Source organism: Gopherus flavomarginatus, chromosome 3, assembly GCF_025201925.1.
Source record: "Gopherus flavomarginatus isolate rGopFla2 chromosome 3, rGopFla2.mat.asm, whole genome shotgun sequence".
In the NCBI taxonomy this organism is placed as follows: domain Eukaryota; kingdom Metazoa; phylum Chordata; order Testudines; family Testudinidae; genus Gopherus; species Gopherus flavomarginatus.
The window spans coordinates 286,924,022-287,061,795 of NC_066619.1; the positions used below are offsets into that span (position 1 = coordinate 286,924,022).

At 58.0% G+C, this 137,774-nt stretch overlaps 4 protein-coding genes across 18 annotated transcripts; 3 read left to right on the forward strand and 1 right to left on the reverse strand.

Annotated features, from left to right (window-relative positions):
- Nucleotides 1–40,264: 40,264 nt before the first annotated feature.
- On the forward strand, nt 40,265–67,370 carry CPXM1 (carboxypeptidase X, M14 family member 1). The gene is made up of 14 exons (XM_050944898.1): nt 40,265–40,478; nt 42,366–42,473; nt 47,570–47,679; nt 48,807–48,946; nt 49,158–49,242; nt 50,966–51,116; nt 52,311–52,399; nt 52,553–52,676; nt 53,347–53,543; nt 54,468–54,647; nt 55,204–55,501; nt 60,376–60,515; nt 63,457–63,559; nt 64,850–67,370. Exons 1-14 carry the CDS (start codon nt 40,265–40,267, stop codon nt 65,110–65,112), a joined length of 2,202 nt encoding a protein of 733 aa, XP_050800855.1. The 3' UTR covers nt 65,113–67,370.
- A 1,098-nt stretch (nt 67,371–68,468) lies between these two features.
- On the forward strand, nt 68,469–77,344 carry LOC127047065 (probable N-acetyltransferase camello). Of its 4 annotated transcripts, none has more exons than XM_050944940.1 (3): nt 68,491–68,541; nt 73,508–73,584; nt 75,680–77,344. In XM_050944940.1, exon 3 carries the CDS (start codon nt 75,686–75,688, stop codon nt 76,349–76,351), a length of 666 nt encoding a protein of 221 aa, XP_050800897.1. In that variant the 5' UTR covers nt 68,491–68,541; nt 73,508–73,584; nt 75,680–75,685; the 3' UTR covers nt 76,352–77,344. The 4 variants fall into 4 exon arrangements, with proteins under 4 accessions (XP_050800898.1, XP_050800897.1, XP_050800896.1 ...); XM_050944939.1 differs by lacking the exon at nt 68,491–68,541 and adding an exon at nt 71,337–71,741; XM_050944941.1 differs by lacking the exon at nt 73,508–73,584 and having other exon boundaries at nt 68,469–68,541.
- A 90-nt stretch (nt 77,345–77,434) lies between these two features.
- On the forward strand, nt 77,435–99,285 carry LOC127047066 (N-acetyltransferase family 8 member 3-like). Of its 11 annotated transcripts, XM_050944947.1 has the most exons (4): nt 77,435–78,395; nt 81,787–81,912; nt 95,032–95,103; nt 95,617–99,285. In XM_050944947.1, the coding sequence occupies exon 4, from the start codon at nt 95,639–95,641 to the stop codon at nt 96,308–96,310; it is 672 nt and encodes a 223-aa protein (XP_050800904.1). In that variant the 5' UTR covers nt 77,435–78,395; nt 81,787–81,912; nt 95,032–95,103; nt 95,617–95,638; the 3' UTR covers nt 96,311–99,285. The 11 variants fall into 11 exon arrangements, with proteins under 11 accessions (XP_050800904.1, XP_050800903.1, XP_050800901.1 ...); XM_050944946.1 differs by lacking the exon at nt 95,032–95,103 and having other exon boundaries at nt 81,787–81,984; XM_050944944.1 differs by lacking the exons at nt 81,787–81,912; nt 95,032–95,103 and adding an exon at nt 82,489–82,849 and having other exon boundaries at nt 77,435–77,849; nt 95,978–99,285.
- A 5,166-nt stretch (nt 99,286–104,451) lies between these two features.
- On the reverse strand, nt 104,452–121,004 carry PCED1A (PC-esterase domain containing 1A). 2 transcript variants are annotated; one of them, XM_050944925.1, is made up of 9 exons: nt 120,922–121,004; nt 115,654–115,763; nt 114,849–114,928; nt 113,161–113,393; nt 111,995–112,145; nt 109,116–109,362; nt 108,788–108,871; nt 107,849–108,061; nt 104,452–105,632 (listed from the first exon to the last, which is right to left on the reverse strand). In XM_050944925.1, the coding sequence occupies exons 2-9, from the start codon at nt 115,724–115,726 to the stop codon at nt 105,406–105,408; spliced, it is 1,308 nt and encodes a 435-aa protein (XP_050800882.1). In that variant the 5' UTR covers nt 115,727–115,763; nt 120,922–121,004; the 3' UTR covers nt 104,452–105,405. The 2 variants fall into 2 exon arrangements, with proteins under 2 accessions (XP_050800882.1, XP_050800881.1); XM_050944924.1 differs by lacking the exon at nt 120,922–121,004 and adding an exon at nt 118,758–120,548.
- Between the last annotated feature and the right edge of the window lie 16,770 nt (nt 121,005–137,774).

Consider the following 137,774-nt stretch of genomic DNA (forward strand, 5'->3'; position numbering starts at 1 on the left):
CCCAGTGATGACTGTGGATTGTGCGCCAGGAGTGAGGCTGGCCGAGGTCACGTGCAAGGCGTCACTGGCTGTGTTTGAAGCTGGTTCTTGCCACTTGTACCCCCCAGAGGGGCTATTGAGGTGCCCTGAGCTGAGGCGGTGGCTCAGTGGATTGAACACATCTTCAAATGGGGAGATGTGGCGCATCTTGCACCTTCAGGAGCAGATTCTGCCAGGCGACCTGTGGCCTGGTATCCGGAGGGGCTGGCAGTCAGGCCTGCTGGTTAGTCTCACGTGCCTCGTATTAAATGCCTCATTTCATGCAGCTGAGTGTCTGTTTGGCCTCTCTGACCACGCCGCGTTCAACAGCACACGGCAAGCCCAGAGTTCCTGAGCCCTGGCACGTTGCTTCCCCAGGCAGAACCAGCGAATTTGCTGATCAGGTTGTTTTACTTTTCAGCCAGGCCTCGGTAAGACTTCCATGTTCCTTGGAAGTCAAGGTACGGTCCAGCGTGATACTGTCCTAGGACAGGTGCTTTGGGTCCCGGGTCCGTTCAGGAAGCTGTTGGCTTTTGGGCATTATAGATGGAAAGTAGCTTTTTAGCACTAGGTTTAAGTATCCCCCTTTCACAACAACGGAGCCCCGGAGAAGGGGAATATTGGTTAAAGACTCCAGAGGTGAGTGATTTATTTCTGACACCCCCACCCCCACCCCCACCCCCTAGAGGGAGCTGAGGGACATGTGCCTGCAGGGCCCTGCTCGGCCAGCAGGGGGTGCTACCGGCCAGCCATGCCCTACAACAGGGAGGTTTGCAGCCATCAGAGGTAGGCTCTGCCCCTTAGGTACTAACTGCACAGGTGCTATTCATTAGTCTGGATCCCTCCCTTGTCCTCGTTCGGGGTGGAATCGGCTCCCCTCTGGGACCTGGGCTGTCTCTGCCCTTTGCTTTGCTTCCTTCCCCCGCCTCTGCAGAAACCCCTGCCTCGTGCTGGCTGTGCCTATGGACTGGGAGCAGACCAGCCTGGCCAGGCGGGCAGAGATCTAGGGCCAGAGGGGATTGCTCAGGTACCTAGGCACTGGAGGGCCTTACCGCACCCAGCTTGCGTCTGTGCTGCCAGAGGCAGATTGCAGAGAGTGACCGACTCTGTGGGCACCCTCTGCCCAGGTGACACACGCATGGATGCTGCTGGGGAGGCCTGCGGCTAAGAGGCAGAGCAGGCTTTGTGGATAAGCCAGAGACAGGTACAGCAACTCCTGAGTCCCGCATCAGGCAGGTTCTATGCCAGGGTAGCAGTCAAGGGCGACCCCAGGTGTCAGGCCAGCCTCACCAGTGGCTTCTGTACTCCCTGTATCATGGGCACACATGAGCTGCCAGCCAGCACCTTAGTCTGCTTCCCTCAGCCCCTGGGCATCCCCTCAGACCACTCGGGGCTGTGGGTGGGAGGGCAAATCCCCCCAAAGGTTTGGCACTGGCTCAAGGTTTCCTGGGCTGTAATTAAAGTCCAGTTCCGTTTCCCAGAAGATAAAACAAGACAAGCACACACAAATGGGGAGGGGAAAGAACAGCAAAGGGAGAAAATGCAGCATCTGTCTCTGGTGCTGATCTCACTTGCAGCCTCACTGCTGGTAAAACCCAGGCCCAGCCCATGGCCTGCTCAGCCACCCCAAGACCTGGCAAACTCGTACCAGCATAGGGCTGTTTAGGCCATTGCTTTTAGCTGCCTTTCTGATCAGGGGCACACAGCCGTGTTGAAAAGCGTGCAGTCCTGGCCGGTTAAACCAGGCCCGCATTAAACAGGAGGGAAACGGAGGAAGAAAAAAAGATAGGAGGGGAAAAGACATGTTGGAGAGGTAGGGGCAGGAAAAGTCTCACTCCTGGCTGGTGGCTGGGAGGTGAGAGTCCCTCTCTCTGGTCAGGACAGCTCTCAAGATTAGGAGGAAGAAAGTCCAGGGTCCCAGGAGACAGTGGGGATGGCAGAGCTCGTTCCCCCCTTCCCACCCCATCACTTGCCTCATGGCTGCCCTTCCTTCCCCTCAAAGAATCTGGAGGACCCCAGAAGGGGCGTGGTGAATACCTCGTTCTCTCACTGGTTTGCCCACTAATTTGGCCTAATTTCCAACACACCAATTTTGGTTCGTTGACTTCCAGGGTCCCACTGATCTCCTTGACCGGCATGGTCACGGGTGGTGGGTGAAGCTTCCCCTTGGGGAGGCGAGCCCCCTGCCCCACCTCTTCCAGCCGAGGCCATGCCCTGCTCGCTGCTCTCAGCCTTCCCGTGTTTGCAGCTCACAGAGAGCTACTCAAGCTAGCTTAAATCCAGGGGGCTCAGGTACCTGATGCCACAGTAGCACAGGTGGTTGCGTGGGCTAGCCCCAGGCTTCGGGTGGGCTCGTACAGCCCTGCTCCAGCTTCACTGCCAAGCTAGCACTGCCCTTTGGGACTCAAGCAGTGAGTCGAAGTCTGGGGCCCTGTGGGTGTCCCAGCTGGGAGTGGACATTGGCGGTAGCCAGGTATTTCTTTGAAAATAAGCCAAACATCATCAAAGCCCCCTGTCTCTGAGCCCAGGAGGAATCAACTAGCAGGAAACAGCTCCCTTAGCTCCTAGCACCAAGAGTGTTCATCAGCCTGCGTCCCTGACCCAGAAACCTCTCCCCAGAGTCAGCCGCTGAGCCTGCAAACTGCCTCTCCCTCTGCGCGCACCCCCCTCACTCTGGGGCCAGCCAGAAGGGGCTGGGGCGAGGGATTCTCCGCGCACAGCTCCCAGCCCCCGTAGAAATGAAGAAACCAGGGCGCGTCTGTGCCTCAGTGCTGTATTGAGCTGGAGCAGGGCTGTGTGGGCTCGTGAGCCAGGATCTCGCTCAGCCACTGCAGACAGAAGAGGAGGAGCAGGGCTGAGAGCAGGAACTGGACGACGAGCAGAGCGGACGGGAGCAGGCTGCTGAAGAAGACGTGCACAGCCGCGATCAGGAGGGCGGTGAAGAGGACGCCCACGTAGCTGGTGAAGACGCATAACGCCAGGAAGAGAACGACGCTCAGCAGCATCTTGAACCCGTTGAGCAAGTCTCTCAGGACCCCCCCGGCGTAGTGGGGCTGCCTGATCACCCTGCGGCAGGGCCTGGCCATTGGCTGCTGCTTCTGAGGAGACGTGGCACTGTCCCTGTGAGGGACACACAGCGTTAAGGCAGGATCAGACCCCCACAGTGTCAGTGGGGAGCAACCTCTCTCTGGCAGAGGGCGGGATGCTGAGGTCATCACCCCTGATAACACAGAGCTTGCGCCAAGCTAAACATGGCCCAGGCTCAGTCTTCAGGGCCCAAGACAGTGGAGGGTCAGGAAGGTTACCACCCAGCATCCGCATCCTTGCACACTTGGCCAGGTGCATTGGTGGAGTGGGTCCCTGTCTTGGCCACTGACAGAGGCAAGATACTGGACTGCCTGGTACTTTGCCTTGCTATTGAAGGAGCTAGAGGGCACATTAATGACATGAGCCTCACAAGCCCCCTCGAAAATGCAGTGGGTAAGTGTTATCATCCCCTTCTGATAGATGCAGAAACTGAGGCACGGGGCAGGGCAGTGACTTTGGCCCAAGGTCACGGAGTAACAGAAATGTAGGACTGAGGGAGATGTCACGCAGGGGGCTGGAGACCTGCTAGTCCAGCCCCCAGCGTGGAGGGAGGCCTGAGTGAACCTAGACCGTCCCTGACAGGTGTTCATCCAACCTGTTCTAAACACCCCCAGTGACGGGGATCCCTCAGCCCCCCATTGGATGGCTGCTCCAGAGCTTCCCTCCCCCGAGCGGCTGGCAGCTTTTCCCAGGATCTGACCTGAATCTCCCTGGCTGCAGGTTAATCCTGTTACTTCCTGTCCTGCCTGCAGTGGACACGGAGAACATTGATCCCCGTCCCCTTTAGAACAGCCCTGCACAGATTTTCTCAAGACTAACCAGCCCCGGTTTTTGAACCTTTCCTCACAGGTCAAGTTTTCTAAAGCTTTTCTCTTTTTTGGATTCTCTGCATCTTTCTTAAAGTGTGACCCCCAGACCTGGACACAGGACTCCTGCTGAGGCCTCCCCAGTGCCGAGCAGAGCGGGATGATTACTCACAGGGTGAGTAAGTCACTGTGGCATGGAAAGAGTCACCTGCGAAGAACGATTGAAAAGAATGGGATTGGCACCTTAGAAAGGAGGGGACGTGACGAATGTGTATAAAATTCACTGAGAAGTCTGAAGGAATGTCTAACATAGTGAATGCTTATGGGAAGGGGGTAGGTTTAAAAGATAAAATAAAAAAAGAGCAAGTTAAAAATCACTTAGAAAAGTTAGATGCCTGCAAGTCACCAGGGCCTGATGAAATGCATCCTAGAATACTCAAGGAGCTAACAGAGGAGGTATCTGAGCCTCTAGCTATCTTTGGAAAGTCATGGGAGATGGGAGAGATTCCAGAAGACTGGAAAAGGGCAAATATAGTGCCCATCTATAAAAAGGGAAATAAAAACAACCCAGGAAACTACAGACCAGTTAGTTTAACTTCTGTGCCAGGGAAGATAATGGAGCAGGTAATTAAAGAAATCATCTGCAAACACTTGGAAGGTGGTAAGGTGATAGGGAATAGCCAGCATGGATTTGTAAAGAACAAATCGTGTCAAACCAATCTGATAGCGTTCTTTGATAGGATAACGAGCCTTGTGGATAAGGGAGAAGCAGTGGATGTGGTACACCTAGACTTTAGTAAGGTATTTGATATGGTCTTGCATGATATCCTTATCGCTAAACTAGGCAAATACAATTTAGATGGGGCTACTATAAGGTGGGTGCATAACTGGCTGGATAACCGTACTCAGAGAGTAGTTGTTAATGGCTCCCAATCCTGCTGGAAGGGCAGAACAAGTGGGGTTCCGCAGGGGTCTGTTTTGGGACCGGCTCTGTTCAATATCTTCATCAACGACTTAGATGTTGGCATAGAAAGTACGCTTATTAAGTTTGCAGACGATACCAAACTGGGAGGGATTGCAACTGCTTTGGAGGACAGGGTCATAATTCAAAATGATCTGGACAAATTGGAGAAATGGTCCGAGGTAAACCGGATGAAGTTCAATAAAGATAAATGCAAAGTGCTCCACTTAGGAAGGAACAATCAGTTTCACACATACAGAATGGGAAGAGACTGTCTAGGAAGGAGTATGGCAGAAAGAGATCTAGGGGTCATAGTGGACCACAAGCTAAATATGAGTCAACAGTGTGATACTGTTGCAAAAAAAGCAAACGTGATTCTGGGATGCATTAACAGGTGTGTTGTAAACAAGACACGAGAAGTCATTCTTCCGCTCTACTCTGCGCTGGTTAGGCCTCAGCTGGAGTATTGTGTCCAGTTCTGGGCACCGCATTTCAAGAAAGATGTGGAGAAATTGGAGAGGGTCCAGAGAAGAGCAACAAGAATGATTAAAGGTCTTGAGAACATGACCTATGAAAGAAGGGTGAAAGAATTGGGTTTCTTTAGTTTGGAAAAGAGAAGACTGAGAGGGGACATGATAGCAGTTTTCAGGTATCTAAGAGGGTGTCATCAGGAGGAGGGAGAAAACATGTTCACCTTAGCCTCTAATGATAGAACAAGAAGCAATGGGCTTAAACTGCAGCAAGGGAGATTTAGGTTGGACATTAGGAAAAAGTTCCTAACTGTCAGGGTAGATAAACACTGGAATAAATTGCCTAGGAAGGTTGTGGAATCTCCATCTCTGGAGATATTTAAGAGTAGGTTAGATAAATGTCTATTAGGGATGGTCTAGACAGTATTTGGTCCTGCCATGAGGGCAGGGGACTGGACTCGATGACCTCTCGAGGTCCCTTCCAGTCCTAGAGTCTATGAATCTATGAATCTATGAAAATAAGGAATGGGCTAGAGACAATAGATAAGGAACATCTCTTCTCCCTCGTAACACACAAACAAGGGGACAGGCAATCAAATGAAAAGATGGCAAATTCAAAACCAACAAAAGGATTTTTTCCCCATACAACATGTAGTTAGCCTGTGGAGCTCACTGCCACAGTAAGTCCTTGAGACCAAGAATTTAGCCAGTTTCAAAAAGGGGCTGGACGTTTAGATGGCGAAGAGGCATACTCCGAGCAACCCAGGCTGATGCTCGCTCAGCTTCTGGAAGCGACTTTAGACCTTGTGCTTCAAGGCTTGAACGAATCTCTAACTTTTAGAGATCAGGAGGTGACCTTGATGGAGAGCCCATCACCCCACATCTGCTACAGGGAGGTTCTTACATCTTCCTCTGCAGCATCTGGGACTGGCCCCTGTCAGAGCTGCCTGGCAAGATGGACCTCGGATCTGAACCCTCTGGCCATTCCCGTGCTCCTAGAACTCAACAATCCTGACTCTGCGTCCCCTCCGTGAGCGCCAGACCAGCCGTTCCCAGCCAGTGAGTGGGGACCCCTGGGGGGGCAGGAGGTGCCGAGATTGTCACTCTAATCTAACGCAAGGAAGACCTCCCCTGGCTCCTCCCTGCACACCCTGACCCTTCAAGGTCAAGTGGTCCCTCCCGAAATGCCCACAGCCCAACTCCACGGCTTGGCATTGTTAGCGTCGCTACTGTTTTCACTCACCTGTTTGCAGTGAGTGTAAGGGGCTCACGGACACGCCTATCGCCAATGTGAACCAGCTGCAAACCATTCACCTGCCCCTGCTCTCCAGTTTCCGCCCAGGGACGTGGGGTCAGGCCCTTCTGGCATTTCACTAGCACTTGTTTTAGAAAAGGATCTTTGCTGCTAAGCCCGTGGCTCTGAGCCAGGTTTCTTTGGTGCCACCTGGCCCCAGCTTGGACTCCTCAAAGGGGCCCGAGAGCTTTACTGTCTTGCCCAGGGAGGCCGGGTATTTCCCACAGTTCTCCGGGAGGAAACCCCTCGTATCCATTGCCTGTTGCAGCAGCAGACAAAATATTTTCCAATCCCCCTCCCCCCATTCACCTGCTTCATGAACCCATCTCACCCTGGACTCCCCCTCAGAATGGCTGCCCAGCCTTTTGCCTGGTCTGTGCTGACTCCACGCCCTTCGAGGCTGCTGGTTGGTGGCCTTGGCACTGGGGGGGTGGGGAGGGTGGACCCTGCCCTCTAGGACATAGATGGAGACCCACCACTGCCTTCCACAGGGGCCACTGAGCAGTGCCCCGCTGGGAATGGGTTTCCGTCCTGGCTGCCCCCAGCTGTGTGTGAACGCCGAAAAGAGAGAGAACCAGCACTCGCCTCCTCGTCGGAGTGAACATTAGCAGCACAGCATCAGGTGTGATCCTGGCACATCCCCGTGTCCTGGAGGTACCTGCCACACAGCTTCACATCTGCCCCTCCGCCGTCCCTGGCAGCCCCAGGGCACTGAGCTGGGGGCATGCAGCGGGCCCATTTGGACAGGCGTCTGCTGATGTCATAAACAGGGCTGGCTGGAGCATGTCCACCCAGGTAAAGCAGCACCTCCCCCTCCCCCATAACTCAGGGGGCTGGGTCAGGTTGGCTTTGTGCTCAGTTTTCCCATGTGGAGTTTGTCTTTCCTGGGTGAAGCTGCCTAGTGAGTTTCTCTTGCTGGGGAAGAAGTGGCCCTCCCCACACAGGAACAGACTGGAGCTATACCAGTCTCCTAGAACTGGAAGGGACCCTGAACGGTCATCGAGTCCAGCCCCCTGCCCTCACTAGCAGGACCAAGTACTGATTTTCGCCCCAAATCCCTAAGTGGCCTCCTCAAGGATTGAACTCACAACCCTGCATTTAGCAGGCCAGTGCTCAAACCAGCAGCTGAGAGGGGGATCTGCAGTCACCCCCTGGGAGGAGGGAGAGGAGGGGGGGCTGCAGGGAGCAGCCTGCGGTCACCCCCTGGGAGGAGGGAGAGGAGGGGGGGCTGCAGGGAGCAGCCTGCGGTCACCCCCTGGGAGGAGGGAGAGGAGTGGGGGGCTGCAGGGAGCAGCCTGCGGTCACCCCCTGGGAGGAGGGAGAGGAGTGGGGGGCTGCAGCAAACACACTCTCCACTCCATTATCCAAGTCATTAATGAACATATCAGACAGCACCGGACCCGGGGCTGCCCCACTAAACGCCCTCCCGGTCTGAGCGTGAGCCATTGTTAACCCTTCTGTGAGCCAGGCCTTTCAGCCAGTTGTGCACCCACCTGACAGCAATTTCAGCCAGGCCATGTTGCCCCGGCTTGCTGCGGAGGCCGTCCCGTGGGACTGTGAAATGCAGTGGAATGGGGTATTGATGCAGTCGCTGCATCGCATGGTGGCCTCCTGTCTAACCAGTGACGCTAGGAGTCAGCCATACTGACCCTTACTGGGGACTATGGCGGGCGTGGCCGAAGCGCTGGGGCCTGTCTGGGCTGGGCTCAGAGACACCGCTGGTGGCCACATTCTGCGATGATTAGGTGAGACCAGGCTCCAAGGTGGGTGCACGTTGTTATAGTGCGTAGCCAGGGGCTCTCTAACTACCCCTAACACGCCCATACAAGCGGGGGGAGGAGCCCCCTCCTAGCCAAAGAACCTGGCCCACGTCTGGCTCAGTGGGCCAGTCTCCTGTGTCAGACCCGGGATGCCCACCGGTGGCTTTAGGGCACTGCTGAATGGTAGCCAGGGGGCAAGCGCCCTCCCTGAAGGAACGAGATCCCCCTAAGAGGGTCCCTTTGTTCCCCCAGATGTGACCACCACCTCCTCAGGGTGGCCTTCTGGCTGGCCCCTTACAAACAGGGCTGGGTTTGCCCAGAACCAGCCTCTGAACTGGACTGAGGGGCAGGCAGAGCCCTGGAGGCAGCAATGGGGCTGGTGGCCACCCAGAGTGGCCAGGTGTCCAGCAGTGGGGAGGCAGGGAAAGCCAGTCCCTCCACCCGGCCAGCATAGGTTGGGTGGGTGGGTTCCTTCTGGCCCTCCAGATGGACAGCCCAGGGAGAGACCCTCTCCCCGGTGCCATGCGCGTGGTACCCTGCCCCCAGGCCTAGCTGAGACCCAGCAGCCTGGGCGTGAAGGCGAGTGGTACTCGAGAGATGGGCAGCAGAGGATGCTGGGGTGGGGGGATGTGGTAGGATGGGGAGGGGCAGCAGTCGGGTTGCCAGGTGTCCGGTTTTCGACCAGAACATCTGGTCAGAAAGGGAAGCTGGCAGCACTGGCTCAGCACAGCTGCCCGGAGGCTGAAGTCCAGTTGCCTGCAGTAACCGGCCTGGCTGCGGGGCAGCGGGCAGAGCAGCACAGCGTTGAGGGGCTGGGGCCGTAGGGGCTCGGCTGGTGCTGCGAGCCAGGGAAGGCAGGGAATGACCCGGCCCGTGTAGGATGGAACAGGAATCCCAGAGGAGCAGGAGCAGGGCCAGCCCACGGCTGGCAAAGAGCGTGGGGGGCAGTGTAGGTCCGTGCCCCTGTCCCGGAGTGTGGGGAGTCCGGCCCTGCACCCCTCTTCCTGGGACTCAGTGACTCTCAGCCAGCCAGTAAAACAGAAGGTTTATTGGACAACAGGAACACAGGTTACAGCAGAGCTTGCAGGCACAGTCAGGACCCCTCCACCGAGTCCTTCTCGGGGTTCAGGGCGCTTGGGTCCAGCACAGGATCCCCTGTATTCCCCTCACCCAGCCCACAACCGAAACTGAACTGCCCCTCCTCCAGCCGGCCGATTCCACTGTCCAGCTTCCCAGGCCAAGGTGCTGATCCCTTCCCCCCTGCCTGGCTCAGGTTACAGGCTTAAAAATCCTGCCCCTCACCTAAAGCCCTCCCCGGCTCTCCCATCCCCCACATAGACAGCCCCTACTCCATCACAGCCCCTCACTGGCTCCTCATCTCCGCGGAGACACCAAGTCCCATGTGCTCATGGACCAGCCGGGCCAGGGAAGTGCCTGGGTTCTGTGCCCGCCGCTGGGCCCAGGAAGTGCCAGTGTTCTGTGCCCACCACCGGGCCGGGGAAGTGCCAGGGTCTGGTACCCACAGCCGGGCCCAGGAAGTGCCAGGGTTCCATGCCCACTGCTGGGCCCAGGAAGTGCCAGGGTTCCGTGCCCACAGCTGGGCCAGGGAAGTGCCAGTGTTCTGTGCCCGCTGCTGGGCCAGGGAAGTGCCAGGGTTCCATGCCCACAGCCGGGGCCAGGAAGTGCCAGTGTTCTGTGCCCACTGCCATGCAGGGGAAGTGCCAGGGTTCTGTGCCACAGCTGAGCCCAGGAAGTACCAGGGCTCCGTGCCCACAGCAGGGCCGGGAAAGTGCCAGGGTTCCGTGCCCGCCGCCGGGCCCGGGAAGTGCCAGGGTTCCAGGCCTGCAGCCAGGCCAGGGAAGTGTCAGGGTTCCAGGCCTGCAGCCAGGCCGGGGAAGTGCCAGGGTTCCATGCCCGCAGCTGGGCCCTGGATGTGCCAGTGTTCTGTGCCCGCCACCGGGCCTGGGAAGTGCCAGGGTTCCAAGCCTGCTGCCGGGCTGGGGAAGTGCCAGGGTTCCATGCCCACAGCTGGGCCCAGGAAATGCCAGGGTTCTGTGCCCACTGCCAGGCCCAGGAAGTGCCAGGGTTCCAGGCCCACAGCCGAGCCCGGGAAGTGCCAAGGTTTGGTGCATGCTGCTGGGCCAGGGAAGTGCCAGGGTTTCATGCCCGCAGCCAGGCTGGGGAAGTGCCAGGGTTCCATGCCCGCAGCCAGGCCAGGAAGTGCCAGGGATCCGTGCCTGCAGCAGGGCCGGGGAAGTGCCAGGGTTTCATACCCGCAGCCAGGCCGGGGAAGTGCCAGGGTTCCATGCCCGCAGCCAGGCCGGGAAGTGCCAGGGTTCCGTGCCTGCAGCCGGGCCCGGGAAGTGCCAGGGTTCCGTGCCCACAGCCAGGCCGGGAAGTGCCAGGGTTCCGTGCCCGCAGCCGGGCCGGGGAAGTGCCATGGTTCCGTGCCCGCAGCCAGGCACCAGGGGGGTAGCCGTACCAGAGGGGCAGCGTTGGAGGCATAGTAGTCAGTCTGGAGTAAGGACCCTTTTCCAGCAGTCTGTAGCCCTCTCACAGAGGCCCAATGGCTGATCTTCTAACATGCTGCTCGTGCCCACGCTGCCTCTTGTACCTGGCCAAGCCACTGACCAGACCATCCCTCCTGCCCCTGCCCAGAACACCCGGCTTTGGAGTCTGGCTGGCGGGGGGTCCTGGATGACTGGTTGTCCCTCCTCAGCTTGTGGTAGCTTTGGTCCCCCTATCTGGGCACAGCGGGTTGGCTGGCAGGTGGGGGGCAGAGTTAGGGTTGCTGGCACTTAGGAAAGGAGGTCGGACAAACCCCCTGCCCTCAGCTGCGCCTCCGTCCAGCTCTCGGACTCTGTCCCAGGGGCTTTTCGCTCCACAAGAGGTGCCGCCCGGCCTGGCCCGTAATCAGTCCCAAGTGGGACCCGCAGGCGAGAGCCGGTCTGGGAATGGCGACGGCTGAGCCGAAGCGGCAGGCCGGGAGGGGCTGCCAGGCCGGGGCTGAGATGCTGCTCTCAGCACAGAAGAGACACGTTCATTAGGCAGCAGGGAGCGACCCGAGCACCTGGCTCCCTTTGAAACGGTGCCGCATTCCATCTGCGCTGCCTCTTTCTGAGCTGTTCCCCTGCTCCAGAGCCCTGGCCAGGTTTGTGGTCATTCCTGAGCAAGGGATCTGCCTCTCCCTGGCAGCGCTGGGGCTGGCACGGACTCTCGCCTGTCCCGGGGCAGGAACAATGCCCACTTGTGAGGAAGTGGGAATGTTCCGGCCGTGTTCTGTGAATGCTAAGTGGGGAGTATTGACCTGGGGACGTTGCAGGGGAGTTGTGCTGGGACGGCTGCACTGGGGAAGGGAGGATACCTGAGCATGTAACCTGAGACCCCAGGAGGGGGGTTGAAGGCCAAGGGACACCTCTGCCTGGGACACTGGACAAAAGACACAAAGGCTGGGGGATGAGCTGCAGGGAGGCTGAGTGAGAGGCTGGGGGGAGTTTCAGTTTGGAGCTGGCTGGGAAATGGAGAGGGGCCCCGACGGGGCTTGTGCTTCCCAACGGGACTGTGGCCTCCCTGGGGCCCCAGATGGACCTAACTAAAGGGGGTCCTGTTGTCTGTACCAGCAAGACCTGTCTTGGACTGTGCTCCTGTCGTCCAAATAAACCTTCTGTGTTACTGGCTGGCTGCGAGTCCTGGTGAGTCACAGGAAGCCGGGGGTGCTGGGCCCTGACTCCCCCACACTCCGTGACCCCCCTCCTGTGCCCGCTGCAGTGGAATGGAAAGGGGTAGCAGCAGGGTCACTGCACCCTCTGGGCCTGGCTGTGCTAAGGCACAACGCCCAGTGCCCGGCTACACGGGGAACTACGGCCTAGCTTCACAAAGGAGCCTCGGCACTGTGTGGGGTTTAGTGCTCAGGTGAGCCTGGGCCCATGTGCCAGCCCCATCATGGCAGCGGGGCCCCAGCCCCGGACGCCAGGCCCCGCCAGCTGTCCCCCAAACCTGGCAGCACAGTGACCAAGCAGTGCCGAATCCGTGGGTGTCCCCACGCCCGCTGTCCAGCCCAGGCACAAGAGCAAACACAAAGCCCCTAAGCCACATCTCTGTCTGCGGCTGTATTGAGCCAGGGCTTTGCCAGGCGCTCACCAGGCAGGCGGGAGGGCGCGGGGGAGCAGGGCCCGCATCCCCGGGATGCCGGCGTAGAGGAGCGAGGCTGCTAACACGGACATGGAAAAGACAAGCAAGGCTGGGACCACACGGCTGAAGGTGCCGAGCGCATCCGATAGCACCGGGACCATGGGGCCGAAGAAGAGGAGCGCAGCTGGGGACTGGATGGTGGCTTCAAGGATCCTGGCACATGACAGGCACTGGCCGAGCGCCAGGAAGAGCGTGATCTGCACGAGCCAGTGGAGAGCAGAGCTGGCGTCCACCCCAGCGCCCCACCACCTACACGTGGCACGGGCTGCAGCATCTCCTGCGACGTCCGGGCCCTCGCCCTGCCAGGGGACAGGAGACACCATGGGAGGGGGGAGAAGGGGATATGCTGCTCCCCTCTTCACTGGGCCAGGAGACGTGCCCCTTCCTCTAGCCAGAGGGACCCTTGCTGCCCTGCCTTCCACTGCAGCTCCCTCGGCACGAGCAGGTGGTGAGGCAGCCTGCGGCAATGCACCCACGAGCAGCAATGCACCAGCACAAGGCTGTCCCTGCAGCTGGCAAGATGCAGCCTGGACTGAGCCCCTCAGCAGCATCCTTAACGGCACCTCCCTGCCCCCACGGTGCCTCTGGTTCCACAGAGCATGGTCTGGCACAGCCCGAGGTGAGAGGACAGAGGTCTGGGGGAAAGGGGAGAGGGGAGGGGGGATGGGTGCAGCATTCCTGGGGACTGGGGGGGGGGGGGGCAGTGCAGAGGGACACATGCATAGGGATGGGGGTGATGCAGGGGTGATAGGTGCAAGATCTGGGGTGAGGGGCAGTCCAGGGGTGTTTGGCACATGCTTCAGGGTCGATGGGTGCAGGATCCTGGGGGGGGAGCAGTGCAGGGGTGGTGCAGAATCCAGGGGTGGTGGTGCAGGGGGGCATGGGTGCAGGATCCCGGGGGGAGGCAGAAGGCATGGTGCAGGATCCGGGTAGAGGCAATGCATGGGGGGATGGGTGCAGGATCCCGGGGGGGGCAGAGGGGATGGGTGCAGGATCCCATGGGGGACAGAGGGGATGGGTGCAGGATCCCATGGGGGGCAGAGGGGATGGTGCAGGATCCGTGGGGGGCGGTGCACGGGGGGATGGGTGCAGGATCCCCTGGAGGGCAGAGGGGATGGTGCAGGATCCAGGCAGGGGCGCTGCATGGGGGAATGGGTGCAGGATCCAGGGGGGGCGGTGCAGGGGGGGACGGGTGCAGGATCCCACAGGGGGCAGAGGGGTAGTGCATGTGCAGGATGGGTGCAGGATCCGGGCAGGGGTAGTGTATGTGGGGATGGGTGCAGGATCCCACCGGGGGGGGGGAGGGGATGGTGCAGGATCCAGGCACGGGTGGTGCATGGGGGGATGGGTGCAGGATCCGGGGGTGGGGGGCTAGGAGAAGGTGCAGGATTCTCGCCAGGAAAAGAGAGGAGGTATGAGGGCAGGTTTCTCAGGAAACAGTTCCCAACTCACCACTGAAGAGTAATGTCTGAGCTCCCCACTCCCCCTGGGCACCGGGCCCCCCAGGCATGTGATGGGAGCAGCCTCCACCAACTCCAGGCCTGCCTCCCTTCTCCGGCCTCACCGAGCCTGCCTGGGCCACCAAACGGCCCTTGGACGGGACCCAGCCTCGCTCTGTGACTGGCCTGCCCAGGCCCCACACAGGAGCTTCCCCTGGGAGACCACCCAGTCCACCCTGGGGCTCTGACCCGGCAGTCCCCCCATTGTGACACAGCAAGCAGAGCTGCTTCCTGCCCCAAGGTCATAAAGCCAGCTGGCCGAGTAACCTCTGTGACGTTACTGATGGGAACTGGGACTGTGCAGATCATTGTTGCAACCAAGGTCCTGTAGTGGCACCAAATCTTGTATAAAGGGGGTCAAATGAGGTGTCTAAGACAAGGTTATGGTTTGCTGGTTATGGTTATGCTATCTGGGTGCATGGATCATTTTTGTATTTAAAGTTGAGCCGTTACACACACTGAATCTATTTCCCCATGTCACTTCAAAAGGGTGTTTTTTTCCTGCTGATTATAGCTCATCTTAATTAATTAGCCTCTTTGAGTGGGTAGGACAAGCCCCACCTTTTCATGTTCTCTGTAGTGTATGTATCTCCTCACTATATGTTCCATTCTATGCATCCCATGAAGTGAGCTGTGTGACGAAGTGGGGGGTTTTCTTGGGGTCTTCTGTGTTTTCCAGTGATTTTCATGCACAGGGGGTGGGACTCAGTGTCCCCAGATGTTATTGGCTTAACGAGGGGAGGGGAGAGGGAGTTTGTTGTTACAGAGGACCAGAGAGGGACTCGGGACCCCGGCTGATGGCCTGGAGGATGGAGACCCCAGCAACTGGTGACCTGGTGACCCGGAGACCCAGCTCAGGAGACACAGCCGGTTCTGGCCAGTGGGAGGACAATGGGCTGCGGGGAGAAGACCCCGGTGACCAGACCAGCCGGTTCCAGCCAGAGGGGCCAGAGGAGGGCTGAGAAGAGAGGAGACCCAGGCCTTCCTGTTTACAACCCTGTTTACCTGGAGAGAAGACAATGGACAGAGGGGGCTTGGGGCCTGCAATATCGGAGGCCCAGCTGGGAAGCAGGGGGGCTCGGGGCTGGAGAGGGGGAGCAGGCAGAGCCCACCTGGCTGCAGGGGGACTGGTATGTGCTGGGCTGAGGGAGGCCAGGCCTGAGGCCCTGAGAGTTTCCTGTGCTGGGTTCAACTCAATAAACCCTCCTGTGTTACGCTGGCTGGGAGTCGCTCCGGGCTAGAGAACAGGGTTGCATCAGCCCCTTTGGGGGTGAAGAGGCCCAGGGGGCCCAGAGTGAGGGGATTCCCTGAGGGGGCCCATGGCAGAGACAGACGTGCTAAGGCTCAGAGAGGTGCGGCTCTAGGAGGTGGAGGGGCCTGACCCCGAGAGAGAGTGGACCCCCGAGAAGGGCTTTTGCACTGAAAGGGGCACCCCCCACAGACTGCATGGGGCCAAGAGTTTGCATGATCTGTGAGTCCGTGACAGCCTGTAGCCCACAAAAGCGTTCAGATACATTTGTTAGTCTCTAAGTTGCCACAAATACTCCTGTTCTTTTTATAAAATGTAAGTGTAGATAAGCCCTGAAGCTCTGAACAAAGGACTGATGACCCATCCCGGGGGGGATGCACTCCAGAGACTTGATTTGAACCTGCAGTTTACTCCATCACTGCTACAAGCCTGAACCAAGAACTTTGCCATTACTGTATGGAATTGATTCCATTTAACCAATTCTAGCTCTCATCTCTATCTTTTTCCTTTTATGAATAAACCTTTAGATTTTAGATTCTAAAGGATTGGCAACAGCGTGATTTGTGGGTAAGATCTGATGTGTATATTGACCTGGGTCTGGGGCTTGGTCCTTTGGGATCGAGAGAACCTTTTTCTTTTATTGGGGTGTTGGTTTTCATAACCATTCATCCCCAGGACGAGTGGGACTGGTGGTGATACTGGGAGACTGGAGTGTCTAAGTAAATTGCTTGTGTGACTTGTGGTTAGCCAGTGGGGTGAAACCGAAGTCCTTCTTGTCTGGCTGGTTTGGTTTGCCTTAGAGGTGGAAAAAAACCCAGCCTTGGGCTGTGATTGCCCTGTTTGAGCAATTGGTCCTGAATTGGCACTTTCAGTTGGGTCCCACCAGAACCGCATCGTTACAACCTCCCTGCAGAGAAACCAGCACCCACGGGGCAGGCTTGGTGCTGCCCGGGTCAGCTTGTGAGACGGGCAGCTGGGGAAGAGGGTCTCTCTGGGGGAGCTCCTGTCTCCCTAGCACAGCCCCGAGGCGAGCGCCAGGGCAGGGTGCGCAAGGAGAGCCTGTGCACCTGGCCCATGCCCTGCCTGTTGCCCGGCGCTGGGTTATGGCCGCTCAGAGCTGGCACAATCCCCTCATTCTCCTGCACTGAGGTTTGGCCAAACTGGTTCTCTCCCAGCCTGGGGGAGGGCAGGCCCCTGCCATCTAGCACAGGGCACAAGCAATGGCTCCAGTGCATCTCCATGGGTGCAACCCCCTGACGCTGAACTGGGCCTCGGGGCCTGGCCCCCGCCCTGCCCTTGGGATGGGGATAGATTTCCAGGTGCTCTGTGCTCCCCCAGCCCCTCGCTCTGTGTCCCCTTCCCAGGGGAGCAGTTGGCCGCGGGGGTCTCCTCTCCAGCACCCCTGGCATCGCACATGTGCTGGTGGCAAACTCATGAATTCTGCCCTATTCGGAACGGCCACCTTGGCCCATTGCTTTGAACGGGGCTGCAGCCACGGTGCCCCAGGCCGTGTCCCTCCAGTCACCGCCCCAGCAAAGATGGCCACCAGCTCCCATAGCTCTCAGCCAGACCAAAGCCCAGCGGCGGCTCCCAGGGAAGATGGCGGCCGCCTCTCAGCGAGGGGGCTGGACGGGACAGTCTGAGCCTCGGGGGCAATGCGGGAGGGCCAGAGGTGCAGAGCTGAGCTGCAGCAGGACTGTGGTGCATGGGAATTAGACAACATGCTTGTGGCGCATTTGGAAATGGTCTGCATAGGTCCCTAAACTTCAGCTTGTGGGCAAAGCGCCCTGCCCCGAGCAGAGGGGGCAGGACATAGTGCCACACAACACTGGCAGGTGGGGCTGGGGGGGCTGGCAGGGCACGTGGGTCACAGACCAGAGCCAGGGGTTGGTGAGAGGGGGATGGGGCTGGCATCTCCGGGTTTCTAGCACGGCGCTGTGTGCCTGGGGACAGGTGGGAAGCTGACAGCTGGCCGGGGCAGGGGATGGCTGGCTGGTGGGTAAGTGGAGGTAGGGGGAAGCTGGGGCCCAGGGCATGGATGACGGGAGTATAAAAAGGGGAGCTCATCTGAGGCTAAGCTGAGGGTTTGGGGGTTTTCGGGGGTGAGTGTCTGAGGGTAAGCTTGAGGCTGGGTATCGGGGGGACAGTGGAGAACTGGTTGCGGGGCTGGGTCACAGCTGGGGCTGTTTGGGGTAAAGTTGGAGGTTGAGGGGGCTTTCTTGGGCTGGTGTCTTGAGGGGCAGTTAGGGTGAAGCCACGTTCACTTACAGCCTAGTCCCCACAGAATCCAGTCTCCTGGCCACCTGAAGGCGCTACGCAGTGACCCCAAACTTGGGCCAGATGTGGTTTGCAAATACCCCTTGCCAGCCAAGCCGCTCCAGGTCCTCCACATGTCTGCAAGCAGCTCCCTCCGCTCTGCTTCCCATCTCCGCTGGGGGCAGCTTCAGGGGGCCTGCTCCAAAGCCAAGAGCAGGGATGGGGTGCCAGGCTAGGGCCGGTGATCCCTGTGCCCAAGGGAACAGCCAGAGGAGGCTGGGCCACAGCTCAGAGGAGATGTTTTCATTGGGTGACGTGGAGTTAATCGGGCACTTGGAGCCTACTGAGCCGCTCAGCACTTCGCTGCCTCTTCAAGGAGTATTTATGAAGCTCCTCGAGCCCACGTGAGCCCAGGCCTGCCTTCGCCGCTGGGCGGGTAGGGGTGGTAATTACTTTCCTGAGCAGGGGATCTGCCTTTCCCTGCCAGCTCGGGAGCTGGCACAGATTCTCCCCTGCCCCTGGGGCAATGGACCTCAGAGCCAGCAGCAGTGCATGGCCTGGGCCTGCACGCGCTGGCCCGCAAAGGTGCATTAGCCGACTCGCTGCACCAGCTGGGGCCTGCTGTGCCAAGGCCTGGTGTGCTGAGCCTCGGGGGGCTGAACCAAGCACCCTGCTGGCAGCGACGGGCACGGGGCATGGGGCTGGGCTGGAAGAACCCGCACGGGTGCAGGCCAGCGAGCATGTGCAGAGACTCCCTCGAGTGCTAGGAGCTGGGGGCACAAAAGGGGCTGGATGGGGGGCTTGTTTTTGCTGGTGGGTGCTTTGGAAGAGGGGTGTGTGTTGGGGGGGAGCTCTGCCAGTTTAGGGGGGTGGGGCTATTTTCAGCATATTTGTACACTTCTTTCATATTCTAGTTATTGAGTATGTGTCCCCCATTGGTACCTTCGCGGGCAGGGGGGCCTCAGAGGAGGGGGTGGAGAGGAGCGAGCAGGGGGCACCTCGGGGGAAGAGGCAGAGTGGGAGTGGGAGGAGGTGGAGCCTCGGGGGAAGGAGGCCGAGCGGGAGTAGGGCCACAGGGCAGAGTGGGGGCAGAGCCATGGTCCGGGTGTCTGTGCCCCCCCGCCCCCGCCACTTCCAGGGAACTTCCAGTGCCCCCACCTCCCCAAACACAAGTGTCATGCGCCCCTAGGGCAGTGGCTTGTGGGTGCTGAGGGAGCCGGCGTCTAGGCCTGGATGGGGGGGACAGCAAGCGGGGGGCTGCCTGCACTGAACTGTATTCCCTAGTGACAGGGGTTCCCCTGCCCACGGCTCTTCGGGGATGGGGCGAGAAGGGCCCAGGTGCCCCTCCCTCTCCCACAGCCACCCGGCCCGGGCACCCAGGAGCAGAATAAAGAGGCCAAGCCGCACAACCGTGGAGACTCCATATTCAGCCCATCACCTCCGCGGCTGCGGGCGGGGTCAGCCAGGGCCCAGTGCGAATCAGGAAGTAAACGGCCACCAGCGAACCCAGCATGTCCAGGATGCCCTGCAGACACTGGAGGACGTTCCCCCCGGAGAATCCCCTTGTCTCGGGGCCGCTCACCTGCTCTGCACCCCAGGCTTGTGTCCGGCTGCCGCGTCTCCTCCGACGCTGGGCTCCCTCTGCCAGGAACAGAGCGGAGAAGCCAGGGTGAGGTGCCCAGCATGGGAGGGGGCGAGGAGCCCTGTTGGGGGCAGTACAGCCATGCCAGGCCTAGCCCCACTGAGAGAACAGGCACAGAGGGTCAGGGACTTGCCCCAGGCCCTCCAGGGGTCAGTGACAGAGCAGGGACTAGAACCCAGGTCTCCAGAGCCCCACACTGTGCTCTCACCATTGCACCAAACCTCCTCCTTCCTCTCTCTAAATGTCTGGGCTCATCGGCTTCTCCCTCACAAATCTGTCAGTAACCACGTATGAGCCAATAAAAAAGAGGAAAAGAACCCCCGGTGCACATATCCCCCGAGGTCAGGGCTGGGACAGATCCTCTGCTGGCATAGATCGAGGTAGCTCCACTAACGTTAACAGAGCAACCCCAGATGACACCATCTGGGGATCTGGCCCCATTGACTCCTGTGGAGTGGGGCTGATTCACACCAGCGGCAGATCTGGCTGACAGTATTCCATTTGTTGAAAATCCTGCAGCAGTGAGTTCCACCAGTTGCTGCCATCTCTGTGTAGGTGTGTCTTTCCCTCCCTTTGTGTTAAATGTACCTGCAATGAATTTCCAAGAAGAAGAAGGCAGTACCAGAGCAGAACCAGGAAGAGGCAGGAGAACGTGGCTGCAGCCTGAGAGAGGACGTGAAGAGCTGCCAGGAGCAGCAGGGTGTCCGAGATCCACTCAGTGCTGGCAAGGATGTCTGCTGGGAGGAGACTCCCCTTGTCAGAGGGACCCTTCCCTGCTTCTTGGGCCAGGCTGGGTTGGGGAGCCTTCTCCTGAAGCATCTCTCCGTCGCTGCGAGAAAGAGAGATGGAGCTGGGTGAGAGCTCAGCAGATGAGACGTGTGACCATTCCAAGCCAAGAGCATCAGCCAGTGCCGGCAGGACCAGTGAAAGCTCAGCGGTGTCCGGCTCTGGCCCAGACAGAGCCGTGATGGGAAGGTGCCAGCCCTGGAGACTGGAGTCCCCTGCTTATCCCAGCTACAGCTCTACAGGCTCCCCCTGCCAGCCTGCCTCGAGCCTGGGCCCAGAGGGGTGTTCTGTGAGGCTGTGGGGTGGGGGGGGGCGTGTTTCTGTGTCCACCACCCTCCTCGCCACACAGCGTCAGGCAGGAATAAACCAGCCTCCAGCCGGCTCCCAAGCACTGCCCAACTCACCAGAGCCGGGACTCACCTCATCTCGGCCAGGCACATGCGGCTCTGCCTTGGCTTGCTGTGCCCAGCACCCCGAGCCCCGCCCGCCGGCCAGGCACACGCAGCTCTGCCTTGGCTTGCTGTGCCCCGGCAGCTGGGGCTGGCACCCCCTGAGCCCCGCCGGTCGGCCAGGCACACACGGCTCTGCCTTGGCTTGCTGTGCCCCTGCAGCTGGGCCTGGCACCCCCTGAGTCTCGCCCGCCGGCCGGCCAGGCACACGCGGCTCTGCCTTGGCTTGCTGTGCCCTGGCAGCTGGGCCTGGCACCCCCTGAGCCCCGCCGGCCAGCCAGGCACACGCGGCTCTGCCTTGGCTTGCTGTGCCCCGGCAGCTGGGCCTGGCACCCCCTGAGCCCCACCGGCCAGCCAGGGAGCACTCAGCCTGTCAGCGCTCTCCCTAGGTGCCCACTGCCTGCTCCTGATGTCACGAACATGCTGGGTTATTTGCATACAAGACGAGCCAGTGTGACCTGGCCATGCCACGGCCCTGCTGGGTGAGCCTGGGCCGGTCACGTGGCTGCTCCGTGCCTCAGTTTCTCCCTCCCTAGAGTAGGGATGATGATCCTACCATTTGGGAAGCGCTTTGTGAGCTCTATGCCTGATAAGAGCTAGGAATTGGGACAAGCATTAACCCACACCCACCCCCCCGTGCCCCAGGAGGCTCAGTCGAGCACACCGCTTCCCAGGGGGAGCTGGGTTTCCTCCGGAGAATTCCTGCGATGGTGTCTGGGCTCCCGCCCTCACACTCTGGCCGCAATGACCCCATGGGTGCAGAATCGCCCTAGCTCCTCCTAGTCCTGCAGCTGTCCTGCACTGTCCCCCGGCCACCCCCGGCACAGCCCCACCGTGCAGAGGGGCACCAGTAGCTGTGAACCAGGCCCTGTGCTGGATGGCAATGGCAGAGCAAGGAACGAACCTGCCAGGGGAGCTGGGCCTGTCACATACTTCCCATCGCCTTCCGCCCAAACCTGGTTCTCCCCCCTCCAAATGTCAGTGTCCAGGTGCTCCCCAAGATGGGGGCACACTAAGACAGAGCACTCATGGGGCACCGGGATCACCTGGGTATGACTGAGCCACTCCTGAGCACCTGCCGCCAGACCCCTCTCCCAGCACCCCCTGGAGAGGTCTGGATGGTGGGAGCTCCAGACCCCAGCATGCACGGCTGCATTCTTGTGGCAGGGAACCTAGGGGAGGGAATCAGGGCAAACTCAGGTAGGTTTGGTCCTGGCTTGGTTGGACATGTAGCCAGGACCCCTCCCCACGCCCCCATCCCCTTTCCCTCATTGCCTTAGCCTGACCCAGTGTTCAGTGTGGTAGCTGCCCCCAGCTCCTGGTGGAAGGGGGACAAGGATGCCCCAAGCATCACAGAACCGGGCAAACGCAGGTCAGGGAGGAGGGGGACATGTGGAGCTCTGTGGTGATGGGGAAATGTTCTGCAAACAGGAGACCTGTGGTGTGCCTAGACTCCCAGGCCAGAAGGGCCCATTGTGATCACCTAGTCTGACCCCCTGTATAGCCCAGGCCAGAGACCAGCCCCACAAGAATCCCTAGAGCAGAGCTTGGAGGGAAACAGCCCGTCCTGGTGATGGGGAATCGACCACACCCCTGGATAAATTGTTCTAATGGTTAATTGTCCTCCCTGTTACCAATGGACACCGGATTTCTAGCCTGAATTTGTCTAGCTTCAGCTTTCGCCATTGTACCGTGTTCGACCCTCCTCTGCCAGGCAGAAGAGCCTGGTACCAAATACTTGTTCCCCATGGAGGTGATAGACAGGGATCGAGTCTCTGTAGACGGAGCTCCGGGAGTCACCACAACCCTATCCAGACTAGTAACATCCTGCTTGAATTGTGGGCACTGGAACTGGACACAGGAACTATGACACCGGTGCCCACAGAGAGGGGAAATCGCCTCGCTGCTCCGACTCCACATTCTCTCTTCACCCGCTCCCCCAGGATCGCCTTAGCTCCTTGGGCCGCAGCGTCTCACAGGGAGCGCATGTTCTGCTGATTATTCACCCCACCCCTCGATTCTTTCTCAGAGGCAGCTTGCCAGGATGGAGCCCCCAGCCTGGAAGTATGGCCTGTGGTCTCTGTTCCTAGGGGTGCACATTTAACGTGAGCCGTATTAACACGCTTCTCGCTTGCGTGCGCCCAGTTTACCACCCTGTGCTCATGGCACCTGGGTGAGGGTCAGGGGAGATGTCCCTGTGCAATTGGGGACCATCAATCATCGTGCCCTATGTAGCTCTTCTCTGTTTTTCAGAGCCCTTTGTCCCAGAGTGTGAGGGGAACAAATATCATCAGCCCCATGATAAGGGTGGGGAAACTGAGGCACAGAAGGAGAGGGAGAGAGTGTGAGAGTGATACAGAGCTTAATTTGTAATGAAAGAGGTGCCAAGACTCAAGCAAATTTTTTACTTTCATAACTGATGCGGCAAGTGTGGAGGCACCGGGGCTCTGAACCGCCAGGCCCGGAGGGGTCGGGGCTCTGAACCGCCAGGCCCGGAGGTGCTGGGGCTCTGACCTGCCGGGCCTGGAGGGGCCGGGGCTCTGAACTGCCAGGCCCGGAGGGGTCGGGGCTCTGAACCGCCAGGCCCGGAGGTGCTGGGGCTCTGACCTGCCGGGCCTGGAGGGGCCGGGGCTCTGAACCGCCAGGCCCAGAGGTGCCGGGGCTCTGAGCCACCAAGCCCGGAGGTGCCGGGGCTCTGACCTGCCAAGCCCGGAGGGGTTGGGGCTCTGAACCGCCAGGCCCAGAGGTGCCGGGGCTCTGAGCCACCAAGCCCGGAGGTGCCGGGGCTCTGACCTGCCAAGCCCGGAGGGGTTGGGGCTCTGACCTGCCAGGCCCAGAGGCACCGGGGCGCTGACCTGCCGGGCCTGGAGGAGCCGGGGCTCTGACCTGCCGGTTCTGGAGGGGCCAGGGTTCTGAACCGCCAGGCCCAGAGGTGCCAGGGCTCTGAACCACCAAGCCCGGAGGTGCCGGGGCTCTGAACCACCAAGCCCGGAGGGGTTGGGGCTCTGACCTGCCAGGCCCGGAGGCACCGGGGCTCTGACCTGCCAGGCCCAGAGGGATTGGGGCATTGACCTGCCAGGCCTAGAGGCACCAGGGCTCTGAACCGCCAGGCCCGGAGGGGTCAGGGCTCTGACCTGCCAGGCCTGGAGGTGCCAGGGCTCTGAACCACCAGGCCCAGAGGCGCCAGGGCTCTGACCTGCCAGGCCCAGAGGGATTGGGGCATTGACCTGCCAGGCCTAGAGGCACCAGGGCTCTGAACTGCCAGGCCCAGGGGTGCCGGGGCTCTGACCTGCCAGGCCCGGAGGCACCGGGGCTCTGACCTGCCAGGCCCAGAGGGATTGGGGCATTGACCTGCCAGGCCTAGAGGCACCAGGGCTCTGAACCGCCAGGCCCGGAGGGGTCAGGGCTCTGACCTGCCAGGCCTGGAGGTGCCAGGGCTCTGAACCACCAGGCCCAGAGGCGCCAGGGCTCTGACCTGCCAGGCCCGGAGGCACCGGGGCTCTGACCTGCCAGGCCCAGAGGGATTGGGGCATTGACCTGCCAGGCCTAGAGGCACCAGGGCTCTGAACCGCCAGGCCCGGAGGGGTCAGGGCTCTGACCTGCCAGGCCTGGAGGTGCCAGGGCTCTGAACCACCAGGCCCAGAGGCGCCAGGGCTCTGACCTGCCAGGCCCAGAGGGATTGGGGCATTGACCTGCCAGGCCTAGAGGCACCAGGGCTCTGAACTGCCAGGCCCAGGGGTGCCGGGGCTCTGACCTGCCAGGCCCGGAGGCACCGGGTCTCTGAACCACCAGGCCCAGAGATGCCGGGGCTCTGAACCGCCAGGCCCAGAGGTGCCGGCGCTCTGAACCGCCAGGCCCAGAGGTGCCGGGGCTCTGAACCGCCAGGCCCAGGGGTGCCGGGGCTCTGAACCGCCAGGCCCAGAGGTGCCGGGGCTCTGAACCGCCAGGCCCAGGGGTGCCGGGGCTCTGAACCGCCAGGACCAGAGGTGCCGGGGCTCTGAACCGCCAGGCCCAGGGGTGCCGGGGCTCTGAACCGCCAGGCCCAGAGGTGCCGGGGCTCTGAACCGCCAGGCCCAGGGGTGCCGGGGCTCTGAACCGCCAGGACCAGAGGTGCCGGGGCTCTGAACCGCCAGGCCCAGAGGGGCCGGGGCTCTGAACCGCCAGGCCCAGAGGTGCTGGGGCTCTGAACTGCCAGGCCCAGAGGGGCCAGGGCTCTGAACCGCCAGGCCCAGAGGTGCCGGGGCTCTGAACCGCCAGGCCCAGAGGGGCCAGGGCTCTGACCTGGCACAAATTAAGCACTGGAGCGAGAGGTTTGCTCCAGGTCACACCGCGCTGGGATAGAGCCCAGCAGTCTCAGCCCCTCAGACAGTCGGTGCTAGAGCACATGGTGTGTCTGATGGCCTGTGGGGTGCTGCGGCTCTGGGGAATCAGCAGGGCCTACGCGGGAGCAATCAAGGGGCCACCCTTGGAACCAGAGATGCTGCACCGAGACCACATGGAATGAAATGAGGGTCTCCCCTGTGGGGAGTGGGAGCTCTCTGGAGCCATGGGGGCTAGGCAGGGGAGGGGAGAGAATAGTGCAGGGGGAGCAGTGGGGGGTCTGGGGGACAGCCAGGCCTGGGGGAGGGTGCAGCAAGAGCTGCACAGCCTGGGGAAGCTCTGAGCACCACCCAGCGTCTGGGGATGCCACAGCCCTGCTGTTCAGGGGGGTTCTGGGGAATTCCTCCCACACACCCCCCGCCCCGCCTTTCCGTACTCCCAGCCCACCCAGCCCACCAGCGGCAGGGCTCTGTACGGAGCTGCAGCTGCTGACGCCTCCCCAGTCTCAGGCAGGCTCCTCAAAGAGGAGGATGAGGGGCAGGATGAGCAGGAGGTAGAAGAAGAAGAGGGCTCCGTGGTACAGGAAGTAGAGCACTGCCAGGCACACCACGGCGTCCAGTACTGTCTCAAATTCCCGGAAGAGATCCATCAGCTGCCTGCCCTCGGCACAGGGACCCACTGCTGGACTCAGCTTCTCTGGAGCCAGCTCTGTGCAGGGAGAGAGGAGAGGTGGGGAGGGGCCCGCACTGAGGAATGGCAGGTGAAGGCAGGCCGAGAAACACCAATTCCTGCCCCTCCACATGCATCATTCTGTGCAGGGACAGGACAGCAGCTCTCATGCTCCTGAGGGCTGGTCACTGCAGTGGTCAGGAAGGGATTTCCCCTCCTCCACACCTTGGGTCTTTCATCCACCTCTGAAGCATCCAGAAGCAGGATGCTCTCGGCCAGGCCGAGGTACAGCAGGAGGAGGGATCCCAGACTGAGGTGGAATCCAGTCGGGCAGGAGATGGGAGACAAAGCCAGGTGCCCGCTGGTCTGCTGGGGTTGGGCAGGAGACGGGATACCCAGCTAGACGCAGCAAGGCTCTGACTGGCTATTGCAAATGGCACATTGCTAACAGCACCTTTCGGGCTCGTAGGTGTTGGGGATTGTAGTGGGGTGGTTGCCCTACTCCTGTCCTGAAGTGCTTAAAACAGCCCTGGGAGATGGCTGAGGTGGGGGAAAAGCTGGGCTGATTGGAGAAGCAGCCACAGCTGTAGCCAGTGCAATCAGGGCCCAGCTGTCCCTTATGAGAGGGTGCAGGCCAAAAGGAGAAACACACCCTCTCTAGCTCCTAGAGAGGGAAGGGCCTGGCTGCCTGGGAAGCCAAGGAGGGTGCCTAGGGTGGAGCAGGGCTGGAGAAGGGCAGAGGGAATGGGGGAGCTCCAGCCTAGCAAAGCCCCAGGCTGCAGGCCAAGTTAAGGGCCCACAAAGGGTACTGGGGCTGCAGAGAGGCAGGCCAGAGACAGGCAGAGGCAGCTGGTCCAGCCCCCCCGCTGATGAGGATTCGGCCCCAGGGAGTGGGGGCTAGGTGGTGACCGGCAGTAGCCACTGAGGCGAGGTGGAGATAGAGGGTTGGGGGTTCCCCTAGGTGGGGAGACCCAGATTGTGGGTTGCTGCAGAGGGCAGAACCCCTGGTCAAATGACACCGGGGTCCGGGAGGGACATTGGGGCCAGCGGCAGGTGAGGCATCAGAGGGTGCTTTGGGCTAGAAGAGCTAATTCCCTAGGCAACCAGCAGGAGGCGCCGTCGGTGAGTCGTCACCCCGCCACAGGGATCCAGGCCCAGTTCGTGGGCCCCAGGGGCAGCAGGTGCTGGCTTGTGTCTGTCTGGGGCTCAGAGCAGCTGGAGGAAAGTTAGCATCGAGCTCGACAGACCCCGCTTCCATGCCTGGTTCGGAAAGCTGGGGCCCAGGCTGCGGGCTGGGCGGCGGCTCAAGAGGGGAGCGGGCTGGGTACCAGGGAGGCTGCGCTAGCCACAGGGTGCTGTGCCCACGGGCAGCGGTGGAAACACACTGGCAACCAGGCTGGAGGCACCGGGGGAGGGAGCAGCCCCGCGCTGACCCGGATGGAGTGATGAGCTGTGAGTCTTTCCCCTCTCTGATGCCTGGATCCCAGCTTCCCCTCCACTCCCCGCTGCCCCAGAAGGACCCCGCTCCCACCCCACAGGCTCCAAACCAGCTTCTGTTGCCCACAGCCGGTGAACCGTGCTGCAGACAACCTCCCCGCCGGCCTCCTCCCAGACTTGCCTCCACTCCCCAGGAGTCAAACCCTTTGTCTGTCTGTCTGCCTCCTCCCTCTCAGCCACCTTATCTCTGCCTGCGCCTCCCAGGCTGATATGGATAGTACAGACCGGGCTGAGCCTTCCCAGACTCCTGTCCCTGCCTGGCGTGCCGGCCCACTCCTTCCCCTTGGCAGGGTCTCTCCCAGCGCTGTCCATTATCCCATCCCATGGGGCCGTGTCTAGGACATGCCGAGCCCAGGACACCCACAGCGCTAGCCACAAGACTGGATCTGCAGAGGAGGATCCAGGCTCTGGCCTGTTCGGCCCGGGGCTGCTCTGCTGAGGCTGCCCACACGGTGCTGGTCTGTGCCAGCCGTGCGGCAGAGCTGGTGCTGAAGCCCGTCCATAGGGAGCCAGGCTGAGACCCACCAACCTCATTTCATGCAGCCGCCACCAAACAGGAGCAGCTTCCAGTGGCCACGAATGCGGCAGCTGGCCCAGGCCGTCTGGGCAACGTTCCCTGCCCCGCACTTACGTTCCCCTCTCGTTGGGGTTCCCCTGGGTGCCAGGTTCGGTGGGGTGGAAACGCCCCATTCAGCTCCCCTGCTGGCCCCTGCCGTCACCTGCCCCAGAGCTTGTCTGCCCCACGAGGCAGCTGCTACCCCTGGCCACACTGGCTGCCTCTGATGTCATAAACTGAGCTGAGGGGTCGGGTCAGTTCAGCTTCACAGGTCCCAAGGCAAGAGGCGGCCTCCCGGGGGTGCGTGGATGGGTGGGAGCTAGATCATGTCCATGAGGGAGGCGGATTTGCTGTGGGCAAGCGGGAGGGGACGGGGGCTGCGGGTCAGGATTGAGGGGCACCAGCCGAGCTGGGAGGGCAGGGCTGTGTGACGTTATTGACATAAAATGTGACCGTGTAGCTCACTGTTGCCACCACTGTTCTATATTTGCAGCAAATATTGTACAAAGGTTGTTGTGTGAGGTGTCCACAGCTGGCTCCAGGCAGCAGCGAAGGAAGCAGGTGCTTGGAGCATTCAATGGAGAGGGGCGGCACGTCCGGCTCTTCGGCGGCAATTCAGCAGCGGGTCCCTCAGTCCCTCTGTTCCTCTTCAGCGGCACATCGGCGGCAGCTCAATCAGGTTTGTCTCTTTTTTTTTCTTTTTTTCTTTGTCACTTGGGGCAGCAAAAAAGCCAGAGCCAGCCCTGGAGGTGTCTATCACAAGGTTATGATTTGCTGGGTATAATTATGCTCTGTATGAACAAGAAATTTGCCATTACTGTATGTAATTGATTCCATTTAACCAATTCTAGCTCTCATCTATATTTCTTTCTTTTTATGAATAAACCTTTTAGATTCTAAAGGATTGGCACCAGCATGATTTGTGGGTAGGCTCTGACTTGTGTATTGACCTGGGTCTGGAGCTTGGTCCTTTGGGATTGGGGGAACCTTTCTTCTTTTATTGGGGTGTTGGTTTTCATACCATTCATCCCCATAACGAGTGGCACTGGTGGTGATACTGGGAAACTGGAGTGTTTAAGGCAGAGGTAGGCAACCTGTGGCACGCGTGCCGAAGGCAGCACACGAGCTGATTTTCAGTGGCACTCACACTGCCCACGTCCTGGCCACTGGTCCAGGGGGCTCTGCATTTTAATTTAATTTTAAATGAAGCTTCTTAAACATTTTTAAAACCTTTTTTAGTTTAATAACAATAGTTTAGTTATATATTATAGACTTATAGAAAGAGACCTTCTAAAAACATTAAAATGTATTACCGGCACGCGAAGCCTTAAATTAGAGTGAATAAATGAAGACTCAGCACAGCACTGCTGAAAGGTTGCCGACCTCTGGTCTAAGGAAATTGCTTGTGTGACTTGTGGTTAGTCAGTGGGGTGAGATCAAAGTCCTCTTTTTCTGGCTGGTTTGGTTTGCCTTAGAGGTGGAAAAACCCCAGCCTGGGGCTGTAACTGCCCTGTTTTTAAGCACTTTGTCCTGAATTGGCATTCTCAGTTGGGTCCTGCCAGAACCAGCATCGTTACACCATGCTCTGCCCTGAGGCCCCCTCCTGCAGTTCCCAGTGCTCTGCCCTGGGGCTGGCGGGCCTGCCTGCTGCAGGGACTTGGGGTGGCTGCACTGGGGCCATGCCCAGTGCACCAGGGCTGGGGGTACTCTGGGCAGGCTCCCGTGGGGGAGGGGAGACAGCAGGGGAGGGCCAGGGCCTCGGGCACAAGGGGAGGGACTGAGAGTTAGCCTCCCACAGTAGCCGGGTCATCAGCCACCCCTGCATGGGAGGGAGAGCCCGGGTTGTTGCAGCTGCCCGAAGCTGGGCCCTGATGAGCAGAAGGCTTGGAGAGGGGCCTGGAGGAAAAGGGGGTGATTCAGCCAGGACAGGGGAAGCCGAGGCAGGAGGACTGGTGGTGTTGGAGGGCAGGTCCCCAGGGGCAGGACTCGCAGGCAGGGAGGTCTGGTAGCACAGCACTGCAGGAGGGGAGCTGTCAGATGGCTGCAGGAAGAGGCCAGGAACAGGGGGCAGGTCCCCGAGGGAAGGCCCCAGGGCGAGGTGGGGCTCGCAGGCAGGGCCCTGGGCAATGGGATGCTGCAGGGGGCTTTCTGGCGGGAGACCTGACACGGGGGCACAGTAGAAGAGGCATGAGACTGGTGACCCTCCACAGGGTGGCCTCGACAGTCAGGCCCTGGAGAAAGGCAAAGGAACTGGGCAGAGAGTGCTGGTGGGATTTATTTGGGTTTAGACCCCATTGGGAGTTGAGCATCTGAGTGCTAAAGACAAGCACACATCTGTGAGCTGCTTTCAGGTAAACCTGCAGCTTTGGGGCAAGTAACTCAGACCTTGGGTCTGTGTTGGAGCAAACGGGAGTGTCTGGCTCACAAGACAGGGTGCTGGAGTCCTGAGCTGGCAGGGAAAACAGGGATAGTTAGTCTTGGCACATTGGTTGGCAGCTCCCAAGGGGGTTTCTGTGATCCAACCTGTCACAAATGTACTTGAAAGTCATAACATGTTGCAGTGTTACTGAGAAACTGAAGTGCACTTCTGCACACTTTGGTATTCCAGGACAGCTAGTGATGGACAATGGACCTCAATTCACTGCACTGCAGCAGAATTTGTCGTTCCAAATGAAATATGATTTAGATCCTATTCCTAGCAGCCCACATTACCCAGAAGCAAATGGAGAGGCTGAGAGAGCTGTACAGACAGCCAAGCAAGTCCTACAGCAGGAAGATCCATTCCTTGCTCTGCCGGGGTACAGACCATCACTGAGAACAACTGCTGGATACAGTCCAGCACAGCTCCTTATGAGAAGACAACTCAGAGCTGCTGTTCCAACTTCCACTCTCCAAAGTGTCCAGACGTCCCTTAGTGCAGGTCTACACTACAGACTTACATCAGTATAACTGCGTCGCTTGGGGTGTGAAAAATCCATACCTGAGTGACTTAACTAAACCAACCTAACCCCCCGCCCCCGTAAACAGTGCTATGTTGGCAGGAGAGCCTCTCCCATGGGCTGGGCCGCTGTCAGGGAGGCGGGCGAGCCCCCCACGCGGGCGGGGCCGCAGTCTCTCGCTCATCTCCCCTGAGGCTACGTCTACACTACAGGATAAATTTGAATTAGCTTAAACCAATTTTATAAAACAGATATTATAAAGTCGATTGTGCGCGTCCACACTAGGCACATTAATTCGGTGGTGTGCGTCCATGGTCCGAGGCTAGCGTCGATTTCTGGAGCGGTGCACTGTGGGTAGCTACTGTAAAATAATGAGGCCAATAACGTCGATTTGCTTCCACACTAGCCCTAATCCGATATAGTAATATCGATTTTAGCGTTACTCCTCTCATTTTGTAGTACAGAAATCGATTTAAAGAGCCCTTTAAATTGATATAAAGAGCAGTGTAGTGTGGACGGGTGCAGCGTTAAATCGATTTAACGCTGTTAAAATCAGTTTAACAGCGTAGTGTAGACCAGGCCTGAGAGACGGCGGGGGAGGAGACTCTCTGAAGGGCCCTGCAGGTTCCATCAAGCCCCTATTGTAATGGTGTCAGATGCCCAGATCCTGTTGTTCCTGATGCTGCAATAGGGGTATGTGGGGGGGGTGACTCCCATCCCCCCTTCCCAGAGACGTGCAGATGCCAGCAGCTGGCGTTGCCCATCCCTCTGCAAGCCAAGCGCTCTTTGGCCTGGCCTGGCCTGCCCTCCTTGTGCCTGATGCAGATCGGCTCCCCTTGGGGCCCTGGCGTGGGGTCAGGTGCAGCTGCTGCTCCTCTGTCGTCCCTACGGCTCCGGGGCCCGTGCACAGGAAAGTTGAAGTGCAGCTGGTTTGGGCAGGGGCCATGTGGCCATCAGGCTGCCACCAGTGTTTGCCTTGGAAAGGGGCCGGCAGCCTCAGCCGTGGGGACCTGGGGCCTGGCCAAAGGAACGGGCAGCCCTGCTCCCATGGGTCCTGCGGGGGCTAAGGGGCCTGGGGCCAAGCCATGGGGCAGACCTGCTAGCCAGGGCAGTGCCAGCATGGCAGGCAAGGGCCAGGACCTGAGCAGGTTAGGGTGAGGCTGTCTCGGCTCAGTGGCAAACAGCCAGTAGATGGGGGTGCTGTGGGTAGGAACCCCTGCTCTCCATGGGCCAGAGGGGATCCCCGTACCTGGCGGGGGGGCTTTGCCCTCCACCCTGGCCACTGAGAGCCCCAAGAAGGGCCCAGAGAGTGGCCAAGGGGGGAGAAACTTGGGGGGCCCTGCGGCTGCTCTGCCAGTGACAGCCCTTAGATATTCCACAGCCCCCCTCGTCCGCCCTGTCCCCCCATACAGGCTGCCCCTCCTGCCTGGTCTGGCACCACCTCCTACTGTCTCCCAAACCAAGGACACTGGCCAGGCCTGATGGGCTAGCCCCACCCCCACCCCCGATCTGAGCGCCAGTGTCCCCAGGGCAATCGCCTGCTCGGGTGCTAGCCTGTCTCCCCGGAGGGCTGCAAGGGCTCTCCACATGCCAAGGGCTAGAGAAGCACTTCCAGGTGGCAGCCAGCAGGAATAGGCAAAGCCCTGGCTAGTGGGTATGTGGGTACATCTCCAGGGTTACATGTGCACCTCTGGCCAGGACATAATAAGAATTGTCCAGCTGTGTATCAAAGACCCTATACTGCTACCAACTGGTGGGGATTCTCCTTTAGCTCAAATGCAAAGGCCCTTGGCTTTAGAAGGAAGAATTAGGTGCTATCCCGGCTGCCGCTGGGAAGTTCATGCCCTGTGGTGCGGTGGAGTGCCAGCTGTGGCATCTGGGGAGGCCAGAGATTAATGGACCAGCCTGCATGCTGCAGCCTGGCTCTCCACACATCAGGCCTCAGCATCCTCGCCAGGTTCACTCTGGACCCAGCGAGTTTGGACACAGCAGCCCCTTGGAAGGAGCAGCATCCCCAGGGCAGCATCCTGGAGCCCCAGCGCTGCACAGGTGGGGGTTACTGCCCAGCACCAGAAGGAACCGCGATGCTGTTCCTTTAAGGACAACTCCCTGCCCTGTTTGGCTGCAGGAAGGGGCACAAGCTACACAGATGTGGCCTGAGCTTGAATCTCTTCCCAGCGCTTCTGGGGATGAATAACAGCTCTGGCTGTGCTGAGTCAGGACAAACCAAACCACCAGAGCCTGAGAGCCACGTGCATTGGCCTCGGATTCTGCCTATGGTGCCAAATCCCAGCAAGCCCTGACTCCGGACTAGCTCCACCAACAACAAGGAGCCCTCGAGCTTCCCACCCCTCTTCTCCAGGGGTGAGCAGCGGCTGGAGCCAGGCTAGCCAGCAAACCAATGTTGACCCCCTGGCCTGCAGGGGCGGCTCTAGCCATTTTGCTGCCCCAAGCACGACGGCACACCGCGGGGGGCGCTCTGCCAGTCGCCGGTCCCGTGGCTCCGATGGACCTCCTGCAGACGTGCCTGCGGAGGGTCCACTGGTCCCACAGCTCCGGTAGACCTCCCGCAGACGTGCCTGCAGATGCTCCACTGAAGCCGTGGGGCCAGCGGACCCTCCACCGGCACGTCTGCAGGAGGTCCACCAGAGCAACCTGCCGCCCTCCCGGCAACCGGCAGAGCGCCCCCCCATGGCATGCCGCCCCAAGCATGTGCTTGGCGTGCTGGGGCCTGGAGCCACCCCTGCTGGCCTGACCTCGGCCACCCTGGCCTTGTTCTCACCCACTGGGAAACTGCCCCTGCGGTTCCTGTTACTCCAGGAGAGCCCAGGCTGAGCTGTGAGGATTAGCAAACAGCAGAGTCACGGAGTGTGGGGGAGTCAGGGCCCTGCACCCCCGACTTCCTGCGATTCACCGTGACTCTCAGCCAGCCAGTAAAGCAGAAGGTTTATTTAGACAACAGCGACAGAGTCCAAGACAGGCCTTGCAGGTACAGAGAACAGGACCCCTCAGTTAGGTCCATCTGGGGGGCCAGGGAGGCCAGAGCCTATCTGGGCTCCCCTCCATTTCCCCATCCAGCTCCAAACTGAAACTCTCCAGCCTCTCACTCAGCCTCGCCCCGGCTCCTCCCCCAGCCTTTGTCCAGTTTCCCCGGCAGAGGTGTCACCTGGCCTCCAACCCCCTTCCTGGGTTCACATGTTACATGCTCAGGTATCCTCCCTCAAGGAAAGTCTCCCATTCCCAATGCAGCAAGTCCCAGCAAAACTGCCCTGCAACCTTCCCAGGCCAACACTCCCCACTCAGCATTCACAGAACACATTAAGAACATTCCCAGTTCGTCACAAGCAGGTTTCGTTCTCTCTGTCTTATCAGCTGGGAAGTTAAAAGGATCCCATCAAAGGCTCCTTTGCCAGCCCTCTCCAGCCTACAAACCCGGCCAGCCATCTCCCAAGACTGAGCACTTGCTCAGGATTTCTAGCCTCCCTTGTGCCAACTGGCATGGTGATGATCACCATACTTTGGCCTCTGGTTAGGAGGTGGTTTCCCTAGAGTCCTCTAGATGTCACTAGAGCTGACTGGCTGGTGTTTCTGTGCCTCACTGCCCTCTACTGGGCAGAAAAGGGACTGCCCAACTGTGTGGCCTAGCACCCATACTGTAATAGTTAGAGATTCTCCCTATCCAAGGCAGTTGGGGCTTCAAAGCGGGGGGCCCTGAATGCTGCTGCTGCTGCTAGCATTTTTAGTGGGCCAACCTGAGTTATCTTGGGGCACTTCTCAAAGGTTCCCTTCGGGCTGGGCTGCTCCACAGAGTCTTGCCCATGGGGAGACACTCCCTAGGGACTGAGCAGACGCACCCTGCACAGCTCACTGGGGGGCGCTGCCCGTGCCTGGCTCCCCCGCCTGGACGAGCTGCTCTCCCAGCTCCAGAGCTGGGAATGGCACCCGGGCGAGACAGGCAGTAGTCTCTGCCTCCCGTCTCCCTGAGCAGGGCAGGGCCTCCCAGCCCCATTGGCACAGACCCTTCTCTGTGCTCCTGGGTGCCGGGCTCAGTCTTTCTGGAGAGGGGCAGAGAGACACAGCCCAAAATACCCCTCCCACCTCCCTGAGTCCAGGCATAAGCCCCAGTCCCTTGTTAACACTCTATGTACTACCAGGGGGCAGCAAGGCCCTGAACCAGTTCGGGGGAGAGGGAGGAGAGAAACCCTATAACTGAGAGGGCGAGGGCTAGTGTCTGCATGCGTGTGTGTATGTACATCATCACCATCAACTGGAGGGAATCAGAACTGTTCAGCTGTATGTCATGAACCCCATACTGCTAACTGTGGATGGAGATTCTCCTATAGCTCAGTATCTGGGGCCTGTGCTTTCTCAGCAGGAGGAAGTGTGCTCTCCCAGTGCCTGTGGGCTACAGCCGGTGCTCGGGCAGTACGTCAGTCGCGTGGCAGCCAGTGAAGGACATGCACCTGCGCTGGCCAGTAGGATTGTGTCTGACAGTGTGAGCATGTGACACACGCACACTCAGGGGACAGTGCTATAGGGGGGGCGCTTCTGGGAGCCCCCCCCCACACGCCGTTGATGTGCACATGGTTGGGGCCAGCCGAGGCTGTGCGGAGTAGACCTGGAAAGTGAGGGCACTAGGAGACCCCTTGCATAGGCTAGAAGGTCAGAAGGGGCCACTGGATCATCTGTCTGATCTCCTGCACGACTGGCCAGTGAACCCAGCCAGCTACCCCTGCAAGGAGCCTGGGGACTCCTGTCTGCCTAGAGCCAGCAGCCATTTGTCAGCCCAGCTGGCTGTGATTCTTGGGTCCTGCCGAGAATAATGGATGTGCTCAGAGTGGCTCCCAGTGCTCTCGTGAGGCATAGCCAAGCCACTGGGGCGGGTAAATGCAGACCTGTCTCCTCCTGGCGTGGCAGTTCCAGCTTGCAAGGGTCTCACGCAGCCTGGGGCAGTGCACGGCCCGAGGGCTCCTGCTCCACTCGGGCGACCAGAGCTCTTCAGCCTTGGGCGTGGAGCTGGCCAGCCTGCCCCAGGGCCGCTCTCATCCCCCAGAACTGAGGGCGGGAGTGCAGAGCCCTGCAGGCCTCAGCCCCCCACACCTGCGATTCACCAAACCCTTCAGCTTGGGGCTGTATCCTGCATTAAAATGCAGGCAAAGGCTGGTTAAAAGCTGCTGTGCCCTCTGCTTTGCTGTCTAATGGAGAACCTCGAGGCCAGCTGCTCTGGGGGGCTGGAGCTGAGTCACGCGTGCAGCGCCTGGCACCAGGGGCCCTGCCCCTGCCATGTCAATCGAGAATAACAACATGGGAATGACGTTCAGTCACTGACCGCTCAGGCGAGATTCAAACCCGTGACTCAGACATGAGTGGCTCCATCCTCCCCAGGGGGCTTTGAACGGGTCCTACTTGCACATCTGGGGTATCTCCCTTTGTTCTCACGGGGTGTCTGAGAGCTGCACACACCACAGACGCTGCTTCTCGCTTACGTCAGTCCTCTCAAATCCTCTCTCTTTTCTGGGCTCGTGTCCCATGAAATAGACCATTATACGCATGGAACCACTGTAGACTTCACGGCACAGCCGTCCTCGCTGAGTGTGCTCAGAATGTCACAGTACAAATGGGCTCAGCTAGAGCTCAGGACCTTACTAACTGAGCTAAAGGGGAATCTTCATTAGTGATTAGCCATACAGAGCATATGACACACAGATGAGCCGTTCTGATTCTGACCAACAGGGGGAAACAGAGTGTCACACATATATGCTAGCAAGTTCATATTCTGGGTGGCTTTCCCCCAGCCTCTTGACCCTCATTGTCTGTGCAGGGACTAGGAAACACCTAACAAAAATGAAATCATTGAAATAAAATAAGAATTGAGCTTGCAAGGGCCTATGGGGATGGGGCTGAGGTCGTCCTAGGCCAGTCGGAGCCCCAGGAACAGAATTGCTCAGGTATTTCTGAGGCGCTCTGCTGGGGCTGAGTATTCAAGTGGCAAAGCCAGTGCTCAAGGAGCAGAAGGCAGTCTCCAGCCAGCCCGTGGAAAGGAAAAACCAGAGCAAATCTGAAGGGGTTAAGACACGTGCCAGGGGGGAAATCTGGAGCGCAGTTACATAAGGAGCGTGTGTGTTTTCGCTGCAAAGGGAGGGAAAGAAAACAGGAAAAGCTGGTGGAGAGAAATTCCAGCATTTCTTATCCAGCCGCTTGGCTTGGGGAGACGGAGCTGTAACCCTTTCCTGCCCAAGCGCAGAGCGCCTTCAGACAAGGGACGCGGAGTGCTTTCCCAGTGGGAACTACACCTCCTGGCTTCACTGCGTGAGGCACAGGCCTTGCTAGCTTCACTTGCCAGCCCTGTGAGCTCACTCGCCGCATGCTGAGAGGTGCTGAGCTGGAGTCCTGGCTACTCAGCAGGTTGAAATACAGAGGGCAAGGATGGGGTTGTGGTGAGGGGATGGTCTGCATTGGAGAGGCCTTCCCCAACATGCGTGATCGTTTCAGCGCGGTCGGATGAGCGCTCTGCGCAGCGCTTGGTGCTCTGTTCTGGTGCAGGCTGGAGACGCAGGATTGGCGAAGGGTTCACCACCCTGGCTAGCTCCTCGGGGTGGGACACGTATGCTTCAGTGGAGGTTGCTAGGCAGGTTCTCTTGGCCTGTTATCCAGCCTCAGCTTAGGCTTGGTGGGATCCATTAGTTTCATCCTGTGTTTAGCAGCCTTTGTGTTCTGCCATCGGCGCTCAAGTTTCCAGCCCCTTTCTCCATCTGGCGCTGGGAGTCAGGAACTGTGATGATGCAGGCGATGGGGAGGGAGGGGCTGCTGAGGCCAGGGTGCCGACTGAGGAGGCTACCATGCAGTAATGGTGGTTCGCCAAGTTCTCGACTCCTTGTCCTGTGGGGAGGGGAGGTCTGTCCCCCAGGTCTCTCGTTGTCGGGGAGCTGGGAGAGCTCTGGCCATGCCCTAGGGAGGGGATGGTCTGTGCTGGGCAGTGGCTGTGCTTGACCCTGACAGCTGAACCGCAGAGCAGGGCCCAGGCATGACCAGCTGGTGGGCTGGACCAGGGACGACCTGCGAGAGTCCACGGGAGGAGAGGAGTTCTGGGGCTGAGTGTTGAAATCTCCCAGGAGGACCAGTCTGGGGTGTTTCTCAGCCGTCCCTGCTGTCCCTTCCCCTCCAGTCTGTCCCTGTCCTACCTTTTCCCCAGCCCAGGCTCCTCGTCCCAGTCCCAGTCTCCCCTTCTGGGTGTCTTTTGGGGTCCTACAATCCCGTCTGGCCCAGGAGCGTTGTGAGGCATCCCCATCTCCCAGCCATTGCTGCGTTGTCACTTGTCAGTCATAGATACGAGCAGTCTAGGGGAGACCACCACGGACTTATCTGCACAGCTCTTCTCTGAACCCGCTCCAAGTTCTCAACATCCTTCTTGATGTGTGAACCCCAGAACTGGACACAATTTCCAGCAGTGGTCGCACCAGTGCCAAATACAGTGGGAAAATCACCTCTCAGCTCCTCCTCGAAATTCTTCCAGGTCATTGATGAACATGTTAAATAGCCTAGGGCCAAGAACCGATTCCTGGGGGACCTCACTGGAAATACACCCGCTCTCTCACAAGTCCCCATCTACTGTTACATTTCGAGACCTATCGGTCAGCCAGCTTTTAATGCATTTCATGTGTGCCATGGTCATTTTATATTGGTCTTGTTTTTTAATCAAAATGCCGTATGGTACCAAGTCAAACACCTTACAGCAGGCTACGTATATTACATCAGTGCCATTACCTCTATCAACCAAACTCGGTATCTTTTTCTGATGAGTTTACAAGTTAGTTTGACAGCATCCATTTTTCATAAATCCATGTTGCCTGGCATTAACTGCATCACCCTCCTTTAATTCGTTATTAATCAACTCCCATATCAGCTGCTCCATTATTTTACCCAGAATCACTGTCAGGATGACAGGCCTATAATTACTCTGGTCATCCCTTTTACCATTTTTAAAAATTGGCACAACATTCACTTTCTTCCAGCCTTCTGGAACTTCCCCAGTGCTCCAAGACTTGATGAAAATCAACATTAATGGTCCAGCGAGCTCCTCAGCCAGCTCTTTTAAAACTCTTAGACTTGCTGCTTTAAAATGTCAGACATTAGCAGCTGCTGTTTAATGTCCTGCAGAGATACTGGAATAGAAAGAGTGTTAACACCATATGATGAGACTGCTTCCTCTGTTTTTTCCCCAAATACAGAACAGAAATATTTCTTCAGCACTTCTCACTTTGCTGCATTCATATTGATAGTTCTGCCATTTCCATCTAGTAACAGACCAATACCATTGTCAGGATTCTTTTTGTTCCTAATATATTTAAATAACTTGTTGTCCTTAACTTTGCTGGCTCCTTGTGTCCCTTGGCTTCTCTTATCAATGTTCTTCAGTTCCTAACTTCTGATTTATATTCATTACTATCAACTTCCCCTTTCTTCCACTAACAATATATATTTTGCACTTCCCCTCTAAACCAGGCTGGCTTTTTAACCAGTACAACGTTCTGTCTTGATGTTGGCTTTTGAGGCATCCAGTAAGGTGTTCTTAAAAGATTGCCAATTTTTGTTCGCATTTTTCTGGAAATGCCCGATGGAGACAGAGCATGCCCGGCCGATTTCTGTCCTCAGGCACTCTGGTGCAGGCTCCACTGAAGATACCGTATTAATAGCGATACTTAACTCTCAGTGTTGCATGGCCTCAGAGTGTGCATGGTGCTGTGGAGGCACATGCACCCCGTGGGGCTGAGGGCACAGTGAGGGACACAAGGGTCCCCTCCCACAGCACTTTCACTCCAGTGCTGGTTTAGCACCTTCCATCCAAGAGACCCAAAGCACCTCCCAAGCACTAATTGATTAACACCCTTTCCTAGGAGGCAGAGGAGGAAGGTTGATCCAGTGGCTTGGGCACAGGCCTGGGTGTCCCTGGCTTCTCTGCTACCACCCCTGGCGTGGCCTTGGACAAGTCACATAGACTCAGGTCCTTAGGACCTTATTGAGGGGCTTAAAGCCCATTGATCCAAAGTCTGTCTGGCCTCAGTTCCCATCTGTCAGTGTGGCTCACAGCCCTGCCCTGCCCGGGGTGTGAGGAGGAGAAACACATTAATGATCATGTGTCGCTCAGTTGCTGTGGCAAGGGGGATCTTCACAGAGGGAAGCCCCATTTTACAGACAAGGAAACTGAGGCTCAGAGCTGTGAAATGACTGGCCCAAAGCCGGGGGGGTGGGATGGCAGGCCCAGGAGTCAGGACTAGAAGGCAGTTCCCCTGGCACCTTTTCAATGGGGGCAGCACTGGCCAGAGCCAGCGCCCAATGCCAGTCCCCCCCCGGAATGATTGTGGGGCTGTCTCTGGCCTGTGCCATCCAGGGGGTCAGATGATCCCTGTGGTCCCTACTGGCCTTGGACTGTACACCGGGGCTGTAGCATCAGGCCTGCTAGCAGTGCACCCACGGGCACACTTCGCCCACAGCCCTGGTGCCATGGGCTCAGGCAGCTCCTGGGAGCTTCGCTGGCGGAGCAGGGCAGCAAACAGCAGCAGGCTCGCCCCAGGGAGCAGCGGGCCGGGCCCCTGACTCTGACTTTGGGGACTCCGGGCCCGTGCGCTGCAGGAACTGCCCCACACCCCCACCCCCACCCCCACCTCCAGCCGGGAGCCCAGGCGCTTTTGGAGGGTCCCGCTACTCCGCTCAATGCGGTAGCTGTGTGGAGCCCGGCCGGGGGAGGGACCAGCCGCGCTGCGGGCTGAGCGCACCGAGCCAGAGCAGCGAGTCCCGCGTCCGCTGCGCCCCTCGCCATGCTGGCGCTGCCCCTGCTGCTCCTCCTGGCCCCGGCCCCGGCCCCCGCAGCCCGCCTGCCCGGGGCCCCTGTCCGCGCCACCCTCCGCCCAGGCAGCGAGCGGGAGGTGACGGCGGCACCCGCAGCGCCGAGCACCCCGGGGCAGCTGGGGGAGCCCGTCTCCGAGGGCGAGAGGCTGCGGCTTGCCGAGGAGAAGGCAGCGGGTGGTGAAGGTAGGGGCTGGAGCCCAGCCTGGCACCGGGGGGCTGGGCGCTTGGGGGAGGGGGGGTCAGAGGTGGGGTGGGTTCGGGCAGGGTGCTCCAGCCTTCTGCTGTGTGTGGTTGTGTCTCCTGTGGCTGTGTTGGCTCCGTGCACTCTCTGCTCAGGGTGTGTTGTGAGTCCTTGGCTGGGTGCGCTCGGCTTGGCTTCCCCGTGGGGCTCTCAGGGGTTGTGTTGGGGCATGGTGTGTCCTGTTGTGGAGCCTGCTGCATCCCGTTTTCTTTCCTGTGGGCTTGTGGGCTGTGTTCTGTGGCCTGGCGTGTGCGCTGTGTGGGGCGTGTTGTGTGGTGTGTACGCTCTGTGGGGCATGTTGTGTGGTGTGTGCGCTCTGTGGGGCATGTTGTGTGGTGCCGGTGTGTGGTGTGTACGCGCTGGGGGGCGTGTTGAGCGGTGCCGGGGTGTTGTGTGCGCGCTGGGGGGCGTGTTGTGTGGTGCCGGTGTGTTGTGTGTGCTCTGTGGGGCGTGTTGTGTGGTGTGTACGCGCTGGGGGGCGTGTTGTGTGGTGCCGGGGTGTTGTGTGCGGGCTGGGGGGCGTGTTGTGTGGTGCCGGGGTGTTGCGTGCGCTCTGTGGGGCGTGTTGTGTGGTGTGTACGCGCTGGGGGGCGTGTTGTGTGGTGCTGGGGTGTTGTGTGCTCGTTGTGTGGCTCGCGGGGGCGGATCTCTCACTGCACAGCATCCCCCAAGAGTGCCCAGCTGGGCACAGCGGCTGCTCCCATTGCCCTTCTCTGCAGTAACACACGAGAAGCCGCGCTGGGGCGAGGCAGGGGACTCGCTGAGCTGCTGGGCACTAGGCTGCGGGGATCCTTCCCCCGAGCAGCCCGGCTCCCCTCACAGCATTTCTTCCCTTCCCTTTGCCTGCAGAAGGGATCGGTTGACCGGGCTGCTCTCCCCCAAAGTGCCGGCTGGCCGCCAGCTGGCCTGTTCCACTCTTGGCCAGCAGCTTTCTGCTGAGCAGTCGATAGGCGAGGCCAGGACTGGTGGATCCTGGCCCAGGGTGATGGACAGGATGCCCCTGAGTCTTGCTGCTCCCAGATCCCACCACCACCAGCACAGCCAGGCCCCTGGCCTCCCGCATGAGCTGGGCTTGGCTAAGGGGGTGGAGAAGCGACAATGGGATCTCTGAGCCGGGGCCCAGGGAGAGGAGTTGGGGAATGGAGCAGAGCGAACCCATCCACACCCGCTAGCCCCAGCCCTCCCCTCCACTGCCAGGTCTCCGAGCGATCCCCAGGCTCCTCTGGGCCAGGGGGAGAACTAGCAAATCTGTGGTCAGGGGTCCCCCACTATCCAACAGCCCTAGGTGCCTCCCTGCTCTGCCACAAACCTACTCACAAACTCACCAGGGCGCTGGGCACCAACTTCCTTCGTGAGACCGGACCGAGCAGCTCCAGTCCGTGTCCCAGGCCCTCGTGACCTCCTCTAGCCACAGCCGCAGAAGCCGGAGGAACTGATTTCTGGCCCTGCTGCAGCTATGCTGCTCCCAGCAGCCGGGATGTGCAGCACAGAGACAGCAATGGAGCTGCTTGGGGGCACTGTGTGTGTCACAGCGGACAGGACCCACAGGGCAGTTCCAGCATAGCTGGGCCCTTTGCTATGGGGCTGAGCTCTGGGGCAGCAGGAAACACCAGTCCTCAGTTGTTCATGAAGGAACCTTGATCTCTCGGGTTAGAGGGAGCAGCACAATCCTCACAGCCACTCCCCATGGCAGGCCTGGCGGCCGGCAGAGCCCTGAATCGCAGCCCCCACGTCCCCCGGTCCGGAGCTCGCTGCTGTGCTGGCTGCTCCGGGTGCCCCCTCCCCAAGGAGAAGCAGGGTGACCGTGTGTCTGGTTTGCCGTTCTCCAGCCAGGGGCACCACGAAAAAATCCGTGCGGGTTAAAGTAGTGAAGAAAAAAGTCTTGAAGAAGAAACCCAAGGCTTCGGCCCCGGGAGCAGCTACCGAGCAGCAGCCACGTACGTACTTCCCCCGCCAGGGGGCGCTGACGCAGCCCGGGTATCCCCGCTGAGCCCCATGCCGCGCTCCCAGGCTGCAGGAAAGCAATTCCGCCTGCTCCACACAGTTCCACTTGGCCAGCGCCGGTCTCTTCTCCAGCTCCCACACGTGCGCATAGTCGAGGGCCTGCGTCCTATGCGGCACATTGGTCCTACGCAGCAGAGACCTCGGAGTCCTGCGGCTCCACCTCCCCGCCCCACCGTGGCCGCCCGTCCAAGGCAGCAGCACGGGATTCCTGGTGGGGTTGGGCCTGATCCCAAATTCCATTCACTATACGCTGCACCCTGGCCCCCCACTACATTGCCAGCGCGCTGCTCCATTACCCGACGCTTACCTGCCTTGCAGAGATGGGCAGGGCCAGCGGGGGCTTGGAAGTGTGGTTGCCACCTGCTCAGGTTTTCCCGGGAGCATCCCTTGTCCTGGGAGATCTGTCAGGGTGCTGCGTGCACACGGCTGGCTGGCTCACTGGCTTGGGAGCAGCCCGGATGTACCTCCAAGCTGGCAAACCTAATGGTGTCCCGCTTGGGAGGCAGGTGACACTGCGAAGGGGAGTCAGCTCCTTCCTTCTCCCTTTGGGGCAGAGGTGACTTTCCATTGTAGGGGAGCAGGGTTGGAGTCTTAACCCCCCACATTCCTCAGCAAACCTTGTCAGCAGCCTGGTCCCCCGCACAACCGACCCCGTGCCTGCCACTGCAGCCAGCCCCCAGAACCTGCCGTAGCTAGCGGTGTCCGCAGAAATGCAGTTACAGCTGTCATTAGTACAGCATTAACACCTCATTGCTCCTGCCCCTCGGCTGTACTCCCCAGCCTTGGGCACCCCGACAGGGACTGCCACGGGCTCACATACCTGTCTCAATGTACCCACCCCCCTGCCCTGTGCAATGACAAACATCCTTGTGCGCCTGCCCCCACATGCCTGGGCCTGAACCCCCCCCCATGTATCCCCCACGCACACACGCCCCCACATGCCCTCTCCCCGCTCCCACGAGCTCCTGCATGCACATACAGATACCCCCTGTGTGCCCCCGGGCAGTGCCTCTGAACCTTTCCACAGAAGGAGCCAGCCTTTCCAGGGCCAGCCCGGGCTCCCACGGGTTATTCTTGGAAACCTGGCGCTGTTTTTCCTTGGGCTTTTGAGGCTTCAAGCAGCACTGAGGAGCGTTTCCTGCTCAGCTCTGGTGCAGCAGGGTGGAACGTTGGCAGGAGCCCGCTGCTCACTGGGACGGCCTCGTGAGGCAGCAATGCCAGGGCAGCAGGGCGCCCGCTCTCGCAGGCCCCTGAGGCGCTGTACTGGGGAGATTTCCAGGGAACGTCTAGTGTAGATGCAGCCTCCGATGACCAAACATGGAGCAAAGCCTGGCCAGGAGCCTTTGGCAGCATCCCAGCAGGAGATGCTGAGTCTAGGGTGCTAGTCTGGGGCTGGGCACGTCTGCGAGGGCACAGAGCAAGAACTGGGCAATTTCCCCCCTCACAGTGGGAGCTGATCACTAGCATGGGGCCGGAGGACATTCCCCTGCAGGGTGCAGTGGGGAGCCACTGTCCCTGGGCTCTGGGGATTGTGCTTCCTTGGGAACGAGCTGGAGAGATGGGCAGATTTGAGAGGAGAGTGGGGCAGAGAGATGGGCAGATTTGGGAGGAGAGGGGGTCACTGGAGAAGACGAGGGGTCTCTGGGCTGTTCTGCCTGGCAGAAAGGGGATACTGGGGGTGAGACAAGGTTGCCAGGTGTCCAGTCGACCGAAATGCCCAGCCAAAAAGGGACCCCGGCTGTTAAAAGTCCAGTGAGCAGCACAGTGGGGCTAAGGCAGGCTCCATACCTGCCTTGGCTCTGCGTAGCTCTCGGAAGCAGCGGCATGTCCCACATGTGGCTCCTAGGCTCCGTACGCTGTCCCAGCCCCAAGCACCAGCTCTGCAGTTCCCATTGGCCAGGGGCCACAACCAATGGGAGCTGTGGGGGCGGCACCTGCAGACAGGGCAGCGCGCAGAGCTGCCTGGCTGCGCCTCCGTGTGGGAGCCGGAGGGGGACATGCCGCTGCTTCTGGGAGCTGCTTGAGGTAAGCGTCGCCCAGAGGTTGCACCCCAAACCCTCTCCCAAATCCCAACCTCCTGCCCCAGCCCGATCCCCCTCCCACCCTTCGAACCCCTCGATCCCAGCCCGGAGCCCCCTCCTGTACCCCAAATCTCTCATCCCTAGTCCCACCCCAGAGCCTGCAGCCCCAGCCCCAGTTCTGATCCCCCTCCTGCCTCTGAACCCCTCGGTCCCAGCCCAGAACCCCCTCTTTCACCCCAAACCCCTCATCCCCAGCCCCACCCAAGAGCCTAAGCCCCAGCCAATGCCCTCACCCCCCCACCCCAACCCTAGCCCTGATCCCCCTCCCACTCTCTGAACCCCTCGATCCCAACCCAGAGCCCCATCCTGCACCCCAAACCCCTCATCCCTGGCCCCACCCCAGAGCCCGCAGCCCCAGCCAATGCCCTCACCACCTCCAACCCCCTACCCCAGCCCGGTGAAAATGAGTGAGTGAGGGTGGGGGAGAACGAGGGACAGAGGGAGGGGGAGGGAGTGAGTGGGGGCAGAACCTCGGAGAAGGGGTGGGGCCTCATGGAAGAGGCGGGAAGGGAGCAGGGCAAGGGTGTTCGGTTTGGTGCAATTAGAAAGTTGGCAATGCCAGGGTGAGATGGGTACTGGGCTGTTCGGTGAGGCAAATCCTAACCTTGCGATTGCTCCAGGGCCTGGGAGCAGCGTTACCTAATGGTTCCTGTTCTCACTGTTCCCCAGAGAGAGGGGTGTCTCCCAAGCCGGGTCCCCGGGGAGACATACAGTGGCAGGAGGCAGGGAGCCCACCTGTGTCCCTGGCAGGGCAGCTGAACGGCAGGGCGGGCTCGCTCCGTAGGTCTGAGAGCGTGGCCGGGGAGTAGAGAAGACGAGATCGCTTCCCCTGCGGAGAGGGGCTGTGGCTGGGAGGAAGAGGAAGCCGAAGGCTCCGCTCCGGGCTGCTGGGATTCAGGCTCGGGCGTTCCTGGGAGAAATGGATCTCAGGGGCCGCGTCGGGCTGCAGAGGCAGGAGGGAGGCTGCCCGCGCCGCAGCGGGCTGGAGAAGCCCAGTTCCCCTGGCTCATCCCTGCGTCTCCACACGTGCGCAGGGTAGCCCCAGGGTGGCATTGGCCCTGCCACAGCTGCCGGGTGGAGGGGGGGGGAGGATGTATGACCCTGCTGGGCAAAGACCTCATGAGAGCCACTCCCAGCCTGTGGCTGGCCCGGCGCAGTTCTCCCATCGCGGGGCCTGCCGGTTCCCATGCTTGGGCTGTAGCACGGGGGGGAGGAGAGGGTTTGTGTCTGAGTCACCCTGTGAGATCCCCTCTTTCCCTGCATCCCCAGGGCACCGTCAGTGAATCTGGGTGCCAGGGAGTTCCCAGGACTTCTCCTTTCACCCCCCTGCCCTCTGAGCAAGGACCAGAGGGAGCACCACAGAGCAATAGTTACCTGCCTACCCCGCAGGGCCAAGCCCAGCCTGCAGCCGGAGGTTCCACAGGGGAACAGCTGTGACCAGCCTGGCCCCATCCCCTGCACAGACCCCCTGGGATCGCTCCAGCTGGGCAGGATATGATGGCTCTTTGACTCAGCCTCACAGGCTGTGGTTGTGGTTTCAGCAGCCCCTGTTGTTCTCTGGTATCCGCTGGCCTGATCTCCGCTAGCGCTTGTGTCTCCAGCAGTGTGTCTGGCTCCAGGCTGGGCTGAGTGCGCTGCGCTCTTCCTGGGGCGGGGAGCGGGGGAAGTGTGCAAAGCTAGACACCATCCGGGAGCTCATTCTGAGTCCTGGCCGGAGGAGAACTGAATCAGGCTGGCCTCGCGGCTGTGTGCAGCCCCCTGGATCCAGGGGATCCCCATGGACTTTGTGCCCAGTGTGACAATAAATAATCCCCGGCCCTAGCACTAACGCGGCCTTCTGGGTGTTGCACACAGCTGTGCCCGCACTCCCCCCAGCCGTGAAATGCTGCAGCCACCTCGAGGGGGGTTCGGCCACTGTTTAATAGGCAGAGTAACCCTGCAGTAATGTAGGACAGGCAGCGAGGAGGAATGCCGGATGCGGTTTAAACTGCAGGGGGACTCTTAGGAAAGCTGAATGTAACCGCCAGGCTGGAATGCTGAGGTTAGCCTGGGCGCGTTAGTGACGGCCGGACGGCGTTTCGGTGTGTCCCTGCACGGCTGGCTCCGGCACTGAAGTCACTCTGCTCTGGCTCTGGGGATAGACACGTGAGCCCCTAGGCTCATTCCCTGCTGCTGATGGTGGCACTGTCTGTGCCTCTGTGACAGCCGAGATGTGAGGTCTCCAAGCCAGCAGCCTAGCACCCCGTAGCAGCCAACTGGGCCCTGGGCTCTGTGTCAGCTCCGAGAAAGAGCTCATCAAGCACACTGAAACCAAGCAAAGGGAAACAGGAGGAAATACTCCCTTCTCTCATGCCGCGGGGTAACCCCCATCGCTCAGCACTTACTCCCAGACCCCCTGCGGCACTGGGAATAGGCCGCAGGGGATACCCATGCTGCCCGGGTCTAGGGCCAGCGCAGAGGACAGGGAGCTAGGAGTGCAGAGCTCTGCCCCGCGGGTACATCTGGGGGAGTTTGCAGTCAGTGCCGGGCGGGGCTCTGGAGATTGAAGGCTCTGAGCAGGGGTCACTGGGGCCCGGGTGATGCTAAGTGTAGAGGGCAGCAGGGTCCGGCCAGATTTGGTACTGGCTGTCACCCAGACCACGGGCCCCCAGACTTCACACCCCACTTGACACCAGCCAGTGAGAGAAGGAGAGAGATGGTCCCTGACGCCCCAGGGTGCTCAGCCTGGCTGGTCTGCCCCTGGGTGGGGTCACCCCATTGTTCAGAGGATGGTATTCCAGGGGGAGCGGCTCCTGGCCCGGCCTCCCTCTCCTCCTGCCCCTGTCACTGGCCAAGGCTGCAGGGAGGAGAGGTTTGTTTACAGTTGCACCAAGGATGCCTTTGGCCCCTCTGGCTTTTCTTTAAGCTGATTTCCTTTCCTTTCCTTTCCCCCTTCGGCCTCCCACCAGAATGTCCCCCGCTGGGGCTGGAGTCTCTGAGGGTGTCGGACTCGCAGCTACGAGCCTCCAGCATCAAGCGCTACGGTCTGGGTGCCCACCGGGGACGCCTCAATATACAGGTGTGCTGTGCCGGGGGGAGGGGGGACCCTTTCCGTCAGAGCGAGGCCTCTCCCAGCCCACATGGCAGTTACCTGGCCACCGGCTGGGCATTGTCTCCCTCCAGGGGCTCTGGGGTGCCATCCGCACAGCTCCTGGCTGCAGCCCCAGCCCCCTCACCCAATTCTCCCCCTACCTCCCCAGAAGGGTGACCCCATCCATCCCCCACACTAGCCTCTTCACTGCACTGTCTTCCACTGGAGGGCGAGAAACCTCCCGCGGCAGCTGGCTAAAGGGTCCCGCTGAGCATTTCTCCTCTCCAGTAGGGGACGCGCCATCAGGGGTGGCTCTAGACATTTCACCGCCCCAGCACGGTGGCACGCTGCGGGGGGCGCTTTGCCGGTCGCTGGTCCCACGGCTCCGGTGGACCTCCCGCAGGTGTGCCTGGGGAGGGTCCGCTGGTCCCGCGGCTCCACCAAAGTGGAGGCACACCTGCGGGAGGTCCACCGGAGCCGCCTGCCGCCCTCCTGGCAACCGGCAGAGCACCCCCCGCGGCATGCCACCCCAAGCACACGCTTGGCATGCTGGGGCCTGGAGCTGCCCCTGGCCGCCATCAGGCACTGAAATGTGTATAACGACCCAGCAGCCCCCCGCGCCTTTCCATTTCGTTCAGAACCAGAGAACTCGGCCCGTTTCTGCGGGGAGGGTTGGGGGGAGTTTTGCACAGCTCTGTGGATTTCCCCACTGAAACCAGGGCTCTGTTTTCCAGCCAGGATGTGGGGATTTTGGGTGGGAAGCTGCCCCGTTCCCGGTAGCACAGTAGGTCCCACTGGCCTGTGCCCCAGACGTGGGGAGAGCGCTCGTGACATCTGGCCCAGGTTGTTCAGAATAGTCAGATCTGCACAGAGCTGGTGAATTTCCCCGCAGTCCTCGGGGGGCAATGAGCCCCAGGGCCGGCTCGGGTAGGGTTACCTGTTCACAGGAGCACTCGCTATCTCGGGAGGGACAGTCACTGCCGCGAGGAGCCCCAAGGAGTCCAGCACCCCAGGGCGCTGGCACGGGAACTCCCCCCAGTGCACAGCTTCACACGCTCCACGGCTGCCCCACAATGACCTCCCGCCGCTCTCTGTCCCTCTCCTCCCCGCTGCAGTCTGGGATTCACGACGGTGACTTCTACGATGGAGGCTGGTGTGCTGGCCACGAGGACCGGGACCAGTGGCTGGAGATTGATGCCCGGCGGCCAACCCGTTTTACTGGCGTCATCACGCAGGGACTGAACTCCATCTGGACGTAAGCAGCAAGTGCAGGGGAGGAGAGAGTGCGGGGTGATGGATCCAGGGCCGCAGCCACTGGCTGGGTCAGTGAGCCCATCGCTGTGGTATCTAGGCTCTCGGACAGCTCTTGTGGGGCTATCAGTGAAGGGGACCAGGATCCCTATAAACCCCTCAGTGCTGGTGACTGACCCCACAGCTGATTCTCTCTCCCCCTCTTCCCCGTGTAGGTACGACTGGGTGACGTCCTACAAAGTCCAGTTCAGCAATGACACACACACCTGGCAGCCAGGCAGGAACGGGACGGAGGAGGTGGTGAGTGGGGGCGCTCATGGGGACGGGAGGCTAGTGGGGCAGGCGGCCAGGGCAATGGGCCAGCACCGGGGCGAATGGGCTCTTTTACAGTGAGTGTCTGTGGGTGGCAGGGCCTGCCTGGGCCTCGAGGACTTAAGGACAGAGGTGCGGGGTCAGAGCCTCTGGCTTTCACTGAGCTCTGCGCGGCCCGGCAGGGGCAGGGCACTGGATGCTTTAAGCTACATTTGCTGCCCTGGAGTCAGGCTGTGCCAGACCAGACCCCCAGCCTGAGGGCGCCTCTCACTCACTCACCTCGGGTGCCTTTCCCCTAGCAGCAGGAGCCACAACAGCCCCCCAACGGGACCTGACCCCTCCCTGCTCCCCACAGCCCTCTCCTGGTGTCAGCCAGTCTGCGGAGGGTTAATATAGCTGCGTGGGCTGGGATAGTTTGTAGCTAATCCTGTGGTCCCCCCCCACACCCAGCATCAGCTGGGCTCCATCCATCCAGAGCTTCTGTTTGGGGGCGGGGAACGGCCAGAGCCCCAGGGCAGCTCTGCTTCCCCTGGCAGCCCCAGCCCCGGGCCAAATTCCTGCCTCCCAGGCTGGAGGGTGTGTGTGTGTGTGTATGTGTAAATAAATCAGTGCAGTGTGTGTGTGACTACATGGTATGTGTGCGCGTGTGTACAGAAGTGCGGTGTGTGCGTGTAAATAAATCAGTGCAGTGCGTGTGTATGGCCATGCAGTGTTTGTGTGTCTGCGCTATAGAATTAGTTCTGCTCTGACCTCTCCCTGTCCCTCCTGCCCAATCTTTTGGGAAAGAACTGAGTTCGTGAACAGGCAGAAAGCAGTCAGCGGGGGGGAGGAACCAGCAGCTCCCAGTCCCCTCTGCACTAGGGGGAAAGGCCAGTCCATCTCACTGGCGGCCCCGAGAGGGAGCCAGGCCCCCCTGGGGAGGGCAGGGGGGGTGGGCTTGTGGCCGGGTGGTGAGTGGGTCTCTGTGAGAGTCCCATACTGCACTCTGCGGCTCTCTCCCTGGGGAGCTCTGAGCTGGCGTGAGTCCCAGCGGGCGCCTCGAGCCCTGTTGGCCCGGGGCAGAGGAGCTGTTGCTTTCCCTGGGATTTGGCACAAGCCTGGGTCTGGTGTCAGGTTCCAGCCTCACGCAGGCAGCTCGGGTTGAATGGGAGCCAGGGGGAGCAGGCGGGGGCTGGGTCGGTGTAATCCTTTGGGTTCTGATCCTGGGCCCTCTGAGCTGCCAACTGGGCAATGTGGACACTGGACCCAGCCGCTGTTTCTCTAGTGCCAGGCAACATGGGGCGGCTCTCACTGCCTGGCAGTCCAAGAGCCCTAGTTCCCAGAGTCCCGGGAGCCTGGGAGAATCCCGGCTTGTGTTAGAAGACGGACTCAGCATCCTGCCCCGGGAGGAGGGCTTGGCTGTGGCCTGGACAGCGCTTTGGGCAATGGCGGCAGCAGGCCGCGAGGTGAGCGGGTACTGTCCTGCTCAGAGCAGGGGGAGATCCGGTCTGGGGCGTAGACGGGAGGTCAGTGACTCCAAGGGCAGGGGGCAGCATGAGGGAGCCCTGCTCCGGCTGCTGGGGGTGTGCAGGGCTGGAGGCCCCAGGCCTGGCATGCCAGCCCCTGTCACCAGCACCCACCTCCCCCAGAAGGACGAGTATTTATAATGAGGATAAGAATGAGCCTCGCAAGCAGCCGAAGGCCAGGACCGTGTCCGTCTGTCTGTCTCTAGGTGTTCCTGGGGAACAAGGACCCCGAGACACCTGTGCTCAATGCACTCCCCACCCCGGTGGTGGCGCGCTACATCCGCATCAACCCCCAGACCTGGTTTGAGAACGGCACCATCTGCCTGAGGGCGGAGATCCTGGGCTGCCCCTTGCCAGGTAAGACGCGCTGCTGGGGTGGGCTTGTCCCTGTGCTCTCCCTCCGAGAGGGCGTCTGGCTAAGCCCATCTGTCTTCCCCTTCGTTCTGTTATGTGGCATCAAGCCGGGGCCTTTGCTCTCAGTCCCTCCGGCCTGTCTCCTCTGCAACCCTCTGTCGCGCTAGCAGCCCCAGGTCCCCGGGCCAGGCTGGCGCTGCGGCACAAACCCCAAATGGTCTGGGACGCGGCTGTCTGAGAAATTCCTCTCACCTAACAGCCCTGCCAGGTCGTGCACAGCAACGCAGGAACTGCTGGGCCAGATGAGATCCGCAGTCCTTTTAACCCAGGCTCTGGCAGTGACCTGTACCAGCTGCTTGAGAGCGTCCCTGGGGGATGGGTTAACCTGCCGATGGCAGCGTTCCCTCCTGCACCCCAAGGAGCTATAGGCCAGGTCAAGCCCTGAAGCATGAACATTTCTGTCCCTCCCAGCTTGCTTGGATATTTTTACGTATTTACAGGTATAATTCTAGCTTGTCTTGTTCTCCTGGAGGTGCTGGCCGTGCCCTGTAGTTCAGGGTGAGTTTTACACTTGAAGCAGGGATACAGCCTCTGTTATGTAGGAAAAAGACTGTGTATTCTCCCACGCTGGGCAGCCCAGACTCTGAGCCCAGCACGCACGGGCTGAGGTGTTGCACGTGGATCCGTGAATTAGGTTGTGAACAAAATTTAATTCTGAAAATGGGTCAACACAGCCTGCAGTGTCAGACCCGTTTTGTCCCTGTTGATATCAGATCAGGTATTGGCTGTTTACACACCGAGCGGCTGAGAGGTGGATCTGGAGCAAGGGATAGATTTGTATGTAACTTTTTAGGCTGACTGGTCATTTTTTGCCGTTATTCGCCATAATGGGGAGGCTGCACAATAATCTTTGTTTGCGACGCTCGGGGAGAACTGCCCTCTTTCCAAAATGGCGGCCACCTCCCCTTGTTCTAAAGGGGACGCAAGCCGCTCTCCACGAAGGGCCTTCTCAGATCGGAAAGAGGCAGCGGGCTGCCCTTAGCCAGGATGGCCGCTGCCTTCATCCAGCTGCTGAGGGCAGCCTCCCATGGCCCCAGCTGGGGAGAATGGGGGCCGGCGGCCCGCGAGCGAGCACGGGAACGCTTGGTGCCTGGACCTGATGCCAGCCCCAAACTTCACGCCCGTCTCTCCCTGCAGACCCCAACAACATCTACTCCTGGGAGAACGAGCCGATGCCAACCGACAAGCTGGACTTCAGGCATCACAACTACAAGGAGATGAGAAAGGTACGTTCCCTTCGCTCCCTGCCTCCATGCGGCTGGGGCAGGCAGCTCCTGCCCTGAGCCCGCCCCTCGCGGTGCCCACCGCTGGCAGGGAAGGCAGGCACATGTCGGCCAGCCCTGGCAGGAGAGGCTAGCCGTGCCACTTGCCCTTCACAGCTGATGAAGGAGGTGAACGAGAAGTGCCCCAACATCACCCGGGTCTACAGCATCGGCAAGAGCTACCTGGGCCTGAAGATGTACGTGATGGAAATCTCGGACAACCCCGGGCAGCATGAGCTGGGTGAGTCCCCGCAGCACGGGGCCGAGGGGAGACGCCGCCGGAACTGCTTCCCGGCCGCACCCCTGGCACTGGCGGATGGAGAGAGGGAGCTCTGTTTCCTGCCTCTCATGCCATGCTCAGAGAGTCCCATTTTGGTTGAGGGGACGTCCATCTGCACCGCTGCTCTGCTGCCCCATGTCCCACAAGGCTGGCCTGGCTGAACTCCACTCTGAGCCAGGGTGCCCCTCTGAGTCTGCCCCCACTGACACCCCCAGGGCCAGGGCGCCCACTGGGTCTGCCCCCAAACACCTCCTCCCTCCAGTCTAGGGCATCCACTGGATCTGCCCCCCGACGCCCCCTAGAGCCAGGGCGCTCGCTGGGTCTGCGCCCAGACATCCCCCCCAGAGCCAGGGCACCCCCTGTCTGCCCCCAAACACCTCCTCCCTCCAGTCTAGGGCACCCACTGGATCTGCCCCTCGATGCCCCCCAGAGCCAGGGCACCCACTGTGTCTGCCCCCAAACACCTTCCAGTCTAGGGCGTCCACTGGGTCTGCCCCCAGTCTAGGGCACCCGCTGAGCCTGCCCCGGAGAGCAGGTGGGGTTGGCCGTGCTCTCAGCCTGGTGCCCGGATGGTGGCGCCGGGTGGGTGGGCAGCAGGCTCCGTGGGCAGCTGGCTGCGTGTCACCGGCAGGGGAACCAGAGTTCCGCTACGTGGCCGGGATGCACGGGAACGAGGTGCTGGGCCGCGAGCTCCTGCTCAACCTGATGCAGTACCTGTGCGGCGAGTACACCCGGGGCAACCCCCGCGTCGTCCGGCTGGTGAGCGAGACCCGCATCCACCTGCTGCCCTCCATGAACCCCGACGGCTACGAGACAGCCTACAAGCTGGTAGGGACCACGGGGACCCGCGCCCAGGGGAGGGCAGCTCCGGCCGGGCGTCTCCGCTGCTGGGCCTAGGGGACCCGTGGGCATTATCTCACCGCCACTCAGGGGCCCCTGCGGACGCAAGGCGGCACCACTGACGGGCTCAGGGAAGCAGGCAGTACAGCTGCACCAGGCACCAGCCAGGCTGGCTCCGAGTGGGGTGGCCTGGGAATCCCGGCCTGGCGGCAGGGCTGGGTCCCTCTCTGCACCCTGCTGATGCAGGGCCGGGCGGCTGCTGAACGCTCGCCCCCTCCACTCCCGTGAAGCCAGCAGGAAGCGCTCTCAGCACGCCCGGTCAGCACTGTTCAGTGCTGCTGGCATGGCAGAGGCCAGCCGCAGGCGGGAACAGGGGCAGAGCTCTCGGGAGCTTTAACCCAGCTCGCTCCTGTGGTGAGGCAGCTGAGCACGTGTGCCTGCAGGGCCCCGGCAGGGAGTGGGCCAGAGGGGCCTGACGGGCTCTAGGGGGACAGCCCCACGAACTGTGCTAGGGGCTGGCCGTGGAGCGCCCTGGCCGTGGAGCGCCCTGGCTGAGGGCAGTGAGGGCGATGGGGATCCCGGGCCATCAGCCTCATGTCGTTGTGCTCTCTTCCAACACAGACGCACAGGGAGGAAGGGAGGAGCGAGACGGGATGGGGGTAGGGGGCCAGAAGGGGGTGTGGGGGCCCTTCTGGCAGGTGTGGGCTGAGCTGTCTGGGAGGGAGGGAGGGAGGCAGATGAGGGTGGGAGAGCCGTGGCAGGCCAGGGGATGTCACGGCGGCCCAGCCGTTATTAGGGGGCTCTGACCTGTGGGGGGCTCTGAGCCCCACATGCTCTGAATGAGCCCCAGAGAGTGGGGGGGGTGGCGGAGGAGGGGGAGCTGAGCTCTCCTGCAGCCCCCCCTCCCCACAGGGCTCAGAGCTGGCGGGCTGGGCCATGGGCCGCTGGACCTACGAAGGCATCGACCTCAACCACAACTTTGCCGACCTCAACACGGCCCTGTGGGACGCCGAAGACAACGAGCTGGTTCCTCACAAGTTCCCCAACCACTATCTCCCCATCCCGGAGTACTACACCTTCGCCAACGCCACGGTGAGCCCCGCCGGCCACGCGGTGTGGGGGAGAGGGGGAGGACGGGGGGGCTGGGATAGGGGGTGCTGTGGAGTGTGGGGGGTAGGGGGCCCTGTGGGCGCCCTGTGGGGTGTGGGTGACAAAGGGGCACTGTACGGTGCAGGGGCAGAAGGCGCATTGGGGTGCAGGGATGGATGGGGCTGGGAGGCCCGGGGATTCTCCTTGCTGTAAGGCAGAGTGAGGGGCGGGGGCTGGGGTGATGGATGCGAACCGGGGTATTTTGGGCCTGCTGCCCGGCGGCTCTCACGTGCCGGCAGTGGGACGATCCAGGCCCCGAGGGGGAGCCGCGGTTCAGGCCAGGGGCCTGCAGACACCATGGGCACCCTGCTCCTCCTGCAGCCCTTCACCCCAGGGCGAAGCGGGTGCGAGATGCTGCCCGGGCAGAACAGCAGCACCTCGCACAGGAGCCAGTCCCAGCCGAGGGTTAGGCCACGTGCTTCACACCCCACCCCTGCCCTCAGCGTCTGGGGGCACTTGTCCCCCCAGCGCTCTGAGGCCGAGGCCTGTCCCTGCCCAGGTGGCCCCGGAGACCCGCGCTGTCATCAACTGGATGCAGAAGTTCCCCTTTGTGCTGAGCGCCAACCTGCACGGGGGGGAGCTCGTGGTGACCTACCCCTACGACATGACCCGCACCTACTGGAAGGCCCAGGAGCTGACGCCCACGCCCGACGATGCCGTCTTCCGCTGGCTCGCCACCGTCTATGCCACCACCAACCTAGCCATGGTGGACGCTGAGCGCCGCCTCTGCCACTACGAGGACTTCACCAGGGAGGGCAACATCATCAACGGCGCCCACTGGCACACGGTGCCGGGAAGTAGGTGGCCCCGCTCCGCAGCCCGGGGAGAAGGGCTGTTGGATCCCCTGGGGCAGGGAGGTCCTGGCAGCCCACGTGCCCTGCGCTGGACAGGGAGTGAGGTCTCTGGGTTGGAGCCCCGTCGCATCCCGAGGCCCCCGAGCTGGGAGCGATCCCGGCTGTGCATTGCCCAGGGCACTGGCTGGCACAGGGGGGTGGGGGAGGAGGCGGCCTCACTTTATTTGGGACGGAGCTTCTTATCTCAGGATGCAGACAGGCCTTGCCCAGCTGCCCTCTGGCCAGACCCGGCTGAAACAGCTCCTGTCACTGTGTCCATCGCTCAGGAGTGACCCTGCACGCAGGGCCTGTCGCTGCCGAGTGACCCTACAATAACCAACCAGGGCACCGGGCCTGTCGCTGCCGAGTGACCCTCCAATAACCAACCAAGCCACCGGGCCTGTCGCTGCCCAGTGACCCTCCAATAACCAACCAAGCCACCGGGCCTGTCGCTGCCCAGTGACCCTCCAATAACCAACCAAGGCACCGGGCCTGTCGCTGCCCAGTGACCCTACAATAACCAACCAAGGCACCGGGCCTGTCGCTGCCCAGTGACCCTCCAATAACCAACCAAGGCACCGGGCCTGTCGCTGCCCAGTGACCCTCCAATAACCAACAGGGCACCGGGCCTGTCGCTGCCCAGTGACCCTCCAATAACCAACAGGGCACCGGGCCTGTCGCTGCCCAGTGACCCTCCAATAACCAACCAGGGCACCGGGCCTGTCGCTGCCCAGTGACCCTACAATAACCAACCAGGGCACCGGGCCTGTCGCTGCCCAGTGACCCTACAATAACCAACCAAGGCACCGGGCCTGTCGCTGCCGAGTGACCCTCCAATAACCAACCAGGGCACCGGGCCTGTCGCTGCCCAGTGACCCTACAATAACCAACCAGGGCCCCGGGCCTGTCGCTGCCCAGTGACCCTCCAATAACCAACCAGGGCACCGGGCCTGTCGCTGCCCAGTGACCCTACAATAACCAACCAAGGCACCGGGCCTGTCGCTGCCGAGTGACCCTCCAATAACCAACCAGGGCACCGGGCCTGTCGCTGCCCAGTGACCCTACAATAACCAACCAGGGCCCCGGGCCTGTCGCTGCCGAGTGACCCTCCAATAACCAACCAGGGCACCGGGCCTGTCGCTGCCCAGTGACCCTCCAATAACCAACCAGGGCCCCGGGCCTGTCGCTGCCCAGTGACCCTCCAATAACCAACCAAGGCCCCGGGCCTGTCGCTGCCGAGTGACCCTCCAATAACCAACCAAGGCACCGGGCCTGTCGCTGCCCAGTGACCCTCCAATAACCAACCAGGGCACCGGGCCTGTCGCTGCCCAGTGACCCTCCAATAACCAACCAGGGCACCGGGCCTGTCGCTGCCCAGTGACCCTCCAATAACCAACCAGGGCACCGGGCCTGTCGCTGCCGAGTGACCCTCCAATAACCAACCAGGGCACCGGGTCTGTCGCTGCCGAGTGACCCTACAATAACCAACCAGGGCACCGGGCCTGTCGCTGCCGAGTGACCCTACAATAACCAACCAGGGCACCGGGCCTGTCGCTGCCCAGTGACCCTACAATAACCAACCAGGGCACCGGGCCTGTCGCTGCCGAGTGACCCTCCAATAACCAACCAGGGCACCGGGCCTGTCGCTGCCGAGTGACCCTCCAATAACCAACCAGGGCACCGGGCCTGTCGCTGCCGAGTGACCCTACAATAACCAACCAGGGCACCGGGCCTGTCGCTGCCGAGTGACCCTACAATAACCAACCAGGGCACCGGGCCTGTCGCTGCCCAGTGACCCTACAATAACCAACCAGGGCACCGGGCCTGTCGCTGCCCAGTGACCCTCCAATAACCAACCAGGGCACCGGGCCTGTCGCTGCCCAGTGACCCTCCAATAACCAACCAGGGCACCGGGCCTGTCGCTGCCCAGTGACCCTCCAATAACCAACCAGGGCACCGGGCCTGTCGCTGCCCAGTGACCCTCCAATAACCAACCAGGGCACCGGGCCTGTCGCTGCCGAGTGACCCTACAATAACCAACCAGGGCACCGGGCCTGTCGCTGCCCAGTGACCCTCCAATAACCAACCAGGGCACCGGGCCTGTCGCTGCCGAGTGACCCTACAATAACCAACCAAGGCACCGGGCCTGTCGCTGCCGAGTGACCCTACAATAACCAACCAGGGCACCGGGCCTGTCGCTGCCGAGTGACCCTACAATAACCAACCAGGGCACCGGGCCTGTCGCTGCCCAGTGACCCTCCAATAACCAACCAAGGTGCGGGACCTGTCACTGCTGAGTGACCCTACAGTAACAAACCATAAGAACATAAGAACGGCCATACCGGGTCAGACCAAAGGTCCATCTAGCCCAGTATCTGTCTACTGACAGTGGCCAATGCCAGGTGCCCCAGAGGGAGTGAACCTAACAGGTGTCGGAGTGTAAAGATTCCAATTCTCTAATTACCTGCAGGTTGTTGGACCATAATGTACGTACATGAAATAAGATGGGGTGCCCTTAGGGGGTGAGCTGGAATGCTTAAACTGTCGCCTACCCATTTTCCAATCACACACACACAGGGGGGATACCCTGTCCGCGCTAGCGGCACATAAACTAACGATCTCTCCCTACAGGGTACTCACACAGGAGAGGCTAACGAGGATGGCCACGACCCTCCTACACCTCCCTTCAGCAAAGAGCGTCGGCTAGTCTCAGGGAGACGGCGCCGCTTACTCTGATTGCATCCAGTGAGATGATCAGACTGTCAGTAGCCCACACGGAAAGGAAATGGGGAGGGAAGATGGGTTCACACGCTCCTAGACCCAGGTAGCTTCCTCACCGGACGATGCCAGGCCGAGTCAGCCCACCGTGGGTCGGATCTTCTAAAGATCCACTAGTTACCGGGCTTGCGTTAGAGTAGTCCTGGTCACGAGCTTTCGCTTCACAGGGTACTCTGGGCGTCTTCCGGTAACAGTCACTCACACTAGTGTATACGCACACACACCAAGGCCTTATTTCCAAATACCACGATGCATCTGTACTTTATGTCTGGACCCAATACCATGAGGCGGTATAACAACCCCTCTTGAGGCGGTTAAAAACCCCTCAGCACCGGTGCATTCCTAATGCATTTCACTATGCATTACCTAATGCATTTCACTATGCATTACCTTGTTGGCCAACCCAGCAGTTTCCCAGTACTGCTATAAACTAACCTTATTGGGGCCTTTCCCCAATACTACTTTGCATCTGATCTTGCTGCACAGTCAATAAGTTCAGATGGCGTGAGCCCAACAGAGACAGAAGGCCCCACGGACAGTCCTCCGACGACACCCCAATAGAGATTTCAAAAGGTCTCATACCTCTCTTGTGGCGCCATGAGGTTCGAAAGGGAATGATCCATAGCAGCTGCCTGTATCTCAGTAGGCGTTGCCATCCCGGACGAGCCCCCAAATTGTCGGAGAAAAACTTAGTTCTTGCTTTTTGTTTGAGTGCAGCAAAATCAAATACTTTATTCTAACTCCAGCAATTGCAATAGAGGGAGGGAGTGCCCTAGGACACTGGGTCGCCCCAGTCCCGGACAGATCTTTCAACAGGTAAACAATTACAGCAAGCATTTATACCTTTGTTACAGACAATAACAAGCAATAATATAGACAATAATGAGCAACAGCTGCATTTTGTTTATACATAGGCTATCCTGCTATCTTATTTTCCTCACGTTGGGCGCCAGTCTACGTATTTAATTATCAGTGCAAGGTCGTGATAACTTCTCACACAGTTCTTTCCTACTCGCCTCACACTAACCGCGCTTCTACAAATCTCACGTCATTAGGGTTACAGCTGGCCTAACTCTTGCTAACAGACTGACATGCGTTAAGATCCCCTACAAATCCTTGTCAATTCTTTCCCTACTTCCACACAGGCAATGATCAAGTGATCTCTCTCTTGCCATCCATCTCCATCCTCTGATGAACAGAGGCTAGAGACACCATTCTTTACCCCTCCTGGCCAATAGCCATTTATGGACTTAGACTCCATGAATTTATCCAGTTCCCTTTTACTGGAATTTATCCAGTACTCAGGGTGCAGGGCCTGTCACCACAGAGTGACCCTACAGTAGTGTTGCAGGCACAGAGGGTGCCTGAGGCAAGCAACAGTGGTTTGTTGCCCAGAGTGCGAAGCGCCAATGAACACACACCAGGGTGGAGAAGCAAGCAAAGTTTATTTGAGATCTCAAAGCGGTGCAAGGAGACGAACGCCTCAAATCATGCAACCCTACACAAGCGGCTTTTCCCTTTTTATAAGTTTTTTTTTCTCTTTCTTCTTTCTCCTCCCCCCTCCTCCCCCTCCTCCTTCTTCCCCCTGTAGTAGTTACGTAAGCGCAGGTGCATTAAGTAAACTTGGCCGCGGCAGCTCGTTAGTAAGTTTTCCTTGTCCTTCTGCTAAAGGTGCACAGGCCTTATCACCACTGCTATAGACTGGTCTGAGCTGTGCTGCAACTGATAACTTACTGTTACACATTTAATTTCACAGCTGCTAGCTTTCTAGATCAAGTAGAGTTCAACATGGAGGAGCTTTGGTTCACTGAGGCCTAGATTTATGCCTAGTGACACCAACAGTAACAAGCCAAGGTGCAGGGCCTGTCACCACCGAGTGACCCTACAGTAACAAACCAGGGCACGGGGCCTGTCTCTTCCGAGTGACCCTACAATAACAAACCAGCAGCAGGGCCCAACACCCTGCTGTATTTCCCATTCCAAGTGCAGGCTGCTGTAAGGAGCTCAGCTCCCTTCTCTGGCATGGCACCAGATCGCCCCGTGCTTGTCTCCCGGTGCAGGTATGAACGACTTCAGCTACCTGCACACAAACTGCTTTGAGGTCACTGTAGAGCTGTCCTGCGACAAATTCCCGCACGAGTCCGAACTGCCCAGGGAGTGGGAGAACAACAAGGAGTCCCTGCTGGTCTTCATGGAGCAGGTGCGTGTCCTGGCCTAAGGGGGGCGCTCCGGGGCCAGTGCAGTTCCGGAGCCTTACCTGGCGCTTGCACGTGGGTATCTAGGGCAGTGCCTCCTGGAGCTTCTCCGTGGAGGTCACGTGGCCTTGTGGGAGCTGGGCAAGGCCCCAGGAGCGGCTGCTCTGGGCAAGGCAGGTTCTGGCTGGGTGCTGGTGCTGCCGCTGAACCTGTCATGGCGCCAAGGCTGGAGAGACATGGGGCAGCACTTACCCACCTGGATGGAGGGAGACCCAGTGGTTAGAGGATGGAACTGGATGTTACTCAGGACAAAACCCAATCTCCCACCCCTTGAGCTAAAGGGGAATCACCATTAGCTGATAGCAATGTAGGGGCAATGACACACAGAGCATTTCTGAATCCAGCCAGCAGAGGGCAATATGCACATGCATGCACAAGCACACAGGGCTTGATGAGAGTTTTTTAAAGGCTAGTCAGAAGATCATGGAAGCTCGAGATGAGAGAGGCCCCCAAACAATAAACAGTGATATCTGGCTTCTGGGGGGCCGGCGGGGGCGAACGACGCCATCCTAAGGGATGTTCACCCTTGTCTACACTGGGACTTTCACCCCCTGCCCACGCAGCAGCCTGCGCGCACTGCCTAGCGTAGACACTACTCGTACGGGGCAGTGCGATTTGCACCTGCGCAGTTTAGCCTCATTTCAAACTACACCAGTGGCTCAGACCCCAGGGTAGACGAGTCCTGACACCGTCCCGCGTCCCCGGGGACAGGTGCTTGCTGAGATTCACTGAGCGCACGTTGGACATACGCACGGCCTGTAAACCAGCAGCTGCTGGGGGCTGCAGAGGTCACTGTGGGGCAATGACCCGCCGGGGGGAATAGCAGGTAATTGGGGTTAGCTCTCCGTGCCAGCTCGGTCCCTTGGGCGGCGTGTGCCTTGGGGGGTCCAGCCTCGGCTCTTCTCTCACCAGTGTGGGCAGCCCACACGTTTCACACCTGTCACGGAGTCCCCGGGCGATGCTCTGGAACAGCTCCCCGCAAAGCCAGTCAGGACTTTGGGGAGCCTCCTCTCCCTTGGAGCAGACTTGTTCAGGGCAAGAAGCTCAAACGGCTTCACCTTCTGGGTCTCTCCTTGGAGCATTCAGCATCCTCTGCCCCTCCGTGTGCTTCCCACAGCGAGCCCCCCAGTGGGGTCCTGGGGGGGGCCACAGGGTTCTGCACCCCCACTTTGCACTCAGACGTGACTCTGAGCCAGCCAGTAACAGAGGTTTATTCGATGACAGGAACAGGGTCTAAAACAGAGCTTGTAGGTACAGCGAACCGGACCCCTCGGCCGGGTCCATTCTGGGAGTCAGTGAGCCAGACCCCCACGTCTGCCCTCAGCCAGCTCCAGACTAACAACCCCCCTTAGCCCCTCCTCTCTGCTCAGCTCCTTTCCCGGGCCAGGAGGTCACCTGATCCCTTTGTCTTCAACACCTTCAGTTGGCACCTTTGCAGAGGGGGATGCTCTGGAACAGCTCCCCACAGAGCCAGTCAGGACTTTGGGGAGCCTCCTCTCCCTTGGAACAGACTGTCTGCAGGGCAAGAAGCTCACATGGCTTCACCTCCTGGGTCTCTCCTTGGAGCATTCAGCATCCTCTGCCCCTCCGGGCGCTTCCCACAGCGAGCCCATCCAGTGGGGTCCTGGGGAAGCCACAGGGTCCTGCACCCCCACTTTGCAGTCAGACGTGACTCTCAGCCAGCCAGTAACACAGAGGTTTATTCAATGACAGGAACAGGGTCTAAAACAGAGCTTGTAGATACAGCGAACCAGACCCCTCGGCTGGGTCCATTCTGGGGGGCAGTGAGCCAGACCCCCACATCTGCCCTCAGCCAGCTCCAAACTAACAACCCCCTCCAGCCCCTCATCTCTGCTCAGCTCCTTTCCCGGGCCAGGAGGTCACCTGATCCCTTTGTCTCCAACACCTTCAGCTGGCACCTTTGCAGAGCAGGGGTCCAGGCCATCAGTTGCTAAGAGACAGAGTGCCAGGCATTTAGGTGCACTGGCCCTTTGCTCTGCAGCAATCACACACCCTGATTCCACCACCTAGATATTAAGAAATGTGTAGGGGACACTGAGGCACCAACACAGTATTCAGAGCAACATTAAGAACATTCCCAGTTCATCACAACACCCTTCTCTTACGGGCTTTGCCGGGCCATGTAAGGGGGTGGCTTGTTAATCTCTGGGCTCTCACAGCTGGTGCCCTGGGGCTCAGCGCTGGGCACCTCAGAGAATGGCAAAGGGTAGGGAGTCCCAGGGCAGCGAGGGTGGCCAGCGGGTGAAGGCACCGCTCTCTGGGGAGAGGCTGAAAACTCCCCATCTAGCTGGGCTCCGCACACGTGGACAGGAGAGCCGCTGGGTGACGAATGAAACAGCTGCTGTAGCTGATACAAGAGGCTGTGTGGAGCTGTGGGGTGAGCTCAGGACGCCTGGGTTCTAACCCTATTTCTGCCACTGGCTCACCACGTGGCCTTGGGTGAACCGCGCCTCCTCCAGAACCGGGGGTGGTGATGCTGAGCCCTCTCCGCGGGGCTAGTCTGTGAGCGCGGCATGATGTGACTGGCCGAAGGTGAATGCTCTGGGAGGAGGGGAGGTGTTGGGGCCTGCTGGGGCGATGAGCAGCGATGGAGCAAAGGGAGATCCAGAATCCTCGCCAGAGCGTTCGGCTGCGGGACAGGCAGCCGCCCCAGGCAAGGGGCACAACCCCCAGTGCTCTGGATGTTTAACCCAGGACTGGACAAACTGCAGGGAGCCACCCCGCAGGCGACATGTGGACGGTGCTGCCCCATGGGCTGGGGGGCCGGCTCGCTCTCTCTGCTGTACCCAGGGAGGGGCGGTGCCTTATGGACTGTGTGGGCTCGGGAGCCCCCTCTGAGGTGTGCTCTGTCCTGTGTCTGCCCAGGTCCGCCGGGGCATTAAAGGGGTCGTTCGGGACAAGGACACCGAGCAGGGAATTGCAGACGCCATCATTGCCGTGGACGGCATCAACCACGACGTCAGAACAGGTATCGCAGGCGCCGCAGCCTGTTAGTCCCAGTGACGCCCCTCGCACTGCGGCTAGAGCAGAACATGGCGACTGGCCTGCCAGGGCTGCGGGGCAGAGGGACGTGTGGGGGGTGGTGCAGTGCCAGCCCCAGCTGTATGGCACGGGGTGACCAGTGAGCCGGGCAGCGCTAGCCTCTACTGCACAGCTGTGGGGAGACATTAGGGGAGCCGGGTCCATGGCCTGCGTTGCTGGAGCAGCCTCGGGGGTTAGGGGGGGCAGGTCTGTGGCCCATGTTAGGGGAGTCGCCCCAAGGAGCTGGGTCCCTGGCCTGCCTTGGGGAGCAGCCCTGGTGGGAGGAGCTGGGTCCGTGCAGAGCAGCCCTGCGAGGGGGGGGTGTCCATGGCTTGTGTTAGGGGAGCGGCCCCGGGGGGGGGTCCGTGGCCTGCCTTAGGGGAGTGGTCCTGGGAGGGGGGTGGTCTGTGGCCCACTTTAGGGGAGCGGCCCTGGGAAGCTGGGTCCATGGCCCATGTTAGGGGAGCAGCCCGGGGTCAGGGGTCGTGGCCCACGTTAGGGGAGCGGCCCCGGGAGGAGGGGTCCATGGTCCCTGTTAGGGGAGCGGCCCCGGGAGGGGAGGGGGATCCGTGGCCTGTGTTAGGGGAGCGGCCCTGGGAGCAGGCATCTGTGTAACCAGCGCTCGCACAAGGCCGCGCTCTACCCTGTCTAGCGGCTGGACCAGCCAGCGGCCTGTGGGTGGAGTCCTCACTCCATGGACTCAGTGGCAAAGCTCCCGACTTCGGTGGCTCCGGGGATTCCTGCTCCGAGTGCGCTGCTGGCTCCGAGCTGGTGGAGCTGGAGCGAGGCTCATGCCTTCAGAGACGCAGGTCCTGGGGTCAGACCCAGGGATGTCCTGATGAACTGAATCCGTCTGGGTGGCTCAGCCCATGGGGATGGGGGATGACTGGGGCCAGTGACGGACGGACCTAGGGTCCCAGGGGGAAAGGAGCTGGGTGGGGTGCTCTGGATGGGTGTAAATAGCAGGACTGAGGTGAAAGCAGGGAAAGGGAGATGGATGCTGACAGACAGGGGCCAGCCCCAGCAGTGGGAGCCATGCCATGGAACCGCTCACCCCAGCCCCAGACAGGACTGGGGGGAGCAGGGCCAGGCCTTGTCTACACAGGGCTGCTAGTCGCTGAGGTAGCAGCACAAGCCCAGCCCTCTGCAGAGTAGGGCTCACCAGAGACAGGAGCTAACAGATCCAGCCCTGTGACCCTGCCGCCCCTCACCCCGGCCTTTATTGTCACCCCGGCAGCTTTCGACGGCGACTACTGGCGCCTGCTGAACCCGGGCGAGTACGAGGTCACTGCCGCGGCCGAAGGCTACCACCCCGTCACCAGGACCTGCCGTGTCTCCTTTGAGGACAACCCCACCCTCTGCGACTTCCAGCTCACCAAGACGCCCAAGCAGCGGCTGCGCGAGATCCTGGCCAAGGGGGGCAAGATCCCCAAGGACCTGATCCTGCGGCTCCGGCAGCTGCGGCTCCGCAAGCTGAGGGCCCAGCGGCAGGCCCGGTGAGAGGGGATTAACCCCTTCTGGACTGTGTGGGGACGTAGAAGAAGGATGTGCTCTGTGCGACTCGCGGTCCCTCCCCCACGCTCCCTAGTCTAGCGGCTTCTTGCTCCTCTGAATTGTTTCGCTTCTGAGCTCTGGCTCTGACTCGGGAGTCTGTAGCGGGGTGTGACTGAAGGCCCAGTGTCCTCTTGGGACCTGTCCCTTTCTACCTCCTGCCCTGCCCTGCCTGCTCTCCAGCCCGCTGCCCCAAGACCCTGCTTCTGAGCACCCAGATGGTCTCAGTTCAGGGGGAGAGGTGCCTGGGCATGGCAAGACAGCAGAAATCAGTGGCGCAGACAAAGCTGCAGGCATGTTCCCTAGGGGCACAAGCAGCCGACAGGCACCCGGGATGGGCTTTGCCTGCGGAAGAGGACTTTGTAACACCTCAAAGAGCAGCTTTCCCCCAGGAGGGTCTCAGCACGGCTGCTGTCGTCTTAGCCAGACCAGGGAAATCCCTGTTTAGTGGAATCCTGCAGGTCCCAGTCCAGCCACCCAAGAGAGGCGTCTGCTAACTGGTTCCATTCTGCTCTGCCTGGCTGCCGCTTGGCAAATCCCCCAGGAGGAATCCTCGGGTCCGAGGCAGCAGTAAGCACAAGGCATTTGGACAGCAGGCCCGAGGGCGTGCGGAAGAAAGGGAAGGGCCTCAGGAATGTGAGCTGGTCCTGGGCAGGGCCACCCAAAGGATTCAGGGGGCCGGGGGCAAAGCGGGGAAGCTGCAGTGTTTGTACTCACCCGGCAGCGGTCTGGGTCTTCGGCGGCATTTCGGCGGCAGGGGGCCCCTCAGTTGCTCCGCGTCTTCGGCAGCACTGAAGGGCCCCATGCCGCCGAAGACCCGGACCATCACGGGGCCAGGGCTCATGAGGCCCCTATGGGGCCCAGGGCCTGGGGCAAATTGCCCCACTTGACCCTCCCCGGGTGGCCCTGGTTCCGTGAGCTGAGCCGTGGCTCTCCACTCCCGACTGCGATGGGCAAGAAAGGATCTTGTCCTCTCTCTACCTGAATGGGGTGAGGTCAGAAGAGGGGGAAATCGCCCAGCCAAGGGGGTTCAATCAGCTGTACTGCCTTACTTTAAACCAGTGAATCCGTTTCTTTAGGGGATTACTGACACACGGGTGGCAATCGCTGGGCTAACTAAGCAGTTGGCTCAGTAGTTGAGGGGCCATAAGGCTGCGTGGATATATCTGCTGTGAGCCTGCGATGGTTCTGTTATGCAGTGTAGGGGAGGAATCGCACACGTAGTGAAAGGGGAACAGACTGGGGTGTGTTTGGTTGAGATCAGGAAACAGACCAGGCAGTGCGGCACACTGGGAAGCGACGGGGGCCCCCTGTGACGCTCCCCAAGAGCAGCGTTTGGCCCCATGAAATGCCCTGAGTGGTGTCCATTCAATCTCTTGGGCGTGAGCGAGCAGCCACCACTGATTCCTCAAAACATGCAGAGTCTGCATGAGAGACTCCAGGGTGGCCCTAAAAATAGCTCCTGGCACACCATGGGCATGACGCAAGGAGGACTTGGATTGCCTGGCACGGGGTCTGGCTGGGCAGGAATCCAGGGCAAACATACATCAGTCGGTCAGTAACAACCATGGTAGGGTGTGTGCTGGCTGGATTCCCAGATGCCTTGGGGGGAGGGATCATGGTGCTGTCAGGGATAACCTTGTTCCTCCCCATTGGTAATGACAGAGCAGTTCCCAAGGATGGGCCCTGTAGAATAGCCAGCACCCGCTCGTTTGGCCTTCCCTCATCTGACTTCTCTGGACCACAGGAGCCATCAGGGGGAGATAATTCCTGGCCAGAGGGGTGGCCATGGCACCCTCACTGAAACCACTGCCTTTGGCACCAATTGTCCCCCCGTTGGCAGTCTCCTCAGGGCCAACCCAAGAGATACCAGCAGCCTTCTCAGCTGCGAGGTGCCCCTCCAGGACAGGGCAGAAGCACGTTAAGGGGACACAGGGCCAGATTTCATATTTGCTCCAGGTTCCTCGGGCATTACAATTAAAGGGCTGTTACTAAAGAGCCAGCCGGCACCTCCTCCAAGCCATGAACCGGATCCTAGGCAGAGATGACTCCCTTGGTGCAGCGAATGGTTCCTGTGGCTTCCTTTCCCCTCAGTCTTTGTTGTCAGGGGTGCTTGTGTGAATACAGTTCCTCCCCAGGGCGACTCCAGTAAAGACACTGGAGTTACCCCAGGGCTGACTTCAGCCTCAGCTCTTTGTTCTCCTAGAGCCCCACCGTCCCCCAGCAACCCCCCCGCGTTCTCACCCTCCTCTGCATGAGATGTTACAATTGTTTTCTTGGCACTGGCCTGTGCTGTCACAGTCAGAGGTTGAGACTGTACAAAACGGATGGGCTCCCAGGGCCAGCCGCTGAAAGCTGCTGGGCAAATGTAGCTGTGACGGTGCATCCGCCAGGAGCTGTGGGTGGGTGTCAGCACCGCTCTCGAGTCAGGCCCTCAGCGAACAGAGGAGAGTGTCCAGGAACAGCCGCTGCCGAGGGTGTTCAAATGTTATTCAGAGCTTCCAGCTCTTCTGCGTGCAAACCCAGGGCTAGTGGGCGCCTCGTTCTGCAGGCAGGACCTGACCGGAACAGGGCATGTAAATAGCATTGGAGCAATGGCTCACGGCTCCGACCTAACGGAGGCGACGAGGAAGGGACCACTGCTCGGGTGGCACTCAGACTCAGCATGAGGAGCTGATGAGTGAAAGATAAAATGCTGGCATTCAGTGTCCTTGCTAGGCAAGTGGCATCCTCAGGAGCAATAAACCTTCGCTGTTTTACCTTCCAGAGCGTGTGGGCTGTGGGTTCTTTTCTTTTCGTTTCATTGATTTCATTATTAATTCAGTGGGGAACTGCGGGGGGCAGAGACTGGGTGTGTGCAAAGCACCTTGCATGGGCCACTCACAGCAGGGCTGGGGCCTGGAGCCAGGGCAAGGGGTCAGCCCTGTGGGGTGGAGAACAGGTGGGGGTGGGTGACCCCTTGGCACCCTCCAGGCAGTTTCTGTGTCCGTCCTGCCCCTAACGGGTGACTTGACTAATTTGGTGAATAGGCCACGCCCCTGATTTTAGGCCACGCCCGCTGGCGGGAGGGGCTAGTCTAGGGGAATTATGCTCCACCCCTTGGGGCCAGAGCCCGCCCCCTTTCCCAACGTGAGGCCATGTGACAGTAGGCCCCGCCCTCCAACGTGAGTCCTGACCCCCTCTGGTAAGGCCACGCCCCCGTGCGTGATGTCCCCGCCTCCCCCAGCTGTCTCCTGGCCGCCTATTGGCTGGCGAGAGTTTGTGGGCGTGTCGCCAGATGGAGCGCGTCCAATGGGCAACGGCTGCGGGCGACATCACGTGGGCGCTCTGGGTGCCCCCGGAAGTGGCGTTGCTGAGCAAGGGAGCCCGCGGCGGAAGGTGAGTCGGAGCGTTCGGGGCCAGGCCCTTCCCGGGCGGGGATCGTGGGTGCGCGGGGGGGCTGCTGAGGGGCCGGGGGGGTTGGGGGTGCGCGGGGGGGCTGCTGGGGGGCCGGGGGGGTTGGGGGTGCGCGGGGGGGTTGCTGGGGGACAGTGGAGGTTGGGGGTGCGCGGGGGGGCTGCTGGGGGGATGGAGGTTGGGGGTGCGCGGGGGGGTTGCTGGGGGGATGGAGGTTGGGGGTGCGCGGGGGGGCTGCTGGGGGGATGGAGGTTGGGGGTGCGCGGGGGGGTTGCTGGGGGGATGGAGGTTGGGGGTGCGCGAGGGGTTGCTGGGGGGATGGAGGTTGGGGGTGCGCGGGGGGGCTGCTGGGGGGCCGGGGGGGTTGGGGGTGCGCGGGGGGGCTGCTGGGGGGCCGGGGGGGTTGGGGGTGCGCGGGGGGGCTGCTGGGGGGCCGGGGGGGTTGGGGGTGCGCGGGGGGTTGCTGGGGGGATGGAGGTTGGGGGTGCGCGAGGGGTTGCTGGGGGGATGGAGGTTGGGGGTGCGCGAGGGGGCTGCTGGGGGACAGTGGAGGTTGGGGGTGCGCGGGGGGGCTGCTGAGGGGCCGGGGGGGTTGGGGGTGCGCGGGGGGGCTGCTGGGGGGCCGGGGGGGGTTGGGGGTGCGCGGGGGGGCTGCTGGGGGGCCGGGGGGGTTGGGGGTGCGCGGGGGGGTTGCTGGGGGACAGTGGAGGTTGGGGGTGCGCGGAGGGGCTGCTGGGGGGATGGAGGTTGGGGGTGCGCGGGGGGGTTGCTGGGGGGATGGAGGTTGGGGGTGCGCGAGGGGTTGCTGGGGGGATGGAGGTTGGGGGTGCGCGAGGGGTTGCTGGGGGGATGGAGGTTGGGGGTGCGCGGGGGGGCTGCTGAGGGGCCGGGGGGGTTGGGGGTGCGCGGGGGGGCTGCTGGGGGGCCGGGGGGGTTGGGGGTGCGCGGGGGGGTTGCTGGGGGACAGTGGAGGTTGGGGGTGCGCGGGGGGGTTGCTGGGGGGATGGAGGTTGGGGGTGCGCGGGGGGGTTGCTGGGGGGATGGAGGTTGGGGGTGCGCGGGGGGGTTGCTGGGGGGATGGAGGTTGGGGGTGCGCGAGGGGTTGCTGGGGGGATGGAGGTTGGGGGTGCGCGAGGGGTTGCTGGGGGGATGGAGGTTGGGGGTGCGCGAGGGGTTGCTGGGGGGATGGAGGTTGGGGGTGCGCGGGGGGGGCTGCTGGGGGGCCGGGGGGGTTGGGGGTGCGCGGGGGGGCTGCTGGGGGGCCGGGGGGGTGGGGGGTGCGCGGGGGGGTTGCTGGGGGACAGTGGAGGTTGGGGGTGCGCGGAGGGGCTGCTGGGGGGATGGAGGTTGGGGGTGCGCGGGGGGGTTGCTGGGGGGATGGAGGTTGGGGGTGCGCGAGGGGGCTGCTGGGGGGATGGAGGTTGGGGGTGCGCGGGGGGGCTGCTGGGGGGCCGGGGGGGTTGGGGGTGCGCGGGGGGGGCTGCTGGGGGGCCGGGGGGGTTGGGGGTGCGCGGGGGGGTTGCTGGGGGGCCGGGGGGGTTGGGGGTGCGCGGAGGGGCTGCTGGGGGGATGGAGGTTGGGGGTGCGCGGGGGGGTTGCTGGGGGGATGGAGGTTGGGGGTGCGCGGGGGGGTTGCTGGGGGGATGGAGGTTGGGGGTGCACGAGGGGTTGCTGGGGGGATGGAGGTTGGGGGTGCGCGAGGGGTTGCTGGGGGGATGGAGGTTGGGGGTGCGCGAGGGGTTGCTGGGGGGATGGAGGTTGGGGGTGCGCGGGGGGGCTGCTGGGGGGCCGGGGGGGTTGGGGGTGCGCGGGGGGGCTGCTGGGGGGCCGGGGGGGTTGGGGGTGCGCGGGGGGGTTGCTGGGGGACAGTGGAGGTTGGGGGTGCGCGGGGGGGCTGCTGGGGGGATGGAGGTTGGGGGTGCGCGGGGGGGTTGCTGGGGGGATGGAGGTTGGGGGTGCGCGAGGGGGCTGCTGGGGGGATGGAGGTTGGGGGTGCGCGGGGGGGCTGCTGGGGGGCCGGGGGGGTTGGGGGTGCGCGGGGGGGCTGCTGGGGGGCCGGGGGGGTTGGGGGTGCGCGGGGGGGTTGCTGGGGGACAGTGGAGGTTGGGGGTGCGCGGAGGGGCTGCTGGGGGGATGGAGGTTGGGGTGTGCGCGGGGGGGTTGCTGGGGGGATGGAGGTTGGGGGTGCGCGAGGGGGCTGCTGGGGGGATGGAGGTTGGGGGTGCGCGGGGGGGCTGCTGGGGGGATGGAGGTTGGGGGTGCGCGAGGGGGCTGCTGAGGGGCCGGGGGGGTTGGGGGTGCGCGAGGGGGCTGCTGAGGGGCCGGGGGGGTTGGGGGTGCGCGAGAGGGCTGCTGGGGGGATGGAGGTTGGGGGTGCGCGAGGGGTTGCTGGGGGGATGGAGGTTGGGGGTGCGCGAGGGGGCTGCTGGGGGGATGGAGGTTGGGGGTGCGCGGGGGGGCTGCTGGGGGGCCGGGGGGGTTGGGGGTGCGCGGGGGGGCTGCTGGGGGGCCGGGGGGTTGGGGGTGCGCGGGGGGGTTGCTGGGGGACAGTGGAGGTTGGGGGTGCGCGGAGGGGTTGCTGGGGGGATGGAGGTTGGGGGTGCGCGGGGGGGTTGCTGGGGGACGGTGGAGGTTGGGGGTGCGTGGGGGGGCTGCTGGGGGGATGGAGGTTGGGGGTGCGTGGGGGGGCTGCTGGGGGGATGGAGGTTGGGGGTGCGCGGGGGGGTTGCTGGGGGCCCAAGTGCACGTATGGGGGGGTGGGGGGCTGGGACCTGGGGGCTCCAGTAGCGGGATTGTAGCTTCCAAACCCAACTGCCCCGAACCCCGCTGTCCGGGGCAGCAGCCCCCCCCCGTCACAGGGGTTCCCTGGGGCACATTGCTGGTAGCTCCTTGGTGCAGTGTCCTTCAGCCAGGGGGTCACCCCAGCCGCCTCCCACAGAGCCCAGCCTAGGGGGGAGCCGGGGTCCCAATCCTGGGACACTGCAGCCACTGGTGCAGGCTCCTGTAATGGCCTGTCCTGGGGCTTGAGATGTCTCCAAGGGCTTGGCAGGGCCCATGGGTGTCCATCTCAGGGTGTGACTGTACCGCGTTGCTGGGGCGCTGCCAACAGCCAGCCCTGACCCATACTGGGACCCCGCTGGAGCCGCCTGTCAGTGTGGGGGCGACTCCTAATAGCCACAAAGGTAGCGGAGTTGCAGGCAGTGGCATTGCTTGTGGTTGTGTGCTCTGTGCCGCGGGGTAAGGTATTGCCTGCTCTGGAGGGGGCACGTTTCCTGCACTCCTGCCCCTTGGTAATACAACAGGCTACACCCAGACACTTGTCCAGCAGCTAATAACACCAGGGCTCAATTCTTTCTCTTCTGTAGCACACATAAGTGTGCCAGGCACTTCACAGGAAACAGGCGACTGGTTCCTGAGCTGAGGCACTGAGCCAGCCCTGGGTCAGCATAGCAGACCCTTGTGAGTCTGACTGAGGTCCCTGCAACTCTGCATTGGTTCACGGGTCCATGGGTCTGATTGGGGCCTAAATGCTGTGGGATCCTTCCCTTTCAAATGTAACCCCTTCCTTACTGTTGCATTAACGAGGGGGCTGCTTATTTGCATTTCACTGCTGTTTTTTTTAACAAGGTGGGGAAAGAGAGCAAATACTGAGCCCAGTCGCTCACCTCAGTGGAGTGTGAGCTTCTTATTGTAACTGCAGTGTCCCAGCCTGGGTGGTGGCTGTACGAACCCCTGTTCTGTGCCAGGTTTCAGAGTCCAGCTCTCACTTCTCTGGATGGAAAGCCACTGGCGGCTTTGTAGAGTGTGAGGGAAGGGATGTGTGTTCAGAGCTGCTGAAACCTTTCCACACGCCCCCTGTTGGCTGAGCTCAGGCGTGGAGACCCGTAGGAAGTCCCGTGGGAGTGAGATCCAGAGGTGGGGGGTTCTTTCTTGGGGAGGTCTTGCAACCTTAACTGTGATACTTGCAAACTCCCCTCATAAGAGTGCAGGTTTGAACCTGGCTTATGTTCTACTTCTAGACACTAATTGAGCACTGGTTGCTGCCCCACCTAGGCCCCTGCAGTGGGGATGGAGCTCTGGCTGATCAGGTGGGGTTTATTATGGGAGACAAGGAGCCTTCTGGAATTGTTCCCCTTTCTCTCCCTTCCCTAGACCTCGTTCTCTGGCTCTGTGTTGTGGCTGTGCGCTCCCTCTCTCCCAAGGTGACCCCACCGGCTCTGTCCCGAGCCTCTCCCAGAGGGCAGCTGTCACTCGAACCATGGGAGGTGCTAATATAACCCTCCTTGCACTTACAGCACTTTCAGCCCTGGGGCAAAGGATGAGCTTGGGTCCTGGAGAATGATCCCCATTGGGATCACGCTGCCTGTAGCCCACCTGGGGGTTCTGGATTAGGACGTTTTAGGGCAGGGGTAGTCAAGAGCAGACCACAGGCCAAATCTGGACTGCCAGACGCTTCAGAATGGGCCTCAAAGGTCAAATGGGCTGAAGCAGAGCCGGGGCTGCGTGTGCAGTGCCAAGTCTGCTCCCCAGCGCAGGGCCCCCCAGCAGGCAGCTGGGCTGGGTTGCAGGGTGCAGTGTCCCCAGGGGGCTGCCCCCACCAGCTCTCTCTGCTGCCGGCCAGCAGCAGCACAGGCACTGGCATCCGGGCCCAGAGAGTGGGGCAGCCTCTCTGGGTGGGGAGCTGGCGGGCGAGTGGGGAGTTATATTCCTGATGTCTCAGTCCTGCAATGGGCAAAGCCTGAGGCTGGCTCTGACTCTGATGATGAGCAGTTGCTTTTCTCTGTCACTTCAATCACCCTCCCATTCCCTCTGCTCATTGGCCTCTTCCCCCAAGCTCACTGTCCCCCACTCTCTTCTGTTCTTGTGGGGACAGTGAGAGTTTCAGTGTCCTGTCACCTTCAGGGAGTGTCTGTCTGTCACGGTCACACCTTGTCTGTTTTCCCCCCAGCTCCATGTGAGAGGAGAGGAACTGAGGCTCCAGTCCATTGCCTTTCCCAGCTCAGATACAAATCGGGGAAAGAACAGGTAAAGCTGAAAGCTCTTTGGTTAGTGATAGCCCAGAAACCTGCCCTCATCTTGCACCAGTGACATCCGTGGGAGTTTTTCCATGGACTTTAAAGGGAGCCGGATCAGAGTAGGATGCTGTGAAACGTTCTGTTTTGACAGGAGCGTGACCACATCTGAATAAATGGTGGCAGATCAGAGTTGATGCAGTTAGCTCAGATGATTTGGATCTTGTGCCTGGAGCTGGGATCAGCCTAGGGTTTAATAGATGCGTAGCAGATAAAATAATGTCCTAAAGGAAAATAAAACAGAAATATCAGAAATAACGGAGGACAATAAAGGAAAACGTTTGAGCTGGTAGAAAAGGTTTTGAACAAAGGTTTTTTTAATTGCAAAATGGGCTTCTCTAGGAAATGAAAACGGTGAAAGTTGAGTTTTTTTTCAACTTTGCAATTTATTTTTTCAAAATTTTGTTATAAACATTCATGACGGGGTTATGGAGAATGTTTCTTTGTTTACTGAAACCCCCAGTTTTTCATTAAATGAAAACGTTTCCGTGCTGTGTGTTGATTTTAAACCAATCACAAAAATAGCCAGAAATTGATCAATTTCAGAGCTGGTGAAATGGAGAGAACTTTTTTTTTTTTGTCACCAAGTTTGTTTTTAAATTGTCAGCCAACCCTTGAGCAAATAAAGTAGCAAAAACCCCAAATAAAATAATAATATGGAAATAATAAAGTGACAATACAAAGACTAATGGAGTAAAATCCCATGATACGATGTCGTCACACAGTGTGTATTAAATAAAGGCATGATCCTGAATACACTTCTTACCTTGGGCCCCAATCCTGCAAGTGCTTCTGCCTATGCTTAACTTTACTGTCATGAAATCAAGGGGACTTCATGGTAATAAAGTTGAGTACGAAAGCGTTTGTAGAATTGGGTGCTACCTTCATAATACTAGCTGTAATTCTGCAAAGATGTACATGTGTGCTTCATTTATACGCGCTGAATAGTCCCATTGCTTCACTGAAGGTACCCAGTGTGTAAAGCCGATCACACACGTGCATCTTTGCAGCATAAGGGCCATTGTCTGTCCTAGCTCCCTGTCCTTCACTGATTTCTCCCCACTCCCCTTCTTCTGTCCTTTGACGCCCTGTCCTGTGGCAGAGACAGAGAAATGCACCGATGGGTAGTTGTGATCGGGAGTGTCACTGACTGTATCCCGCCGTGTACGCTTTGCGGGTTGAATGTTTTCCCTCAGGGTTGACCAAACAAAATCCCTCCCTGTACACCGACCCCCTAGTGGGTTGGTAAAACTCTAAGCAGTAGCCCCAGGCTGTATCACTCAGCACTGAATGTGTTTGTGAACAGGGGCACTTGCAGTGCAAAGTCTGGACCTTGACACAAACTAACTGAGGACCCCTGCTTTAGTGTGTGTGAACATGGCTACGGAAGGGGACAGCTGGGGGTGCTGCTGTGGGGGGCGACGAGGCTGGTACTGGGGGGAGCTGAGCTGGCGTCCTGCGTCCCTGTCTCTGCTCTGTTGCTGCCTCTGCCACTGTCTCTGGCCTGGTCACCTCAGCTTCCCCATCTGTGAGGTGGAGGCGATGGTCCCCTGCCTCTGATGCTGTGAGGCTCTTGGGCGCTGTGCTGATGGGTCAGAGGGAAGCCTGGAAGTCTGCAGTGCGGTGCTATGGCAGTGGACTGGGAATCCTGCCCCCAGGGATCTCGGCCTGCTGCTGACACTGACCTGCAGCATGACCCTTCTCTGGGTCTCTCTTTCCCCCTTTCCCGGAATCTGATTAAACTGTCAGTGCTTTGGGACTCGTAATATAGGTCCGTGCCCAGCATTTTGCAGTGTGAGGCCCTAGTCTCAGATGGGGCTGTGGGAGCTACCAATAAATAGCTACACCCACTAGTGCTTGCAGCCCCTCTGAGGGAGAGGTGACTATGTGCACCTTTCTTCTAGCTGGGGAAACTGAGGCACAAGGGGGGGGGAAGTGACTTGCCTGAGACCAGAGAGGGAGCTGATGGCTTGCAGGCCGGTGCTCATTGCACTGCTATGGCTCTGCTGACCCCCGGCCTTGTGCTGAGCTGCTTTCTCTCTCTGCAGGGCACCATGGCAGACTATCGGATCCGCGAGTACAGAGATGAGGACTATGAGGTGGTGCGCGAGCTGTTTGCCACTGGGATGAGCGAGTACGTCCCTGCCCTGTGCGTGCACGTGCTAAAGCAGCCCTGGGTGATCCTGGTACTGGCCTGCACCTTCTGCATCCTGCTCACCAGCTCCAAGTCCCTCCTGCTGCCCATCCTGGCCATCACGCTGCTCCTGGCTACAGGGCGGCAGCTGCTTGGCTACTTCTGGACCATGTATATCGAGCACTGCTTGAAGGAGGACCTGCTGGACATCAAGACGACTTACATGGGTAGCAAGGGCTCCTGCTTCTGGGTGGCAGAAGCAGATGAGTGTGTGGTGGGCACCGTGGCTGCCAGGCCGTCTGACGATCAGGAGGGGGAGCTGATGCTGAAGCGGATGTCAGTGCGAAAGGACTACCGGGGGCTGGGCGTTGCCAAGGCGCTGTGCCAGGCAGTGATCTGCTTCGCCCAGCAGCAGGGCTGCCGCGCTGTGGTGCTGAACACCCTGATGGTGCAGGATGAGGCCCGCCTGATGTATGAGCACGTAGGCTTCGCGAAGTACCATGACGATGTGCTGCCCACCGTCTATGGGAGACTGGCCAACGTCACCATCTCCAAGTACAGGTACAGCGTCCCCCGCAGGAGCTGACTCTGCTCTGCTGCCAAGGGCTGGAGCCAGTATCTCCTGTTCCCTCGCCCCAGAGCATACAGAGTGCAGAGGGTGAGACGTAGCTGACTGGTCACCTTGCAGAGTGCTCCCCTGAAGGAAGTGGTGTCTCGCTCTTACTGGCCTATGCTACCGATGTCTCATTGCTCTGTGCAGTGGGGGAGAGCCGACCGGATCTGCTTTGGCCTGTTGCCTGGCTGCCTTCTCAAGGCGCAGACTGTGTGTTTCTCAGGGAACTGGCCTGACAGACACACCGACATTGTCCTGCTGACCTCCGGCCTTGTCTGCACCAAGGGCTGGGAGCTGGGCCCGGTGCGTTCGAGGCCTTCTCAGTACACTGCCTTGATGCAGCAGTTCAGACAGGTTCCTCAGGTTGAGCGTGCTGGGCTCTGTTGTAGTCTGCGTGCACAGGAAACTCGCCCAGCCTCGGCAGGGAGGTTTCCATGCTCACCACTGGGACGGGATGACTGCAGGGTGGATTGTGGTGAGATGCTGGTAAATCACTGGTTCAAACCCAGGTCACGTGGGTGGATTCAACACCATTCCCGTGTGCATTGTGTTCTTTCAGTAGCCTTTGAGGAGACCAAGCGGTCTTGGGGTGGGGTATCACAGCTGGATCTAACTGGATGGGGTGTCATCACCATCAGAAGCCCTAGACTGAGTGGACCGTGGGGACTGAAGTCCCGTCCTGTTTGGAGGAACCTCTTTGTAAGCAGAACCTGTCTCCACCCCTGTTGGAAGAAGGTTCATCCAGCCTTTCTTCCTAGCATCAAATCCACCTAGAAATCTGAACAGGCGTTTGTGTCGTTCTCCCCAGCAGGCTGCCTGTGGGCCGGAGTCCCTCCATCTGGCACTCAGCTGAGCATGCTGCCTAGGCAGCGGCTCCAGGGCTGGGAGTGTCAGCTCTGGGCCAGTGCTGCGTTGCCGTAGTGTTGGTGGTGTGGCACTTTGGTGAATAAAGAAATTGCTACATCACTTTCTGATGCAAATGTCTCTCTTCTGCGCCCTGGTGCTGTTGACCCCCTCTGCCTTGGGTGAAGCATAAGAAGAGGCCAGAGAGTGGAAATGTCTTGTATCGGGTTGTGTGCGCGATATGTAACACCACAGCAAGCGGCAACAGGGTGAATAGCACATCCCCTTGTCGTAGGACATAAACAAGGGAACAGCCCCTGTCGTGAAAAGGCAACCCAGTTAAATCTGCTTGGGAAAATATTTCCTCTTAGTGTGCAGTTAGCCTGTGGAACTCATTGCCACTGGATACACGCAGGAGGTCAGACTGGATGGTCAGAACGATCCCTTCTGGCGTTGGACTCTCCCTGGGAAGCTGAGTATCATTAAGGCCACAGGCTCATCAGGGATCCAAAAGGGATTGGCCCATTACGGATAAGGAGAGCAGCCAGTGTGACAAGATGTATATCACCCACTGCTGCGACAGACACTTCCCCATCACTGCTACAGTGGGAAACCCCGGATGCAGCAGGTTTGGAGGTGCCTGAGGTGCAACTTGTGCATGTTTCACACAGCCCCAAAGTCCCCTCCCCACAACCAGCTATGGGCGTGCTCCAACCCACTGGGCCTGCCGGGCTCTCAGCCCCTGGTGCGAGACTCTCCCCCAACTCAAGTGACTTGGGTGCTGGGAATTTCTCTGTCTAGCTCTTCCCTGGTTCGCCCCCCCCCCCCAGCTCTTTCTCTCTTCTTTGGCATTTTCTACCCTTGTGTTACCCAGCGGGCAGACAGCTCTCCTGTCCCTCCCCAGGGGAACACACCCAGCTGCGTAGTGCAGAGCCGTCCTTTATCACGCCTGCCGCCCCTCTCCTGCGACCCTCTGTTTTGTGTAGAGGTGGAGGTGGCCTGACTTTACAAGTAAGGCTAAGATCCCAGGTTGCCACCCTGCAGAGGAATGTCTGCTCCAGCCAGCTTTCTGGAGATGGCAGCCTCTGCTCGACCGAAGCAGTGAGAAGATGAGGCAGGAAGCAGGAGAGTTACGCTAGCCCTGCAGACCTGGCCAGGAGACACAAAGGTGCCGGTCAGTTGCTTGAGTAGAACGGCAGCGTTTTCCCACAGCTGGGTGGCACCGTCCTTGGGGGTGATGATACAAACGCTGAAGGGGCCCGATTCATGGCGGCGTGTGGGATTGCAGTCAAACGTGCTCATCAGCTGATAGCGGGATGAAGTTAAGGGATAGCTCTCACCTCCGGGGGAAGTATCCACTTCCTGCGCCTGCTCGGGACTGTGCTCTAGCACCCGAGCCTGAAGTTGCACTTGGAAATTGAGCGTGTCAGTTCTAGCCCCGTGAGAACACTTAGCCCCTGCAGAGTGAGCCGCTGAGCTCTGGCAGACGCACTGCACAGGAGGGATGTGTGGCAGGGTCTCCCTTTTCTTGCTGTGCATAGACTTGCTGAGCAAGCTGCCCTCGCCTTGCCAGGGCGGCTGGAGGAACTGGCGGTTGTGCCTGGCCCTGCTGTTGCTTTCATATGCAAACGGTTGCAGAGAGGGAGCAAAGTTTGCCCTGCTGCTCCATTGGGGATGGGGGAACAGCCATTCTCCTGGCATGGTGCCCAGGCCCCCTAGGTATCGTATGTCAGCCTTGGGGCTGGCAGTAGGGCAGGAGGTGGCCAGCACCAGTGGCTCTGTTTGCTCTCCCTCTTTCCCGGAGCAGCAGCGTGTCCCACCTATGCTCACAGAGGGCAAGGTTCCTGGGTGGGCTGGAGGGCAGCGTGGGACTGCAGTAGGGGGTGGGGTTCTCGTCCAGCTGAACTGTTGCAAAGACCCCATACTGTCCCCGCAGGCTGAGCTGCCTGCGTCAGGCTCTCTCTAAAGCTTGCTTTCCCTTTAAGCACCCTGGGCCCTGCCAGCTTTAATAATTGGAGTTATACCCATCTCCAAGAACTGGAAGGGACCTTGAAGGGTCATCGAGTCCAGCCCCCTGCCCTCACTAGCAAGACCAAGTACTGATTTTTGCCCCAGATCCCTAAGTGGCCCCCTCAAGGATCTGCTGGCTGGATTCCCGGGGAGGGTGGCTACATCTCGGCTCTGTGCAGCTAGTGTTTGTATCACCACTGCTCTGGAGCTCCCAGCTCAAAGTGGGGGGGTTCACTCCGGCTGGGAGGCGCCGGGCTGGGGTCTGTGCACAGGTGAGTCCGGCAGCTGGGAGGGGGGGTTGGGGTACTGCAGTGTCGCTGCACCCTGGGGTTTTGCACGGCCACAGAAGGATGGCTGGCCTGAGCGGGCCTGTGCCATGGTGCTATGGGGCTGCTCGGGAGAGGAACAGGCTTTGCTCCTGGCTGCAGCTGCAAAAGCAGGAACTGAAACCGCTTCCAAGGCCCTGAGCTGGCCAGCCGGCAGTTCCCATGCCAGGGCTGGGCCCGTGGAGGTGTTAGTGGGGGGCTGTTAGTGGGGACTGGCTGGCCAAGCCGCAGCTACACTGAGCTTTGGCGCCCAGGGCGTTCTGAGAGCAGGGGAGAGAACCCAGGTGTCCTGTCCTGCCCAGCCAGGCAGCAGAACAGGTGTCACCAGGCGAGCACTGACTGCTGCGCTCCCTCTCCAGAGCTTCCACTGTGCAAAGAGCCTGGTGGTGCCTGGGTGTGTAAGGGCCAGGCCGAACCGAGGGGATCTGGGGCACGTCAGGCCTTCCCCTGTGCCGGTCATGGGGCATTTCCCTGAGGGCAGCCGTCGCTCACCATGCCCAGAGCAGGCGAGCCTCCTGAGCAGCACGAGGGTCCTGTGGTTAGAACCAGTTGCATAGCTAGGGGGGTGCAGGGGAAGTAGCTGCTTCCCCCAGCACATTTTCCAAACTGGCGCCATAGTTAGGGGTTATCATGGCGCCAGTGGGCAGGGCCCATGCTCTGCTCTGAAGCTTGACCTGCCGGGACGGCGCTGGGCTCCTGCAGGCAAAAGGGGGCAGCACAGCCGGAGGAGCCATGGGGGTGGGGCCGGCTCCTCAGCCATTGCTCCCCACCATCGCCGTGGCCACCCGCGGCGGCTCAGGGCTCGACGGCCGAGCGCTCCCTGCCCCTTGCTAATGCAGCAGCAGCAGCATCTCCTGGCAGTGGCTCGCAGCCCATTATACAGGCAGGCGGGGAGGGGAGGGGCTGACCGTCCGCTCCCTGCTCACGTCACGTCCAAGACTCCAGCCCGCCACGTGCAGGGATCGCCGCATGCAGGGGTGCGAAGCGGTCACAGAGTGGCCCTGCCTTTCGGGCCACCCGTTATCCCACCCCCCTGTACCACGCCCTTCCCCACCCGTTTGCTTTGTCCCGCATCCCCGAGCGGACCCTCTAGCTGTCGCTTACATTCCAACCGCCTGGAGCTTCCCGCGTGCCTCTCTCCTCGGTGTCATGGCTTCCTCCGAAGTCACTCAGCAGCTGGTGAGTCCCGCCCGGGGATGCGGGGATGCGTGAAACTTTCTTGCCTCTTCTCCCCACCCCTCTCCAACCTCACCCTGAAAACTTCCTCGGCGGGCCGGGCCGTGCTGCACCCAGTCCTCCCCCCCTGGACTGAGGCCCTCCGAGGGGGGGCACAGCATGGCCACAGCACAGCGTGCCCGGAGAAGCCGGGAGGGCGCGGCACAGAAGGAGGAGCCAAGGGGTGTGTGGCCAGAGGAGGAGCCAAGGGGGGGCACCTTTTTTCTGTTTCCTCCCCCTGCACTTAGAACTGGTTAGAGCCGTGGCTGGGAGTCAGGCCATCCGGGGTCTCCCCAGGGAAGTGTTAGATCCACAGAGCTTCACACCGACGTGTGCAAGCCCAGGTGTGCAAAGGGAGGCACTCAGCAGCCTGTCCCTGTAACCAGCAGTGCCAGGCTCCTCGGTCAGTGCCCAACCCACCACCCTGCAGCGGCCTGGGATGGTTCCTTGCCCCCCAAGGGACCTGGCTGAGGGGTCCTGGTTGTACCTACAAGCCCTGCTTGGGACTGTGTTCCTGTCGGCTAATAAACCTTCTGTGTTCCTGGCTGGCTGAGAGTCACGGTGAGTTGCAGGAAGTGGGAGGTGCAGGGCCCAGACTCCCTCGCATTGCGTGACATTGGGGTTATGCTCACACACTCCGACGACGGGGCTGGGGAGAATTTCCCAAATGTTTTTCTGTTCGCTGTGATCATTGGCTGGGGGGAGACAAATCAAACCGCCAGATGAACGCTCATGGGGGCCTGGCAAAGTGGCCGTGCAGGGGGTTTATGGCCGTTTGTGCCTTAAAACAATCCCCGAGTTGTGTGCCTGCCGTGGTGCACGGAGCTGGATGCCCTGAGGGCTGTTGGCCATGCCCAGGGAGGATGGGAGTCCCGGCTGTGCAGCTGACAGCACCAGGCAGGGTCAGCGAGTCTGGGCCATCCCGGGCAGCATGTGCCGTTGTGCCCCGTGGAGTCCAGGAGCTTCCTGGGGGCTTGGTCCCAGCGGATGGTTATTGTCCTTTGTCCCCAGCAGCGTGGGGCAAAGTCCCTGGATACAGAGCGGCTCTTCTTCCACGAGTCCAGGAAGCCTCTTCTGATCCCGAGCGTGGAATCTCCGGGGACTCAGGATCCAGGGATCTGCTCCCAACCCCCCTGCAAGGTCAGCAGGTCGTCCTGAGCAGAGACAGCCCAACGGGCCAGCTGTGACCCTGCAGCGCTGCACCCCCGCTGGGTAGGTACCGCGCTGGGCAAGGGATCACTGCAGTGCGAGCTGCTCTGTGCATGGATCTGGGGGAGGGGAGAGGCTGATCCACAAACACCTGCCGTCCCGTCCCCCTCCAGACAGGATCACAGCCCGTTAGTCTGGGGAGCTGCATGGGGCATGGAACCTCCACAGCCAGCCTGTCACCAGCTGGGGCTAGCGTTTAAAGGGGCAGAGTCAGCCAAGTGAATCCCCCTGCCCTGCCCCACAGCCCCTCTATCCTGAGCGGCTGGAAGAGATTGTCTCCCCCTGCCCCCGACCCGTTCCTGGTGCTCCTCTTGCAGGGCAGGGCTGATGGGTGGGTGCTGAGGTGACAGTGGGGAGCAGGGCCGTGGGTGGAGGCATGGAAAGTGTTTGCCGGGAGTCAGTGAGGGAGTTGGGGGGAGCCCAGTGCAGCGAGAAGCCAGGGGCACTGCGGGAAGTGGATCAGCAATGTCCCAACCCGCTCCCTTGGCTTTAAACTGTCTGCCCTAGGTTCCCTGGGCTGCGCAGCTCCATGGCCCCGTACCGCATCCGGCAGTATGAGGACAGTGACTACGAGGTGGTGCGCACCATGTTCGGCCACGGGATTAAGGAGCACGCTCCTGCTGGCTACATTCACATGCTGAAGTGTCTCCAGACCCAGCTGCTCTTCCTGGGCCTGTTCCTGGCGGTGCTCGCAGCCTCCGGGTCCCTCCTGGTCTCCCTCCTGGCTCTCCTGCTCACTCTCATTGGGGGCTGGTTTTGCATCCGGTGTCTCTGGACCGATTACGTCCAGCAGTCTCTTTGCAGTGACCTACTGGACATCCGGAGAACCTACCTGGAGGCAGCAGACTCTTGTCTCTGGGTGGCAGAGGTTGAGGGGGCCGTGGTGGGCATGGTGGGGGCCGTCCTACTGTAGGATCCCTCGAAAAGGGGGCGCACCCTGGAACTAAAGCATGTGTCCGTGAGGAGGGAACACCGGGGCCGAGGCATTGGCAGGGCACTCTCCAGGACAGTCGTCCGATTCGCCCAGGAATGCGGGTACAGTGCGGTCGTGCTGTCCACCTCCATGGTTCAGTACTCGGCCCTGCAGCATGGGCTTCCAGAGGGTCTCGGAGAGGTCCCAATCCCACCTCGCCAGCTTCCTGCAGTTCTCCGTGCAACCCGTAAATCCTCGGGCAGGCATTGGCAGAGCTCGGGGAGCCCAGGGCAGGGCTAGCCGGACCTGTGTGTTGGGCTTGAGGGGCACTGGCAGAGCTGCGGTGGCAGGGCTGGGGTAGCAGAGGGCTGTGGGTGGGGAGTGAGGGGCCCTGGCAGAGCTCGGGGGGAGCCCAAGGCTGGGGTAGCAGAGGGCTGTGGGTGGGGAGTGAGGGGCCCTGGCAGAGCTCGGGGGGAGCCCAAGGCTGGGGTAGCAGAGGGCTGTGGGTGGGGAGTGAGGGGCCCTGGCAGAGCTCGGGGGGAGCCCAAGGCTGGGGTAGCAGAGGGCTGTGGGTGGGGAGTGAGGGGCCCTGGCAGAGCTCGGGGGGAGCCCAATGCTGGGATAGCAGGGGCTGTGGGTCAGGAGTGAGGGGCACCAGCAGACCTGTGGCGTGGGGCTGTTTCATATCTCTCTCTCTCTCTCCATGGCTGTAGCCTGGGCCCTTTGCTCCATGTGTCCTCAGTGCCAAGCTGCCAGAGGCGCTGCCCAGGCCAGGGAGGAGAGAAGCCAAGAGCCCAAGGAGCCAGGACCCCCCTTTCCTGGCACATCGTATTTCTCCAACTAGCTCAGCAGTGGAGCCCTCTCCTCCTGGTGATGCTGCACCAGCCCGGTCCAGCCCCCCTTCCCCAGGCCTCAGAAGCTGCCACTTGGCAGCAGAAGCCAGGCCCAGGCCGGGTGCCCGTCTCCTCGGGCCCAGCTCCGCTGGCAGGTACAATGGGCGGCTTGTTGGGCCCTATTAACACGGGGCCGTGGTGCTGGTCCGTACCCGGCTGCCGGTTGGTGGACAGGACTCTGGGCCAGGGCTGTTTGCATTAGCAATGCTCCAGGAGCTGGGCACAGAGCGCCCGACAGCACTGGGGTTCCCTCCCGCTCCGTTTGTGTAGGAGCCAGGCTGGGCTGCCTGCCATTGACCGAGGCTCTGTCCCCTCGGGCGGCAGAGTGGGGGGGCGGGGGTGGACCCAAAGGAGAGGTGATTGCATCTGTTTGGATTAATCAGCTAAGCTGTGAAGCAAACAGGGCTGCCTCCCCCTCCCCCTGGCCTGCCAGCCCATCCTCCCTAGCCAGCTGTTGGGGGTGTGGGGCAGGTGGAGGTGGGCTGGGGAGGGTCAGTGATTGGGGGTGTTTGTCTCTGGGTGGAAGCGGGGGTTGTAGGGAGGCTGGGGGCAGGGGGTTAGGCGGCTCATTGAGTGACAGGTATGCTATAGGGTCAGCTACTGGGAAGGGGGGGTACACACTTGAAGGGCTGGGGAGGGCTGCGCAGTGCCTGGGGGAGGGGGCAGGGCAGGGTGTGATGAAGTGAGACTGTTCTTAATGTTTCCTCTGAATAATGTGTGAGTGCCTCAGTTTCCCCTTTCATTTCTTAAGTCTCCTGTGTGCATAAATGGCCGACACTCGGTCTCCTGGCAACAAATTGCCAGGGCCCTTCCCCCCTGCAAGGGAATAGCTAAAGGTGAACAAAGAGGTCAGGTGACCTCCTGGCCCGGGAAAGAGACACAGGCCTGAGAGGAGGGGGTTTCAGTTTGGGGCTGGCTGGGGATGGGAAGTGAGGGCAGACGTGAGTGTCTGGCTCACTGGGCCCCAGAATGGACCTGGCTGAGGGGTCCCATTCTCTGTACCTAAGAGCGCTGGGGGGGTGTCACAGAGTGTAGGGGAGTCAGGGCCCTGCACCCTCATTTCCTGCAACTCAGCCAGCCAGTAACACAGAAGGTTTAGTAGCCGACAGGAACACAGTCCCAAGCAGGGCTTGTGGGTACAACCAGGACCCCTCAGCCAGGTCCCTCTGGGGGGCAAGGAGCTTAGACCCCAGACGTGGGGTTCCTGCCTCTTCCCAGCCAGCCCAAAACTGAAAAACTCCTCCAGCCGACGCTCTCCCCTCCCTCTTGCAGACAGTCCCAGCAGAACTAGACACATTCCCATCCCTGATAGTCTGTGATTGTATGAGAAGCAACACACAGTGTCTTTGTCCCCCGTATTAGTAAGGATACAAGAATATCAAAAGGCAACCCCAAAATTCTGTCTCAAGCCCACAAACAGGCCTATATATAACACCTAGCATCCCAGAACACCCTGCTCTGCTATTGGCTGATGGCAGAGGAAGGCTGGCCCAGTGGTTAGGGCCCTGGCTAGGAGTCAGAGCTGAGGTCGATTGCTTGCCTGTGTGAGTGTGAACAAGCCTCTCTGTGCCTGAGCCAGGGTCAGAGCATTTCCTGAGCCCGCGGGGGGCAGGTACCTTATAGTCAGATCAACTGTGCTGCCGGGGGCTGTATAGGCGCCTCAGCAGACAGCCGCAATCATAGAATATCTGGGTTGGAAGGGACCTCAGGAGGCATCTAGTCCAACCCCCAGCTCAAAGCAGGACCAACCCCAACTAAATCATCCCAGCCAGGGCTTTGTCAAGCCTGACCTTAAAAACCTCTAAGGAAGGAGATTCCACCACCTCCCTAGGGAACCCATTCCAGTGCTTCACCACCCTCCTAGTGAAATAGTGTTTCCTAACATCCAACCTAGATCCCCACTGCAACTTGAGACAATTCTTGTTCTGCCATCTGCCACCACTGAGAACAGCCAAGCTCCATCCTCTTTGGAACCCGCCTTCAGGTAGTTGAAGGCTGCTATCAAATCCCCCCTCACTCTTCTCTTCGGCAGACTAAATAACGCCAGTTCCCTCAGCCTCTCCTCATAAGTCATGTGCTGCAGCCCCCCGATTATTTTTGTTGCCCTCCGCTGGACTCTCTCCAATTTGTCCGCGTCCCTCCTGTAGTGGGGAGCCCAAAACTAGACACATTACTCCAGGTGTGGCCTTACCAGTGCTGAATAGAGGGAAATAATCACATCCCTCGATCTGCTGGCAATGCTCCTACTAATGCAGCCCAATATGCCTTTAGCCTTCTTGGCAACAAGGACACACTGCTGACTTCTATCCAGCTTCTCATCCACTGTAATCCCCAGGTTCTTTTCTGCAGAACTGCTGCTTAGCCAGTCGGTCCCCAGCCTGTAACGGTGCATGGGATTCTTCCATCCTAAGTGCAGGACTCTGCACCTGTCCTTGTTGAATCTCATCAGGTTTCTTTTGGCTCAATCCTTCAATTTGTCTAGGTCACTCTGGACCCTGTCCCTACCCTACAGCATATCTACCTCTCCCTCCAGCTTAGTGTCATCTGCAAACTTGCTGAGGGTGCAATTCATCCCATCATCCAGATCATTAATAAAGATATTGAACAAAACCGGCCCCAGGACCGATCCTGAGGGCACTCCACTTGAAACCGGCTGCCAACTAGACATGGAGCCATTGATCACTACCAGTTGAGCCAGATGATCAAGCCAGCTTTCTATCCACCTTATAACCTATTCATCCAGCCCATACTTCTTTAACTTGCTGGCAAGAATACTGTGGGAGACTGTATCAAAAGCTTTGCTAAAGTCAAGATCACATCTACGGCTTTCCCCTCACCCATGGAGCCAGTTATCTCCTCATAGAAGGCAATCAGGTTAGTCAGGCATGACTTGCCCTTGGTGAATCCATGTTGACTGTTCCTGATCACCTTCCTCTCCTCCAAGTACTTCAAAATGGATTCCTTGAGGACCTGCTCCATGATTTTTCCAGGGACTGAGGTGAGGCTGACTGGTCTGTAGTTCTCCAGATCCTCCTTCTTCCCTTTCTTAAAGTTGGGCACCACGTTGGCCTTTCTCCAATCATCCAGGACCTCCCCTGATCGCCACAAATTTTCAAAGATAATGTCCAATGGCTCTGCAGTCACATCAGCCAACTCCCTCAGCACCCTCGGATGCATTCGATCCGGCCCCATGGACTTGTGCATGTCCAGCTTTTCTAAATAGTCCTTAGCCTGTTCTTTCTCCACAGAGGGCTGCTCACCTCCTCCCCGTACTGTGCTGCCCAGTGCGGCAGTCTGGGAGCTGCCCTTGTATGTGAAGACCAAGGCAAAAAAAACACCGAGTACTTCAGCTTTTTCCACATCCTCTGTCACTAGGTTGCCTCCCCCATTCAGTATGAGTCTCACACTTCCCCTGTCCGTCTTCTTGTTGCTAACATACCTGTAGAAACCCTTCTTGTTACTCTTAACATCCCTTGTAAACTGCAACCTCAATTGTGCTTTGCCCCTCCTGATTACACCCTTACATGCTTGAGCATGCCACACTGCGCGTTCTCATTCAATCGCTCTTCCCCAGGAAACAGAGACGTTCCTGCTCCCTCCTTTCACTTTCGCTGCTCTGCAGAACACTCTCCACCCGCCTTCGCTGGCCTGAGGTAGGAGGTGTGCATGGGTGTATGTGGGTGAGATAAACCAGTGGTTCTCAGACACGGGTACGTGTGTCCCGGGTGTACGCAGGGGTCTTCCAGCCGGGACATCAACTCATCTAGGGCTTGGCTACACTGGAGAGTTGCAGCGCTGGTAGTGGGTTTACAGCGCTGCAACTTACCGTCCACACTTGCAAGGCACATACAGCGCTGCATCTCCCTGGCTGCAGCACTCGCTGTACTCCTGCTCTGTCTGGGGTATAACGATTGCAGCGTTGGTGATGCAGCGCTGCTCCGCCAGTGTGGCCACCAAAAGCACTGTAATTGGCCTCCAGAGGTATTCAGAGGTATCCCAGAATGCCTGTTCAGCCACTCTGCTCATCAGTTCGAACTCTACTGCCCTGGCCTCAGGTGACCCACCCTTTAAATGCCCCGGGAATTTTAAAAATCCCCTTCCTGTTTGCTCAGCCAGGTGTGGAGTGCAATCAGTGAATCTTTCCAGGTGACCATGGCTCCACGCGCCAAACGAGCCACAGCTTGGAGCAATGGCGAGTTGCTGGACCTCATCAGTGTTTGGGGGGAGGAAGCTGTGCAGTCCCAGCTGTAGGAATTATGATACCTTTGGGCAGGTATCAAGGGCCATGCTGGAAAGGGGCCATGACCGGGACACACTGCAGTGCAGGGTTAAAGTGAAGGAGCTGCAGAGAGCCTATTGCAAAGCCCGCGAGTGAAACCGCCGCTCTGGCACTGCCCCCATGACCTGCCATTTTTACAAGGAGCTGGATGCGATACTTGGGGGTGATCCTACTGCCAATCCGACGACCACGATGGACACCTCAGAACGGGGAGAGGGGGAGGGAGAGGAAGAGGAGAGGGAGGAAACCAAGAGTGAGGGTATTGGGGTGGGGGGAGACACTCCGGAGTCCCAGGAGGCATGCAGCCAGGAGCTCTTCTCAAGCCAGGAGGAAAGTAGCCAGTCGCAGCAGCCGGTACTTGGTGAAGGACAAGCAGAGGAGCGGCTTTTATTTTCAGGGTGGAAATGTTTTGGGAGAGGAAGGGGGGGTTAGGGCTGCATGCATGCATGCCTGGATGTGGAATAGCCCATTGATGTGATCTGTCACGTCACGGTAATCGGCCTCGGTAATCTCTTCAAAAGTTTCAGCCAGAGCGTGGGCAATGCGCTTGTGCAAGTTTATAGGGAGAGCCACTGTGGTCCTTGTCCCAGTCAGGTTAACGCATCTGCGCCACTGTGCCGCGAGACGTGGGGGGACCATTGCTGCACACAGGCAACCTGCATAGGGGCCAGGGCGGAATCCGCATTGCTGTAGAAGACCCTCCGCTCTTCCTAGGTGACCCGCAGCAGCGAGATAGCTTCCAGGATTAATTCCTGTGGAAAATGTTGGGAGACTGTTCAGTGTAGATGCCCCCTGCAGCAGTTTGCTTTCACCAATGCACAGAAACCCCTGCACAGCCCTGAAGCAATCAGTCCCCCTTATTCACCATTTCGTGGCTCCTGTGGGTTATGTGCGCTCTGTTTGGTATGGGAAAAGTATGCTAAAGTGAAGGCTGTAAACTCCTTCACTGTGTGGGAATAACTGGGTGAGATTATAAACAATGCTGCCTCTGTTAACTGTTGCCATTTTTGCCTTTCGAAAAGTGTCCTTGACTACTCGACTGCCCGTATCATCCACTGCTCAGAGGCTACAAAACCTCAGGAAGAAGCCGTGAAAAAAGCAAAGAAGACATGCTGAAAACAGTTATGTATCACTCTCCAAGAGAGTAAAAAACTGCAGGACTGGAGGGAAAGGGAAAGCAGGATCCGCCAGAGAAATGCAGGGGCTAAGAAGAAAAGCACAAAGCAGCTGATAAGCATCCTGGAGCGCCAAGCTGACTCTATCCAGGCACTCGTAGCCATGCAGGCAGAGCACTACCGTGCTGCCCCCCTCCCCGTCCCAAAGCTCTTTCCCTTGTGCCCCAATGTCAGCTCCAAACCCCCTTCCCCAGCATCCAGGTTCTTACCACCACCAGCTGCCCCTGACACCTGTACGTTCACCAACCAGCCCTGAGAACTACGACCCTTACCCTCTGCACTCAACCCTCATCACCATGCAGTATTTTCATCCTGAAGTGCAGCAGTCATTGCACAGCACTCCAGACAGGACATATTCAAACCTGTGACTGTACAGTTCCCCACCGCACCCCCCTGCTCTTTTAGGTTCCCAAAATGTTGTGTGTCTGTCAAGGAAGTTATTTTCTTTTCAATAAATGAATTCTTGGCTTTGAAAACAGTCTTTAATATTGCAGAAAGTCAAAGATACCTTAGCCCAGGAAAGAAACAGGCACTGCAAATCAGCTTAGGAAAAACAGATTCCTACTAACTTTGTAACCACTGCACTTCACTCCTGTGCAAGGCACCAAACATTACTGTTGGTTTTCAGCTTCAAATTCCTCTCTCAAGGCATCCCTAATCCTTGCAGCCCTGTGCTGGGCCTCTCTAGTAGCCCTGCTCTCTGGCTGTGCAAATTCAGCCTCCAGGCGTTGAACCTCGGAGGTCCATTCCTGACTGAATGTTTCACTCTTCCCTTCACAAATATTATGGAGGGTACAGCACGCGGATATAACCACAGGGATGCTGCTTTCCCCCAAGTCTAGCTTCCCATACAGAGATCGCCAGCGCCCCTTTAAACGGCCAAAAGCACACTCCACAGTCATTCGGCACCGGCTCAGCCTGTAGTTGAACCGGTCCTTGCTCCTGTCACTTCCCTGTATACGGTTTCATGAGCCAAGGCATTAACGGGTAAGCGGGGTCTCCAAGGATCACAATGGGCATTTCGACGTCCCCTCCTGTGATCTTCTGGTCTGCGAACAAAGTCCCAGCCTGCAGCTTTCTGAACAGGCCACTGTTCTGAAAGATGCGGGCATCATGCAACTTTCCAGGCCAGCCTGTGTTAATGTCAATGAACGCCCAAGGTGATCCACAAGTGCCTGGAGAATCATAGAGAAATACCCCTTCCAATTAACGTACTCGGATGCTAGGTGGGGTGGTGCCAGAATAGGAATATGCGTCCCATCTATCGCTCCTCCACAGTTAGGGAAACCCATTTGTGCAAAGCCATCCACAATGTCCTGCATGTTCCCCAGAGTCACGGTTCTTCTTAGCAGGATGCGATTAATGGCCCTGCAAACTTCCATCAACACGATTCCAACGGTCGACTTTCCCACTCCAAACTGGTTCCCGACCGATTGGTAGCTGTCTGGAGTTGCCAGCTTCCAGATTGCAATAGCCACCCGCTTCTCCACCGGCAGGGCAGCTCTCAATCTCGTGTCCTTGCGCCACAGGGTGGTGGCAAGCTCAGCACACAGTCCCATGAAAGTGGCTTTTCTCATCCAAAAGTTCTGCAGCCACTGCTCGTCATCCCAGACTTCCATGACGATGTGATCCCACCACTCAGTGCTTGTTTCCCGAGCCCAAAAGCAGCGTTCTACAGTGCTGAGCATTTCCGTGAATGCCACAAGCAATGTCGTGTCATACGCGTCAGGCAACTCGATATCATCGTCGGACTCCTCATCACTTTGGAGCTGAAGGAATAGCTCAATGCCAAACGTGATGTGCTGGCAAGACTCGTCAGCATACTCCTCAGCAGTTCGGGCTCCATTTCCCACAGAAATCGCGCTGCACAGAAACCGTTGAGAGAGTCAAGATGGCGCCAAAGGTGGACGGAAAAACAGGGATTGCTGGGATGTGAAGCGATGCATCACGGGGCATTGGGACAGGAAGCAGAATGACCCACACCCTCCGCCCCCTTCCCACAACCCACAGCACCAAAATGGGATGAGATGCTCTGTGGGATAGCTGCCCATAATACACCACTCGCAACAGCGCTGCAAATGCTGCAAATGTGGCCACACTGCAGCGCTGGTAGCTGTCAGTGTGGCCACACTGCAGCGCTTTCCCTACACAGCTGTACAAAGATTGCTGTAACTCCCAGCGCTGCACACCTGCAAGTGTAGCCATACCCCTAGAGATTTGCCTAGTTTTACAACAGGCCACGTAAACAACACGAGCGAAGTCAGTACAAACTAAAATTTCATACAGACACTGACAGGTTTATACTGCTCTAGAGATGATAAACTGAAACGTAAGTACAGTATTTATATTCCAATCGATTTATTTTATAATTCCATGGCATAAATGAGACGCAGCCATTGGGCTGTGACACATTGGTATTTTTATGTCTGGTTTTGTAAGGGAGTAGTTTTAAGTGAGGTGACACTTGTGGGGTACTCAAGAGAAATCAGCCCCCTGAGAGGGGTACACTGGTCTGGAAAGGTTAAAAGCCACTGAGACAAAGCATCGATGTCAGGCTTATTTCCATGGCAATAGCCGGGGGCCTTCCATCTGGTGAGGACTTGCAGCGGCCAGCCTAAGTGTGGGAAGTAGAGGTGTAGGGGTGCTGCAGGACCACCAGGTTTTATGCAGGACTCTGCTCCCAGCCCCATGCCCGCCCCCAGCCTTGGCCCTCTTACCCCGGTCTGTGTCCCCCCTTCTCCCAGAGACACCGCCCAGCTCCCAGCCTCAGCGCAGGGGGAGGGGTGCAGACACGGTTAAGGGGGGTGCAAGGTATAAACTTTGGGGATAGTTTCTCTATAAAATGTCCCTGCCCCACAGACAGCCCTGGCGCAGCCTGCGGATTCTCCGCAGTAACCACAGCAACAGGGGTGTCTCTCCTCGGCAGAGCTGGTACAGGAGCTTCGCATGAACTGGCCTTCAGCTAGCTCAAGGGGGATGTGAATATCCCGGGGCAGGTTTCATGGTTTTTGCATTTCCTGAGTGCCAACCCCGTCTCCGGATCTGGGCAAGAGGGACTGGGAGGGGGAAAGGGCTGCAGCTCCAGTTTGCTTATTTCCCCCCCACCCCCACCCCAGTTCCACCCGCAGTCGACACTATTCGTTGTGTGTGTGACCCCCGCAGCGCCTGGACGCCCCATTGTCCTGCACCCATGCAGCCAGACGGTCTCTGACCCCAGCAGCTCCCAGTCCCCAGAGAAGCCCCAGGCAAAGGGCCGAGGGGAAACATGTCCAGGGAGGGGAAGGGGCTGAGCCGACGTCCCGCAGCAGGTCAGGGGCAGAGCTGGGGTAGCCCCATCTCCTGCATGCTAGCCCACTGCCCCAGCCACTAGCCCACACTGCCTGGCGTCTGGCTGTTAGCTGCTGCGTGAAGTGGCCTAGGCCTGACGCCTAGGGAATGTGGGTGGTGCTGTGATCCCCTTACAGAGATGGGGACTCCCAGCCACAGAGCAGCTCGACTGGACACAGCTATAATCTGCCTCCACGCCTCAGCTTCGGCCAGGAGGGAGGGAAGCAGTTAGAGGGGTGGGCTCTGGGGAGCGGGGGGCCGAGCAGGTTATTGCTCGAGTGCGGTTGTCGGGGGCAAGCTGAGAGTTGCAAAGACCCCGTACTGTCCCCGCAGGCCGAGCTTTCCCTTTAAGCAGCCTGGGCCCTGCCAGTTGGCCGGATGCCCGGGGAGGGCGGCTACCTCTCGGCTCTGTGCAGCTAGTGTTTGTATCACCGCTGCTCTGGAGCTCCCGGCTCAAAGTGGGGGGGTTCACTCCGGCTGGGAGGCGCCGGGCTGGGGTCTGTGCACAGGTGAGTCCGGCAGCTGGGAGGGGGAGTTGGGGTACTGTAGTGTCGCTGCACCCTGGGGTTTTGCACGGCCACAGAAGGATGGCTGGCCTGGGCAGGCCTGTGCCATGGTGCTATGGGGCTGCTCGGGAGAGGAACAGGCTTTGCTCCTGGCTGCAGCTGCAAAAGCAGGAACTGAAACCGCTTCCAAGGCCCTGAGCTGGCCAGCCCGCAGTTCCCATGCCGGGGCTGGGCCCGTGGAGGTGTTAGTGGGGGGCTGTTAGTGGGGACTGGCTGGCCAAGCCGCAGCTACACTGAGCTTTGGAGCCCAGGGCGTTCTGAGAGCAGGGGAGAGAACCCAGGTGTCCTGTCCTGCCCAGCCAGGCAGCAGAACAGGTGTCACCAGGCGAGCACTGACTGCTGCGCTCCCTCTCCAGAGCTTCCACTGTGCAAAGAGCCTGGTGGTGCCTGGGTGTGTAAGGGCCAGGCCGAACCGAGCGGATCTGGGGCACGTCAGGCCCTCCCCTGTGCCGGTCATGGGGCATTTCCCTGAGGGCAGCCGTCGCTCACCATGCCCAGAGCAGGCGAGCCTCCTGAGCAGCACGAGGGTCCTGTGGTTAGAGCCGTGGCTGGGAGTCAGGCCATTCGGGGTCTCCCCAGGGAAGTGTTAGATCCACAGAGCTTCACACCGACGTGTGCAAGCCCAGGTGTGCAAAGGGAGGCACTCAGCCGCCTGTCCCCATAACCAGCAGTGCCAGGCTCCCGGGTCAGTGCCCAACCCACCACCCTGCAGCGGCCTGGGATGGCTGCTGGCTCCTGGGGGGCTGGGTGTGACGCAGCAGGGAGTGGGGCGGACTGACCGGGGAATGTGTCTAGTTTTATTGGGGCTGTCTGCATGTAGGAGGGGAGAGCAGGGGGCTGACTTTAGGTGAGGGACAGGACCTGAGCCTGTGACCTGAGCCAGGCAGGGGGTGGGGGAAGCTGGACAAAGGGAGGGAGCCTGCTGGACAGGTTTTTAGTTTCAGTTTGGGGCTGGCTGGGAAGAGGCAGGAACCCCACGTCTGGGGTCTAAGCTCCTTGCCCCCCAGAGGGACCTGGCTGAGGGGTCCTGGTTGTACCTACAAGCCCTGCTTGGGACTGTGCTCCTGTCGGCTAATAAACCTTCTGTGTTCCTGGCTGGCTGAGAGTCACGGTGAGTTGCAGGAAGTGGGAGGTGCAGGGCCCAGACTCCCTCGCATTGCGTGACATTGGGGTTATGCTCACACACTCCGACAACGGGGCTGGAGAGAATTTCCCAAATGTTTTTCTGTTCGCTGTGATCACTGGCTGGGGGGAGACAAATCAAACCGCCAGATGAACTCTCGGGGGGGCCTGGCAAAGTGGCCGTGCAGGGGGTTTATGGCCGTTCGTGCCTTAAAACAGTCCCTGAGTTCTGTGCCTGCCGTGGTGCACGGAGCTGGACGCCCTGAGGGCTGTTGGCCATGCCCAGGGAGGGCGGGAGTCCCGGCTGTGCAGCTGACAGCACCAGGCAGGGTCAGCAAGTCTGGGCCGTCCCGGGCAGCATGGGCTGTTTTGCCTTGTTCTATGTCCCAAGCGCCGGGGCTCCCACCCCTTCCCTCCCACCACTTCGTTCCTCTATCCAGTTGACACCCGCCCCCTCTGAGGTCTCCCACCCCCTCCCGCTGCCCAGGCCTCTCCTCTCATCCCAGGGCTGGGCCCCCTGCCCTGCTCCTTGCTGGGGAAGGTGAAAGAGCAGAGGAGGAATAAGGAATCCAGGAAGTGCCCCATGGAGTCAAGGAGCTTCCTGGGGGCTTGGTCCCAGCGGATGGTTATTGTCCTTTGTCCCCAGCAGCGTGGGGCAAAGTCCCTGGATACAGAGCGGCTCTTCTTCCACGAGTCCAGGAAGCCTCTTCTGATCCTGAGTGTGGAATCTCCGGGGACTCGGGATCCAGGGATCTGCTCCCAACCCCCCTGCAAGGTCAGCAGGTCGTCCTGAGCAGAGACAGCCCAACGGGCCGGCTGTGACCCTGCAGCGCTGCACCCCCGCTGGGTAGGTACCGCACTGGGCAAGGGATCACTGCAGTGCGAGCTGCTCTGTGCATGGATCTGGGGGAGGGGAGAGGCTGATCCACAAACACCTGCTGTCCTGTCCCCCTCCAGACAGGATCACAGCCCGTTAGTCTGGGGAGCTGCATGGAGCATGGGGCATGGAACCTCCACAGCCAGCCTGTCACCAGCTGGGGCTAGCGTTTAAAGGGGCAGAGTCAGCCTAGTGAATCCCCCTGCCCTGCCCCCCAGCCCCTCTATCCTGAGCGGCTGGAAGAGATTGTCTCCCCCTGCCCCCGACCCGTTCCTGGTGCTCCTCTTGCAGGGCAGGGCTGATGGGTGGGTGCTGAGGTGACAGTGGGGAGCAGGGCTGTGGGTGGAGGCATGGAAAGTGTTTGCCGGGAGTCAGTCAGGGGGACCGGGGGAGCCCAGTGCAGCGAGAAGCCAGGGGCACTGCGGGAAGTGGATCAGCAATGTCCCAACCCGCTCCCTTGGCTTTAAACTCTGTCTGCCCTAGGTTCCCTGGGCTGCGCAGCTCCATGGCCCCGTACCGCATCCGGCAGTATGAGGACAGTGACTACGAGGTGGTGCGCACCATGTTCGGCCACGGGATTAAGGAGCACGCTCTTACCGGCTACATTCACATGCTGAAGTGTCTCCAGACCCAGCTGCTCTTCCTGGGCCTGTTCCTGGCGGTGCTCGCAGCCTCCGGGTCCCTCCTGGTCTCCCTCCTGGCTCTCCTGCTCACTCTCATTGGGGGCTGGTTTTGCGTCCGGTCTCTCTGGACCGATTACGTCCAGCAGTCTCTTCGCAGTGACCTACTGGACATCCGGAGAACCTACGTGGAGGCAGCAGACTCTTGTCTCTGGGTGGCAGAGGCTGAGGGGGCCGTGGTGGGCATGGTGGGGGCCGTCCTGCCAGAGGACCCCTTGGAAAGGGGGCGCGCCCTGGAACTGAAGCGCATGTCCGTGGGGAGGGAACACCGGGGCTGGGGCATTGGCAGGGCGCTCTGCAGGACGGTCATCCACTTTGCCCAGGAACGTGGGTACAGTGCGGTCGTGCTGTCCACCTCCATGGTTCAGTACTCGGCCCAGCAGCTGTATGAGAGCGTGGGCTTCCAGAGGGTCTCGGAGCGGTCCCCATCGCTCCTCGCCAGCTTCCTGCAGTTCTCCGTGTTCTATTACCGATACGAGATTCCCGGGTCTGGCTGAAGGCTCAGGGGTGGCGATTCTTCACCTGCCCACTCAGCCGCTGAGAGCTTTGCCTGGCTTGTTAATTAACTCCCAACAAAGTTGATACATATTTACCTTTTTGGTTAAAAAATAACTGAGCTTGGAGGAAAAGTCTCGCTCGCATGACACTGCTCTGGTGCTGGCTTGGGATTATTGTTCCCCGAGGGCCAGGGGCTCCCCTTTCCCCACATCCACCTGGATCTGAATTTCACTCCTGGAGCTGAGCCGGCCAGGATCGGACTCACCCCCATTGCTCAGTGGTTCCTAGATGATCCCTGACCCCTAAAAAAACCAGGCGACCCTGGCAAGGAAACCTCCATGAAGGTTCATTTGAATTTTCACCCACTCTTCTTTGACACGTTCATGTCTCATTCCTGTCATCCACAAATGTCCAATCCTTGGATCTTGCCAATTTCTTCACCCCTGCACAACATCCAGTAGCAGTGAGTTCCACAGGCTGGCTATGTGTTGTGTGGAAAGGCAATTCCTTTGCTAGGTTTACAATGTCCCAGCTTTCCCTTTCGCTGGCTGTCCCCTTGTCGGTGTATCCTGGGACAAGGAGAACAGAAGCGCTGGATCTTCGTTCTGTAGCCCATTCGTTCTTTTATTCACGCCTTAGAAAGGAGACGGATAAGAGTGAACAAGCCCAGGCTCACTGAGCTCTTCATGGGAGAGTTTTTCCAGGCCCTCGTTCATCCCCGTTGCCGTCCTCTGAACCTGCTAGTTCTGCATTGTCCTTTTGGAACCGGACCGTATCCGGATCGACCTTCTCTTTGCTGGCCTGTGTGGACTGGGCACATCACTTGCTCTCGCTCCTCGCAGTCCAGAGAACTCAGCACCTCCCCGACAGCCCTGCTCGCTCACCCGTTTCCAGGCAGCGTGAGGTGTCTCGATCGCAGCAGCAGCAGCCCTGGCAGGAGACGAGCGAGGGTGCAGACGCCCAGCTTGGCCGGAGCACACAACTCAGTCTGGGGGGTCGTGTCCTCGGTGCTAAGGGCACAGCTGGGTGGCTGGTTCCCAGGGCCATCGACGGAGACGTGCTAGCTCTGATTTGAGCTGCTGGGCCAAAAGTAGCCATATGCCTGCCAGAGCTCAGGCTAGCTGGCTGGGTATGTACCCAGAGGAGGGCAGCTGGGACTGGACTAGGCGGCTGACCAGAGCTATGGGTCTCCCGGAGCAGTGTGACCCAAAGGGCCTCGTGTGCCAGCAACAAGCAGTGCCGCCAGAGCCCCGGCCCCACCCCGCACAGGGGCTGGGAAGTGCCAATCTGTTGGGGTCCTCGGCTGGGTGGTGCCGCCCAGGGAGAAACCCTGCTCTGTGGTCAGCAGCCAGCAGCCGGGATTCTGCAGCATCAGCTCCTCCCCAGCCATTCCCAGGGCAGGGACTCCTGCAGCAGCTGAGCCAGGCCCCAGGGGCTGATGGAGAGCAGGCCCCGCAGCAGGAGGAATGCCTGGTTTTAATCCTGCCCAGCACAAGGCTGGGCGGTGCAGTGGTTAGGGCACTAGCTTGGACTGGGGCGATGCTGGATCTATGCCCTGCTCCACCACAGCCTGCCTGGGTGCCCTTGGGCCAGTCACTCAGCTGCTCTGTGCCTCAGTCCCTTACTGTGCTGGGGCGAGCAGCCCTGCCCTGCCTACAGCGGAGTGTGAGGAGAGAGATGGTTTTAGGAAAAGGAAATCCTGCCTCACCAATCTACTAGAATTCTTTGAGGGGGTCAACAAGCATGTGGACAAGGGGGATCCAGTGGGTCTAGTGTACTTAGATTTTCAGAAAGCCTTGGACAAGCTCCCTCACCAAAGGCTCTTATGCAAAGTGAGCTGCCATGGGATAAGAGGGCAGGTCCTCTCATGGATCGGTAACTGGCTAAAAGACAGGAAACAAAGGGTAGGAATAAATGGTCAGTTCTCAGAATGGAGAGAGGTAAATAGTGGTGTCCCCCAGGGGTCTGTACTGGGCCCAGTCCTGTTCAACATATTCATAAATGATCTGGAAAAAGGGGTAAACAGTGAGGTGGCGAAATTTGCAGATGATACAAAATGACTAGAGCGGTAGCCGTGTTAGTCTGTATCAGCAAAAACCAGGAAGAGTCCTTGTGGCACCGTAGAGACTAACAAACTTATTTGGGTATAAGCTTTCGTGGGCTAGAACCCACTTCATCAGATGCATGGAGTGGAGAATGGCCTAATGCCCTGCCTCCGCCAGCCCCCAGCACTGGGTCTGCTGCTGGGAATTGGAAGAATCCAGACAATAATGACGGCTTTAGAACTGCCAGAGGCGCTGCCCAGGCCACAGAGGAGAGAAGCCAAGAGCCCAAGGAGCCAGGACCCCCCTTTCCTGGCACATCGTATTTCTCCAACTAGCTCAGCAGTGGAGCCCTCTCCTCCCGGTGATGCTGCACCAGCCCGGTCCAGCCCCCCTTCCCCCGGCCTCAGAAGCTGCCACTTGGCAGCAGAAGCCAGGCCCAGGCTCGGTACCCGTCTCCCCGTGCCCAGCTCCGCTGGCAGGTACAATGGGCGGCTTATTGGGCCCTGTCATAAACAGATAGTTAAGGGTTAATGCCTCTTTTACCTGTAAAGGGTTAAGAAGCTCAGTGAATCTGGCTGCCACCTGACCAGAGGACCAATGAGGGGACAAGATACTTTCAAATCTTGGTGGGGGGGAGTCTTTGTTTGTGCTCTTTGTTCTGGGGTTTGTTCGTTCTTGGGACTAAGAGGGACCAGATGCCAATCCAGGCTCTCCAAATCTTTCTAAATCAGTCTTTCATGTTTCAAACTTGTAAGTAACAGCCAGGCAAGGCATGTTAGTCTTATTTTTGTTTTCTCAACTTGGAAATGTTCCTTTTTTGCTGGAAGGATTTTACCTCTGTTTGCTGTAACTTTGAACCTAAAGCTAGAGGGGGTTCCTCTGGGGTATATGAATCTGATTACCCTGTAAAGTATTTTCCATCCTGCTTTTACAGAGATGATTTTTACCTTTCTTTCTTTAATTAAAAGCTTTCTTTTTAAGAACCTGATTGATTTTTCCTTGCTTTAAGATCCAAGGGGATTGGATCTGGACTCACCAGGAATTGGTGGGGGAAAGGAGGAGGGGATGGTTAAATTCTCCTTGTGTTAAGATCCAAGGGGTTGGATCGGTGTTCACCAGGAACTTGGTGAAAAAGCCTCTGAAGGCTGCCCGGGGGGGGGGAAGGTTTGCGGGGACAGGAAGTGATCCAGACACTGAAATTTCTGGCTGGTGGCAGTTACCAGATCTAAGCTAGTAATTAAGCTTAGAAGTGTCCATGCAGGTCCCCACATCTGTGCCCTAAAGTTCAGAGTGAGAGAGGAGCCTTGACAGGCCCTACTGACACGGGGCCGTGGTGCTGGTCCGTACCCGGCTGCCGGTCGGTGGACGGAACGCTGGGCCGGGGCTGTTTGCATTAGCAATGCTCCAGGAGCTGGGCACAGAGCGCCCGACAGCACTGGGGTTCCCTCCCGCTCCGTTTGTGTAGGAGCCAGGCTGGGCTGCCTGCCATTGACCGAGGCTCTGTCCCCTCGGGCGGCAGAGTGGGGGGGCGGGGGTGGACCCAAAGGAGAGGTGATTGCATCTGTTTGGATTAATCAGCTAAGCTGTGAAGCAAACAGGGCTGCCTCCCCCTCCCCCTGGCCTGCCAGCCCATCCTCCCTAGCCAGCTGTTGGGGGTGTGGGGCAGGTGGAGGTGGGCTGGGGAGGGTCAGTGATTGGGGGTGTTTGTCTCTGGGTGGAAGCGGGGGTTGTAGGGAGGCTGGGGGCAGGGGGTTAGGCGGCTCATTGAGTGACAGGTATGCTATAGGGTCAGCTACTGGGAAGGGGGGGGTGCACACTTGGAGGGCTGGGGAGGGCTGCGCAGTGCCTGGGGGAGGGGGCAGGGTAGGGACTAGCCAAGCGGCTGGGAAAGGCCGTTGTTGCTGGAAGCAGGTTACGTCAGATGGGTGCCCCTCCATGCCAGCAACACACCATGGCTTCATCGCTTTGTGGAAAGCTGACATATTTGGGGTGCATTGCGTAATACACCAAGAAGTGCTCGGCCCTAAACCTGACAAGGGAGACAGGCTGAAACCTGTAATGGACCACGTGGCGCAGATTGTTCACTTCCATACGTGCTCGCCCCCTGCGTCACCGTCCTGGTGGGGAACTTGTGGACCAAATTGAAACAGAAGATGGAGACCTCATCACGCCCACTGAAGTGCAGTGGTTACACCGTGGTTGAAGTCCTGGGTTGTTCCCTGACATCTCTACCAGAAATCCAACTGGTTCTTGCTCAGAAATCTCAAACGTACCAGAGTTAGAAGATGAAAACTGGATTTTGGATGTGGCTTTTCTCGTCGACATCACTGGTCACCTGAACGTGTTGAATGAGTCATTGCAGGGGGAAAAAAATCACCTCTTGCCCACACTAATTGCTAGTGTCAGAAAATTCATGCTACACCTGCAGTTAATGTCAACTCAGTTACCTCCATGTGACTACACTCTCTGCCCACATTTGAAAAAAAAAACGCTAGACAAACACTGATCAAGGAACTGAATCTGATCTGTCAGTTCACAGACAAGCGCTGGCTGCACTGGCAGAGTGTTTCGACAACCGCTTTTCTTCTCAGAGAGCTCTGAAGTCCTGCCTCTCAGTGCTCTCAGATCCATTTGCGTTTGATCTGGGCAAATGTGGAGTAGCATGGCAGAGCTCTGGGGGGATAAAAAGAAGTTTGAGGAGGAATTAATTCATGGCCGTGCCCTGGATGAAGATGAAATTAACTAGCTAAAGAGGAAAGGTTTATGAGAAGGGTGGTTGAATACCCCGGTCTAGTTCTCCAGCACGGCATTGCAAAGCTGATGTCAATCTTTGGCACAACATACCCAGGCGAGCAGACGTTTTCTGCTCTGGGACACATGAAATGCAGCAGCCTAACAGATGGAAACCTCAGTGCTGAATTGCCAAACGCCTGCACAGCCCTTACTTCTAACCTGAGCAAGCGTGCGGCGGCCTAGCCAGCACAATTCACACTGAGCATGAGGTAGGTAAGCGTCAATAGTTCTTTTAAGTAGTGGAGATTGGTGACAGTTCTATTAAGATACGAACGATTAAGCATTTCTATAACCCGTTATGAAATATTCAGTGTGGCTTAAATGTATTTAATCTTATTCATGGGGTCACGGTTAATGCACGTGCCCGATTTCAATCTTGTGGGCCACTGAGATGACGGAGGGCCGCTCATGCAGCCCACTCACTAGCCTAGGTTGCCCATCACTGGGCCAGAGGGACCCAGAGCTGCTGTTACCTGGTGGTTCCTGGGAGGAGGAGTGGGGGGAGCTCACACTGACTTGCTTCCAGCCGCTCAGCTGAACGGAACCCGACTCTTCCAGCCCTTCCTCCACCAGGTCCTCTCCAGGCCTGCCCCACGCCTCACACCAGCCTCGGCCAGGGGCACATGGGCAGAAAGGCCGTTCTCGCTTTGCCAGGCTCGGTGCCAGAGGGCCTAGGAAGGGCCCCACCCCCTTCCCCTGCAGGTACAAAGCACCTGTTCCCCCACCCTGGCTCATTGCCACAGGCAGCTGCTGAAATTCACACTTTCCTTTGGGCTGAAGCTCAGCAGGAACCTCCTGCCCCCACTTTGGTTCATGCAGGCGAGGGGCAGTGCACCCACATGTGCCAGAGCCCCATGCTGTACGTGAACGAGGACACACAATGGCCACAGCACATTTACAGGGGGCCAGGCAGGAGTGGTTGGAGAAGGGCTCCAGTTCATGAGCCCCCCCCAGGCCCAACCAGCTCCTCCCAGGGTCAAAGGGTGAGGCAGTGCCTCATGGGGAGAGAGCTCTTTCAGCCAGCTGTGGGGTGGGGGCAGGAGCGGTGCCAGGGTTTCTGGCACCCTAGGCAGAATTCGGGGAGTGGCATTTTGTGCGCTCCCCACGGGGCGCGCGGGAGCTTCCGCTCCCATCGCGCCGCCGAAGGCCCCTCCGCCGAAATGCCGCAGGCGACAGCGGCAGTCACTGAGCTGCTCAATTGCCTGCCGCTGTTTTCTGCAGCATGTCGGCAGAAGATTCTTCTTCGGCGGCGTGACGGGAGTGGAACCGGAAGCTCCCGTGCGCCCCTGGGGAGTGCACAAATGCCGCCCCCCCCGAATCCTGGCGCCCTAGGTGACCGCCTAGGGTCGCCTAACGGAAGCGCCGGCCCTGGGTGGGGGTGAGGCCTGTCTGGGGCAGTGTTGCTAGACAGATGCACCATTAGCCCCCCACAGCCAGAAGCTTCTGGAATTGGGTGTGATAGTTCTGGGTGTGCCCAACAGGGTCCCATAACCAGACGCAGACTCCAGCAGGGCAGGTGCTTTGCAAAAGGCCCTGGTGGGCTGGGTGAAGCCCAGCCTAGGAACGGACAGCAGGAGCTTCTCAGGGCTGGGATCGAGGGATCAGAGGCCAGAAGGGGAATCAGGGATGGAACAGGGGGTTGAGGCACGGGAAGGGGGCCAGAGTGCAGGCTCCAAGCAGAGGTTAGCTAAGGCAGCTCCCAAAAGCAGCGTCATATTCCGCCGCTCTGGCTCCTATGCGGAGGTGCGGCCAGGAGGCTCCAGGCCCTGCCCAATCTGCAGCTGCCGCCCCCAGCCAACGGGAGCTGCAGAGCTGGCACTTCAGGCATGGACAGCACATGGAGCCCCCTGGCTGCCCTGATGCCTAGGACCCAGAGAGGGGACATGCCCCTGCTTGCAGGAGCCATGCAAAGCCAAGACAGGTAGGGAACCTGCCTTAGCCCTGCTGCCTGTACTAATGGCCGGAACCACCAGGGTCCCTTTTCGACTGGGCGTTCCAGTCAAAAACTGGACACTTGGCAACCCTACTCAGCCAATTGTAGAGATTTGGGTATCAAAGACTAACAGACTCACCCTAACCCTAACCTTTTGGGAACTCATAGACTCAACGTCTGGAAGGGACCTCAAGAGGTCATCGAGTCCAGTCCCATGCCCTCATGGCAGGACCAAATACTGTCTAAACTCTGCATTTCTTTTCACAGGGTTGCTGTGGGGATCGGCTTGTTTTGATTTCATTTGTTTTCTTTCTCGGTGGATCACTGCAGATAATGGATGTTGATCATAAAGCAGCCATGTTATGGTGTAAAAATGAAGTTAAGTTTTTGTCATAAGATTTTATAAAGTTGGTAGCTAAGTTCATTCCCTTGGTTCTTTTGTGGACATGAATGTGGGGAAGTTAGCCCTGTGCAATCCTTGCTGGAAATCCTCAGGGACAATTCCGGGGCTCTGGCTGTGTTTCTAGGGGAGTTGGGGGGGTTAGGAACTGGAGAAGGGCAGTGAATTCTAGCCCACCCAAAGGTTACACCAGGCTCTCCACCAGGGGCCGTGAAGTGCCCAGAAAGGAGCAGCTCTAATGCCTTGTTATCCTTCCGGATTCTTCCCATTCCCAGCAGCAGCCCCACGGTGGGGGGCTAGAGGAGGCAGGGGGTTAGGCCACACACTGCCAGCTGGACAGCCCCATAGCCCACCCCACAGCTGGGGCAGTATGGAAAACTTCCTGCCGTTTTCAGCCTTGCATCAGGGCCCGGTAGAGCCGAGCTCCAGCCGCGCTAGGGGCTGTACCAACACACCGGGAGGGTTGAGCCCATCTGACAAGGCAGAGGACGGGGTGGTCAGGGGGTAACTTGCTCATGGCCCCGGCAGCTGGAACACAGGGCCCCTGAAGCCCAGTCCAAGCCCCCAGCACCTCACCTTGGCTCAGCCCAGAGGTGGAAGGGCCATTGTGGGGCATGGAATGGGAGCAACGTACCACAGCCCATTCAGTCCCGAGCCTCGCTGCAGCGCTGCCGGAGGAGGGGGGGCTAGGAGCCCCTGTTAAGAGCTGGATGTGGCCCACCAAGGCCTGCCAAGGGCCAAACTGCCCTGCCAGAGCCCGCGGGGTAGGTCACCCTGAGCCCGATTAAGGGAAAGGGCCATTCAGCCTTCCTCCTGCACACATGGAGCTCCCCCAAGGCCTCAGCAGAGTCTGAACCCAGCAGCCTGGCTGCATGAGCTAAGGGAGTAACTCCAGCAGCAGGATGCAGTAGTAGGCTGTTATCTAATCGGCCAGCCACTGGGGGAAGGAGAAATAGACAACAGCCTCCACTCAGTCAAAGCTTTATTAAAACATCAACAAAACACACAAGAACACTTGCCGTGAACAGCTTTTCCTGTTCAATAACCACTGTGCCCACAGCAGGGCCCCTCCCCCCCGGCCCTGCGGGCAGATGGCTGGGAAGGGACTCAATCACAGTTATGCCGGTGCAACCTGATCAGCTCAGGGCAGCTGAGCACAGGCCTAGGCCTGGGCCCACGAGCCAGGCTGGGGCTAGGAGGTTTTACTGCAGCAAGCCACCAAGGGCTCTGCCCCACAGCCTGCCAGTGTAAAGCAATGTCAGAGCAGCATGACCCCCCACACCCCCAGCAAGGGGAACAGGGGGCTGTAGTGCAGACCTACCTCGTGAAATAACACCCCAGCGAGGGTGCTGAAAACATCAACGATTAAGAAACATGAACTAGGCCTAAGAGCCCCACGGAGAGCGGGCGAGGCCGTTGGCTCCCTGCCCGCCCCATCTGGGCAGGTGTGTAAGAGCAGCAGCTGGGGATGGGGAAATTGCACTCAGAGCTGGGGAGAGACTCAGACCGCACAGCCAGACCTCCTCGGCAGACGGCTGGCGCTCAGCGCCTCCCTCACACGGCTGCCAATCCCCACCGGCTCCAGCACCTGGCAGGATGGGGCTGCCGCCACCCCCATGGGCCTGGCCTATGGAGTGCTTCCTGCGGCGGTGCCCAGGGCCTTAGTTCTGAGCCACACGGCGCTGGCAGATCACAGCCCCTTCTCTCCAGGCCTCCGCAGCCCTCTGCCCCCACCCCAAATACTACACGTAATAACTCAGCCAGCTGCCTCCTGCCAGGGCACCCTCTGCCAGCCACGCACATGGAGACAGCCAAGCCCACCCTGCCCAAGTCTCTTCAGAGCCGGAGCCAAGCCCTTTGCAGGGAGCTCACCTGCCCACCCATGAGGGGCACACGCCCAGCTCTGCCAGGGGGCAGGGCCCCTCAGTAGCAGCTGTAGTGGGGCCTGTTGTAGGGGGGCCCAGACCTCCACCTCACCGGCTGCCGCCTCATGATGAAGCCGTGGGAGTGCCCACCGCGGCCTCTCCTGGTTGGGCTGTGGGGGTACGGAGGGAGGCTGGGCGCTGGGTTTCCCGAGAAGCCGGGGAAGGGTCCTGGGGCCGGCAGAGCGTGCGGTGCGTCCCAGAAAGCTTGAAAGCTGCTGCCAGGACCTAGGGTGAGAAACAGGGGGAACCACACAGATGAGAGAGGGTCAAGTGCCTGGCGATTGGGCCCAGCCAGTCCCGGCACCCGGGCCCCTCAGAGCAACACCCCTGAGCAAACACTAATCCTCCACACAATCCTTCAGCTGCAGCTCTCCCAGAGCTTCATCGGCTGGAGCCTGGGCTGAAATGCAGCCAGCTCCTAGGTGCAGCCGGTGGGTGTTTACACCATGGAATGACAGCTCAGGCCGGCAGGAAGGGCTGCAGAACCGCACAGGTCGACGGGGCGGGGCAGAAGAGGTGGTTACTTTGTCAGAGTTGGGCCAGGAGCCCAGGACAATTCTTGAAACCAGGTGGGGGAGGTAATGTCCTTAATTGGACCAACCTCTGGTGGGGAGTGAGACAAGCATTGGACCCACCCAGAGAGGTCTGGGCCGGGGGCTCAGAGGGTGGAACAGCCTGGTGAGGGTCAGGAGTTAACTTGTTTCAAGGGACCACTCAAGATAAAGTGGCCTGTTAACACCTCTCCAGTCATGGGGGTGGGGGGGAGGAGGGGAGAATAAGAGGGAAGAAAACAAAAAAAGGTAGAGGAGGGGGTGGGCGGGGGGAGGGGGGGTTAGTGGGTTAACAGGGCACTTCATCTCCAATGGTGCCTGGAAAGGTGTTAACTAGCTCTCCTAAACAACAGTGGGGAGGCTCCGAGTCCGTCCACACAGGGGATAACACCCGCTCAGGCTGCGGGGCTGGAAAATGGCAGTGTAGACATCCGGGCTTTGGCCACAACCCTGCAAGTGGGCAGAGTCCCAGTCCCCAGCCCGAGCCTGACCATCTACACTGCGATTTTTAGCCCCACAGTCTGAGCCCTGCAAGCCACAGTTGGCTGACCGAGGCCAGCTGCAAACGTGCCCTCGGAGCCGCCGTCCCAGACCGGAGGAACAGCTCTGTGTAGTCAAACACTTCTCTCTCTCCCCCCACCAGAAGCTGGTCCAATGACAGACGTTACAGGAATGGGAGCTGCAGGGTGGGAGGTAATTCACCGAGACGTCACATCTGGGCCAGCCCCTGCTCTGCACTGGGGACCGCGCTGACAGGGGGAAGAGTGCCCCCTACTGAATCCCCTGGGATATACATCCTCCATGCAGGGGGCATGGCTAGGACTGGAGGATCTATGGGTCAGCCCGCCTGGCTCAGCAGTTCTGCCCACCCCAACCCCAGGAGTTCTGACACATGGTTATTCAGGAGAGGCCAGGCCCAGCTCCAGCACTTTTCCTGTCCGAGCCGGGCTGAGGGGAGCCAGGGGACCTGTGCAGAAGGGGCATGGGAGGAACAAGTGTGACACTGAGGTCTCAACAGATGCTGCCCACCTGCCTGCTTCCTGGGCTGCCGACTCCCCTCCTCGCTCGGTAAGATCCTGAACCATGCAGCGGGGGGGGCGGGGGAGGAGGAGCGGAAGGAGGCCAGCAGGGACCAGGAGTCCAGAACAGGCCAGAGAAGATCGAAGGCTCACAGGTGAGCGTGAGAAGCAGCACAGGGCAGGAAGGCAGCAGCAGACCCATAAAGACGAGGAGCGGTTTGGGCAGTGGGAGAGCAGCCGGGGCAGAGATACACGGTCACAGCCATAAGGAACATGGGAACTGCCGCATCGGATCAGACCGACGGCCCAGCCCAGGCGGCCAGTGACCAGCTGCTTCACAGGCAGGTACAAGAGATCCTAGAAGGTCCAACTATGAACCTGCCCCCCAGGGGCATTTCCTCCCAGTTGCGGGTGAGTCAGAGCTGGCTCGGACCCCCCTCTAACCCGCTGGAGCGTAACTGCAGCGATTCTGTACGTACCAGGTCCAGTCACCTCTGCAATGCTACTAAGCTCTTGGCCTGAGACACGTCATGTGGCAGAGAGTCCCACAGGTCAGTCACTTTCTAGTTTATTGAGCGGCCTCCCGGTTCTAGGGTTAGGCTGCAGCCGGACAGACGAGGAAGGAGCAGGGCTCGGAGAGGTGACAGCAGTGGGAATGGAGAGGAAAGGTCAGATTGTGCAGAGATCACAGAGGAGACAGGCAGGGCGGAGCAGCCACCTGCAGAGGAGGCAGCAGAGAGAGAGGTGTCCAGACCAGACTGAACAGGAGCAGGCAGAGAGATTGAGGCAGGAAGTCGTGAGTGCCAGAGGCCCCCCCAGGTGAGAATCCCCCGGGGCCAGGCGCATCAAGAGCGTGGGACCCAGGACCTACCCTCCGCACTGTAGCCGGGGCAGTTGTCAAAGCTGATGTATCCGGAGAGGGGCGTGCCAGGCCCTGCATGGCTGGGGAGGAAGGGGGAGTCTTCCTGGAAAACAGGATCCTTGGAGGGGCAGCAGAAGTCGAAGGCGGGCCAGGGTGGAGGGGGCGGCGGGCAGGCGCTGGGCTGGGGCGTCCAGGACAGGCGGCTGTTGTCCCACTCGGACCCTGCAGAGTGAGAGACATTCCTGAGCGTGGTGCCTGGGACGGTCACGGCAGCAGAGCCGGGCAGAAGGGTTGAGAGCCTTTGCCAAGGACAAGGACTCCAATCTGGGGGGCCGCGCAGGGAGAAGGAGCCATTCGAGACAAGGGCCAAGTTTGGGTCAGCTCCTTCCTTGCAGGCTGGCAACTCCGAGCCTGCTCCAGCCCCCTGCAGTTCTGGGGGGCCGCAGCCTCTGGGGACGGCATCCTTGGGATGTGCCAGATTTCAGAGGCGCCAGCAACGCGTTGGCCATGCCCGCCCCATGCTGGCTCTTGGCAGCACTGTGCCCAAGCCCCACTGGCACGACTTGGGTGCAGTGGGTGGCATTAGAGACCATGGGGTAGGGGGGCTGAGAAGAGCTAGGGGCTACCGCCATCCCCTCCCCCCCCCGCCCATAGGGGCCTCGTCAGCATCAGGGCATGGCCATGGGCACACACTGACACGTGTGGGGAAGGTGCCCACCCCCCACTCGGCAGCACAGCGCTCAGCCAGCTCCCCTTGGGGGGGCCACGGGCTGTCAGCAGCAGGAGAGAGGCGACCAAAGCCAGACACTGGCTGAGGAGGGGGCTGGGAGCGGCCATCAGGCTACCCCCTAAGCAGACGGGGGTCCCTTCTCCAGCCGCCTCCCCCGCGCGATTGCCTAACCTGAGGAAGTGCCCACAGTCCCTGCCCACCACCACCAAGATCTTTACCCCAGGGGCAGGGTGGAGCAGCGTGGGGCGCCGGGCAGGGGGTGGGCTGCGAGCCCCACTCCAGAGCATTTGCCTGAAAGCAACCTGAAGAAAGGAAAAAGCGGATCCATCAGCAGCATGGTCACCTCCCACAGCCCCTCCCCCATCTCCCACCCCCTCTTGCCACAGCACACCCACCCCCACTCCCTCCTCCCCACTCCCACCCTCCCACTGCATGCCCACCCCTCCTATTCCCACCAGCAGCAAGTGCCACCCTCAAGGGATGATCCACACTGGTGTGCCCGTCATCATGACGTCTGGGCACTGTCAGCCCTCCTCTCTCACTCACCGTCCTGGGGTCTCTTCTCCGGGATCTCGACGCCCCAGGCGTCGGCCACATGGGCCAGCAGCAGGTGGGTGACCCGGCGGTGGACGGCCCGGTTCCAGTGGACGCCGTCCCCGCTGCGGTGGTGCGCCTCGAAGCGGAAGTAGTAGTGCAGGTCCAGCACGTCGAAGTGGTGGCTGCTGGCCAGGACGGCCCCGTAGAAGTTGCCCTCAATCACTTTGTGGGGCAGCTTCTTGCCTTGGTGCTGCAGCTGGAGGCAGAGCAAGGAGCCATCAAGCCAGGCCAGCAGGGCTCCCACCGACGGGGCGGGTGGGAGGGGGGACCTGGCCCCACGAGAAGACCTCGCTCCTGGGGACGGTCCAAGACAGCAGGATGGCCTGGCAAGACATAGCCATTCCTGGGGGTGCGGGGCCCCTTTGCTAACAGCCGCAGGCAGGGACAGGGAACACCAATGCCAGCTGGAGTGCTGGGGCCGAGCCCAGAGCTCCCACCCCCGTCCAGCCTGCTGCCTAGCACGGGGGGCAGCCCAGCTGGGGGCTTTTCCTGCCTGGGCCTGTTTAGTTTTAACCCCTTGGGGCCTGCCTGTCAGTGCAGGCTGAGGCTCGGGAACGAGGGAGGAAGAAGAGAACACTCACCGGAGCAGGCTGTTTCCAGGTAGCCAGGGGCAAGGAGAATGGTCAAAGTTAATGGTAGCTTAGGTACAAGTGATCATGACTTGATCACAGTTATAAGGAGCAAACAGAATAAAGTCCAGGCCAGTAACAAGTCTTTGGTGGCTGAATAGGGCCAATTTCAGTGAAAACCAATAGGAGGCAAATCAGCCGAGAGGAAGAATTGAATCAGGAGAATGGGAATGATCACTGGGGGGGAACTGCTTAAGAATTAGATGCCCCAAAAGCGACAATCAAGGAAGAAGGACGTGCTGGTTAAATAACTGACCTGGGTTTAGAGTGGAAGTGAAGACAGCTAGAAAACAAAATTAAAAAATAATCTGTAACAAATGGAAGAAAAGGGAAATTGATTAAAAAAAAAAAGAACATAAATCAAAAGATAGGAATTGTAGAAAACTGATAAGCCAAGCGACACAATGAGAAATCTGTGGCCAGCAGAGTTAAGAACAGTAAAAAGGAGTTTTTTAAATATTAGGAACAAAAAGAATCTTAACAATGGTATTGGTCCATTATTAGATGGAAGTGGTATTAAGCAGAATAATGCAGAAAAGGCAAACGTTCAATAAACATTTCTAGTCTGTATACGGGGCAGGACGGGGGAAAACACAGGATATAAAGTTAGGTATTTTTAAATCAGCAGGTCTAGATAACTTGCATCCAAGAGTTTTAAAGGAGCTGACTGAGGCACTTGCTGAACCGTTAATACTGATTTTTAGTAAGTCCTGGAACGTTGGGGAAGTTCCAGAAGAAAGCCACTGTTGTGCCAATATTTAAAAAGGTTAACAGGATGACCCAAGTAATTACAGGCCTGTCAGTCTGACATCGATCCCACGTAAGATAGTGGAGTAGTTGACAAGGGACTTCCATTAATTGCATTATCTTTTTAATTCTTTATCAACTCAACATAGGATCGATTTTCCAGTAACCCATCAAATTAACTTGATCTCTTTGATGAGATACCAAGTTTCATTAATAAAAGTAATAGAGTTGATGTAATATACTTAGAATTCTCCAGAATGTTTGATTTGATGCCGCACAAAATCTTGATTAAAAAATTAGAACAATATAAAATTAACATGGCACATTAAATGGATTAAAAACTGGTTAACTGATCGGTCTCAACATGTAATTGTAAATGGGGAATCCTCATCCCTACGGGATCGGTTCTTGGCCCTACTCTATTTAACATTTTTATCAATGAACTGAAAGAAAACAAAAATATTCATCGAGAAAGTTTGCAGCCAGCACAACAATTGGGGGAGTGGGAAATAATGCCGAGGAGAGGTCACTGATCCAGAGCAATCTGGTTCACGTAGCCAACTGGACAAAAGTAAACAGTGTGTGTTTTAATACGGCTAAATATCAATGTGTACCTCTAGGAGCAAAGAACGCAGGCCAGGGGATTCGATCCAGTGCCTCTGAAAACCACCTGGGGGCTGTGGTGGCTAATCAGCGGAACAGGAGTTCCCAGTGCCATGCTCTGGCCAAAGAGTGAATGTGATCATGGGATGCATGAACAGAGGAATCTCAAATAGGAACTGAGAGGTGATTTTCCCTCTGTATCTGGCACTGGGGCGACCATTGCTGGGATTCCTGTGCTCAGTTCTGGTGCCCACAATTCAGGACGGATGTGAATAAATTGGAGAGGGGTCAGAGAAGAGCCAGGAGAATGGTTAAAAGGTTAGAAAACCTGGGGGGGAATTTCTCTGGCCTGTGCCAGACAAGCCAGACTAAATGATCTAAAATCCCTTCTAGCCTTAAGCTCCAGGAACCTGTGTCTCGGAGATTTCAGAGTAGGAAGCGAATCATGAGAGCTGACAAGGCCTGTTTCCATACAGTCCCATTGCACCAGAGCAAAGGCCCAGCCAGTACGAGGCAGAGCCAGGCTGAAGGGAACCCCTCACCCCCCCAGGAGCACTCTCGGCTGCAGGAGGCAGCGGGGTAACTTTGGAGCTGTGACTAGGATGTCAGACAAGGCCTGTCCCAGGAGGGTGCCCTGTGGGGAGCTGGGTGACCGGAGGAGTGTGCCCATGTGTACTGGGAGCGATGCAACAGCGGGTACCGGCCCCCATAGCAGTGGTAGGGCAGCCATGGGCTGGTTCTGCCCCTGGACTCAGCACCTTATTCCAGTCCCAGTCCCAGCCGTACATCCCCCAGAGCACCCCCAGTGAGCAGCACCGGGGCCCAGGACGAAGCTGCAGTTTGCTTTACCTCTGGGATGAGGAAGCCCCCAATGATTTTGTGGCCCACGGGCATCGTCATGTTCCACACCAGGAGGCAGGTATGGGGCAGCACCTTGTCCAGCCGGTTGAAGGCCTTCTCCAGATTCACCCGGTACTGCTTCATGGACTTGGAGCCGTACCTGCAGAGGCGGCAGAGCAGACAGAAGTCATGGCCCTCAGGACAGACGCTGGCTAGGATCCATTTGGCCCCCATGAGGAGCGGCACTGGAGCCTGCTGGCCAGCTGCTCTGCAGAAACGGCTCCCCACAGCAGCAACAGCTCATGCCCGTTTCTACAGGCCAGGCTGGCCAGGAAGGCGGTTGGCAGGAAGGGGAGGCTGCCCCACCATCCCCCAGCATGGGACATGGAGTTTGCAGGGCGAGGGGGAAGCAGACAGTGAGACACCGCCTCCACACCCCCGAGCAGAGCAGCGCGAGTGGCACCCCTAGGTGCTCAGAGGCCGTGGGCCTGGGCGACAGCCAGGGCAGGATGCACACGCAGGACCAGGTGCCCTCCTCTTGGGCAGGGGGCAGCCCCGTCACTGGTGCTGGCCGAGCCAACGCCCTCCTGGCTCCTCACGGGGCCTGCACAGATCTCTCAGACTGGACTGGACTAAGTAACGCTGCTGGCTGCACACGCACAAGCAGGACGGAGCCCGGCTGGCCCCACGGAGTGAAAAGCGGGAACGTCTGTGTCTGTGGGGCAGGCTCCTTGTATGGACGGGACAGAGGAGCTGAGTCAGGAGAGGCTGGTTTGACCCTGCTGCTCTGTCCAAGCAGAACCGCACTGTAACCCCTGACCTGCCACAGCCAGGCCCCTGAAGGGCCACAGCACCCACCACAGCCAGGCCCCTGGAGGGCCACAGTTCCCTTTTCAGATCTGGTCACCTCCCACAATGAGAGTTTCAATGAACCAGCTGCTATGCGCCTACATGCCCAGCGCTGCCTTCGGCTGGACTGATTCAGAACTGCTGATCTGTGTGTCACAGGCCCCGTACTGCCAGCGGAGAGTCTCCTTAGGAGAGTCTCCTTTAGCTGCACTGGCCAGGCTCTGGCAGCCAAAGGGGCTAAGTTCTCTCCCTGAGGGTGCTGCGTAGCCCCGTGTGATGCCGCAGAGGCCCGAATTACCCTGCCAGGACAGGGGGGCAGCGGGTACCTGCTCACGTCCCATAAGCAGGAGTTGATGATGACGACGTCGGGCTGGGGCCCAGCCTGGAAGTCAGCCAGGATGCTCTCCATGTAGTCGGAGTAGATGCGAGTGACGAAGTAGAAGCGCACCAGGTGGTGGGCCGTGCGGTACTGCCGCACCTCCTTGTAGTTGGTGCCATTGGTCATCTCGCCCCTCATGCCGCCTTCCACCAGGCAGTCGTTCTCGAAGCTCAGCTCCCCCTGGCAGAGACAAGACGCAGAGAGCCCTCACTGGCATGGCCCCCGAACCCTCCTATTGCCTGCAACGAGAGCCCTGCCCGGATACAAACTCTACAGCACAGCAGCATGTTGGGCCACCGCTTGCAGGAGCCAGCGCCCTGCACGGGCAGCTCCTCCAGCGTGGCTGTACCACCCCCAGCCTGCCCACTGGGACAGGCACCAGCTCACCAGCAGCTGTCCCTGGTCGCACGGGTGTGTGCGAGCTGCTTGCATGCACTAGCGCAGCCAGGGACAGCAGCGGGTGAGCCTGGTGCCTGCCCCAGTGGGCAGGGCTGGAGATGGGGCTGGGGGTGGTACAGCCGCATAGGAGGAACTGCACACGCAGGGCGCTGGCTCCTGTGAGCGGCAGCCCGACATGCTGCTGCTTTCACTGCTCCGTAGAGCCCTGCAGCTCCGCAGATAACCCACATCCGCGGATATAAAGTCTGTACGTGTGCAGGGCTCTACCCACAATGGAGCGCTGCCCTCTCGTGGCCGCTGTCTGGCTAGCACCCTCAGAGGTCGTCCTCTGTCCGTCCCAGCCCAGAGAGCTGCACCCAGCTACCAAGCCAGTGCCTGCAGGAATCCCGTGAGCAAGGGAGCGACACGAGAGCCCTCCTGGGCACAGAGGAGCTGACCTGCCCCAGGACACAGCACACCAGGGCAAGGCCTGGGATTGGGTCCCAGAGCCCCAGTTCCAGCCCAGTGCTGTCTAACCACAAGGCCTGGACCCAATACCCGAGCCCCACGGGTCCCCAGCCCCTTCTCAAGGCCTCACCCCAGCACCGTGGGACATCACCACTTTCACTCTCCCTCTGGATGGCTGCAGTGTCTGAGCCCCAGCCAGGGGCACGGAGAACAGTGGGACACTGCTTTCCAAACACCGGCCAGCAGGGGGTGCTCAGGTGGCAAGACATCCCCCTTCCTGTGGCACCACAGCTGGCAGGAGGAGTGGAGGGGGGTGCACCAGGCCCAGGACTGTTTTGCTTATTCAGCTGGGTTTCAAAGCCTCCCACCGGAAACAAGAAACCATCCTCCCCGCCAAGCAACATGGCTCCTAGATGACACAGCTGGCCCACACCCAACAAGCTGTAGCTGCTTCCTCTATTGCTCAGCCGGGCCTGGAGCCAGGAGCATGCACTCTGCATGCCTTTGGGAGAGCACCAGCTTGTCCGGCTACTGGCCACCAGATTCGTTTTCTCCACTTCTCTTTATGCAGCAGCAGCCGCCACCCAAACTGGTTCTGTCTCAGCTGGGAGCACACACCAGAGCTGACTGCACCAGAAGCGACGGCGGGCGCAAGGCCCAGCAGGGGGCACCCATGGGCACGGAGGCCCAGATTGGATAAGTGCCCCAGGGAAATGGCAGCCGGGTGTGATTGAGTTCCCCAGGCCTGTGGGACAGAGATTGGCTGCTCTGGATTCACAGGCACAGCACCTTGGCTTTCAGCTGGGACTGGCTGAGGAGAGCATCCTTCTGCAAAAGCAGCACCAGGTCCTTGTAAACCGATCGCTGGACTGCAAGGGAAAAATAGAGACAGAGATAGCCCAGGGAGCGCCCGTCTCCAGCGGAGCAACATCTTCGCCTCTTGGGCACTAATGCAAGAACCAGCCCCGGGGCTCATTCGGGGCAGGGTGGAAGAGGCTCTTGCTCAGAATCGGGCGTGTCTGCACTGGCCAGGAGTGCGTGGCAGGCTGCGGCCGGGTGAGCAGATGTCAGGAATGAGACGACGTGCCAGCTGCCGTGCTGGGGGTGGGCAGGGCAGTCATGCTGCACGGACTCTGGGGGTGCCAGGGCAGTGCTGTGGAGCGGAGACATGGGTCCAGCTCACCCAGCGTAGGGAACACCCCAGCTTCAATTACGGAGTGGGGCCAGAACAACAAGGCAGCCAGAGGGAAGTCAGAGAAATCCACTTTTCTCCTTGCTGGGCTCCAACTCCGCGCCCCCAGCACCAGGAGGCGAGTCCAGAGGCCTGGCTGCCCTTTGCCTGTACCCAGCCAGAACGGCCAAGAAAGGGGGTTACCCCACGCAGCCGCTCTGTCTGTGCAAGCCAGGGCAAGACCATGGTTGCTGGCGAGGCAGAGAGCCTCGCTGGCGCTGCAGGGGGCTTGCAGTCTGGCACGCAGGAAAACCCCGTTGGGACTTAGAGCCAAAGACAGCTCTGTTCTACCATGGCCGAGAGGGGTCAAGGGAACCCACTCCCCACGCTGGGGGGCTCCAGCATTCCCTTAGGCTGACTCACCGGAATCCCCCACAATCACCACAAACTTGTTGTGCAGCAGTTGCTGGACTTCCTGCGTGAAAAAAGTGACCATGGCTCCTGCAGGCGGCAGCTCCTCAGCAAGAAAAGACCTGCTCAGGAGAGAAGAGAGAGGAGACTGAAGCCTGCATCCTCCTCCATGCATGCTAGGAATGGCCTCCGCACCTCCCAGAAAAAACACACGGGCTGCCCGTGCGCTGCCCTCAGCACAGGGAGGCCAAACACAGAGCTGTCGGCCAAGATCAGGTGCAGCGCCAACAGGAAGCACAACAGCAGCTGTTGGGTTCAAGATTTGTGTAACTCTGACGTGTATTTAGGTCACGCTTCCCCAAAACCCTTTGTACTTCTGCTAAGAGAAAAATGTATGGACCATCCTTCCAGCATGCTTTGCACTTGGGCCAAGGGAGCAGGTAAACTGCAGGTGACCCCTCTTCCTGGTACCCGTAGAAACAATCAGGGATGAGGTAGGTGTTATGTGGAGGCTTCACAAACCGCACGCTGGGCCAGGGTGCTGCATGACACGGCTGGCTGGGACAGAAATGGCAGAGCGACAGGGTAAAATGTTTGGTCTCGTTGAAGCCTGGCCCTTATACCTGGTACCAAGGGAGACCTAGCACAGGACGCCTCTAAGTTTGGCTGACTTGTGGAAAACGTCTTTCAAAACAAGATACAAAACGGGCAAGAACAGGTCTGGAAACCGTAGGGTCCATCGTGAAAGTTGTAACAAACCAAGGCCTGAGTAAAGACAAGACATCAGCCCATCGTTCCAGAGCAGGTTCCAGTTTGCTCTGCAGATGGGCGAGTTAACCCTTGCCTGGCCGTACTGTGCTGAACCAGCTTTGTCTGCACTTCATTAACCCAAACCGAGCACTACCAGAGCCACACAAAGCGACTCCAGGCCCTGGGCACTGACCCAGCGCGGCCGGCCAGCCGGACCCAGGAGGGAGCGCAGAAAGGGAACTCGAGGTGCAGTCCATGTCTTGCCACTGGAGTGCTGCAGCTGCTGCTCCTTGCCGGGTGGGAGGCAGGGCGGAGACCAGGGGAACCCAGGCCGGGATTCGGAGTCAGGCTCTGCTTTTGCCCTGCACCGAGACACGCTGCATAGTGTGGGCCACCCCCTGGCACTGGGGCAAAGGATGAACCACGCACAGAGCCAGGGTGAACAGGGCCCTTAATTACCCAGCTACCCTGCCTGTTTTCCACCGGCTCCCCCACCCGTTCCGGGACAGCCCATTAGAACCCAGCCCGTTCTCTGGCCCGGGGCCAGGCGTTGGCAGCAGAAACCTCAAAGCCTGCATGGCCCAGCGTTCCTACCTCTGCACCACGGAGCACTGGGCCTGACGTGCAGACCCCGAACCACAGAGACCCCGACCGGCACCCACTGGGCCTGACGTGCAGACACTGAACCACACAAACCCCGATGGGCGCCGACTCAGCCCTGCCCCTGGAGGCCCGACGGGAAAGAACGAGCCTTTTGGCTCCGCTTTGCCCTGCGGCTTTTCCAAGGAGAGCCGTGAAGGGGGCGGGGGGCAGAGAAGCAGGGCTGTGCCCTTTCTGGCTCCTTTAGCCTGGAGTGAAGGTTTATACGACAGCGCCAGAGAGAAATCCAGGCTCCACTGTGCCAGGTGCTGTACAAAGAGGCAGGCCTGGCCCCCAGGAACGCCCAGCCTGAGCAAAGGGGGAGCGCGAGGGACTGCTCTGCAGATGGGAGCGGAGGGAGGGCCAAGGTCACAGGGGAGTCTGTGGACACACTGGAAACAGCCCAGCTCTGCTGAGGGCCAGAGCAGAGGCTGAGTTTGAGCCACACTGTGGCGCAGACACCCCCAGGGCTCTGACTGGAACAGGCTGCGCTGCCCACGGGCCCCAGAACTGCGTGGAGCCTGAACTTTGCCAGCACAGCTCCTGCGTTTCTCTCTCCCACCTCCCCCACATTCCTGGCTGACATCGCTATGCCAGCGAAAGCACTGCCCGGCCGCCCAGGCCCAGCCCGCCACGGCAGCCTCCCCCTCGGCAGGGCTTGTCTTGTTCCCGGGCGTAACTTTAACATTACAGCAGCCTGCCCTGTTTTCACGGGTGAGGGGTTACAGGACACTGACCCACCTGTGAATCCCCATCAACTGGGGGAAAGGGGGGTGGGATTCAGGCTGTTAACACCCGCTGCAGAGGATGAGAGCCCTTGGGACGAGTTCAGCAGCTCCTGCCCATTCTGGTCTCCATAGCCCCCCACACCTCCTGAGTCTCTCTCTGCAGGCTCCACTCCTGCTCTTTCCACGCCGTACGTGCTCCTTGCGTAGGGACACACTCACCTATGGGTACTGTTACACCGATGCAAGGCCCATCCACTGGTGTAACAATACTGAGATGTGTGGCTTGGTCCTCATCCCACCTGTGAGTAACTACACTGCTCAAAGCCCTTTTATCCTGGCAGGACGGCCTTAGCTCTGGGGCTGGGCTGCTTTCACCAGGCTGGCAGAGTTAGAGCCACTTGCGCACAGACAAGCACTAAGGTACAAAAAACAAAACAGGAGCAACAACTGTGCACAGCTTTCCGGCCTCTCTCCATTGCCGGGGCACACCCCCGGGGCGAAATACTGGCCTACCATGGCCCAGGGCAAAGCTCCCTTGGACTTCACTGGGGCCCGGATTTCTCCCCTCGTTTTTTTCCTTTGTAGGTTTAGTTTAGCAAAAGTTTGGGATGCTGCTCTTGTACCTGCCTTCCCACCACCACCACCTCCCCCCTCGGGGTAGACAGGGCCCTAACTGGGCACTTTTGATGGAGCAATTTCAACGTCGGAGAGAGAAAAGCTAAGAACTATGTTATTGCAACATTAAGCCTAAGTGAGGAAGCACAAGCATCCGGTTGCGACTAGACTGCATTGCAGCCCCAAGTGGGGGTTGTTACTCTCGGCCCACCCCAGGGCGGGGGGGTCTATACTGCAGTGGTCTGGATAGGGTCGGCACTAGATCAGCTACAGGTGAGAGGCGAGCAGGACACCACGCTGCCCTTTCTTTAACCATTATCATTATTAGCCAAGCAGGCAAACGCCTCCCCAGCAGGGCACATGACCAGAACTTGCAATACTTACCACATTCTCCATCCCAGATAGTTCCTAGGTGGTTGTCAGCAGGTTGATCACAGTTTTCCTGGCTAGGGCTTATCCCTTACAGTGGGTTACGCTGACAGGCCCTTGATTTCATGCGTCTTGGCCTCTTTTTCTTATCTAAGCTCCCACACCCATATCTCTGGGGGGGGTCACCATACTGTTAAATAGTTACCCATTTACCGCATTAGCTTTTGTCAATTGGTTGCCATGGTATTTCTGTAACATCCCCACTGTTGACACTTGTAACTTCTGGTTATACATATTACTTAGACTCTTCTTCAACTGTCAATAACCTTGTGGTGTCACACTTCCCATCAGTCAGCTCTCCAATAACTGCCCTTAATTTGTGGCTTCCTGTCACCTGCCCATCAGTTCCTCATACCAAACTAATCCTAAATCCTAATTAATTATGCTCAGCAAACTACCTTACAGAACATACGACTGGCCAGACTGAGTGAGACCAAAGGTCCATCTGGCCCAGTATCCTATCTGCTGACAGTGGTCAGTGCCTGGTGCCCCAGAGGGAATGAACAGAACAGGGAATCATCAAGTGATCCAGCCCCTGTCACCCACATGTCTTGGGAACGTGGCATCTCTCCTTGCATTACAGCATCAGTCAACCTTATCAGGAAGGCTACACCATCCTAGAGAGACAGCATCTTCTGTGCCTCTTTATTTGGCTGCACAGCTCCAGCTTACTGTGAAATGCCAGAGTCTATCCAAAGACATGTCCGTGAACTTGTCCATTGCAGGGCTGAGATGTGAACTGCCATACTAACAGGTTTGCATCATGTGAGACAGAAGCCCTCTCTAGCTCTCCGCCACCAGCCACAGCTTTCAGAAAAAGATCCCCAGTGTAGACAGGGCTAAACCAAGAGCAAGTGTTTCCATTAGCTTAAAGGCCACAAGTGGGACACAACAGCTATCTTTAGATCTCCGTGCCTCCAGGCAAGGGTCATTTGGGCTCATCCAAGATGGAAGAGGGTTTGGTTCCTTATGTTTTTAACCCCTGCTCTGAACTGGCACTAAAGCAGAGGAGAGCCCCTCAGGCCCGCAGTCAGCACCATCTCCTTCCTTCAGGCCCTTCACCCAGCCAGTCACCAACGCCAGGAAGTGCCCACCCAAGGTCACCACTGTGACCAGCTGTGAGGGTACCTGGAAGTACAGAGGAAAGCGAAGCAATTCTCTCCAGTGCCTCCAAGTTCCAGGGCAAACTGCGCTGGTGCAAGGAGAGAGCTGGGGCCTCTTGCTAGTAGGTTCAGCCCAGCAGCCCACAGGAAAGCAGCGCTTGGGCTGCACTAGGTGACCAGTCTCACGGGGCTAAAGGGACATCAATCAGAAAAACAAATCCCAGCTCTACCTGCAAACTTTCTGCCTGCTGCTGTTACAGAGGACCAACACGGAGCTCTCAGCTCAAAGCTAACAAAATAACCGCCGCTCCCCGGCCATGGCTCTGCTGAAGCAGCGTTCACCCGGGGGGGGGCTCCCATGGCCAGGGCCTGAGGTCACTAGAGGGGAGAGGAAAACAGGGGTATCCCCCCCCCACGCTTTGTGCTCCGTTGCGTGGGTCTGTCACACGGCACCAAGAGGGTGAAGTTGTCACCCAACATCGCAGGTGCGGCTGGGAGAGGAAGGGGAAGCTCGGGGGGAGCTCATCTTTTGGGGAGGGGGAAGGGGCTATTTCCAGCAGTGCCCCGTTCCCCCCGAGCCACGTGCTCTCAGCAGAGGGCGCAGCGCCTGTCCCAGCCCCTCCGGCGACCGGAGCCCAGCAAATACCTGGTCATTGGCCCGGCCAGAGCCCCGGAGAAGCAGCGCTGGGTGACCCCCGGCAGGGCGCCCCGGGGAGGGGTTTAGCACCCACTTAACAGCGCGGCGGGCAGCGAGTCTGGCCGGGGAGACGCCCCCTCCGCCTGCAGCCACCCGGGCACCTGGCCCCAAACAGCCCAGCCCGCGCTGCCGGGGGTGGGGGCGCGGGGAACCTCCCCGGGCTGGAGGGAAGCGCAGGCGGCGAGGTACCGCCGCTGTTCCCGGGAGCCCGGTCCCCTCGCCCGGCGCGACCGCGCTGCAGCCCCCGGGGCGAGCCGCGTTACCCCGCATCCACACCAGGCGGAGGGGTCAGGCCCGTGTCCCGCCCCGGTCCCTATACCTGCTCCCCGGCGCCGAGCCCGCCTGCCCGCGGGGCGCATGGCGGGGACCCAGCCCGGCCGTCCCGCGTCCTGCTCGGCTGCCTGCGTCTGGCTGGGCTCCCCTGCCCCCCCCTTCACTCTGCGCTTCCCTGCCCCGCCCCGCAGCGCCCCGCCCCGCCCCGCCTGGCCTGGGGAGGGGGGGACAGGCTGCTGCTGCTGCAGAGGAGAAGGCTCTCGGGCCAGCTGCTGTGCGGGGGGGGGGGGGGGGGTAAGGGGCTCAGAGATCAGCTGGAACGAGACCCCCCCTCCGGGGGGCTGGAAAGCCTGAGCAGGAGCCTGACAAGCGGGGCGGGGGAGGACACACAGCTGCGTCTCCCAGCGAGAGGGCGGGGCAGTGGGGGCTGGATGTCGGGGGGCTGCAGGCTGCACCCCCTGGCTGGAAGCGGTTTCCATCACATGCAGGGTTTGCAGTTTGGTTCCGTGGCTCTCAGCACCCCTCTATTCACGTTGTTCCAGCCCCCCTGGGTCAGCCCGTGTGGGGGCTTGGTGAGGTGGGGGTTTTACTAGGCCAGAGCAGCTGGAGGCAGGTTCCAGCCAAGGGGAGAGTCGGGACAGTGGGCAGTGCAGACAGGAGCCACCGACCCCTGAGCCAGCTAGTCCCTCTCCCCAGACTGGTACCTGTGCTCCAGAAAAGGGAAAGCCCCATTTCCCACCCCTCATAACCAGCCAGTTCCCACCCTGGGGCTGGATCAGAACCGACAGCCCCCAGAAAGACCGTGTCCCATTCCCTGCCCTTCACCCCCAACCAGCCAGTCTCCTGCCTCAGGGCTGGATGGGACCCAACACCCCCCAGAGGGGTAAGGCCCCCTGTCCCATTCCCACCCCATAACCAGCCAGTGCCCATCATGGGGCGGGATCAGAGCTGATGCCCCCAAGAGGGGGGAGGTCCCTTTCTCTGCCCCCTGAGACAGCCAGTGCCCTGCCCTGTGGCCAGATCAGAGCTGGTGCCCCCTAGAGAGGAAAGGCCCTGTGTCCCATTCCCACCCCCCATAACCAGCCAGATCCCCACCCTGGGGGCAGATCAGAGTCAGCATCCCCTAGAGGGGAAAGACCCTGTGTTCCATTCCCTACCACCCTAAGCCAGCATGTCCCCCTGCCTTGAGGACAGATTGGAGTCTGTGCCCTATAGAGAGGAACGGCCCCCTATCCCCTCCCTGCCCCTGAGCCAGTCAGTTTTGAAGCCAGATTAGAATGGGGCATTAGAAATTGTGAAAGGCCCCATATCCCATTCCACAGCCCAGCCCTGAATTTCTTTGTCCTTTGTTAAATAGAGGAGCAGATTCAGAGCCTACAGCTCCGAGGCTATTAGCCATGAGCCCAGCTGACCCAGAGCTGAGTGTGTGCCATGCCACCAGACTGCCTTAGCAAACAAAATCTCTTCATCAAAAGCACCCTGCTGTGCAGAAAGAGGTATAAATGCCCTCCATTCCCCTGCTCCTATTGTTTGTGAGATACATGGAGTGGAGAAAACCTTATCAGAGCTTCCAGTGCTGGTTGGCTGGGAAACAGAGACAATTCAAGGCCATCCAAAAATGAATCCAGATAGGACCCGCTAGGTCTGGGGTAATGTAGATTCACAGTAAGCGCACAAGCTGGCTGGAGAGAAAACACACACACACACACACACACATTATACTGTTTTGACCAGGGTGCCCACTGTTGGGGAACAATTGTCAAGACCCTAAAATAAAAAAAACCTCAAAATGCGATAGGTAAACTTACTACCAAGATTTCTTTTACTAATTTACAAGTGTGATGCTAGAACTTTAAGGAAAAGTCTCCTGAAAATCCATGTTTGAAAGCGATAAGAAATGTTGAGATTAAAGGGTTAGCGTTGTTGTGGAAAAGATGTCCACTCTGTTGATTTGGGTTAGACAAGCTGAGGCTCCTTTTATTGTTATAACAAGATTACAAGTATGCCTACAGAGAGAGACGGCGTAACCCCATGCAAGAGGTAGGTTGCTCTACCTTTACAATTTTTACCAAGCTTATAAAGGTTAGAACCACAAAACGTCACACATAAACATACCCATATTTGGGTTATATTGCTAACACTGCAAATTAATATTTACCGTATCTGGCATAAAATATTGCAAATCAGCAAGCTATTTCAATATGTTTCATGTGTTTTGGCAGTGATTGCGCTGGTCATTTTGTAACCCGTCCTTGTGGTTACCTTAAATAAGCAATATTTGCCACACTATACTTGCCTAAGTAAGCAATATTTGCCATACTATACTTGCCTAAAGCTGAGCTGGCACCCAAGGGACCCCATGTCCTCCTCCCAGTTCCTCTTTTGTCAGTGTTTCATACCCCATTTCTTCATGCCTAGTTTCTTCACACCCCAGTTTCTTTATGCCCCAGTGCTCAGTATGCTGATAAACAAATTGTTCTTATTTAGCATTGGTTTAGTTAAAGCCTGAGGCCTGCATATAGGGGCCTGTAAAAACAATTGCAAAGCTTATCTAACTATAAAACAATGGCAAAGCTTATCTAACGAGAAGGGGGTTATGTTCCCTATCAGCGTGTTCTCCATAACTTTCCCAGTCAAATAAAACTGAGTTCTGATAACAGAGACACTGAATGAGGATATTGAACTATAAAGATTGTTGACCTGAATTTTATGGGTTAGTTGTTATGGCTCCTCACTGATCGTATCCGACCAGAAGATTTATGGGTTCTTGTCCAATTCAGACTACAGGCTCCGAGAACTCAGAGTTCTATATCAGGAGTCCTTGGCAAAAACACTTACCCTGAGGACAATACCAAATTGACAAAAGCTTTATTGAGATTAACAAAAGAATAATAAATGCAATGAAACTTATAACTGTGAAACAGTAAAAGAATTCCAAAACTCCTGGTGGCAACATTCCTATTGTAAGTATCTTAACCTAACATACTCCGACCCTTCCTTGAGGACCCGGTAACGAGAGGTGAAGGACCACTCCTTACTCCTGGCAGGCCCAATTACACGACGGTGCTGGGTTCCCCAATGGTTAGGATTGTTGAGCTGATAGCGGGATGGACGATAGAATGATAGGTAGATAAAAAGAAAAGAAAAAGATCCCTCTGATATCTTTACATGGTATTTTATAGGATCCTGATGCTATGTGATTCAGGCCCAACCTATTATACCCAAATCTTATTTCCGTACCCAAAGAAATGTATGGGAACCCTTCTCCTGTAGGTTAGTGGATTATGACATTTGCTCTCTGCATATCAATAAGGATTATCTCACTCCAGAACCTGCCAGCCTAGGCTCTCTTGGCGACTTCCAGGTTTGTGGTGTGCCCTGCGGTTACCAACACCGGATAAGCTGTTCAGTGTTGTGTGTAGTTCCTCCCTTTGGTTCCCCAAAGTTCAGGGACCATTCCTATCTGTGCCAAAGGTTGCCAGTTTTCATGCTGGCTTACTCTTTATGGATCATACTTTTAGCTATTTGCTGATCTTACTGGATACAGGCCCGTAGGCTTCTTGCAGTTCAGCAAAACTTATTCTGTGTATAATTATTAGGGAACACATATCATCTGCCTCAACACATCCTAATGTCCTTGGAATTAATACTGATAAAATATAAGAGTCAGATATGAAATGGATTGATTCAGGAAGAGAAGCAGATTATTTGATACAGCTGGCTGGATTAGTAGGATAGAATAGCTAGCGAAATAGTCCTGTGGGCTACAAGATGAAGAATTGCTAAACGATAAAGTGAAGGATTTTCTTACTTTAATAGTCTCTAATTATGGAGAGTCCTTTCCAGCCACTGGAAATCTAACCCCACGTCTCCAATGACCCCTGGGTGCAGACTGCACTGTTCACTGCCCGGACCTTTGTGGATTCTGCGGCCCTCGGCCCTGGATTTCCCTGGCTGTGTGCCTGTCAGCATAGGGTCTCCGTTTGAAGCCAAGCAAAAACTCTGTGATGATTACTGCCCTTGTAAACAGTGCGATGCAACAGTTTAACTAGAAGATTCAGCTTTTATCCTTCCTGTGAACCTGGCCCTACTGTCCACAGGAAACAGATTCTGTGGCTGCTTAAAACTGTCAAGAGAAACAACTCTTCTAGTTCTAGGGAAATATGAGCTGCAGGAGGCACCAGCAAATCCCATAACCCAAAGGAATGGAAACAAGGGTTTGGAATGGTTCATTCCTCCCTATGGGATGTGGCGTCACTTGCTCTTTTAGAAGGTGTCTGCAGCTCGGCTCCCACAGGATCTCTGTAGCGGGGCAGTCACACTGCTCCGGCTAAGAAGGGGTTAAAAGCCAGCCCTTGGAGAGGGCCAGGACTGAGGGTATGGCTACACTTGAAACTTCAAAGAGAGCTCTCCCAGCGCTGCACGTACTCCACATCCCTTACGGGTGTAGCTTGCAGCGCTGGGAGCCAAGCTCCCAGCGCTGGGGCACTGTTTACACTGGCGCTTTACAGCGCTGTATCTTGCAGCGCTCAGGGTGGTATTTTTTTCACACCCCTGAGCGAGAAAGATGCAGCGCTGTAAAGCCCCAGTGTAGCCAAGGCCTGAGAGAGAAAACCCTGGGCTGATTGGGGAAACAGCCACAGCTGGGCCATGCCCCAATCAGGCTGCAGCTGGTCCTATAAAGGGGCTGCTAGGCTGAAATTCAAGCAGACTCCCTCTAGCTTCTGAGAGGGAGGGACCTGAGTAGGGGACCTGAGTGGAGCAGGGCTAGGGAAAGGCAGAGATGCTGGGGAGCTCCAGCCTGGAAAGCCCCAGGCTGAGGGCTAGCAGAAGGCCAACGGGTACTGGGGGTTACAGAGGCAGCAGGTCCCAACCCAACCTTGCCAGTGATGAGTGGCTGATACTGCAGTCTGCCCCAGGGCGCGGGGGCTAGATGATGACTTACAGTAGCCTATGACTGAGGTGAGGTGGGGATAGTGGGTGAGGGTTTCCCAGGGAGGGGAGACCCAGAGAGTGAGGGGCAGCACCCTGAGGAAGGGGGCACCGGATCTGGGAGGGACAGAGGTTGCGCCAAGGCTGGAAAAAGAGCTAATTCCCAGGACGCCAGCAGGAGGCGCTGCTAGGGTGAGTCTGTGCCTGATTACAATCTCATAGACTTTATGGCCAGAAGGAATCATCATGATCATCTATTCCAGTCTGACTTCCTGCACATCGCAGGCCACAGAACCTCACCCACCCACTCCTGTAACAGACCCCTGACATCTGGCTGAGTTACTAATACTCTCAAATCCCGAGTTACAGAGAATCCACCATTTACACTAGTTTAAACCTTCAAGTGATGCATGCCCCAGGTTGCGGCAGAGGAAAGCGAAAAAACCCCAGGGTCTCTGCCAATCTGATCTGGGGGAAAATTAAGAACATTAAAACAGCCAGCCTGGGTCAGACCAAAGGTCCATCTTGCCCAGTATCCTGTCTTCCGACGGTGGCCAGTGCCAGGTGCCCCAGAGGGAATGACCAGAACAGGGAATCATCAAGTGATCCATCCCCTGTCACCCATTCCCAGATTCTGGCAGACAGGGGCTAGGGACACCATACCTGCCCATCCTAACAGCCATTGACGGACCTATCCTCCATGAACTTATCTAGATCTTTTTTGAACTGTATTATAGTCTTGGCTGTCACAACATCCTCCGGCAAGGAGTTCCACAGGTTGACTGTGTGTTATGTGACGAAATGCTTCCTTTTTGTTGTTTTTCAACTTGCTGCCTATTAATTTCATTGGGTGATCCCTAGTTTGTGTGTTATGAGAAGGAGTAAATAACACTTCCTTATTTACTTTCTTCACACCAGTCATGATTGTATAGACCTCTATCATATCCCCCCCTTAGTCTCCTCTTTTCCAACCTGAAAAGTCCCAGTCTTATTAATCTCTCCTCATACGGAAGCCTCCATACCCCTAATCATTTTTGTTGTCTTTTCTGAACCTTTTCCAGTTCCAATATATCTTTTTTGAGATGGGGTGACCAGATCTACACACAGTATTCAAGATGTGGATGTACCATGGATTTATATAGAGGCAACATGATATTTTCTGTCCTATTATCTGTCCCTTTCTTAATGATTCCCAACATTCTGTTCGCTTTTTTGGCTGCTGCTGCACATTGAGTGGATGTTTTCAGAGAACTATCCACAGTGACTCCTGTACTAAGAGGAGGCCCTAAGATATAAACCTTGGTATCAGAGGCCTGGTATGAGGCCTAAGGCCTGAACTAAAGTAATGGTCAAGACTTTGCTAACATAAAGCAAAGTTAAGCTGTGAGCCAGAGGCAGGCCCTGCTCACAGAAGCTGGCAAGGAAAGGGCTGATGCTGCAAGAAGATAGGTACCTAAAAGGTACTGAACACTAGAGATCAGAACATTCACATACTTGCACATTCCACACAGATAACAAGGAACAGGCTGACCCATCCCAATGACAGGGGCACAAGGGTAATATGATGGATAGAGTTGTTCTGTTCCAACAACATGTTCAAGGTGAGAGGCGGCACCTTACCACGTAGAGGGGTTGTACCTGGCTACTTAGAAGGGTTGCACCTCATACGTCATGAGTGATGTGTAACTTGTTTGTACCTGTGTATAAGAATGCATCCCTGGGGTGGTGTCTTTGTCCAGCCGAGGGGGCAGTGGAAAGTCCCGCCACTAACTGAGCTGAGTCCATTGACCAGGGGCACATAGTCGTAGTATGTCCTGAAACAGACTAAGAAATCTACAGGGAACTACTATTGTGCCCAATACAGCAATAAACCTGGCCGATGTGCCTTCGTTCCTTACTAGACTCTGTGGTCATTGGGGGTTCTCTTCGGGGGCTGTGTCAGCTATCTGCGCAGAGCTGGGACAGCACACAGAGGGAACACACGCACGCAGCCAAGTGATATCAACATTGAACAGAGCAGAGCACCACACCAGTAGCATCTGACAACAACTCCAAGATCTTTCTTGAGTGGTAACATGCAGTTTAGACCCCATCATTTTATATGTATAGTTGGGATTATGTTTTCCAGTGTGTGTTACTTTGCATTTATCAACACTGAATTTTATCTGCCATTTTGTTGCCCAGTCACCCAGCTTGAAAAGATCCTTTTGTAACTCTTCACAGGCTGCCTGGGACTTAAATATCTTGAGTAGTTTTTTATCATCTGCAAATTTTGCCACCTCACTGTTACCCTTTTTTCCAGATTATTTATGAATATGTTGACTAGGACTGGGCCTAGCACAGACCCCTGGGGGACACCAATATTTACCTCCCTCCATTCTGAAAACTGACCATTTATTCCTACCCTTTGTTTCCTGTCTTTTAACCAGTTACCAATCCATGAGAGGACCTTCCCTCTTATCCCATGACAGCTTACTTTGCTTAAGAGCCTTTGGTGAGAGGCCTTGTCAAAGTCTTTCTGAAAATCTAAGTACACTAGACCCACTGGATCCCCCTTGTCCACATGCTTGTTGACCCCCTCAAAGAATTCTAGTAGATTGGTGAGGCATGATTTCCCTTTACTAAAACCATGTTGACTCTTCCTCAACCAATTATAGGTTTCAGAGTAGCAGCCGTGTTAGTCTGTATCTGCAAAAAGAACAGGAGTACTTATGGCACCTTAGAGACTAATACATTTATTTGAGCATAAGCTTTTGTGGGCTACAGCCCACTTCATCAGATGCATGCAGTGGAAAATACAGTAGGAAGATAGATAGATAGATAGACACACACACACACAGAGAACATGAAACAAAGGGTGTTACCATACACACTATAAGGAGAGTGATTAGTTAAGGTGAGCTATTATCAGCAGGAGAGAAAAAGAAATGTTTGTAGTGGTAATGAAAATGGTCCATTTCCAGCAATTGACAAGAAGATGTGAGGAACTGTGTATGTGTGTGGGGGGTGGAATTAGCATGGGGAAATAGTTTTACTTTGTGTAATGGCCCATCCACTCCCAGTCTTTGTTCAAGCCTAATTTAATGGTGTCCAATTTGCAAATTAATTCCAATTCAGCAGTCTCTCATTGGAGTCTGTTTTTGAAGTTTTTTTATTGTAATATTACAGACCTAAAAGTTGCAATCGAGTGGCCAGGGAGATTGAAGTGTTCTCCAACTGCTTTTTGAATGTTATAATTCTTGACGTCTGATTTGTGTCCATTTATTCTTTTAAGTAGAGCCTGTCTGGTTTGGCCAATGTACATGGCAGAGGGGCATTGCTGGCACATGATAGCGTATATCACATTGGTAGATGTGCAGGTGATGAGCCTCTGATAGTGTGGCAAATTATGTTCATCTATGTGTCTGACAATTCTGTTCTTTAGTAGAGTTTCAGCCAGTTTGGCTGGTACTGAAGTCAGGCTTCCTGGCCTGTAATTGCCGGGGTCACCTCTGGAGCCCTTTTAAAAATTGGTGTCACATTAGCGATCCTCCAGTCATCTGGTACAGAAGCTGATTTAAATGATAGGTTACAGACTACAGTTAGTAGTGCTGCAACTTCACATTTGAGTTGCTTCAGAACTCTTGGGTGATACCATCTGGTCCTGGTGACTTATTACTGTTTAGTTTATCAGTTTGTTCCAAAACCTCTTCTAATGACATCTCAATCTGGGGCAGTTCCTCAGATTTGTCACCTAAACAGAATGGCTCAGGTGCGGGAATCTCCCTCACATCCTCAACCGTGAAGACCAGTGCAAAGAATTAATTTTGTTTCTCCACAATAATTATATTATGGTCACTATTACCAAGCGGTCTAGCTATATTCACATCTTGGACCAGATCCTGTGCTCCACTTAGGACTAAATCAAGAATTGTCTTCTCTTGTGGGTTCCAGGAGTGGCTTCTCCAAGAAGCAGTCATTTAAGATGTCAAGAAACTGTACCTCTGCATCCCATCCTGAGGTGACATGTACCCAGTCAATATGGGGATAGTTGAAATCCCCCATTATTATTGAGTTTTTTTATTTTAATAGTCTCTCTAATCTCTCTGAGCTTTTCACAGTCACTAACACCATCCTGGTCAGGTGGTCGGTAATAGATCTCTACTGCTATATTCTTATCAGAGCATGGGATTACTATCCATAGAGACTCTATGGTACAGTTTGGTTCATTTAAGATTTTTACTTCATTTGATTCTACATTTTCTTTCACGTATAGTGCCACTCCCCCGCCAGCACGACCTGTTCCTTCCCAACCCCAAATATGGCAATCAGTTAGACCCTGAGCACGTGGGCAAGACCCACCAGGCAGACACTTGGGAAAGAATTTGTGATAGTAACACAGAGCCCTCCCCATCTAGTGTCCTGTCTCCAGCCGTTGGAGATATTTGCTGCTGGCAGTCGCAGATCAGCTACATGCCATTGTCGGCAATCCCATCCTACAATCCCCTCCACAAACTTACCAAGCTCAGTCTTGAAGCCGGTTATGTTTTTGCCCCCACTGCACCCCATGGGAGGCTGTTCCAGAACTTCATTCCTCTGATGGCTAGAAAGCTTTGCCTAATTTCAAGCCTAAACTTGTTGAGGGCCAGTTTATAGCCATTGGTTCTTGTGTCCACTTTGGCACTTACCCTTAGTGAAGTTATGTCTACACTACGAAATTGGGTCAGTTTTATAGAAATCGATTTTATACAGTCGATTGCATATGTCCCCATTAAGCGCATTAAGTCAGCGGAGTACGTCCTCACTACCGTGGCTAGCATTGACTCATGCAGTGGTGCACTGTGGGTAGCTATCCCACAGTTCCCATAGTCTCCGCTGCCCACTGGAATTCTGTGTTAAGCTCCCGATGCCTGATTGGGCAAGAACATTGTCGTGTGTGGTTTTGGGTACATGTCGTCAGTCGCCCCTCCCTCCGTGAAAGCAATGGCAGACAATCGTTTTCTGCCTTATGCAGACGCCATACCAACATTCCCATTGTTATTGCTGCTTGCTGTGTGCTCCTTAATATCTGTGAGAATAAGGGGGAGATGTTTATGACTGGGAGATGATGGAAGAAGGGGACACACACCAGGGCCCCAATGGTGCCCTGGGTGATTGCTACTTCCCACTACCCAACACAGATTTAATGAGGTTAAGTAGTGTCTGCAAAAGAGAAACTAAAATGGCTTATTATTCCTCAAAGAAGGCTTTTAATGATTTACGACTATGAAGGCTACACAGACACAATAAGAGAAAAATTAAAGACCAGCACTGTATTAAGGTTAATACAAATGGCAGGTTATACTGAAGACAAGCACAAGTGCATACTCATTACTCATTAGCCAACCTTGCATTTACTGTACCAGTTCCCAGTAAGCACAAATTCATATGCAATATTGATACATTGATTAACTATATTCCACTAACTCAGGGGTTTTCAGACTTTTGTACTAGTGACCCCTTTCACATAGCCTCTGAGTGCAATCCGCTGCTTATACATTAAAAACACTTTTTTCTATATTTAACACCGTTATAAATGCCGGAGGAAAAGCGGGGTTTGGGACGGAGGCTGACAGCTCGTGACCCCCCAGGTAATAACCTCATGACCCCCTGAGGGGTCCTGACCCCCAGTTTGAGGACCCTTGCACTAACTACATATAACCTTATTTAACAACTTATAAACTCCTACTGACTTTTATAGAACTGAATGGCAAATTATTCCGAAGACAAGCACAGCGACATGCAAAGCTATTATTATTTACAAACTAGCTTCACCGGTGCTGTACCCGTTCTCAGGAAAGCACAAGAACATAGATCATTATTATATATTGATTCACTATTTCCTATTACCATTTCTAAGCAACTTACTACTATTTTAAAACCACTGACTAGCATAATTAAGCTATAGTATTAATACAGATTTAAGATTAATCAGCTTGGGCACAACCAGATTTCTTTACTCCAAAACTTTACCCTGCATTTTTCTGAGAATATGTTACCCTTCAGTTGACTGTTTTCCGCACTGGCCAGGTACAGAGAGTTGGCGAAGTGCAAGTCCCTTCGGTTCACGGGGTGCAGATCAGCCCAATCAGAGAGAGAACTCGCTGAGGACAAGACACACACACACACTTGCGTCTTTGCACCTCCTTATACATTATCTGTTGGCTGTGTTCCAAAACATGTCAACCAATGAAGGTGGCCAAATGTTTTAATGTGGTATGTTGCGATTGTTTTGATCTTATGAAGTGTGCACCTGTGCCCAGCTCATCTTTTCTTTATGTGGTCTGTTGTCCTAAATGTGGTCAATTTGCTAGACTCAAAAACATTGGAGCCAGCCCAAACGAGTGTCTGGCTCCAGCGCGTAGTAACCACAAGTCTGAATCTACTTTTACAGAGCTTCCTTTTTGCATAAGCCTAGTCTATAAAGCTTCCTAGCGAGGTTGTGTTTATGTTTGCAGGATTTTATTGCGCTTGCTTTTTGCAACTTCCGGAAGGTTGAGGCCTGACACTGCCAGCCCTCATGCTTGACAAGATTTATGCACATTAATCACAATGGTGGGGTGGGAGGTTGAGGGAAATCACCTGGCATCCGATTTTGAGCAGCCAGACATCAGGACGATTAGAAGAGCACAGCAAGGCACGCTGCGCATCAGAGAGGCTTTGAAAACCAGTTTCATGACTGGCCAGGCTTTAGTGTCACAGCTGTGTGTGTGTGTGTGTGTGTGTGTGTGTGTGTGTGTGTGTGTGTGTGTGTGTGTGTGTGTGTGTGTGTGTGTGTGTGTTCCTCCTTGATGCACACACTCTGAAGTGGCTGAGTGCCCAGAGCCTTCCCAGCCCCGTTTTTGGCGTCTGGGAGAGGAGGCTATGGAACATGGGGAGGAGGGTAGACGGTTATACAGTGGATGCAGCAGGGGTCTGTGCTCTTGTTGGCTTTCCTGCAGCTCCAACAGATGCTTCATCATGTCCATTTTCTCTCCCATTAGCCTCAGCATCACATCCTGCCTCTGCTCTTCACGCTCACTTAATGCTTTCCTGGCCTTGGCCACTGAATGCCTCCACGCATTAAGCCGTGCCCTATCGGTGCGGGAGGACTGCAGTTTTTTTCACATTCTAAGCTTTAATAACCTCAGGGATGGAGATGATGGGGGGAGCGTAGAAACATTCTATGCTCTACGATTCTGGGGGGACTGCATGGTCACCTGTGCTGCTAAGTTTGCCACACTGACTAGGGTGTCCAGATGTCCTGATATTTAACCCGTGTCCCAATCAATGGGTGAGCAGGACACGATTTGTCCCGATATTCAGGTAAGGAGGCAAACGGGAGGGAGGTGCTGACCTTCTGGGTGCTCCGGGGCTGGAGCATCCACAGGGGAAAAATTGCAGCCAAACTCCCTCCTCCTCGCCTCCTTGTCTCCCCCAGAGCATCCTCGCTCCTCCCTCCCTCCAGTGTTTTCCACCACCTAACAGCTGTTTGGCGGCACTTAGTGCTTTCCAGGGGGAAGGGGGGAGGAGCAGGTATGTGATGCGCTCAGGGGAGGAAGCGGAGAAGAGGCAGGGCGGGGGCAGGGACTCAGGGGAAGGGAGTGGAATGGGGGCAGGGCAGAGGGTGTGGTGCAGAGGCAGGGGGTGGGAGAGCACCCACCTGGCCGAGGGGCAGTCAGCACTGTAGGGATGAGTGGAGGGCGGGGGGGTGCCTGACGAGGGATGCAGCAAGCCAGAAGCAGGCCAGGGGATGAGGAAGAGCGTGGGGGGGACGAGCAGGGAGGGGCAGAGCCTGGGAAGAGTGGGGGTGGACTGTGGGCAAGGATGGCACCCTAATGTGTCCCGATATTTTAGTGTGGTGATCTGGTTACCCTACTGCTGACCAAACAGGAAATGAAATTCAGAAGTTCCTGGGGCTTTTCCTGGCTAGTGCATCAGAGTTCAAAGTGCTGTCCAGAGCCATCACAACGGAGTGCTCTGGGATAGCTCCTGGAGGACAATACCATCAATTTGCATCTGCACTACCCCAAATTCGACCCAGCAAGGTTGATTTTAGCACTAATCTCCTCGGGGGGGAGTACAGAAGTTGATGTTAAGAGCCCTTCAGGTCAATGGAATGGTGTTGGTTGTGTGGACGCAGTCACTTTTAAATCGACCTAACGTGGCTAAATTCGACCTAGCCCAGTAGCGTAGACTAGGGCTAACTCCTCTCCCTCCCTAGTATTTATCCCTCTGGCAGGAGCCATACAGGACCAAAATAAGTCCATCTATTTAGCTTATCAAAGAGGTGACTCGATCACAGTCTAAGTCCCTACCTGAGGAGGAGATTTTTGGTCATAGAGGCTCTTTCACTTGGCAGGCAAAGGCAGAACAAGATCCAATGACAGAAAACTGAAGAAAGCAAAGTGCAAATTGGAACTACCAGGCCTAGTTTGACCTGCTAGGGTAATTAGCCACCTGTTGCCTGATTTGAGAAGATTAACATGATTGTTTTTATAATGAGTTGTAGGCACACCTATTGATCTAATCAATAGATAACACAGTTCTTGTCCCAGAATCAGGCTCCACAGAGTCTTCTAAGAATCCGTGGAATGTATGACAAGGACACTCTCATTGAGACAAAGCCAAGGGTTAGAGATTTTTATTAAAATAAAGGAAAAAGTTCTCAAAGCTCCAAAACAGTCTCAAAGAGAAATAATACAGTCCCCAGAGGTATCCATGGTATCATCCCTTACAAAGCTACTTAGACAAGCACACTCACACCCTTCCTTGGAGTCCTGGTGGTAAGAGACCAAGAACCAGGCTCATCTCTGATACACCAAGAGAGTCCGATGGTCCAGGTTCCTCAATGCCAAGATGGTGGAGAGAAGAGTCAAAGGCTGAGTAGCTAAATTATGCAGCAAAAGCTGAGCTGGTCGCTAAACAAAGGGGAACTGAAGATCTAAAAGAATTTTCTCCACGTGGTGGTTTGCCCTCTTATAGGGTGTGACATTATTGACATAATCTGGGACCATATAGAACATGGTTGCAACCAAAGTCCTGTAGTGGCACCGAACCTTGTATAAAGGGGGTCAAATAAGGTGTCTAAGACAAGGGTATGGTTTGCTGCTTATAATTATAGTGTCTATATGTATGTATCATTTTTGTAGTTGAAATTATGAATATTGGCTCTGTACTGTCTGGATTTCAAACTTGCGCTATGCTTCTGGGTAACACCCTAGACAAGTTGGTGTTGGCTCTGCCTAGCCTGCTTGATGGCCCATTAAGGACCATCAGCTACACAACTGACCCATTGAGAGGAGGCAGATACACCTTGTAACTCAGCAGAGTGTGCAGGGACTTGCCCATGTGACTGCAGACTCCATTTTGCTGTAATTTTCCACAGTAAGAACAAAGAGATGTTCTTACACCTGGAAGTGCCTATATAAGGCTGATGCCTCATCTCCATCTTGTTTTCAATCCTGCTTCTTACGTCTGGAGGGACTTTGCTACAAACTGAAGCTCTGAACAAAGGACTTGTTGTGGAAAAATGACCACCACCGTGTTGAGTTGATCAGACAGCCTGAGGCTCCTTTATTGATTAATCAGAGAATACATGCATATGCACGGAGAGACGACAGGTCCCCTAGCAAGGGGTAAGTCGCTCTCCCTTACAGCAGTGATACCTGTGCTTATAAAGCCTAAAACCGCAAATTATCATATGAGCTTATACATCCGTCATTACCTTATTTGGCTAATATATGACATCTTTTCAAAACAATTGCTATTAATTATTTTTATATATTGCAAAAAGAGCTAAAAATTGCAAAGCTTGTTCTTTTCTACTTCCTCATAGGAAGTTCTCACAATTGCCAAGACCTTGACACTCCGGTTACCCTTTACTTGCGGTCAGGCAGCTGTTACTTAAGCTTTTTGAGGAACTTGGGTCCAAAAATACATGTTGTTTGTTCTTTTGGCCAAGTTATTAGGAGTTATATTTTATGCTTACATGTGCTACTTAATAAACTATAAATGACCTAACAGCTGTTAGTCTATTCCGGCAGTGATGGACTGGTTATTTAAGGGATTTCATGTCAGTTTAACCCCTTATAGCAGCATTTGATTGTTTAGCAGCATTTGATTGTTATGGTAGTGTTAGCAGCATTTAATAGTGTTATGATACTGTATTCTAAAATCAGAGAGTAAGCCTCAGGTGGGTTAGTAATTGATTATTTTTCTTACTCTTTTATATGTTAATATGATTGAGGCCTATGGCCTTGATGTAATTATTAGCTTGATCAAGACTCGGCTTTTGGGCCTGGGGTTAGTTTTCTTTATCAGACTGAATGACCCATCCCAGCGGGGGATGTTCTCCAGAGACTTGATTTAAACCTGCAGTTTATTTCATCACTGCTACAAGCCTGAACTAAGAACTTTGCCATTACTGTATGGAATTGATTCCATTTAATCAATTCTAGCTCTCATCCATATCATTTTCCTTTTATGAAAATGAGTTTAGATTCTAAAGGATTTAGCAACAGTGTGATTTGTGGGTAAGATCTGATGTGTATATTGACCTGGGTCTGGGGCTTTGTTCTTTGAGATCAAGAGAACCTTTTTTCTTTTACTGGAGTGTTGGTTTTCATAACCATTCATCCCCAGGACGAGTGGGACTGGTGGTGATACTGGGAGACTGGAGTGTCTAAGGAAATTGCTTGTGTGGCTTGTGGTTAGCCAGTGGGGTGAGACCAAAGTCCTCTTTGTCTGGCTAGTTTATAGACTCATAGACTCATAGGTCAGAAGGAACCAATCTGATCATCTAGTCTGACCTCCTGCACAAGGCAGGCCACAGAACCCCACCCATCCAATTTTATAACAACCCCTATCCCAGGACCGAGTTATTGAAATCCTCAAAAATGGTTTGAAGACCTCAGGCTGCAGAGAAACCACCAGCAAGCGACCCATGCCCCACGCTGCAGGGGAAGGCGAAAAACCTCCAGGGCCCCTGCCAATCCGCCCTGGAGGAAAATTCCTTCCCGACCCCAAATATGGCGATCAGCTAAACCCTGAGCATGTGGGCAAGAGTCACCAGCCAGCACCCAAGAAGGATTTCTCTGCAGCAACTCAGTACCCATCCCATGCAACATCTCCCCGCAGACCATTGAGCAGACCTATCTGGTGGTAATTCAAGATCAAATGCCCAAATTAACGATCCTATCATAACATCCCCTCCATATACTTATCAAGCTTTGTCTTAAAGCCAGGAAAGTCTTTTGCCCCTACTACTTCCCTCGGAAGGCTGTTCCAGAACTTCACTCCCCTAATGGTCAGAAACCTTCATCTAATTTCAAGTCTAAACTTCCTAATATCCAGTTTATACCCATTCGTCCTCGTGCCTACATTAGTACTAAACTTAAATAATTCCTCTCCCTCCCTAACGTTAACCCCTTTGATATATTTATATAGAGCGAGCATATCCCCCCTCAGCCTTCTTTTGGCCAGGCTAAACAAGCCAAGCTCTTTGAGTCTCCTTTCATAAGGCAGTTTTTCCATTCCTCGGATCATCCTTGTAGCCCGTCTCTGAACCTGTTCCAGTTTGAATTCATCCTTCTTGAACATGGGACACCAGAACTGCACACAGTATTCCAGATGGGGTCTCACCAACGCCTTATATAACGGTTCTAACACAGCCTTATCCTTGCAGGAAATACCCCGCCATATGCATCCCAAAATCGCATTTGCTTTTTTAACAGCCGTATCACATTGGCGACTCATAGTCATCCTGCTATCAACCAGTACCCCAAGGTCCTTCTCCTCCTCCGTCGCTTCCAACTGATGCGCCCCCAACGTATATCCAAAATTCTTATTATTAATTCCTAAATGCATGACCTTGCACTTTTCACTATTGTATTTCATCCTATTTCTATTACTCCAGTTTACAAGGTGGTTCAGATCTTCCTGAATAGTATCCCTGTCCTTCTCCGTGTT

What these genes read in the sequence shown, in the direction of transcription:
- LOC127047065 (XM_050944939.1), top strand. Translation starts at nt 71,588, where the DNA reads ATGTCTCCAAGGGCTTGGCAGGGCCCATGGGTGTCCATCTCAGGGTGT. An exon ending in GACTCCTAATAGCCACAAAG is followed by an intron (nt 71,742 to 73,507) that starts GTAGCGGAGTTG and finishes TTTTCCCCCCAG; the next exon opens with CTCCATGTGAGAGGAGAGGA. An exon ending in ACAAATCGGGGAAAGAACAG is followed by an intron (nt 73,585 to 75,679) that starts GTAAAGCTGAAA and finishes CTCTCTCTGCAG; the next exon opens with GGCACCATGGCAGACTATCG.
- LOC127047066 (XM_050944944.1), top strand. Translation starts at nt 77,779, where the DNA reads ATGTATATCACCCACTGCTGCGACAGACACTTCCCCATCACTGCTACA. An exon ending in GGAAACCCCGGATGCAGCAG is followed by an intron (nt 77,850 to 82,488) that starts GTTTGGAGGTGC and finishes TGTCTGCCCTAG; the next exon opens with GTTCCCTGGGCTGCGCAGCT. An exon ending in CTTGTCTCTGGGTGGCAGAG is followed by an intron (nt 82,850 to 95,977) that starts GTTGAGGGGGCC and finishes TGGGTGGCAGAG; the next exon opens with GCTGAGGGGGCCGTGGTGGG.
- PCED1A (XM_050944924.1), bottom strand. An exon ending in GGAGAAGAGACCCCAGGACG is followed by an intron (nt 108,872 to 109,115) that starts GTGAGTGAGAGA and finishes TCCTTTCTTCAG; the next exon opens with GTTGCTTTCAGGCAAATGCT. An exon ending in TGCTCCACCCTGCCCCTGGG is followed by an intron (nt 108,062 to 108,787) that starts GTAAAGATCTTG and finishes CTCACTCTGCAG; the next exon opens with GGTCCGAGTGGGACAACAGC.
- CPXM1 (XM_050944898.1), top strand. Translation starts at nt 40,265, where the DNA reads ATGCTGGCGCTGCCCCTGCTGCTCCTCCTGGCCCCGGCCCCGGCCCCC. An exon ending in ACGAGACAGCCTACAAGCTG is followed by an intron (nt 53,544 to 54,467) that starts GTAGGGACCACG and finishes CCCTCCCCACAG; the next exon opens with GGCTCAGAGCTGGCGGGCTG. An exon ending in CTGGCACACGGTGCCGGGAA is followed by an intron (nt 55,502 to 60,375) that starts GTAGGTGGCCCC and finishes CTCCCGGTGCAG; the next exon opens with GTATGAACGACTTCAGCTAC.